General features: G+C 40.3%; 3 protein-coding genes across 4 annotated transcripts; all 3 read right to left on the bottom strand.

The window, feature by feature from the left end:
• Positions 1 to 26287: 26287 nt before the first annotated feature.
• Positions 26288 to 28633, bottom strand: LOC141941986 (E3 ubiquitin-protein ligase RNF4-like). Its single transcript, XM_074864925.1, has 3 exons — positions 28185 to 28633; positions 27602 to 27722; positions 26288 to 26856 (listed from the first exon to the last, which is right to left on the bottom strand). Exons 1-3 carry the CDS (start codon positions 28191 to 28193, stop codon positions 26666 to 26668), a joined length of 321 nt encoding a protein of 106 aa, XP_074721026.1. The 5' UTR covers positions 28194 to 28633; the 3' UTR covers positions 26288 to 26665.
• Positions 28634 to 31603: 2970 nt separating this feature from the next.
• LOC141942434 (E3 ubiquitin-protein ligase RNF4-like) lies at positions 31604 to 47063 on the bottom strand. Of its 2 annotated transcripts, none has more exons than XM_074865615.1 (8): positions 46975 to 47063; positions 40746 to 40913; positions 40163 to 40283; positions 39348 to 39427; positions 38839 to 38848; positions 37105 to 37270; positions 34810 to 34858; positions 31604 to 34459 (listed from the first exon to the last, which is right to left on the bottom strand). In XM_074865615.1, the coding sequence occupies exons 2-8, from the start codon at positions 40752 to 40754 to the stop codon at positions 34310 to 34312; spliced, it is 585 nt and encodes a 194-aa protein (XP_074721716.1). In that variant the 5' UTR covers positions 40755 to 40913; positions 46975 to 47063; the 3' UTR covers positions 31604 to 34309. The 2 variants fall into 2 exon arrangements, with proteins under 2 accessions (XP_074721716.1, XP_074721715.1); XM_074865614.1 differs by having other exon boundaries at positions 46859 to 46985.
• Positions 47064 to 50284: 3221 nt separating this feature from the next.
• On the bottom strand, positions 50285 to 109278 carry CFAP99 (cilia and flagella associated protein 99). The gene is made up of 15 exons (XM_074865023.1): positions 109151 to 109278; positions 97191 to 97335; positions 94167 to 94261; positions 87653 to 87765; positions 85577 to 85751; positions 80764 to 80844; positions 78589 to 78654; positions 77569 to 77628; positions 73510 to 73598; positions 69462 to 69666; positions 67606 to 67747; positions 66264 to 66415; positions 60536 to 60741; positions 52973 to 53135; positions 50285 to 50710 (listed from the first exon to the last, which is right to left on the bottom strand). The coding sequence occupies exons 1-15, from the start codon at positions 109268 to 109270 to the stop codon at positions 50543 to 50545; spliced, it is 1980 nt and encodes a 659-aa protein (XP_074721124.1). The 5' UTR covers positions 109271 to 109278; the 3' UTR covers positions 50285 to 50542.
• Between the last annotated feature and the right edge of the window lie 1298 nt (positions 109279 to 110576).

Below are 110576 nucleotides of genomic sequence, written 5' to 3'. Positions count from 1 at the left end.
AACAGATCCTGTGAGGAGAGATTGAAGGAGCTGGGACTGTTTAGTGCGAGGAAGAGAAGGCCGAGGGGAGACCTCATCGCTCTCTACACCTACCTGAAAGGACATTGTAGAGAGGTTGGTGCTGGTCTCTTCTCACAGGTGATTAGTGACAGAACAAGAGGGAACGGCTTTAAACTGCAACAGGGGAGGTTCAGACTGGACATTAGGAAAAAATTTTTCACAGAAAGAGTGGTCAGACAGTGGAATAGGCTGCCCAGGGAGGTGGTGGAGTGACCATCCCTGGATGTATTTAAGGGTCGTTTAGATGAGATGTTGGGGGATATGGTGTAGGGGAGAACTTTGTAGGGTAGGGCTGATGGTTGGACTCAATGATCCCAAGGGTCTTTTCCAACCTGAATGATTCTGTGATTCTGTTCAAATTTTGGTGGCATTGTGTAGTAGCAATGTGGGTCAGAGTAGAGTTAAGGGCCACCGCTGTATTTGCCTTTCATTCACCAATGACCATACACACTTAAAAGGTTGTGGAAAAGACAGCTCAGGAGTTTTGGGAGAGAAATGGAAGGCAGCACTAATTTCAGTGTGGTCTGATGAGTAGTTGGCAGCACCAGTAGAAGCTACCATCCATGCTGAAGCTGTTCCAGGCTTAGTTTGCCTCGGTACACATGGAAGAGCTTTGCATGTACACGCAGGCAGCTGTGAAACCAGGAGAACATGTTTGTTCATTCTGTGGTCTAGTAAATGGTGAGTTTTTTGGGGCAGGGCCCTAGTCTTCCTAAATGTGCTCAATGCTCAGCACGCACAGCGCTGCATAAACAGCAAATTGCAGTGACAAGAGTAGGGGCTATACAAAACTGACAGTTGTATGCAGCCTTTTGCCACAAACAAATTCTAGACCTGTAGAATAAATTCGAAGCTGACTTCATGTGACATCTCTTCTTAATATATGGCATTGTTTTCAGAGCTAATATCTTTCACTTGAAATGGTGACACGTCTTATTTCAGCCTTATATAGGGCCATCGTTATCTTCCTTTCGGAATTATATTTTCACTTGGCCCCTGTTCACTTAACACTATGCTTCTGAAAGAAAGATTACAGCTCTGTCAGTCTCTCTATCCTCTATGTATTACAGATAGAAAGCTTTATTATGAGAAACTATTATAGTAAAATCACTCAACCATATAGAAGCTAAAGTAATACTACTTAGTCTGACATCACAGCATTTAATTCCCATACTCTCATTATAGAAACATAAATGTTTTCCTTTCACACTTCAGAAAATAAGGGCCATTCAGATGATTTTTTTTTTTAAATCCAGTTTTCAATATTAAAGAAAATTCACAGTGCAGACTGATAAGTTTTTATAAACTGTGCAGGTCAGGGTCTTTTATTAAACCTGCAAGTAAATACTAGTGCCCAGGGAAATGAAGTACTTTTATGGGTTTGTACTGAACTCAGCTACCACACCTTGGTTTTAACTTACAATTAGCTGCTGAGCCAGTAGGTTGTTTTAGAAATGAACTTGCCACTTTGGTGGTGGATTTGAACATTTGAACTGAAGCAAAAGGGAGAGGAAATTAATATGAATGCTGTGAAGACCTACAACTAAGTTTCTTGCCCTTACTTGAATCAAATTACTTAAAATGTTCCACCTCATCCTTAAGAAAATAAACTCAGTTGTTTGAACAAACTAATTTTGATTTACCTCATTGTTAATTTAAAATGTGGCATTGCACTTCAAAATCCTTTGGGGGAAAAATTATTTATACTCTGAAAATTTTTCAAATTTTCCAGGAATGACATTTATAAAAACTCACTGCATAAACAGTGCAGATCACTGCAGTGCTTTCCCATGCTCTTCCTTTCAGCCAGCCCAGTTTCAGCAGCATTGTAGTTTTCTCTGTGAGCCATAAAGTCAATAAAAGGCTGTATGGAGAGTTGTATAGGTCACAGTTACCTTCAAAATCTGCCTTCAAGATGCTGAGGTGGCTGGGAAAATTCAATATGGTTTTACTGCCTCACTGGAATATTTGTTCTGGTCTCCTGTTGCACACACGATGATGTAAGGAATCTATACACCGAACTGTTGTTATAAGTTCAAGTAAAAAATAAGGGATCTGCTAATCATTACTGTTCTTGAAATAGTAGTCTCTGTGCCAGGGAGGTTAGAAGTTATGGTTTCTTTAATTTCAAGGGGATCTTAATTACACGTTTAGTTTTCAATTCTGCAAGTGCTACTTGGTGACATTAGCAATAGACTGAAGTCAAAGGAGCAACTCACATGCAAGGCAGCCCCAGGAAGAGTTTAAAGCTGTCCTTCTGTTCCCCACCATTCTGTAATTACCCTGAATTACAGAACTATTGTTCTGTTTACATTTCAAAAACTTTCTTTGGGGTCCTGGTTTCCTCTCCATTTTTCCCATATTGCTACAGTTTTGCTGAGGACCTGGGGCTTTTCACTGACATTAACGTTATACAACTCAAGCAATTTGTCAATGTAATTATTCTGCAGCTAGCACTAATTTGTCTTTGCTGTCCAACAAGCTGTCATTTTAATAGCAAGTTCATTTTTCTAAAAGGCTTCTCTACAGGAGAGTGAACATGCACATGTGTGGGTAAAGGGAAGGATGTATTTATATATAAGTGAAAACACTTAGAAAATATTCAGCCCAGACACTTCATCTCATGTGAGTGTTGACAGGGGCTGTGGCATTAGAGGTCCATGTTGTTAACCTCCAGAGGCTGTTCTGGTTTTTCTTCACGTTGGGTTAAGAGGACCTGCTGTACTGGACCTTGCCACAGCATGGCATGAGGACTAGATAGGGCTCTTCTAGCCTTACATTTCTATCACTTTGATTTGAAGATCATTGTAACGGTGAGAGACCCCTTCATGATCTGCATACCAAACTCATGTCCCACCACTCTTTAGGAAGGCACCTGGAGGTCACACAGCAATAGTATCATGATTACAAACTGGCACATAGGTCACTAAAGCAGCATCACAGCATGTATCTACACTGAGTACCTTTTAATCAGCTTACCTCCAGTTCTCATATCCAATGCCAGAGTATCTGAGCTCCTTCTATGTACAGTGGATGTTGACAATTTCCTGGGTGGCCTTCATGGAGTCCTAGGCACTCCTCCTTTTCTAAGAAAGAAAATGTTTTCAGGATAAGGTCATCAGTTTATTGGCTTTTGTTGAGAGAGTTTTTGGTTGCTTGGTGGGACTAAACTGGAGAATGATGGAAGCAACATCCTTCTTCTAGCAAGCCTTTCTGTAAAACAAAGGACCGCAGGTTTTCCTTTAGATAGCCCAAGACAGTTTCACCTAATCTGTCTGGAATTTGTTTCACAGACAGATGCCTCAGCTGAGGAAACTTTATCTAATGCTGAAGAGGTTTAGAGCAAAAGAAAAGGAATCTCACATGTTGTAGAATAAAATTTGATTTTAGGATCTTTATGATCTCTTTGGCTTTATGGTTATTGGCTTTTTTTCTAGACAATCTTCACTGGTCCTTAAACAATGTGTTCTTTAAAGCCATAAGCACAGACTTCTTGGAGAAGTCAGACTTACTCCAGACCATCCACCCTGGAGAACGATATCTCAGGGAAACCTTGACTTGGTACTTGCTGTAGCTGAGAGGATGTGTGATTCATGGGTTGTTGTTCAGAGTGCCAGAGCTGAAAGACTCCTGTGTTGTGCTGAACTTACAAACCATAAATGCAGAAGCAGAAAAGCAAGACAATTTTTTTTTCTTCTGAATACCTCAGTAAATAAACTGAGTAAAGGTCTGTTTCTTACAATGGGAATGCTAGAATGTGTATGACTACTGAATTGATCTTAATTCAGCAATTTTTTTCCCAATATTCATTTGATTCTCAACTTTCCCCCCTCAGAGTAAACTTTCAGCCTGTTCTGAAGAATTTCTTTTGAAACATAACCTGCATTTTATAAAGCATTGCTTAATTCTGGCCAATGAAATATGGTTTATGTCATGTAATGTTGCTCTCTGTGAGCTGACATTTTACATAATGAAATACGGTGTCTTTTTGCATTAAAAAGCCACATTGCTGTCCCTTGTTGCCTACTGAAACAGTTGTAAAGAAACATTTTGCACATCAGTACTAAGACCGCAGATAAGACTCTACTGGTCCCAGTTTCTCCTAATGAGAGCATGACATACACCTGTACACAGGAAAAGGTTTACCTGCAGGTTGCTGGCACACAGCTGGGGGATGTCCTACCAGCAATACCAGTGGCAGTTCAAAGTGAAGCAGAGCAGCTCAGACAAGTCTGCCCTCAGATGCTTTCAAACCCTTGAAATAAAGTGTATGGGGAATGAAGTTTAGTCTCTCAGCTAGAGTTTTGAAAGAAAATCCAATTTCCACCTTTCAGCATAGGTGTTAACCTACACATTCAGAGCTTTGCTGGTGTGTTGGGGAGTGAAGAGGATATTTCCATATTGTGATCTCCTCTATTCACAGAGTCCCCTCACAGAAGGAAAATACAGCAGCGGTTTCCTTGCTCACCGTTTCCAGTCCTGCCTGCCCAGCCAGCTCCATGCCTTGAGGAGCCCAGGCTCTCCACTCCCTCTCGAGGCCACGATCACCGGGGATGTTGGCCTTCTCTGCCTTTTCCTTCTGTCATTATTGCCAATAACCCTTAAAATTAAGCACTGACAGCCATTCACTGAGAGGTCTCCCAGCATTTTGGGTTGGTTCTGGCCATTGGGTCAGAATTATTCTAGTAGTGTTTCTCCTGTTTCCAGCTACTGCTGTATAACAAGGTTTGGGGTTCTTTTGACCCTTTCATTTCACCTTTTAAAAGATGCTAAATCCATCCATCAGTTTTAATCCAGAGTATGACAGCTGAAAGAACCTGCCTCCTGGCAGCCATTAGCACCTACAAGCACATGTCCGATTTCATTGCAAGTTGTGCCGATAGAAGCGTGTTCTGCTTTTTGCACTCGTTGATCTGGAGCTTTTTAACATTATCAAAATGAACAATGCAGCTTGTGAATCTTTCTTACTGTTTACCTTTTTGCTTCTTTGGCTTTTAAATTTATCACCACAGGGGAAAAAAGAATATCTCATCACTCTTCTGTCAGCTGTTTCCTTAAAATATCCCAAATAATTTATTTTTCCTTATCACTGGGTTGTTGTTGTAGTAGCAGATCTCTTCATAACATGAGGATGCTCAACAGAGATCATGGATCACCCACGTTTCCACCCTATGTCTGAGAAACCTAACAGAGAAAAGGGATAAAAATTTCCAGTTTCCCTCTGCTTGTCTCTGAGCAATCAAGTTCATGAATTTTAATTGCCATTAGTAGAGCAGTTGAACTCAGAGTAACGGTGAGGGTTTTATGGGCTCATGCCACATTTCTTTGATGGCAAGGGAGAGGGACTCCTGGATGGGAACATCTCTCCACCAGCACGACACTGGGGAATTAGCAGCAATCACAGAGAGCATCTTTTGTCCATCCTGATTGAACAGAAAGAAGTGGAGAACTGGGGTCTTAGAATGCTATAGGCATAACCTTTAAGCCTAGAAAAGCCTAATTTACCTGACCACCTTCAAATTAATTCTTAAAATTTCATTTATTGTTGGGATGCCCCCAAATCAGTTGCTGGATAGCAATATGTTTTCCAAAATATCTCTGATCACAACCTTAAAAATACTGAGTAACAGAGAACAGGTTGTCATAGAAAAAGTTCAACTGAGGAGGAAAATTACCCTCCTTTTTAAAATGTTCATAACTCTCCTGCAGCCCAGACTTTGCTGGATGTGGTCTTGCCTGGCAGAGGGAAACGGTAGCATTGGTGCAAAGGCCAGGCGGGCTGGACTAGCCACACCTGGAGTGTTGTCCACTGCCGTCTTCAGGAAGCCCAGTGTCATTTCATGCATCTGGAACACGTTCCTTCATCATTGTACATTTTGACATCTTTCCCACTTATCGAATGAGGAGCACATGGGTGCTCCCCTGGGAATGACTGCCCAGGAGGAGGGAAGGGATACAGCCAAGTGAGGGCACTGCCCATCCTTTATGAGGAGGTGGGTAGAGAGCAAGCTGGAGAAGAAACACACAGATCAAATCCAAGCAATAAAGATTGAGTGCTGGCAGTAATTGTAATTTGGCTTGGCAAGGAGCAGGGTCTGTAGGTCTAATGGTGGGGCAGAAGGGGTGGAAGTCCTGTTGTGCATGTGGGCAGGTTGAGGGAAGCAAACACTGGGCACTCACTCTGAGGAAGTTTTGAAGCCGTGGCAGGGCACTATTTTATATGGCACTGGTTTTTGCTCAAACAGACTATCAGGAACCCTGACGAAGCCGATAATCCTGTGTGTTTCAGGTTCTTGATCTCTGCCTCTCTCTTCCCCAGGTCTTCTACAATGTGCCAGTCACTGTTTCTGTCCCCACCCTGAGCAGAATCTGAGAGAGAAGAGGTCCATCAAAAGCCTCTAGCTCTTTTACAGGAATGGATTCAAACTCCCACGAGCCTGTCATCTTTGCACCTTAGGCTGTGGTGCAGACACCTACCACCAAACCATGATGATTTAGCTACATGATACAGTAGAGGACAAGGCACCAAAACTAAATTTTGCTGCTTTTGCTTCTGACACAAGGTTAATTTGAATCACCCGATGCCATGCAGTAGACACATCCCATGTTTGAAGCAAGGTTTTTGGCTGCAGAAGAACATATCAGTTTAGGCACAAAAAAGAAGTAAGCTAGAAAAGCTAATTTCTGTAAGCTGTTTCTAGAAGTAGTGCGCCAAGGAAACCAAACTGTATGCTACCATCTTGTTTCAGTGACCTGCTTAAGAATTTTTTTAATCCACCATTCACTTTCAGTCCCATTTGACAGAGGCAAATATTAGGCGGACATTAACTTTCACATCCTCAGGGTAGCCCCACAGAGGAAAAACACTTTCAGTCTCTTATCTGTAATAAGAGGCAAGAACCTGCTGGCCAGTCAGCCCATGCGTAACTTCAAGCACAGCATAAAAGATGCTGCCGCTTGCCCAGCCAGGCAGAGAGGAAATGAGAGAGCCGGGAGGGGAACGGAAGGAATGTGGAGATGCAGAGTCCAACCCCATGGGAAACTTCATTTCCACTCCTCATAGAGCAGTGTATTTCAGTGAAGACTGAGATTCAGAGGTGGCCTAGCTGAGATGCCTCCAAGCCTGGGGCGCTGGGGGCTAGCATTTGGTCCAAGATCAAAGATACCAAAACCAGCTGTGAAATTCCAGTCCAGACCGAATTCCTTACCACAATAAGCGTCTGTACTTCAACTTAAGTATTTAGTTTGCTTGATGAGATTATTGGAACTGACTGGGCTTGCCCCTGGATTGTCGAATCATTTCCATCTTGTCTCCTAAAGTCCAAACCAGATCTTTTAATCTGCAGAAAACTTGAGCAGTTAATATAATGATGTGATCCAAAAAGATGCTAAGCACCAGAAACCTCATGGCAGCAAAGTATAAATACGTCTGGGTTTCAGCATCAGGTTCTTTAAGAGCTACCTGTTATTCTAACCAATTCACATCATTTGCACAGTGGGGCTTTTTGCCAGATTGATAAGCAGTTCACTGTAAACAACGATTTCATGGTATTTATATGAATACAGGGTGTCATAATTCTGAGCTTCTCTCATCCCTCTGAGAGAAAATATTCAAGGAAATTCCCCAGAGGGCAAGTCACATTTGGATAAGGCTGGCATCACTCCAAGAGTGTGTGATTGCCAGAGAAAGGGAATTTACTTGATGAAGGATGAGAATATAGCATTATTTACCAGCTAAGAGCTGATCCTGCAGGGGGTAGAACATCGTCTGCCTTGGTATCAGAGAAGACTGAGGCCACTCCACATCTCAGCCCCAGATTTAATAAACACTGACGTGTTTGCACAATATGTGCTTGCAAGAGACATTTCTGTAAGTGCAAGGAGGCAGTTTGTGCATTAGCAAGGCCAGCAGAGACATTTTCTGAACCACTTCAGTATCGGAGTTGTCAAGTGCAACAGCAATATCAAAAGCTTCAGCAGAGATGGGCTTGTTAATGTACACTGTTTCTGGGCACAAACCATTAGCAGAAGGCTACGGTTGCTGGGTTTCAGGGCTTTTGCTAGTCTGAGTTTATCTATTTATTTATTTATTTGTTTTGAACTAGTAGTCTTGTTCATGTATACAAATAAAAAGGAACTTAGCCCCTATGGTCACTTTTAGCATACATATTTGAGCATACCTTTATCTTTAACTCCAGAGAGAAATTGAGGCACAGTTGTACACTGTGGTTTGTTTTGAAAGCATCCACCTTCAGAGAGTGCATTGTGCCACCAACCATGTGCCATTTGTTTGGGAAAGGGGTGGAACAAAGAAAGACTGGACATTGCAAACATTTTATCACATGCTACCCTAGCAGTTATAGAGAATGTCAAGAGACAGCATGAAAATGCAGCTTCAAAGGCACTGTGGAGCACTCCATTGATTTCTGCCTGTTTGATCCTCCTGGCAAATACTGGCAAGCTTGGGCACAAAAGCAGCATCTTTCTCTCTTCTTCTGTGCAAGTCTTCCTTCCACTTCTCCTGGTTCCTTACAGGATGGTGCCCAAATGACTTTGAACGACAGAGAGGCAGAGCTGCAATTTTAAATAGTCAGAAGCTGTTTTCTCAAGGGTAAATTTTCCCCATCCTGGCTAATTGGTACCTGAGTCAAGGCTGACTGAGAAATGAGCAATTTTCTCTTCCCCCTTTTAAAATGTCTACATTACTGTAGGCAATTCATGCCAACTGAAGTCAAGGGAAGCAGGCTGTAGTTGGGTTTGGTTATGATAACTTTATTTATACTTATTTCTATCACATTTCAGCTTCTACGGCCATATAACAGTTCCTCGTCTTGGCTAATGGAGCCCTTTTAGTCATCTCATTCAAAATTAAAAATATGACATTGCTGTTGTGCCAGATAAGAGATGGGTGTATTCTCCAAATTCTTTTATTTCTTGATGACTAAATTAGAAACAGGCTGGAACAAAGTACAGATATTTCATTACATGACTGCAAATAAATGGTATATAAAACCACTACATCGTGTGCTTCAGTAAAATAACTTGTTACTGTAAGAAGTACTCTACGCTAAAGATTTACTTGAAAATCCTGCACTTCTCAAAGGAGGGTCACCTCTCTACTTTTTGAGCAATTTTATTTGCTTCAAAATGCAAAAGAAAAAAAAGGGAAAAATGTCTTTATTTAAGAGTATGTGGTAGCCGGATGCATCGTAGATAAAAATAATGGTTAATAACTCAAATCCAGAAGGGGCAGCAGATTTAGCCTGAATGAATTCAAGAGCTTTGTCAAAGAGAGCAATTCATTTTTGGCAGCTTGGAAGCTTAGAAAGCTGGTAGAGGAAGGGCTGCCAGAAATGAGTTTCTTGGAAGAAGACTTCCTACTGAGGATACCCTTTAGAAATCGATCTAACCTGGGTTACCCCTTGGACATTTCTTGCTGCTCATGCTCTAGCTTAGGATGCCTAGCGTCTGGGTTGAGTTTTCTTTTCTGCCCAATGTCCTGTGTGATTCTGACCATTTATTAGCTCCTTGGGCTCAGTTTCCCTTGTATAAAGTGGGAAGAAAAACCACTGTGCAAATCTTCCTTCTGAGCCTTCCCAGCATGGTATCTTACTGTTTCCAGAATAAATTGCTGAAGATTGAAAGGACCATATAAATCTGGTATATATAAAGTAGGTTGATCTGTAAAAAAAAGCTGCTGTAGTTGAACTAAATCATCATTTTCTCCTACAAAACACAACAGTAACATCATGTAAAAAGTCAGTGGTATTATATTGACACAGGTCAAATGACTATGAAACAATCTAAGAAGTGGTATCTAAGGTTGGCAGCACTTGAAAACCTGTGCTCTCTGTTTTGTGATCCTGTGTTAAGATGGCTTATGTTCAGGCAATTCAGATTTGCAGCAAGAAGTTATATATCCACTGCCTTGTCACAGTATTTGTGAAGTTGGTTAAAGCATCATCCCTCAAGCATTTATTAAAGCCGTTTAAAAACTTCTTTTTAAATGGCAATGAAATACTAAAACACTATCTCATAGCAATTTAGTAACTGTTCTAGTTCTACCAATTACATACAGTATTTCCTCAGTGCTTTCACTGTTAAAGCCTTACAAAAAGACCATAGTCCCAGTTTCCTCACCCAGGGTGAGAGGCTGGAGTCTGAACACCATCATGTTAAGCCGAAGGAGGTGCAGCACTTTCCACTCTGTAAGACACTGGTCTGCCTATAACTCAGGGAAATAGATCTGTCTGAGTTCATGCTGAGCATGTTCTTTGCTGTTAAAGTAAAATCTCTTCTCCTCCCAGGTTTTAAAATGTGACCCTGTTTTCCAGAGAATATTACTGACCATTTTTCTAAGTTCTGCATAAAACTGGCAAAAGCTCCCGCTGTTGCTGTTAAACTGCAGGAAGAAGTCTCATCTGTTCTGCCTAGTTAACTTGGGTGAGTTTTTACAGCATTTTCCTCCTGTTATCCTTGGAGGTCGGGTACAATGAAGGCTTTGTCTAACCCCAGCTGTAATTATTGGTAAGAACAGAAAGGAGAGGGAAAGTGGAGGAGAGATGAGAAGGGCATCCCTTAGGGCACATCACAATCCACCAGTGACGTTTAGGATGCGGTGTCAAATAGCTGCCTGTTGTGGAGACCAGAAGGGCTTTTGTGCCCTGGTGGAAAAACCCGAACATATTTGGGTTCAGCTGTGGGACAAGGCAGGACTGGGTTTGGATTTGCTTGCTGCCTCATATGAAAAAGCCTGATCTGAGAGAATAAGGAGAGGGAGAAGGTGGTGATATCAAAGCTGCCATGTCCTGTGTCAGAAGAAATAAGGAGAGAAGAAACCATTACTACCTGGCCAAGCAGAGAAGTGAAGCAGGAGTCAGAGTGAAGAGCTGCTGGGTCCCCAGCAATCATTGGGCCAGGATTGCCAAGTGGGTTTGGACATGATGAGGAGCAAACGAAGGAAACACTGTGACTGTGGAAGACATACCCCCAAAAAAGGCCAAGAAACTGATGGCCTCACAGGGCTGCGAGTCCCAAAAGAGCCAGGAGGTGAGCCAGGGAGAGCAGGTGACTGTGCCGTGAGTGAGTGTCACAGGAGGGGAGGTAGCCACTGGAGGGGAGAAAGGAAGATGCGGATTTTTGGAGAGGTTCCTGGGATTTCAGTTGTGGTGAGGGTCTCCTGAAGAGAAGCCAGCAAGCTTCTTCAGCAGCTGAGAAGGGAAGGGGTGAAGGTGGGGAAGTAGAAACCAGGAGAAGACAGCACAGAAGATGCAGCTCGTGGAAAACAGAAGGACAAAAGGCAAAGGGGACAAGGCAAAATGTTGAGTTTTTGAGCCACCCCTTCTTTCACTTTATTAGGCCCATGTGCAAAATCAGCCCAAGGGCAGAGCACCTTCATGAATCTGTGTGTTAAGTGTAGTGGTAATATCAAAATGCCCTACTGCAAGACATGTAGGCTCAGTCATATCCCCTCTGCACATGGGAATAAATCTTTTCCTTTTTAAAAACAAATAATGAAGTATTTTCTTAAAAATTAATGCTTAGGCTACATGCAAATTATTGTAACATGTTTTTTTCTCAGCAAGTCCAGCCTCAGAGTAACCATGGCAACACCAAGCACCCATTTTTACTTTTTTCCCCACTAGTTGTAACCACTGTTGGGGAAGTTTGTCCTGGCTTTGCTGCAGCACCAGGAAGGCTGAGCATGGCTGCATGTGTCTTCAAGCTGAAAAGCTGAAAAACTTAAACATCTGTAAATAAAAAAGTTATTTTCCCCATGAGCTTATCTCGTTCATATAAAAGAGTTCTGTTTTTCCCAATAACAATGCGAATTAATGGTTTTCAGTTCATTCCCACTGTCATACACAATCACTTCCCAAAGCTCGAGGCCCTGTTGGTGCCTCCATCATCTCAAGACGCAGGTGAGCTTCTTTTCCCAGACCTTCCACCAGCACCAGAGACAGATGTTTATATTTTTTCATTTGCTTCACTCTCTGTGGATCATTTGATTTTCTCAGCCTGAGGCAGCCTGCAAGAATCAAGGTAGTAAATGAACCTGCCTTCTTTATGTTTAGTAGCCATCCTGCATGGCTGCTGAATTGCTCTGTGTGTGCACGTCTTTCCTCTGAGGCTCACGGAGATATGGAGGGACCACCACCACACACACAGCCCTGGTACATCAGCTAGTGACAGCTTCTCCTGGCTTTATCCCCATGAGATTGTGTCCTGAGTCCTGAAGTCCTGTTTATCTCCATCCATGATGGGAAATTGTGCATCGGGTTTTGCCAGTCCTTACTGATGCCACGTGTGACAGCTGGCACCAGGAGGCATTGCCTCCCTCCTTCAGCGGCTGGCAGCGCTGAGTGCTGAAGGATGTGCAATGTGAGCTCCTGGGGTGGACAGTGAGTCATTCACCTGCGGCAAAAGCAGTAAGGTGGGAAAAGCTTGATTTCTACTCCAGGTGCAGCATCTCCACCTTTGACCCAGGCAGCTCTTCTGTTTTGTCAAGACCAAGCACGGAGGAAAACATCTTTTTCATGTCAGGAGTTTTCTCAGTATGTTTCACCTTTAGCAAAACATCCTTCTGCCTGCAATATTAAATGATCCTTATTTTTACAGCATCCCCATATCACCTCTAGAAGTAAAGGTATGTACAAATACCACAGATAGCTGATGCTGAATACAATTAGTGCTCCCTCTCTCTCAGTCACACAATCTCTGTTGACCTTCTGCCATTTTTCCAGCTTCCCTCACACCAGCATCTCCAATACTGTGTTTTGCTGCGAAAATATTACAAAGTACAGCTCAGTTCATGAGAAACACAACACAGTTAGGGGCACATGTAGATGCCACCAGCATGATGGCATCTCCCCCAGCTCTGCCATCTCTTTTGCACAGGATGTCTCTTCCAAAATTCCCTGGTAATTAGATAAAACAAGCAGGATCCCCTTGATTTGTAGCGGGACAAATGCTACAAGACTGACCTATGCCACAGGTGCCTTCCTAGGTCTTCGCTTGCCTTATTTATGGCAGTGTGTTGTCAGGGACCTCTGGGGTGGCCAAAACATCACAGAGACATTGCAGCTGACCCTGTGACAATCAGCAGAGCTATTCCATTTGCACAGAGTGAGGGTGGATGGCAATACTGGGCTGCTTGGATAAGGTGTGATTAAAGGAAGATAGGAACAACAGCCTGGCTTCGTTCTATGGTTTTGTAAGTTCTGTGTCACCTATTTTTTCTACAGGGATTGCTACTGCTTTTCTGCTTTGTCTTCAATGAATAAATCCTTTCCATGAGTAGCTGCATGCATGCATTACCATTTTGTCCATTAACAGCCTTAGATTTGCAGGCTATGAGGCCATTCCTTTCCACAGTGACATCAGCCAGTGGAGGATGTGATTTATTTTAGCATGATGCAGTTCCTTGTAATCAGAGTTACACTGCTGCAACAGCCACTGGCTCCCTCCACGGTGCAGAACATTTTGACGCAGTGCAAAGACTCCTCCTTGCAATAACAAAAGAGATGTTGAGAGACGTGCTCGACAGACCTCCATCACCGGTATTAACACAAGTCTTGGAAACAACATCCCAGGCCTGGGAACGGAGAACTGTGCACCCAACCGTACTCACCCCTCTGACCCCACCGTGCTCAGGGCTGTGGAGTCAAGGCTGACAGCCAGAAGCATCAGCCCACGTCAATATGCATCCACCTGGGTGCCATTACCTACCATAAACAACAGATGAGAGCACTTTGGAGAAGGGCAATGCCTTTTTCATTTCTCTGCAAAGCGTCCTGCTCTCCTCTGGACACTGCATAAAGCTGCTCTGCTGTTTCCAAGGTGATGCCTGGAGGTGAAGCCTGTTATATATTCTCTTGCAGGTAGCAGCAGCTGTAGCTGAGAGATGCCCTTGGATGGGCTATTGTTTGAAAGGAGGTAGGAAAAAGACAGAAAGAAAAGATCTATTTGTAATCATTTTTTAAAGACTGTTAAGAAAAAAAGACAAATTAGGGCATTTATTTTATGAGATGGTGAGTGTTTTCTAATGCAGTTCAAGTCCTTGCACCTGGGAATGAGCATTATACCTACTTGTAAACAACAAAATTAATCATTTGATCCTCGTTTAGCTCTGTCCTCTAAGGTGATGGTTACAAATGTTGTTCGTGCCTAATATTAAGCCTTGAGCTGCCTGAGGAAGACTCTGATTTTAATGTTTCGCACTTTATGAATCAAAAGGTGTATGTTCCTTTCAGTGGGGTCCATAGAGGAAGGGCTTGCTGTGAATGCAGCACTTGGCCCCTTGCTGCCTGTGGGACTTCCTGAAACCTTGGGGAACATTTTCTAAACTTTAAAACATTTTTCTGGAATTTCTTCTCCAGAGTTTTGCCACAAACCAAAAGCATTTACCCTCACTGGAGTCTTTCTGCTGACCTTCTTCAGCTCAAAATTTCATAACACCCTGTGGTTTTGCAAGCAGTGGATGCTTGGTTTAATACATACATTTCAGTCAGTGTCCTAAGAAAACAAACAGAAACCTGACCCCAGAAGATGCTTGTCTCCTTTTCCGTTTTCCTTCTGGTAGTTCTGTGGGGAGAACGTAAGCGTATACTGTATGCACTTGGATGTAACGCACATTTCTTTAAAACATGAAAATCTATTCTTGCAGAGTAGTCTTTGATGTCCACATAGGTCAGACCAACATCTCATCCAGGCTGCTGTCTGCCTCCAAGCAGTGGAGTGTTTTAAAGGAAAATTGATAGACCAGCCATGGGCCTTGAACATAGGTGGTTTGTAGGACACCTTTTCCCAGGGCAGTTTTGCCCAGTTCCATAGATTTCAAGAAGAAATTAAAGGATCATTTTGTTTTAATGTTAAAATGCGATAGACAACAAATGTATCCATGTCTCTGTGAGCTGGGTGGTTTATCCCCCTCCTTCTTGGGCATGAACCCATGGGAGCACCACCGTTCCCAAGGCACGATTTGCTTTGCAGCAAGAAGACTGGGGGGACTCTTCTGCTTTGCAGGCAAGATGCAGAGCATGACCTATATTTTAAGGGAAAGACCCCAGGGCAAATCAAACACTTCATGATTACCTCTGTTAGCACTGCTTAGCCTGGCACAGAGCGGAGATGGTGGGGCAGGGCTTGGCTGCCCCTCTCCAGCTCAGGGCTGGCCCCATCCTGGCTCTCCACGCAGCAGGATGGCAACTGTGCAAGAGCTGCTGGCAGCTGTGGCACGGTGCCTGAGCATCAGCCCGGAGTGCTGTGAAACCTCTGCCTCCACATCCAGCAGCACAGTGCTGCATTAGGTCACATATTTGTTATTTGTACCCAGAGAAATTGGGGTGGGGTGTGGTAGGGAAATAGTGGAAGTTTATTTTCCATGGAGAACGATGAAAGCCACGTGCAAAATCAAAACCACACTGACCCCTGTGCTGTGCAAATCCTAGGCTTACAGCAGCTCAGCTTTCTGGCTACGTAAGAATATGTGTATTTATTTGCTGTGCTGAGTTCCAGGCAGCACTGTGGTACATCCAGAGGGCACAATATGCGTCTGAATTAGGGTACAAGCGCCAGTTCAGCAGCATTTTGTGTATATAGTCACTGGCAGATTATAGACTTATTATGCATTCGTTCTAACTGACTCAGGGAGCACAGGAGAGCACCAAAGCTGTTTCGAAATAAATCTCTCTTGATGCTTATGTCTGCTCATGAAAGTTACAGCCTTTTAATCTGCCTCCGACATACTGAACTTCTGCAACATGCTCGTTGTTATTGATTTATAATTCTTCAAAGTGCATTCAGGGCTTGCAACAAGGTGCAAGGCAGATGAGGGCAAACAGAAAGAGGCTGCTGCAAGCAAGGGCTGTGGTCCCCTGCCTGGAAGCAGTCACTCTCCCCAGCTCCTGCTCCCTCACGTAACACTGCGGGCTGTGCTTGTGCAGCAGCTGTGGGGGTAATACGATGCCCTGCCCTGTCCCTGGGGGGCCGTTGCTGTTGCCTGTTCCCCTTTGGCACCCGGCTGCCCACCCAGGAGTGGGCTCTGTGTCCGTATCACAGAGAAGCACAAGTAAGACCACACCTCGAGTGCTGTGTTCAGTTTTGGGCCCCTCACTACAAGAAAGATATTGAAGTGCTGGAGGGAATCCAAAGAAAAGCAATGAAGCTGGTGAAGGGTCCAGAGCACAAGTCTTATGAGGAGCAGTGGAGGGAATTGACGTTGTTTAGTCTGGAGAAAAGGAGGCTGAGAGGGGACCTTATTGCTCTCTACAACTACTTGAAAGGAGGTTGTAGCGAGTTGAATGTTGGTCTGTTCTCCCAAGTAACAAGTGATAGGGCAAGAGGAAACAGCCTCAAGTTGTGCCAGGGGAGGTTTAGGTTGGATATTAGGAAAAATTTCTTCACCAAAAGGGTTATCAAGCACTGGAACAGGCTGCCCAGGGAAGTGGTTGAGTCACCATCCCTGGAGGTATTGAAATGATGTGTAGATGTGGCACTTAGGGACATGGTTTAGTGGTGGACTTGGCAGTGTTAAGTTAACGTTTAGACTTGATGATTTTATGGATCTTTTCCTACCTAAATAATTCGATGATTCTATGATTTTGGCACTTTGCTTGGAGAGCCAGGACGTTTGGCTGCCTCTAGCATAAATCACCAGCCAAACCCGAAGGCTGTTTTGGGGCTTCTAGGTGAAACTGAACCTGAACCCAGTCTCCAATTCTTGTCACTTGTCAACCCTGAGGGCCATTCGATTCCCATACCTGGTCCAGCACTGCATTTGCAGACAGATGCCACAGCTGACCTGTGGAGTAAGCCATCGTCTGCGCCCAGCTCTCCTGGGAGTGCAGAGCCTCAGTTCGCTGGTGGAGCAGCAGTGAATGCTGTGCTGCTGGTCGTGCTGTGTGAATCGTGAAATGCAAGTCCCAGCAATTGAAAACTGTTGCAGAGTGTCCCTTTGGGAGCATCAAAGCAGAATGAGGAAGGTGGGAATCAAAGCCAGAACTTGTCTTTAGCCAAATGTTTCTCCTATAGACTGACATCAGGAAAACCCATGTGTCCAGTCTAGGGTTAGGCTACATCACATTCACAGGGTGTGAGGCACACTCTGGGCCTGTTGCTTTAAATGTGACCCAATTATTAATTGTATTATGCAGAGCATGTTCTTACATTACAGCTTTCTGTTTTTACATCAGTTAGTCTAAGAAGTCTTTGCAGCATGAAATTGGGTGCTAATTAAATTGCGGTGGCCGGTACCACCGAGGCGTGCTTGGCATCGGTGCTTCTGGAGAGGGAATGTCAGACAGAAATTGTTAGCCTTGTTGGAAGGAGGCTGAGCAAGCGTTTTGGAGTGGTCAGACTAATTAACAACCTGTATGTATATGCATGAGAAATGGTGATTGCATCATGCTGGGACTGAAAAGTGAGTGATTCAAGGCACCAGAGCAACATTTGAGCAAGGGTCAATATTCCTTTTTCCCACAGGGGTCTGGCTGCATGTGCAGTGCAAGCGGGATGGGGTGCTGCAGGGTTGCTGCTGGCCTTAGAAGATGCCGTTAGACCCACTTGTGTGCCTGACCCACAGCTCCGGGGCTAGCAAAGAACTGAAGGGGCTGGCAGAGCCAAAGGGCAGATTGCCAGAGTGCACAAGCACCTGTGCAGGAGATGGGGATCAGCAAAATCAGCTCACCAGACACAGCCACGGCTGAGCATCCTGCAGGCACTCTGGCCTGGCATACACCTACTTGTTAAATAGCTGCTCTGTTCTTAAGATGAGCTGGGTAAGTAATTTCTTGGCAGTTTCCTTTAAATAAAATAAAAAAGAAAAAAGAAAGTTAACCAAGCTACTTCACAAGCCAGTGAACTTTCAGTAATGCAAAATCTCCCACTCATGCTGAAATGGTCAATATTTCAAAATTTTATTTTTACATAGAACTTTAGAAAATAATTTAGGCTTGTTAAATTGTTTCTCTCATTCACTGAAAAAATGTAAGAAACTATTTCAGATTAACGAGGAATTATTTCTTGCTCTAATTTTTTTGAAGCTGTGGCAGAAGAGCATGTTCATGAGGGTAGTGTGAAGTATGGCATGGTGACCCTGGAGAATTAAAAGTCACTGAAGATGCATTACAGTGACCAAGTCCTAAGAGATAATAAAGGATTCAGATGAAGAGATTTTAATTCCATCCAGGAAAAAGATGGTGTCCATGGGAGAGCCCAGCTGCCTGAGAAAGGAGTGAGAATATTTTCCAGTGTACGTCAGGTCTCAGCTAAATCAAATACATGGCTCACTGTTTAGGGCCTTCAGGAGCTTTGTTACTTTTTAATTAATCCTATCTAGACCTGAACAGATACGTCAGTCTGTTTCACAGATGTAAAACTGATTGAATTTCAATGTAAAAGTAACAAAAGGGCCATGTTCAAAGTGTCTACCAGGCTGTGTAAGTTTGAGAAGGACCTGACTCTAATCACAGACTCCCCAGATCACTGCTGGTCTGGGTACCCATCGCTTGCAAAGAGTGGGGCTCATGGAAATAGTAGTGAGTTTTCCTCTGAAACCCATCCCACGCCACTCTCCGCCTCCCTGACACCATGCTGCTCCTTTAGCTTCCCCATGTCTAACCAGTCTGTGCAGGGATGGGCATTCATCTGGCAGGTTTTGGTGTCCATGACTATGCACCCTCTTCTCCAGCCTGGGTGAGAGCTGCCTGTACCATGCGAGGCGTCCCGGCCACCTCCTCTGCTCTTCCACCAAAGGACACATCTCCTCCAGCAACGCGTCAAGCATTTTTGGGTAGGAAGCCGAAGGTGCACCTGGCAGAGCAGCTCAGCAGGGGGAAAATGGGAAGCCCAGCCAGAGAACGGGGCCAAACCCCTCACTCACAGCCAAAGGACATTGTCACGGGAGCTGCTCTTGAGGGCTTTCCCATGCTGAAGTGGTGACTTCTCCCTCTCCGCCTGATCAGTCTGTGCCCTTCTGGGAGAGTGGCAACAAAACTTTTTAGTGATCAGCTCCAAAACTCCCATGACTCATAGAAATTCACCCTCAGGAATGGGTCTATCACTTCCTTGGTCATGTCAAGCCAGTGAAGGAACCCGACGCCTCCTCTGTGGCCAACACCAGCTTCCAGCCGTGCACAGGGACAGACTGTGGCACTGCTGGTGGGGAGCTGGTGGGAAAACACCGAACACATATCGTGCAAGAATATAAACATTTTATCCTTAATCTTTAAGGGTCTTGAAACAGATGGATAACTTCAGAGGGGCTGGTTTGCAAACCCTAAGAAGGTCACAAGAGAGGTGGAAACACTTCCCTGTGCGGTGGAGGGCCTCGGAGCAGACGCAAGCCAGCAGCACCTGCCTGCGGCCATGACTTGGGCTGACAGAGTGCAACTACCTGAACCGGCATTTCTCCAGGACCCCGGGACTAACAATTAGGTTCTCATAAGAAGTGTCAGGAAACCTATTACCTCCCCGTAAATACTCCTCAACATTTTAGACAGTTAATTTATTTCCCTCTTCTCCTCTCTTCTTCTGCAATTTGCATTATCAGTTGCTAAATATCTTACGGCATGCTTTACCCCGATTCACTGCTTCAAAGACCTCCCCATAGCAATTTCATAAGTAATTCACTACTTGATCTTATAACTCCAGCATGTATTGTCAACCACAGGAATTTTATGTCTGTCCAGATCACCATCCTTTTTAAAGTTAATATCCATTATTTTCCTCTAGTAGAGTTTCATCTGCTCTATAGCAGTAGAAAGAAAATATTTTGGTGTAACTGGAATTAGGTGGAGATCTGTGTAATGGAGACATCCCAGTGATGCCCGTTAATCTCTCTGCTGGAGCTGAGGTAATTTGGAAAATATGAGTTTTCACTTTGCTCATCTCTGATCTCTAATCTGAGGCATAATTTCTTTTTCTGCACGGACCCTAGAGTAAACAGAGCTGATCATCATTTAAGCACATCTGGCATCTTACCTCCAGGAACAAAATATGATGTGGATTTATAACACAGGGGTCCTCAAATCCTTGCTGGTCCATGGGCAAGCGATGCGGTGGTGTGCACCACAACACCAGTGACCGCTTTCTGTCACAAACAAATCCATAGGATCCTGGCACCTATGCACAACAGCCAGCTCCAAGAAATCCCTGTTGTCTTGTCTATTGAGAACAGTCATGAATCTGCCTTCCTATATTTTGAGCCTTTTGCAATATCAGTTGGAAATATGTGAACCAAATGTGCTAGTCCTCAGCAGAGCTCTTGGGAAAAATAGGTTTTGAGGTGGTTGTATGTTCTGAACAGAGTCTGGTCTTTGCACGTCCAAGCAGCAGCAGCAATATTTTATGGTGTTGGCAGACTCCTGTCCTTCCTCCAGATAGAGGATGAGGAAAACGGCTTGTCTGGCCTTTGCTCCTGGACTGGTCCACCCTGACAGTGCATCTGGCAAAGCCACAACTGGCTCACCAGCGGTCAAGACCCCGACACACCATGGCAGGGGAGCTGCCAGTCACCACCTTGAAGGGGCGCTCAACTATTTGACGGAGACATTACTACAACTACAAAATAAATATGAATTAAAATCAGCATGAATTGAAATAAATCTGAGCTGGGAGGGGAGGAATTCTCCTCTGGGCCCAAGCACAGATGTTTACAAAGTCCCATGTGCTATGGTGTGGGGAAGTCAGCAAGAGCTGTGTGTTGCAGTATTGGTGTCCTGCACTGGGCTATCACAATTATAAATAAAAATACTTTCTGAGAAAATACTTAGTTTTTGAATAAAAATATTTTTCTTTTGAATTACAATGCTTCCGGGTAGCTCTTCATTTCTAGGTTGCCCAGAAACCTCTGGGAGGGGCCTTATTTACTTTCTTTACAAATATTTTCAGAATGTTTTCTTCAATGAGAGACAGGAGGATCTTCTCCTCCTGGGTCAGCAGGGTTTGCAACCAAGAGGGGCAGCATTAAGAGCACGAGCCACCACCACTACACTGTGAGGTTGCCAACCCTGAGTGTCCCTTCAGAGCTTGCACCAGGCTGCACTTCTCCCTTTCCAGCATTGGATACTTCCAGGGGCTGGGAGGCTCCTGACAGGGTCCCAGCAGACTCCACCTGCTACGTTTAGTGCTAAATTCAAACTGCCCTTCTGTGAGTTGTATCACTCTGCTCTTCATCTGTCCACCTGTGTGTTGGCCAGGCACTCCTCCTCTTACCTCATGTGTAAAATGTAACGTAAGATATTGGTGTGATGCCTGGCTCACAGTTGAGCACTGAAGAAAATGAAGAACCACAACTACACATTTTAACGTTTGCCATTAGCCTGGAATGATCCCTTCCCTCTCATACTGGGCCTGTTATTGCAATAAACTTCAATATACTAAATACTTGTGTTAAATCCTCTCTAACAGTTCCCTCGTTAGACTGAATAAAAGTCAGCTTTCTTCCATATGTCCCAGCAAGATCCCTAATCATCTCCATTGTTTTTCTTTTGGCTTCCTTAATATTATCAGTGCACAGCTTAAACAGGAATTGCCAGCTTCATCATCTGCTTTAATAACAAGTGTTTAATAATTGCAGGTATAATTATTCACAACACTGACAAACTTTGCTATTCACCACTAATTTCTTCAAATTACTGAAGGCATAAAGCAAAAATAGACTAGTTAGAAAGACATTCATTTCTAATCAAGTTTTGTTACTGTTGTTTAATGAACAAAATCTTCAACCCAGCATTCCAACAATATTTCGTTACACTATAAAAAGAAAGCCAACAGGATGCTGGGTTGCATCGGCAAGGGCATCACCAGCAGAGGTAAAGAAGTCATTATTCCACTCTGCTCAGTGCTTGTCAGGCCACACCCAGACTACTGTGTTCAGTTTTGGTCCTCGCTATGCAAAAAAGATGTGGACAGGCTGGAGAGAGTCCGGAGAAGGGCCACAAAGATGATCAAGGGACTGGGAAGCCTGCCATGTGAGGAAAGGCAAGAGAATTGGTTTGTTCAGCCTTGAGAAGAGAAGGCTTAGGGGAGATCTTATCACCATGCTCCAGTATTTAAAGAGTGGCTACAGAGGAGATGGAGACTCCCTTTTTACAAGGAGTCACATGAAAAAGATGAGGGGTAATGGGTAAAAGTCACTCCTGAGGAGATTTCAATTGGACACAAGATGAAAATTTTTTCACAGGGAGAACAATCAGCCGTTGGAATAATCTCCTCAGGGAGGTGGATTCCCCAACATTGGACACTTCTAAGATTCAGCCAGACAGGGTGCTGGGCCTTCTTGTCTTGACCATGCTTTTGCCAAGAAAGGTTGGACCAGATGATCCTTGAGGTCTCTTTCGACCTGGCATTTTACGATTCTATGATACAAAAAGTAAAGCTAATGGTGGCTTACATGCACATACACTTTGAATTTTGTTTAGAAACACTAATCCCAGACCTCTGCCAGGGTGTGTGTCCACAGCAAAATGGTGTGGCACCAGCCAACAGTGTATTTCCCCACCTTTTATCCTATTTATATGTTTTGATTATTCCCACAACCAGAAAATAGGGAGACATGTCACAAAACCCCACACAAAGGATTGGCATGAAACCAAGTCCCCCTCATGCTGTCACCTCCTCCTGTCCATGAGGTCAATGCATCTGAGGGGCAGGTCAGTGCTGGATGGTCCCTCTCATGGGGTCCAGGGTGATGCAGCTGCAGTGCATGAGGTAGGAGCAATGTAACTCAGTTTGGGGAGGTGAGCTCCAGCCCTGGGAACCCTGTCTGTCCAGGAACAAGGCAAAGCTGCACTGTCAAACACCAGGCTTGCCCTAGCAACAGCCCCAAACTCTTCCTAAGAGTTGGATCTAAGCTAAAACAGACACACCGAGTTTTCTGCCCTAGTGAACTGCTCTGTGTCCTGGTCTGGCTAACCATGGCTCTGGGCAGCAGTAGGGCATGGAACGGGGGATGCGGGACACAAGTCCGGGACCGCAGGTATTTCCCAGCCTATAAACACAACAGCTTACCCCAGGGATCTCTCAGATATTAAGGGTGCAGACTTGTGGATATTTGCTAATTCAGATGTGAAAGCTCAGAGGGATGGCTGAGGAGGTCAGAGCTGATAGTCTCACTCCTGTCCAGAATATCCAAGCGTTGCAAGTTCAGCTGTAAAATCAGTGTATAGGATAGTATAGATACAAATGCATAAACATTTTTTTCAAAAGAATGTTAAAATAAGCTTTTTCTAGGCATTCTAACAGATATGAAACAATAATAAAACCAATAAAATCCTACACAATACTAGGTAGGAATGCTGAGGTATAACAAAAGCACAGACAGCTTTACTTTTCATTTCTTTAATATCAAACCCATCCTACTTCCCTTCCATTTCCAAGAAGCTGCTGTGCACCCGACACAATTATTTCATTCATCTCTCCGGATGAATAGGTGTTGCCCTGCTCTGGGCCTGTAAAACCCCATTGCTGCCAGAGGGAGGGGTGGGTTCACAGCAGATTGGGCAAACAGGGCACCAGCCTTTTCCCTCAGCGTCCTTGAACACATGGCAAACAACAGCCCCGCTTTTGCAGGAGTGGAGGCTCCAAAACAAAGGCTCTGCCTGACTTCATGCCTGGGAACCAGGCAGTGTTTCTCTAGTTGCCAGCCTCCAGTGCTGCTCGAATCACTCCTCACTGCTCCCTTCAGACAACGGCTCTGGGGGACAATTTGAAGATCCTGAAGATGGCTGTAGAAGTCTATGAACTGGCTGATATTTGCTGGTCAAATAAAACATAAAAATTGGTTTCAGGGTCCAAGCACCTCCAGCTGGAAGTCCCCTTTCCTTCTGAGTGAAGGTGCCAGTCACATGGCCGAGCAGCACTGCTTTCCGTGCAATGCTCGCTGCCTTCAAATACAAGAGGTAGGAGAAGGCAAAAATAAAAGGAACACTGGATGGCAAACATAATAAACTAGCTGTACTGACAGAGAGCCCTCGGTATGACAAAAGCACTTCAAATATGTTTCAGCCAAAAATGTCAGAAAATCAGTCTTTTGCAAGCATTTCTTCTAATTAGCTCTCTGCAATTCATGAGGCCTCGCGTTGAGCAGACACCTCTCTTCCCCAGTGGAGTTCTGGCTGCTCCTGCAGCCCCACGCTCAATTTGCTCAGCTAAGGGGTACTAATGCTTCAATATGCAGCAGGCATTTTCTTAAATGTTGAAAGACTTAAACAAATTATAACCATCCTATAATTTGGCAGGTTAGAAAAGAAGCTTTTAAAGAGTCTTGTAAAATGAATGACTTAAACCTTCACCCCAGGCTATTTTTAAAATTCATTTGTCTGCACTCCAGCGAGGAGGAAGGCACAAATATATGCATGATCCATGTCTAAAATTTTGATTACTGAATTAGTTAGAAATAAGCTATGATATCTGTGACTATTAATAAATGATTTGGGGAAATGGTGTTGGAACATTGGTCACCGAAATAGCCACAGCTTCATACCCTTCCTCTACAGAGCAAGAATTGGAATGAGATTTATGGAGGAATTTATGTCAAAGGAAAGAAACCGTAGCAGACCACCTCCTTGCAGCAGTTTTAATGCCTAATTTACACACTCCCTTCCACTGCAATGTGTGCACTTTTAATCACGCTAATTATAAAGTGCCCACTTGTCGTGATGCTACAAATCAAGATATGCAAAAAGAACTACACAGGAGTTTGCATAAAAAAATAATGCTGCTCCAACTACTCCATCCCACAGAGCCAGGAGGTGCCTATATTATATGTCTCTGCCATCAGTAGTGTGAACTCATGGAGCACAGCAAGGACCTTGCCTCAGTTGAGATCTTTGCGGTAGGGAGAATATTTAACCTGGCGCCTTCAGATGTTCTGCAGGAGCAGAGGGCACTGAGCCAGAGGTTGCTTCTGCTCTGCCACCACATGTGCCATCGGGGATTGGGAAGGGCTGAGGGTATCGGAGCAGATATTGACGGGGTGAACGCTTGCTAAAGGAAACGAGAGATAAACTACTGCCAGAGGAAGCAGAGGTCCTTCACCTTCCCCAGGAAGCAAGGAGAATCCCTCACTAGATGTGAATGCATTTTGTGCACTCTCTGGAAAACAAGTTTCCATATAAATAATTGAAATGAGTTTAAAATGGATGTCTGCAATTGCTTGCATAGACAGACCTCTGAGACCATTTATCCCTCGTCCTCTGTTACCTCTATATTAAATCAGTATCATAACCTGTGATTTTTCTGTGTAAGGTTTTTAATGCTAATGTCTAGTTCATGCAATTTGATAAAGGAAACAGGTTTAGAAAGAAGCAGTTCCCCATTCACATTTTCATTCATAATGAAACAGAGCACCACACAAACAACCAAGCTGGGTTTCACATCATCAGTGATGAGAATAGAGATACAAAGACATAAATATTTTGAGGTTAAAATGTCCTCACAAGCCTAAAGGCTCAATCGCATGCTCTTGACCTAGAGAATAAAATAAGATTTAAACAGAACATATGAAATTAGCACTCGCTGCCACCAAGTGTAGATCAGACACAATGCAAGGACATATGTTTCAACAGTTAACAAAAGATTCATAGATAGCATTGCATCACCTGTAAGCTTCGCCCCAGAGCTGTGTCACCACCCCGTGAGACCTAACCCAGACAATCAAGGTTTAAGGTCTGCAGCCAGAATGCAGTGGCCCCTTGCAGCAGCTATGGCCCTGCTAAACTGATCCAGGTGACGTGCACCTTGGCTTACCCTTGGCGATTCCCCTTTGTGACACCCCTTTGCCGCTGGGCTGCTCACACACAACTCGGCTGCAGAGTCTCTGCACTTTTCTCCAGTTCCAGTTTCTGGCTCATGATGCTCCAGCACTGGTCCCCATTCCAGAGCACTGGTCTCCACTCCAGCCCCCAGGACAATCCTCCCCACTCATCTCACCCTTCACTCCAGATACTGCAGCACTGCGAGCGTCCCACAGATTACATGTTCCACCTATCCCTAGACCATGCTTCTTACCTGGCTTCCTAGCCTAGGACTAGTCTTCCCTGGACCTGGACTTCAGCCTCACAAATTTTGATATCTGTCTCATATTCCATATTTAACCATTCTCCTCTCCAAAAAAGTGATCTAGAACCAAAGCCCAGGTAAGAACACACTTCTGCAATTGTTGCATGCTTCATCCTGTTGAAGTATCAAATATATGACTGCAGATGAGAAGGGACTCACCCATCTGTATTCTGAGCGCTAACTATTCCATATCTGTATGAGACGGTGGGAATAATTTAAAGAGTGAGAAATAACAAAATATTCAGACCCCTCTTGTTTAAGCATTAAAAAAGTAGAAGGAAATGGATTAGCTGCTTCCTTTCTGATATAGGCTGCTGGTCTAGTTTAGAGACAGTCCTAAATTTAACTCTAGAATGAGGGACATGACAAGCAGCAGCTTGGACCGTAAAAAAGCGGTCTATATATGTACAAGTTATTCTCAAAAAAAAAAATCAGTTTTATTTGGATGTGTGCACAACCTGCTGCTCTTTAAATCTTCAGAGCACTGAAAACATGACATTTTCCCCAAAAATCCAGTTGAGTCTGTCCTGAGAAACACAAGTACTCATATATAAATGGGATGATATTGTCTGTGAGTGAGTTTCTTCCTGCAGGTTGGGCAGGAGTTGGCATTCCTAAGGGAATCGCGGAGGCACTGGCTGCAGAAGACATGGCCACACTTGGTTGACACAATCAGTCGTCCACTCTGCACAATCTGGAAGAAAAGAAACCACAACACGAACCTGGAGTAAAGAATTCAACTCTGCTGGTCTCTTGGCACAAGACAAATAGGACTGGGCGTATCTGGAATCAGTACATTACTGTGATAACAATAAGGAACACTGAGATCTTTCTTTCAGTGCCCTCTCGGGAAGCGTTTCCACGTATCCAACATTTCACTCAAGCTTTGCCCTCAGCAGTCCACGTAGAGCATTAGCACCGCTGTGTTCTGCAAGTTGCAATGTGAGAGGAACAGCAGCTGAGCTCCTCACACAGTTTTGTTGTATGACAACAGCTCGTGGGAGGTACACAGCAACAGATTATTCAGCTGACATAGGAGAACGTTCATCATACAGAGTAAAACATGAATCCTATAGGATATAATAATGTTACAGTACCATGCTGTCCACGTTCCCTTGAGGGACAGGGCACGACTAATGGCAATCTTTAAACTATCTTCTTAAAACTTGGGAATTCCCAAACTTAGTTTGCCACCATCTGCAGTGGCAGCTGCAGTGACTCCCAGCTCAGAGTAGACATTCAGAAGCTTGAGCAGCGCTAGAGTCCCTTTCTTACACAACTCATCTATCACTAGTGCTGAACGTATCGCATCTCGGTAACAAAGAAAACCAGTTGTCCGTAGGTTTGCTGTTTACAGATGCCATACTAGATGCTTTTTAAAAGAGTAAATGGCCTAGAAACTGGCAAACACACGCCTTAAGTGAAACCCCAGCTCTCCAGAAGCAATTTATGTTCTTACCGAGTTACAAAGCAAGCTTACCACTTTCTTCAAGTTCTATTGGCTCAGCTTCTGAAGCCATTTCTGCGGTAGAAGCCATCAGCCTGTTTCGTTTCCGAGCTTGCCTGGAATTAACTGCTCCTCCACGGCGCTTTCGTTGAGTCTAAGAGAGAACAAAGCCTTAGCATTCTATTGAGGAGGAGTATTAATGTAGCCCTCACTGTTGCAGCACCAATGAAAGCACACAAGGATACTCAAAACACTCCCCGGAAAGGCTGGAATACGCATCGAAGGGTGGTATGGGTCATTCCTACCTGAACACATCGCATCAAGGACAAGACATCGCTCCAGATGTCTTACCAAGAAAAACATATCGTGATGGTTTGCAAATTGGAAGACTAGTTCACTGTTATATCAGGTTTTTGCTCACACTGCAAGCATTTCCGAGCTATTCTAGCACCTAGACAGATTAGAAATCTGAAGTATCACAGAACAGGAAGTTACATAAAGTTTTAATACGCTTATGTTCCCGTGTATTCACTACAACCTCTTAATATCATTTCTAGAAGTATCACAAAAAACACATTTTAAGAATCAGGTTTGCACTCAGTAGTAAAATACTTACTGTGCTCATGGTGTTTCTTGCTCTAAAACCACAGAAAAAGTAAGAAAAGTACAAACACCAAAGAAGTAATTGCAAGGAAGCTACAAGTCTCAACTCCTTATAGTCCTTTTGGTAACACACTTCAGGAGTCCAGATTTCTCAGGGTCTGAGAACAATGTTCTTCCAAACCTGTAAGAAAAGAAGAGAGAGGATTACCTATTGGGAATGCTTGTCCTCTTAAACACACCCCCTCTCCAAGATTCCCATTCCTGAGGCACCAGTTTCTGTCCAAAGCTAGAGGGGAAGTCCCAGAGTTTGGTCTTTGAGCCTCAGACACCTGCAGCTGGGCCTGAAGCCTCAGTCATTCTTACCCATTTCCTAAACTAAACAGAGGAATAAGCTAGTTTGTTAGCAAACCAGAAAAATACTAAGGAATCCCAGTGAAGTTTGACTGAAAAGCAACTGGTTGACTCCCGAGGTAATGTTTGCGTGTGGTACTGATGTTCACATCTTAAAGCTTGCTCCTGGTGAAATTATCATGTGTCCAGCACACAGTGAGGATCTGGGGGGAGGCAGTAGGGGAACCCCAAACAAGCCAAATAACCAATTTCTAAGACAAAGCATTACACATTAGTAGGGAAAGTATTTTCTTTAATAAAAGTAGTAAAGTGGTTATAAAGCCTCAGAATCAAGCCTGCTAGACAACTTGCATTTTACTGCACAAAAGACCAAAGGCCTTAACAGACAACTCGGCGTCCAATGACTGTGCCCACAGGAAGTTTTGTTACAAATCCATCTTTAAAAAAAACGCCTCTTTGACACACAGCTGCTTTTTGCTCCACGGGTATGAAACCATCTAGAATTCCCTGTCCTCATATGTTTTTTGCAAGTTTGACAGCACAGAAGCCCTGGCAAACCTTAGAAATAGTTCAGCAATGTAATCCAAAGATAAGTTTTACTAGAAGGCCTGTTCCACTGCAGTCAAACAAGAAGGCAAGGCAGAAATCCACTTGCTCCAGACAGTGACCTTGACCTATACTGCAAAGACCAGCACACAGTCCTTCAGAAAGAGGGCACAGCCAGGAACAGGCCAAAGATGCTCCCTGAGCTGTGACAAAGCAAACGTCAGTGAACAAGTGGGAAGAAACTCAGGATAATCCACTGCTTTTGAGACAAAGCAGCTTGACTATGTGAGTCCTCCATGGTCCTGCACAATCGAGAAGATTTAGCTCACTGCTCTCGTCACAGCTCTGGATAATTACATCGTCTTAAAAGGTGGCAAACTCTTGCAGATGGTATAGGCCCTTGTCTACTCTATGTAGACCATGAACATTGTTGTCCCAGAAAAGGGATGGTACAGGACTGCTGTCAAGGTGTTACAACATCATGTTATGGCCTCAAAGACAAAATGAAGTCATGTCTAATGCCAGATTTCTGGAGTTGGTAGTTTCCAGATAATTAGTCTTCTCTAAATAAGAGTTGTAGGGACTTCAGGCAAGACCTGACAAGAGCACCAATGGACACAGAAACACATCATCTAAAAGCATGAAACATCATCTCTGCCCTGGCCCTTTTTTTGTTGTTGTTCCTTTGTCGGTAGAAGATCAAAACTATTTAGCAGGCTATTAACCAGTTCCCAGATTAAGAAACACTAAGACCATGCAGTGGGATGGAAGGGCCCTAGTAGTCCATCATAACCTTGAGTTCAAGGAAGCCTGACTGATTTTTTTTCACTTCAACTTCCTCTGTATTTCTTCAATCACAAATCTTTAAGCCCAAAAAGATATTTATGCAGTTTTAAGCAATACAGTACACCACTCATCAATTTTCTCCCATTTTTTCATTTTGAAACTGGCACTGGATTGCAAAAGCTAAAGGAGAGCTAAAGAAAACATTGGACCAGTACTTGCTGAAGATGGTCACCTGACTAATATGGATGAACAAAAAGTGAAGGCATTGAATGCTCTTTTTTTTGCCTCAGTCTTTACTAATACTGACCGACCTTTAGCTGCCCTGTCTCCTGAGTTGGAGGACCATGAGTGCGGGAACAATCTTTCCATTTGCGGACACTGAAATTGTAAGGGACCAGCTGTATCAGCTGAATGTGCACCAGTCCACGGGGCCTGATGGGATTCAGCCACTGAAGGAGGTAGAGGCTGCTATGGCAGGACCCCTCTTGATCAGCTGCCAAAGGTCTGGGGAGTCTGGGGATGCCCCTGCCGGCTGCAAGCCAGCTGATGTTATTCCAGTTTACAAGAAGGGCATGAGGGAAGACCCAGGCAACTACAGAGCTGTTAGTCCAACCTTCAGTAGCTGGAAAAATTAGGGAGAAGATCATTAAGATTTCTGCTACACATGACAGGAAAAGTTAAAAAAAAATTGTCTACGCTTACATGTATAGTTACTTGAGAGTTTTTCTGGCAGATCTGAGAAAATTGCCTTACGTTCTCAACAGGGACATAGAAGACTAAGGCTCTGAGCTTGCTCCCTGCTAGACAAAGCCGGGAACTGACTCTCAGTCTCCTGCACCCTCAGTGCAGGACTTACCTAGCAATCATTTCCCTAACATTCCGTGCCCAGGCAGCGTGAGTTCTCTTTGCACACTCATTTTGAAATACTGCAAAATAGGTAGCCTTTTTCTTTCCAGAAAGTAAAACTTTCCCAGCATCACCAGCACTAGGGCAGAGAGGGTAGGGAAGAACAATGCAACCAGAAAATGCAGAAAGGCAGCAGTCTGCTGTAAACAAGGATCAGCAGAAAACATACGCACTTAATGAGCTTAATTAGCAGCAACATAAAATCCATCCTAAAACACTTGCTCTAAGACCAAAGGAACCAATAAGATTTCCAGTAGAGCTGTGATGTAGGGCATTTACATATGGTGACAATCCTGGTGGACATGCTCTGTAAGTTGCTTATACATACATAGATGGCCAGCCTGAAATGTGGGTTTTTTTTTTTCCTTCTCCTTAACATGGAGAAACTTCATAAAAAATTGAGTAAGAAAGGCAAATAAGAGGGACAAGAAAAGAACATTGGGACAAGAGCATTTAGTTTGTTTGGAGAAGAAACTTTACAGTGACTTTCAAACCCCTACGTGCCTGCTGCTCTCCGCAGTGTCCTCCTTGCCCTCTCTCCAGGATGGTGCTTCACACACATGTGCCTGCAATAGGAGCTTCATCAGCAGGGAGAGACCCCAACACCCCGCTGCGCTGTGCAGTGAGCCCTCTCTGTGGGCAGTTTCCCACTCAGGAGCCCCCCCGGCCACATCCCCCCGCACCCCCAGGCTTGACACCGGGGTCCTCTCGCCACTCCCATCCCAGGCAGCGCCCTTCTTCACCCCACACAACACACCCTGACCAAAAGAACAGGTTCAGGGAGGTAGGATATTCTTTTCCCCCCAAAATCAATTAATACAGTCTGATTAAAAGAACAAGCACTTCTGACTGATCAAATCGATAGTTTTATTTCCACCTGTTAAAAGAACTGTTTGCCTACCAGCAGAGTCCAACATAGATGGGACAGACAGACATGAATACAATTAAATACAGGAAAAATTGAACTATATACAACAAGACATACATTTACATAATGAAAAAAATCTTTATATTATCTAGCAGTTCTTGCCAAAGTGAAACAGCACTGGATCTCAAATGTATTGCGTGGTTCCCCCCCCCCCCCCCCCCCTTATAAAAAGCATGTAATGCAATTTAGTATTTTTCCATGTACTGAGACTTAAAATTGAGATGCACAAAATCTGTGGCACTTCACAGGGTACACAAAGCTAAAAACTTCCTTGTTAAATATTTTATAGTTTGTGACATCTAAATTTCAGTTAGATCTCTTTATTGAGACACAAACTATAAAGTGATATTTACATGGAGGGAGTTGTGCAAAGTCATTTCAGGCTATGGCTAGTACACTGTGAAAGATGCACGGATACGTGACTCGCCCTCATCCCCAGAGGCAATCTCTTAAATCCTCTTATCCTCCCTCTCCTACAGGAGCCACCCAAGGAAAACTGGCCATCATTTTTTCCCCCCCCCCCCACTTTAAGTACCAGCAGAAAGCTGTTTCTGTGGCCCTTAAGTATCTTGACAGTTTTAATGTTGGGCTGCTTCTCTTCATGCAATAAACGCTTTAAGCAATCTTTAGCATTGTTTCATCAATTATCTGCTTTTCGGGTCACGAATGCCAGCTGTTGTTGGCACCGCACTACCCTAAGACTGCTGTAGTCCTTGCTTGTAGGTCATATTACCAATGGGAGCACACAGTAACTCAACATATGTAACCTTTTAGCAGTTATCATACTGCCACAACGCAGAAACTGCATATTCCTGATAACAGCACCAAACCAAGGCTATTCCAAACCAGGGTGGGAAGGTATTGCATTCCTTAAGCTAACCTCGATGGAACAAAACTCTGTCTGTATTACTACATCCAGAAACATCCCTAAACATCCTAACAAAAAACCCTTGAGTTTTGGGTTGTAATCTTCAATGCAGAACTTGAGACAGCTAATTAAAAGAGCTGCTTTAGCTGAAGGCTTCCTACAGATCCCTAGGACAGGTTAGCAAACACATCAAACACCAATGTTAACTAAACACAGCCTACAATTGTGCTGCACCAGAGCACAGAGTGGTGCTTCTAGTGGTTTTCATAACCAACCAACTGCCAAAAGGTGTCCGAGTTTAAATTTGGACTTTTTCACAGATGCAGCTACTGCAGATGTGGATCATAAAATACTGATTTTTATCATCTCACCTACATGTAATTACTGTAATTACATGCTGTTTGTATCAGCTCATCTGGGGTTCCACATCAGCTTGCAGATTTTAGCTGTAACAGGTTTAAAGCAGACATTTCTAATTCAGTCCTGAAAAAAAAAAAAGGGGGGGGGGGACTGCATAAACCTGTGTATACCTGCTTTGATAAATAGAGGAATTTTCTCTCTCTCCCCTAGGACATGTATCTTACTTCTCTTCTTTCTTAGAGATGCACATTTGAAAGAAGCTGGACAACCCTCAGGGCAAAGGGAGATTAAACTTCTCTCTCAAAAAAGCTGCCAAGTCAAGGTTGCTACCAAACATCTTTTAAAGCCTCCACTTCCTGAACCCATGGCAATACAATTATTTAATTTTTAATCCTATGCACCAGGCAAAAACCAGTCAGGTGTCAGTATAACAAGTGAAGAGAACAGCAAAGTGAACACACAGAACTTTAAGCATGATGCTGGGTACACTTGATACTGTAAGAAGATCTGTAGGTAGTTTGGTATTCAGCTGACAAGAGGACAGCATACAATTTGCTTCTCATTCATCACTAGCAAGCCTAGAGAAGACTATGTTCTCCTTAGTTATCATGAGAGCGCGCAATAGAACAGTAGCAAACCCAAGAGACCATCTCATCACGTTAGAAAACGGATTCAGTGTTGTGATTTAAACACAGGAATTCATGGCAGTTAAAACATTCAAAGAAGTATTTTCACATTGTACACACTGCAATTTGTCTACGTACTTTTGATCTCATGGAGTTCATAAAGACATCTACATGTTCAAGCCTTCTGCTTAAAAAAACGGATCGCTGGTTAACAGCAAGTTATTTTATTGCATTACTGTGGCTGTCAATTTAATATTGATTGATGATAAAACAACCCATCATTACAGAACTTACTCGGGCAAAGATGGTATAGCAGAAAGCAATACAGTCATGAGCTTCTTACAGGATAAAAAGGAAAGTGTAATGAAATGGCAAATTGTTCATCTGTATTCTGAGCGCTAACTATTCCATATCTGTATGAGACGGTGGGAATAATTTAAAGAGTGAGAAATAACAAAATATTCAGACCCCTCTTGTTTAAGCATTAAAAAAGTAGAAGGAAATGGATTAGCTGCTTCCTTTCTGATATAGGCTGCTGGTCTAGTTTAGAGACAGTCCTAAATTTAACTCTAGAATGAGGGACATGACAAGCAGCAGCTTGGACCGTAAAAAAGCGGTCTATATATGTACAAGTTATTCTCAAAAAAAAAAAAATCAGTTTTATTTGGATGTGTGCACAACCTGCTGCTCTTTAAATCTTCAGAGCACTGAAAACATGACATTTTCCCCAAAAATCCAGTTGAGTCTGTCCTGAGAAACACAAGTACTCATATATAAATGGGATGATATTGTCTGTGAGTGAGTTTCTTCCTGCAGGTTGGGCAGGAGTTGGCATTCCTAAGGGAATCGCGGAGGCACTGGCTGCAGAAGACATGGCCACACTTGGTTGACACAATCAGTCGTCCACTCTGCACAATCTGGAAAAAAAAAAACACAACACGAACCTGGAGTAAAGAATTCAACTCTGCTGCTCTCTTGGCACAAGGCAAATAGGACTGGGCGTATCTGGAATCAGTACATTACTGTGATAACAATAAGGAACACTGAGATCTTTCTTTCAGTGCCCTCTCGGGAAGCGTTTCTCGCTCTACGCACACCACTAAGAAGTGTCTTGGAGTTACAAGCTAGCTTGACCTTCAAACCAAGGTCTGTACTTCAGGCCGGCTGCCTGCAGCACCCCACATAACCCAACAGAGCTGCGCAGCTCATCCTCTGCCCCATTCTCCCTCCGACAAAAAAGACCCAACAGCAGCATGTGGATCCTTACCTCCGAGTAGCCATCCATGCAAATCGGACAGCTAACGGTACCAGACGGCCTTGCAGTGGAGAGAACAAAACCAGAAAGAACATGCATCCATTAATGTCACCATGCATTGAGGGCTTCCAATACATGAAAAGTCACGTAATCATCTGACTGCACAGACTAGTCATGGCACATTTCATCTGCAGCTCCCTGCGTACCTTTAACTCTCTCAGTCTGTTGCATTTAATAAGTAGTTAGGGTGTCTTTTACCTAAAGGAAACAGCATCTTGGTTTCCATTAGGGGGAAGGTGCAGTTGGCCACCCTGCTCTATTATTACAAGTAACAGCAGTCTATAGGTCTGTGCAGTGTACCTATGGCAGTGTTAATTTTCAACAGGTCATAAATAAGAGATTTGTGACAAAAGCATCTAGCTGTCATTTGGAAACTATTCTTTCTAGAAGGGAAAGAGCTTGTCCAAAATTAAAACATCCCCTATTCCAATTTAGCAACGTCCCAGCCCAGCAACATATTCATATAAAAACTCTTTTCTTACAAAACATAGGGCAGGAACACCCTACTGTGAGAAAATTTGCAGAACTAAATTTCTAGTTTAGAGAAGGACCAACTTGGTGGCTATTACTAAGGTACCACTAGAGATGTACCTCTCCTGCCTTCGGCCAGCAGGACAGCTGTATTACATGCACACTTACTAACAGACATAGCTAGTCTGTGTAAGGAATATGTCACACCGTAAGTGCTGACTAATGTTCTCCATCAGAAAGAGCTTCCTGCCACTTTTACTCACAAATTAATCTCCATTTCAAATGATCACAGTAAGCTGCTTTCGTAAGTCCTTACCATACACACTTGGTGCTATTATGTCACCACCCACGCTAAGCAACAGTTTGTAATTTATTAAACAGGAAAAGAAAGCATGAGATATCTTTTATGCTGTGAAGTCAGTCAGTGAGCACTACTAACTTCTATCCCCTAGTTTCACATACATAATTTAAGTTCATTAATTCTCCCATTTTTACTGCTCAAATTCTTTTTGCAGCAGCTATAATACCAACTCAGTAATTAATTACAATTGATGATAACCTTCATAAGAGTAGACTAACATCACAGAGTAACTCTGTAGATGGCTCTGTGGCAATCTCCAGCATCGGTACCTTTCTGTCAATGTTAACTGCTGCAGCACTGAGCTCTTTCAGCCTTACCTAAACAAAGCAGGAAGGCACATTCTTTAACAGAGAAGCTTGAGATTGATGGTACAAAACTTTGCTTTTATATTAACTAATTAGTGGGATTCATTCAGCTACATACTTAACAACCAAAATTGAAAAATCTACAAATCCATTGGCAAAACACACTATGTTTTAGCATAGTATAAGCCCTTTAGGTGGCATAAAGGCCTGACACCCAAAATTTCCATACCCAAGTTCTCTCCTACATCGCCTTCCGGTACCCTAAGAGGTTCAAAGCACACCGGCTTTATTAATACCTGTATTCCCACCCCGCCAATCACTTTAAAAAATATTTATACCACAATTCTCATGTTCTTTGTCTTCCCTAGTCACATGGACACCTGATTTCATTTAATTAGTCTAATACATCACATCTTTATTAACATAATGGAGCGCTCCTCCAGCAGGAGTTCACTGTTTCTCTGCAGAATGGGGTCTTTACTGTGCAGGCACCTAACCCAAACAGCGAGATCACCATCTCATATGCAAACCTGCCAGAGCTCCATGACATACATGGGACAGAACAACACCCATAACAGTATTACCTCCACAACCGCCTTGCAAGTATGCCTTGGGAAGAACTGTTACTGCTCCGAGAGAAAAAGGCAGTTAACTGGCACAGCGTGTAAAAAAGCAACAGGAAATGAATAATAGTTTTTACTGGAATTTGCCAGGCTGCTGCCTGCTGGTCTTGTGATACCAAGTCTCATTGACATCAATGAAAATATTTCCATATCTAACATCACTACTAGAGCTTAGCAGGAAAAGTAAGTGCAATACATTACGAGCTATGGCCTGTGACTAATCCTCCTTCCCTACCATACCCCCACACTCATCTTTAAGGTTGTATGCAAAGTTGTACATCTGTTTTGGGCTGCCTTTCTGTCCTCAAGTGCAAACAGTATCATTTGGCCATCATGCAAAATGTGATGTTGTACTCATTGAAAAAAAGGGAACTAACTGGAATAAGCTAAGACTTCAAAGATAAGCCAGGCTATAGCAATATAGCTTAGTCCTGTATATATAAGAAAAGCAAAATTCAATGTTTGGTAGGCCATAAGGCATACATACTTTGAACCTGCAGTTTCATCTTCCAGTGATCCCAATTCTTGAGACACTTTATCTGTCACGTACACATCATTGTCTCTTGTTTCATCTTCATCATCGCTACTCAGTACACAGCTGTCCGACTGTCGCTGGCTTCTTAGTCTAAGATTTCTCCTTTGTCGTTGATTCTCTGTAATTTAATTTTCATAAGTTAGATATAATATATATCTCCCTAGAACTATTCTTGAAATGCATGGTTATAAATAGTCTGTAACGGTTCATATTTTAAACGGACCACACTTATCTGGGTTAAAAACAATCCTAAATGAACTAGTTTCCTAAATATTAAGGCTGAACACTACCAGACATTGTGAATATTCTGCTACATATCAACACAGAACATTTGCTCTATGCACCCTACAAACAGCTAAAACATCATCTTAAAAGATTCTCAGTACCGTAAGTTTCATGTAGTCACACTACCTGTGAATAAGTCTCCCCGATAAAGGGAAGCTACCTTTCCTGATTCTGGAGCATTCTCTAAAGAGAATTCTACAATATTATGTCAAGAAGCTGCAACAATTGCTACAGGGAGGGAGGGAGGGAGGGCTGAAGTCAAGATTCCAAGTAGCATGACAAGGTAGGACATACACAACAAAAAGGCCTGGTAAACACAGAGTGCTTTGTTCAGAAGGTTTCAGAAGTGGTGGAAGAGATGCTTAAATCTAAAAATGTCAGTTATAGAGCTGCTGTGGTTCCTCACTGCTTTATGCAGGTATGATGCTAAACTTTACTACTTTGTGCTACTACTTTCAGCACTGTCTCCTTAGAAGTTTTCATCATCTTCCTCCTGAGTTAAGGTAACTTGAAAATGGAGTTATATTGCCCAAGATAAAAGGAGATTAAAAAAAGTTTTAAATTGCCTGTTCTGTAACATCTAAAGGTTAAAGAATTGCTATTTGCTTTTTAACAACTAGAAACCGCATGATTATCTCTGCAACTCCCATGTACATGTAACAATAATCAAGCACTAATCAATTAAAATTACATAAATCATCACAAAATTCAAGTTCCTTCCTGCATAAGTACACAGCTGCAACTTCTATTGCAACTATTTTTTACTTGCTCTTGCTTCATTCAGAGCACAGAACAGATTATATTCTAAGTAAGCAGCGAACAACATACCAATACATCTCAGATATCACAATCAGAACAAGGTCTGAAAGGTGTAAAGGATTAACTTCTTAAAACTTATAATTAGTACACCACCTAAAGTGAAAAAAAAAAAAATCTACACTTGTTAATACTACTCAGTACTAAATCTGAGATGTGTTAGACTAGATAATGAAAAGGAATACTATGACCACAAATAACTTTCTTTAGTTTCTTCACTGCAATACAGGCTAAAAAAGCCTTTTGACACTTTTTTATTCAAAGCAGACATTCCAGTGCTAAAAGTGACAAAATTATTGTCCACTTGGGGCTTACAGAACTTCTCTGTTTGGAAAATCAGAACACATATTGTGAAAAGTTTGGATGTATTTTATTTCAGCTACTTTCTACAAGCTCTGATAGCAATTAACAAACATGGATGGGATCTCTTCTCTAAGACACTGGCCAGATACTTTAGCACTGTCCTTTGCCTTTTGGTAAATGCAGTTTCAGTTTATTCTGCTCAAATTTGGAGGAAAAGACAAAAAAACCCCAAACCCCCAACTTTAGGACAATTCCATTATCAATTGTAAAACATCAACTCACCTTCAACAATCTTGCATCAATATATATGGTAAGGGAGAGAAAAGAAAATACAATTAGACTTTGGTGTGCACCCCTAGTGTTACATCCAAACACCAGATAAGCTAAGCAATTACAACAGAACAAGCCAAGAATGGCAGGGTAGCCCTCTCTTGATTAAGAATGTTAGAAGTAGCAGTAACTTAGCTGCTGCTCTGAAAACAAGTGGTTGCTTCTGGTTCTACTCACACTGCTGCCAAGGGATAGAAGTGGAGGCAGCTTATGAACCACCTGAACACCCTCCTCCCTGCTCCCCGGTTTCAGTATTCAATCAATCTATTTTAGATTACCCTCTCGCTATTTGTAAGTGCACATCAAGAGCAGCTTCTGTGTTGACCTGTCACGCGTGGCTTTCACACACAAGTCAACTTTGAACTTAAAAAACTTATCCTTAAAGCCAGATCCTACCAGGGACCACAACAGAAAACTAACTTGACTGCAAGATTTAGATAAGTGTGCCATTCACAACTTACCACAACAGAATCATTGTGAGTTAGATCAACGACTACAGGTTCAGAAGATTCACATGTGAGATCTACAACTTCTTCACCAGCTGAAAAAAGAGAATGTTAGAATCAAGATCAGAGATCGCAGAGCAATAAAATTGCCTGCCACTATGAACCAGGCTGAGGTATGATTCAACCTTGCCCTATCCCTTTTCTCTTCAAGAACGTATCCAACATTTCACTCAAGCTTTGCCCTCAGCAGTCCACGTAGAGCATTAGCACCGCTGTGTTCTGCAAGTTGCAATGTGAGAGGAACAGCAGCTGAGCTCCTCACACAGTTTTTTGTATGACAACAGCTCGTGGGAGGTACACAGCAACAGATTATTCAGCTGACATAGGAGAACGTTCATCATACAGAGTAAAACATGAATCCTATAGGATATAATAATGTTACAGTACCATGCTGTCCACGTTCCCTTGAGGGACAGGGCACGACTAATGGCAATCTTTAAACTATCTTCTTAAAACTTGGGAATTCCCAAACTTAGTTTGCCACCATCTGCAGTGGCAGCTGCAGTGACTCCCAGCTCAGAGTAGACATTCAGAAGCTTGAGCAGCGCTAGAGTCCCTTTCTTACACAACTCATCTATCACTAGTGCTGAACGTATCGCATCTCGGTAACAAAGAAAACCAGTTGTCCGTAGGTTTGCTGTTTACAGATGCCATACTAGATGCTTTTTAAAAGAGTAAATGGCCTAGAAACTGGCAAACACACGCCTTAAGTGAAACCCCAGCTCTCCAGGAGCAATTTATGTTCCTACCGAGTTAAAAAGCAAGCTTACCACTTTCTTCAAGTTCTATTGGCTCAGCTTCTGAAGCCATTTCTGCGGTAGAAGCCATCAGCCTGTTTCGTTTCCGAGCTTGCCTGGAATTAACTGCTCCTCCACGGCGCTTTCGTTGAGTCTAAGAGAGAACAAAGCCTTAGCATTCTATTGAGGAGGAGTAGTAATGTAGCCCTCACTGTTGCAGCACCAATGAAAGCACACAAGGATACTCAAAACACTCCCCGGAAAGGCTGGAATACGCATCGAAGGGTGGTATGGGTCATTCCTACCTGAACACATCGCATCAAGGACAAGACATCGCTCCAGATGTCTTACCAAGAAAAACATATCGTGATGGTTTGCAAATTGGAAGACTAGTTCACTGTTATATCAGGTTTTTGCTCACACTGCAAGCATTTCCGAGCTATTCTAGCACCTAGACAGATTAGAAATCTGAAGTATCACAGAACAGGAAGTTACATAAAGTTTTAATACGCTTATGTTCCCGTGTATTCACTACAACCTCTTAATATCATTTCTAGAAGTATCACAAAAAACACATTTTAAGAATCAGGTTTGCACTCAGTAGTAAAATACTTACTGTGCTCATGGTGTTTCTTGCTCTAAAACCACAGAAAAAGTAAGAAAAGTACAAACACCAAAGAAGTAATTGCAAGGAAGCTACAAGTCTCAACTCCTTATAGTCCTTTTGGTAACACACTTCAGGAGTCCAGATTTCTCAGGGTCTGAGAACAATGTTCTTCCAAACCTGTAAGAAAAGAAGAGAGAGGATTACCTATTGGGAATGCTTGTCCTCTTAAACACACCCCCTCTCCAAGATTCCCATTCCTGAGGCACCAGTTTCTGTCCAAAGCTAGAGGGGAAGTCCCAGAGTTTGGTCTTTGAGCCTCAGACACCTGCAGCTGGGCCTGAAGCCTCAGTCATTCTTACCCATTTCCTAAACTAAACAGAGGAATAAGCTAGTTTGTTAGCAAACCAGAAAAATACTAAGGAATCCCAGTGAAGTTTGACTGAAAAGCAACTGGTTGACTCCCGAGGTAATAATGTTTGCATGTGGGCAGGAATCACTGGGAATTCCATCATAAGCAGCCATCTTCAGAGAACAAAAAATTCCAGATTAACACAATTCTCTTCTCCAACCCATCTCCAGATTTGAGCAGGTGGGAGCTGAACAGCTCGAGAGGAATCTAAAGCAAGTGCAGCAGAGAAATTTCAGTTTAGAAATACTCACAGATCTGCAAGAGAATACAAATTTACAGTTGCTACTCTGTAGTAAGTGTAGGTGTACAAGCCACTGCCCACCTGACAGCGAACTGCTAAATGGAAATAACTGGATTTAAGGCAGTTATGAGTAGCTGACGTGGTACTGAAGTTCACATCTTAAAGCTTGCTCCTGGTACAGTTACGGGTCCAACACACAAAGAGGACCTGGGGTGGGCGGGGAGATAGTAGAGGGACAACGGAAAAAACAGTGATGTTAAACAAGAACTGCAAAACTGTCTTCCCAATGCTGACCTTGATCTACACTGCAATGGCCAGCACACTTACTATTAAACTATTCTTGGATTAAGAAACACTGAGACCATGCAGTAAGATGGCGTAGCACTGGTAGTCAATCATAACCTTGAGTTAAAGTAAGCCCAACTGATTTTTTCCTCTTAAACTTTCTATTTCTTAAGTCACTCACTTTAAGAGACCCACTAACACTGAACTGTGACATTATTGAAACAAAACATGCTTGAGAAAAATCTTTACACTGAATTCAGTACTTTTACAAAGCCCAAAGATATTTCTGAACAGTTTTAAGCAACACAATATGCCACTCAAATTTCTCCCATTTTTTCAATTTAAAACTGGTACTGGATTGCAAAAGCTAAAATTAAAGTCAACATGCTTTGCTTGCCTTTTTTTTTTTTTTTAAACTTGGACCACTTGCTATATGCCAGACTGAACTATCACTGAGTCCCCAGGCAGATTCTGGTCACAGTAGATGAAATTTTCATAACTGTTATGCATAACTCCCCCTCCCAATATGAACCCTATCAGTTTTGTTTTAAGATTTTAAGATTTTTTTTAAAAAAATCTAACTTACGCGTATAGTTTTCTAGAGTTTTTCTTGCAAATGTGAGCAATAACCTTATGTTCTCACTTTGGATGATGAAGACTAAGGCTCCAAGTTTACTATCAGAGAAACCTGGGAGCTGACTTTTAGTCTCCTGCTTCCTCAGTGCAGGACTCACCTACACAACCATTTTCATAATATTCTGTATCCAGGTAATGTGAGTTCTCTTTGCACACTTCACCCCACTGTGCCTAAGGTCTAGATTTCATTTCACCTGTTAAGTAAGAAAGCTTTTCTGCCAGCCTTACCAACATTCTTGGGAAGATCCTATTTTACTCACTTCACTGAATTTTTGTCATAGGGAACAAGAACTTTTAAAACAAGACCATGCCTAATTCTGCACTCATACAAAACAAACCAGAGAAACTGTTCTGTGAGCACATTTTCAAGATGCTATACAAGTTCCTTGCTCTATATGATTATTATTCATAGGTTGGAAGGTTTCTTGAGACAAGGTAAAGGGGGAGGTGGAGCACGGAGAACACACAGCACAAAGAATGAAGGACCGGGGCAAGAAAGAGAATCATCCCTAAACCTAGTACATCTGCTCTTTGAAACTAATTGCTCAAAGACAAGCTACCATCTTCACCTAACAGCTGTAACAAACTTAGGCAAAGCAATTTTCTGCACACAACAGGAGAATGAAAAAAACTGAACAACATAAGAGGTATATTAAGAAGATTAGATTTTTTTTCTAAGTTTATTTTATCAAGAAGGCCAAGAGACATGTTCCCCAATTCTCCTGAGATATGGAATTGGAAAAAATACATGGACATTAAAAAGCTGGGAAATGTTAGTTGGTACACACATCTAGCTAAGGATTATAAAGAAATAAACTTTATATAAGTTTATTTTAAACTACAAGTTGTTAGTTTTTAAATATTTTTTAGAGCAATCTAATACACTGATGTATCTGCACTGCTGAAAGACAGAAAAAAACAAGTCTGATATATTCACTAGACAGCACAGTTTTGGATGTAAAACACCCAGAAAGTTTCATAAGACCGGGTGCTTTTCAAATTTAACACTGAATACAACCTAGTGCAATGGTATGCTGACAACATATCCTTAGAAAGGGTTAAAAATATAGGGCAAGCACCTGGGATGACTCCAAACACAAAATGTTGCACAGATTCTCTTTGTTCACAAGTGGCTTAAGTGCCAAAAAGCTATCACAGCAGGAAAAAAGACCCAACACCCCCACACCACCCCCAAAACAAACGAACAAACCAAACAGACCTGTCACGCTAAGACCACCTAACTCACACACTTCTTGACCAAGATACCAAGGAACAGATTATTTATAGGATTACTACATGTCTCAAAGGATCTAATATCAGACCTCAAAGGCAACACAGGACAGAGCCACTTCTCAAACTAAGTGACAGAGAGCACTATTGCTATTCAGATGGTTTAATTTTCAGGATCTTCCAACATTGGCAGTAGGCTTTCTTTACACTTAATACAGCAAGTACACATAAGGCACAAATGTTTTGGATGTTAATGGCTCAAATCTTAACCTCTTCAGAAGCTTCTTCTGAAGAAGGAAGTTAATAATGGACACCCACAGGGAAGCTCCTCACTGTAACACCACCTTGTAATAAATCACCATAGGCAGGTTCATCAGTATCAACATGACCCAACTCGGGAGAGTCATGTTTATTAAAAAAAAAAAAAAAAAATCAGACTGCTGGAATTTATTAAGACTATGGAAGGAGTCTCATGATCTCATGACTATTGTCTTGGAAGAACAAACCTCTTCTGTGGGGCTATAGATTTCCCTGTGTTATTGGCTTACTCAGGAAACTTCACTGAAAGGTAATTACCTGAACTGTAAGAATAGGTAGCAAAAATAAAGCAAATCTTACTTTCTTGAATATACCACAGATCAAGTTAGAAGTGCACAAGAACAGGACGAAACAGTTCCAAGTTTGGCACATTTAGAGGCATAGTCATCAATAAGAACTCCTGAAGGATCTTCAAAACCTCAGGACCACTCAATTTAATAATATTATTTGTTACACAGGACTGGATAGCCCAAATTAATTTATAAGGTCTATATGCCCCTTCTCCACCAGTCACTATGAAACCCAGCACCAAGACTATACAATAACAGAGTTCCCACATCAACCTCCCCCCCCACCCCATAAGCATCAACTCCAGCTGAAGCTCTTAATAGCTCATCTCTTACACTTGTAGCAACATGCATTCAGACATCAATTCAAAGTTCTACAATTAAGATTTTTTTAAAAAACTAAGAAAAAATTTCATGTGAAAACTTAGCAACCAATAAATACTGTCAACTTTTTTTTTTTTTTAACAGACTTTTTATTGCATCACTGCAGGATGATAGTGCCAGAACAAGCCACTCCCCCTTCCTCTCATACACAGAGCTCCACACATGCAGTTATTGTTCCTGTCATTTAGCTCTCCCAAGGGCTTAAGTAGTGTTATCCTTGTAACAACAAAGCCCAAGATTTTTTCTAACTCACTCACTGGCATTTGAAGGACTATATCCACCAATCTTTCTCTGTACAGGTAGATACTTGAGAAAAATAAATGTAAAGCCAATTAAGTTAACAATGTTTACACTAAGAGACTGTTGATTCCCATATTCACCATTTTAAGTCTCCTGTTAAAATTTTTTCCTCTGTAAAAAAGTTAACATTTTCACTGAGTTCAAGCTGACCTAATTTAACATGTTTGTATTACAATTCAAAAAAAATGGATTCTCTGGATAACATAAACTGAAAACTTTTCTTGTACCACTCTGGAAACAGTCTTGGTCTCCCACATGCTTGGCATGAATCAAGGCAAATTAGCTTAAGCAAAAAGTAGACATTTTTACCATGTCTCACTAACACAAACCAGACTTTACTTCATAATAACCCTAAACATTGCAAATACACTAATGTAACTACTTGAAGATAGCAATAATGTCAGTCTAGATTTTTGGTTTGTGCAAGGCACAGGTGACAAAAGCAGTATACATTGTATTTGTCAAAACACCATATGCTATGCCTTTAAGACTTTGCTTTTCATTTCTACTCTCAAGACCTTTCCTTGCACTCATAACAACAGGAAACACAGTATCAAAGATGTAGCATGTATAAAAAAAATTTCTGTGGTCAGAAGAAGCACCTACCAATCACAAAGTGCTAGTCTCAATTTTTTTTTTTTTTTATCACAGGGAACAAGTAATCTGCCATTTTACTCTTTCAAAACTTCCCTATCGTGTATTTCCAGCACCTTTAAAGACATTCTCATTTTTTCAGATGTACTACAATAACTTTAGTGAAAACAGATGCTGAATCTATTATGTTTTATCTAAATTAGGTCAAGCAGTCTTATACAATAAAAGCTTGGTGAGAGGCACTATAAAAAGAGTAAAGATGAGAGATAAACAGCCTGCCATAGAGATATACTAGCCTGACTGGTCTACACAGTCAGCTACATCTACAGACAAATAAGACATAGGATTACAAGCAGCCTAACAAAAAACACCAAGAAAAACACCAACAAAAAGACCAAATCCAAAACAAAGAAACTAACAAGACACCCACAGAATAAGACATACCAAAACTTTTCATTGATCAGATGTCCTATTTCAGAAACAACAAAGAAAGATGAAGACTGGCCAGAAGAAAAGCTCCTCGCTGATGCATAAGTTTCTCTAGGAGAGGCTACAGCTTACTTTCAACAGTTCCAAAATCAAATACAGAAGAAAGGAAAAAAGAAGTTGAGTCTTTTCACGCCCTGTAATGGAGGTGCAGGGGGACGCTGAGGTAGAAGAGAAGCGTTCCCTCCACTCCTGCTGTCACACGAAATGGGAGGACAGACTAACAACTTCATGCAACTACATCTACCGCATGCAGTGAGCCGCTCCTGTTCCTCCAGAGGAGGAGGCACGCCGTTGCCCCTTCTCCAGCACCTGTCTCTCTCAGCCACTTCAGGTCACCCCCTGAACGGCCCCCGCAGCAGATGCAGTTTATGACCCAGCGAGCACCACAGGAGACTGAGCAGCCTGTCTGCAAGGGCCGGATGGTCTGGCTTTCGAGGGAATACGGGGCAGAACGCGGCCGCAGGCCTAAGTGCACCCCAGACCTCAGAGCCGCCGTCCGCCGGCAGTGAGGGGAGCCGCCGCGCCCGGCCGGGAGGGCAGGAGCGGCCGGGACCAGCCCTGAGGGCCAGGCAGCGGCCCTCTCAGGCCCCGGAGCCCCCCAAAGCGGTGAAGATGAAAAAATAAAAATAACATGAGGCCCGGGGAGGGGGAAGCGGGTCACGCCACACGGCACACCAGGCTCAGCGAGGGCAGGCCGGGGGCAGCTGAGGGGGAGCCCCTCAGGGTGAGGGGCGCCGGTGCCTCCGCTCCACGCCCGGGGGAAGAGGCTCCGGTCACCGTCCCCGCCCTGAAGAAGGAAGCAGCGCCGGCCCAGCCCGGCCCCGCTCCGCGCACCGGCGGAAGAAGCCCCAGCTCCCCCCGTTCCCCTCAGCGCCGGCCGGGCCCGCCCCTCCCCCACCGCGGCCGGGCGCGGCTGCCTTCCCAGCGCCCCTCCCCGCCCTCCCCTCACCTGTCTCCCGCCGCCCCGGGCGCCTCAGAAAAGCAGGACGGGCCCGGGGGTGCCGGTGCCGCTCCCGGGCGCCGCTCCCAGCCCCACGACAGAGCCCCCCGGCCTCCAGCACTCACCCTCAGCGCCCGGCCCGGCAGCGGCGTAGGGCAACACCCGCCTCCGCTCTCTCGCCATTGGGGAGACCGCCGCCCTGCGGCTCGTCGAGTGGCCGCAGCGCCTGTCAATTACGCAGAGGAGCGAGCCTCTTATCCGGCCCCGGGGCGTGCTGGGAGTTGTAGTTTGGCGCGCGGCTGGGGGCGGGGCGGGCGTGCGGCCTGTGCGGGGCTCCCGCGGCCTGCTGCCCCCTCACGGCGGGGCGCCATGGCCCGGGGGGCGGGCGGCTGCGCTTGGAAACTTCTCCTCGGTTCCAGGGGTAATTCTGTCCTGTCGGACCCTGGAAGGGGCGGCTGAAGCAGGACTGTGCTTTTGCTGGGTTCTGCAGTGTTGTTGTACCGGGAGGAGTGTGTGTGTGAACTTCGGGGGTTCCCTCCCTGCCCGTGCCAGTCTTCTGGAAATGTTTCCAATGTACAGAGCACAAATCACCAGAGCCATCGACTTGGGAGATAGTTACCTGTTGCCTGTGGTGTAATTAGCCCAGATCCTCTATTTAACTCACTATAAACACTTGCAGAGGTGTTTCAATGCCCTCACCTCACCATCGAAAAGGGTTTTTCCCAACTGCTTTGCCTTAATGCAAGGATCATCTGGTCTTTCTTGGATCTCACAGCCCCATGCCCAGCTGCTTGGCTGTTTGTAGAGAAACTTGTAGATTTTCTGGGTGATTTTTCTTGCTTTCTCATCCCCTGGGTGAACAGTGCTTGAGATTTGCCCTAGGTATATTTTTTTGGTTGCCACATAACCGTCTCTGTGTCTTTGGTTTCATTTAAATAATAAAATATCTGTGCTCTCTAGGGTAGGTCGGATTACCTGGCCAGGCAGTCACTGAGCGTGGGCTCTTCCTCATGACTGGGGCTGATGTGGAGGAGGGAGCCAAGTACCACCCAGCAGCAACCGTGCTACACGAGGGGTGAGCACTCTCTGATGCTCATCACAGGGCAGAAACCCCTCAGTGTTCCTCAGGTAATCTGGGCCTTGTTACACCGTAGTTGCATGTGAAGGCTGTTGTGGTCTGTCCATTTATACTGAAATAAGAGACCTCTGGGATGCCAGCTTTTGCCACTAAAAGAGTTTCTTAATGAGTCTGGCACTAAGATCAGACAGGTGAAACCTCTGTAAGTCTGTTTTGTTAGATGATTTAAGAGTCAGGCTTGTGCACTTACCTTCATCTTCTTGGCTGCAAAGAGTGTAACAAATGTGTAAATGAATGAATTATTAATTTATTCATCCACCTGTGTTTCCATGAAGGTGGCTTAACCAGGTTGCAGGTGGTCTGTGCCACAGACACTAGCTGAGGCAGCAGTGTGAATGCAGCTGTATTGCTTCAAAGCTCACCTGGCTCCAATGGCATTACAGCAGCTTTTGTAATATAAAGCTAACACGTCCTACCAGACTTTTGCTGGCTCTGCATTGGATCACCTCAGGTTTCTGAGTACCACATGGCTGGAACAGGAATACTAGAGAATGTGTTCTAGTGGCCAGAGGCAGAGTGGTTCTGGATAGGATCTGCTGCCTCCAACGTCAAGTTATCCATGTTTGTCAGGAGGGATGTGGTATTTTTTATGTTATTCTGTGTATTCTGTCACAAGACCTACCATCACTGAAAAATCAATAGGCTATATTGATATAAACATATCAATATTGCTATAAAATTTATAGCAATATTGCTATTTGTATCAAATATTGATATTAATAGCAAAATATCAATATTGATATAAAAATATTAATATAGGAATATGTTGACGTTTTTCCCAGAAGACTCATATTCTTTTATGTTCTCAAAACACTGATTCTGAAGATGACTTTATGCATAAGATCCTAAAGCAGCAATAGGGCTGTGACTTCTGAAGGTAAAAATTCCACAGCTGGATTATTGAGATTCCTCTATTCCTCAGGCCTTTCATTTGAAAGCAGGGAAAATATGGAGAAGGCAACAGTTATGAATCAGCTTGATTGCAATTCAGTGAGAATTTTGAAAACTGGGTCCGACATCACACAGGAAGAAGCATGCTGTATGATGGGGTTTTGAAATTTCCATATTATCTACCTAAATACACTTGTCTATCTGTTTGCTTAATGATGATTTTTTTTTAAAAAAATTCTTAAAACACAAAACACATCAAAAAGTTTAAGGGGATCTATTCAGCTATGCACTATCCCGGACCATGACTGTCAGCCCTGTTAATTGCTAGCTTGGAAAACCAAGGTGTTACAGTCAGCACTTGGCTTTGTTCTTCCAGAATACAATGCAACAGAACGCTGAACAACCACAAAGGAAGGTAAACTCCCTGCCACTGAGGGTCTGTCATTTTAAGCTATTACAATCCCCTACTAGACATAGAGTCGTAGTTCCCTCTTCTCTGTAGTTCTCCTGCTGTGATCCCTTCTTTTCACTTTCCTATGCTCCTTAACTCTTCCTACAGAGCATGAGCCCTACATTGGTTTTGTGGATGACGGTAGCATTTACTTGGAATGAAAAATGCAGCACATTTTATCAACTTGTGGATTGTGGCAGTGATCTTCACAGCTAGATGGCAACAAAAGAATTCCATTAGAATTCCTTCAGTAAAAAGTGAGAAATGTAATGTGAGAGCATTAAAAGCAGCTGCCTGATTCTAATGTCAGTGACAGTCTCCTTCAATTTAAATATTTGCAATAGCCATAATTAAACACTTAGTAACTGGCATTGAGTTAAAATAGAAATACATTACATAGTCTTACTGCTGTGCAGATTTTAATTCAGATTTATATCCTCCTTGGCTTTGTGCCTAGAATAAGTCTTGTGATTCAAAGGCTGTTTTACACAGTATAGAGATTGTCATAGAGGGCAAATTATCTTCTAGGTGAGTAACAAAATTTTGACTTTTTTGGAAGCTGCTCCATAAAGAGATCACGTAATGTTATGTACTCCTTCCACTGTTTAAAGACCGAAGAGATTCACATCTGCGAATAGGAGGATGGTCTGTCTGGGTCTAGAATCTAGACTCTGGCTCCTTGAAGTTCCTGTATCATCTAAACCTTCTAAACAGTTGTTCCCTCATCCTCTAAAACTGGTGTTAAAGCTGGTGATCCTCTTACACACAGTTACTGTCATGAAAGCAGACATGTTAGGAACTTGGGCTGACCATGCCTTCTGGAAAGATGCATATGTAAACAAATGTTGCTTGGATTTTGCCCTGATTTTTATTCATTTGGAAGATGAGCATAGCAAACCATGGCATAATATACAATGATAACAGAAACACGGATCTCAACATTCTTACCCAGATATTTGCCATTTTATTGTAGGAGCTCCAATTCTGACAGAAAAGAAGGAGCTTTTGATTCTAACAGAAAAAATGTATTGTTATAGCATAAAAATAAAACTCTATTACAAAAAAACTTAACATATTTTTATTCTATTGTGCCTGTATGACCCAAATTTTTCTAATCACACTGTAAAGGTGAAATAAAGATTAAAATTCAACCTTGTAGTAAATAGGCACACTGGGAGATTTCCCGCAGGGCTGAATTTGTTCCAAATGTATTTTATTTTACTTCAGAGCGCAATATACAGACTGTGGCTCCACTTCTTGCTGCCTCATAGGCAGCCATTTTCTGAGCTGTCTCTCGGGCCATGAAGCCATGTTGAAGGATCTTGAACTGTCTTTCCCGACTCTCTTCCAGTTCTTTCCAGTGGTTCCATTGCAAAGAATCCTGCAGAAAAGACACACAGATGATCAGACTACAGATGACACAGTGGTTCTCTTTAGAGGATACACTTAACTGCTGTTTGATAATCTGGCTGGCTGGCAACACAGTTTATTTGCTAACATGATTGGGAAACTTGTCAGCATCAAACTGGACAGAGTGAATAAAAAGGTAACTCAAGTGGGTTGCCCAGTTTAAGGTGAATTAAACACAGCTGCAACACTCCACCAAATATTAAGTCAAGATAAAACTACCTCTGGATGCTTTGCTCAACACTGCTACTTTATGTTCTTTGCTAACAGTTTATTCTTGAAGCCATAAATGAACAGTTGCACAAATCCTATCAGACTAGTGGTTTGCTGATTCAAAAGCTGGGTTCACAAGGGAGCATTCTCTAAAAAGCTCAGAACAAACAGAAAACTGCTACTTTTACATCTGATTCTTTGCTTAAAAATGGTAGAAAAATACTTTTTTTTTCATTAATGACAGTTTTCTTATGGTTAGTTTTCCAAATTGTGAAATAAATTCTGTTTTATTAAGAATGTAATAGTGATTTATAAATAAACGTTACATTGACTGGTATCAGCACAAACCCATTGGGCCCAAAGGTCCGTCGCAATTTAACTGAAGCCACAATCTGGAACTTCAATACAAGGGGTTAGTGTCACTTTTTTTCTACTTATTGAGGAACCTAAAAGGTAGCAGTACAAACTGAATGCCAGATAACTATTGCATTATAACTAAGGAAGGATTTTTTCCCTATAGTCACACCAGCACCATTTTCAGCAATATGCAGTTCAACTACAATAAAGATGCTTCTGAACATATCTGATCAGAACTGAGCCACTTCACTGCAGTAACACTTGGATAGGGTCATGCAGAGCTGAACAGCACTGATGGAAGATACATCAAAAGAGCTAAATACTTTATAGTAACCTTGATTTTTCTTCTTTTTTTTTTTTTTTTACAGATGTCTTATCATTTGAGTGGAACATAAACAAAAACACCATGACATTTTAAGAGACTTACTGTGTAACGCTAAACTCAAGAAACAGAAAAATCGATAACTTTGGAACAACTTTCAAACCTTGGCTTTTTTGCTCATTCATATGACACCAGAGCACTCAGACAGACCCACATCAGGTAGTCAAAAGTTCTAGTTGTGAATTTGTAATTTTTCTTTGTTTATTTTAAAAATGCCTCACATTTGTAATTACATGGCTGATTTCCTTTGAAGTCTGCATTTATTTCTTCTACTTTACTCTGGACTACATTCAGCGAAGCATTTAAGCATGTGTTCAAAACCTCAGTTCAGAAAGCCATCCCAATTTAGGAAATGCTTTCTTCAAATAGGTCTTCAATGTTTTCTTTGCTGAAAGGGATACACCCAGCTCTCTACATAAGCACCTACATGTTTTGCTTGCTTGAAATGGGGATTCTGAAGGCAGCAAACATCGATACTCTGAAAGATTGCACTGTTTCGGTTTTTAAACTATACACACTTGAAAAATACAGTTTTCCTCTTCATTGAATTCAGCTTCATCTAGCTTTCTCACAAAATAGGTAAAGGGTTAGTATTATTTTAATGGATTGGGAGATTTACTTCCAATTTTACATTGGGCTAGTACAGCTTTTAAAAGTGATCCCATCATGACTGTTCACTGCAGTGTTCCATATGCTGTGGTACATGTACTATTACTGGTATATGAACCACTTCTAAATCTTAGGCATGCATGAGGCAATGGCAGAGGCGGCAGCAGCAGCAGGAGCAGCAGTTCCTCACCGCTTACTTTAGACACTTGCCAAGGAAACACAACCAGTGTGAACCAGCATAAAGCTACTGGTGCTTCCATCTGATGTAGGACCAGGCTGAGGAAAGGCGAGGTGAAAGCCACGGGGAATGATAAACTGTAACATGCCTTGGGTGAGAGAGGGGGTGAGCACCCCAGTTTGGTGTGATGGGGTGTGGGTGATAGGAAGCTGAGAAAGACAAGTTAGAGACAGGGGGTAAGATGCTGTTTTGATGGGATAAGAGTGGCAAGCTAGGTGTCGTATGGATGAGCCCTGCTCTGTGGTAGCAGAATGTGTGACAAGAAGGTGAGGTCAAGGCCATGGTTTGGAGAAATCGTGCCTATGCAGGAAGCAGGCTATTGCCAGTCATGTACGGCACCATCTGCCTCTGCCCCCCTTGCCAGTGCTGGCAGTTGAGCAAAGGTCTGTGAACAGCAGATCTATTGCAGAGCTTTTCTCCTTATGTAACTCCCAGACCTTCCTTGATGCGATGCTGGTTTTCTGGGGGGTAATCTTTAAGAGTCCTGCTTGCTTTGTACGCTCCATTTTTTTTTCTAGAATCTTTTTCTGCAGGTTTAAAATGCGTTCATCTTTCATAGGCCTTTCACCAGACTGAGACTTTCTTTTTTTTTCTTCTTGCCTGCAAAATCAAAAAGAGCAATGAGAAGGTAAAATAATATCAACCCACAGAATAAATCCATCTGGGCATATATTACTTTGATAATAATGAATTTGCTCTTGCTTCTGGGAACCAGCTAGACTCAAAACAGGTTTAAATCATATAGCTTGAATGTGGTATTCACAACTTGCTTCTTGTTTACAGAACAGCATTACTAAACAATATGGAATAATTTCTTCCCACAGGATGCCATGATGACAATATCTGAAGTATTTCAAGCCTGCCATGACATTCTTTAGAAAAAGCATGTGCAGCACCTATGATAATAACTGCAGCTTTTTGCTTGTGAGAACTGTGGAGTTTTCATTATATGATCATTATTATTCATCTCGATTGCTGTATTCCTTGGCAAATGAATCTCAGTGCCCAGATTCAGAATCTATGGGATGGTGATGTATTAATAAAGGTTAGTTGGTCTAGGTGAGCATAAATTGGTAACACCATGTGCAGCATAAAACTAAGGCATGAGAGAGAGGTTATCAGACAGTCTTCCTTTTTTTTTCCTTCCATTGTAGCTACTTTTCTGTCCTCTGGAGTTTACATTTTATCTGTTTTTGCTTACTTTCACCCAACCGGCACAATTTACTCACAACTTCTTCATGTAGGTTACACCACATTACATAGTGATTCACTTAACATCCAACATTTCCAGTTGCTTTCCTGAGTCACTTCCTGAACCTCTCTGCTGTTTGTGTCATGCTATCTGGTTAGGACAACACTTCCTTTATGCTCCTTAATATTGTGATATACTCTGCTACACTGAGATTAAATTTTAACACTATTCTGTAAATCTAAAAATTATGAACTTTCACTTAATCTAATTGAGAACATGGATTATCTCTATGTGCATTGTAACAAGGCATTGCATTCCAAGGGATATAGGAGAATATAATAATATGTAAATACTTGATGATTAAATATTGTCAGTGGGAATAAGCAACAAAACCTTTCCTTACATGCAAATCCAGATTCTTGTAAATACAATTACAGGAAATAGAGCAAGAGATTTAACATCATGAAGCAGCAGCAGCTGCTTCTGAATTAACACTGTGAATAGTTTCTTATCCTCAGAGTAATATTCAGTTCTCTTCTACATGAAGTCATGTGCCATTCATCTACACTATTCCGGAAAGCTGCCAGTCCCGTAGATTTTCAGATGCTACACCACATCATAACAGAAACACAAAGAAGGGAAGGAATGAAAAAAGAAATTTTTAAAATTCTCTTCTTCTGTGATGGTCAGTTGAGAACTTTCAGGACTCAAGATAGAAAAAGCTCATACAATCTCTGCCACCCCATATCACGTATTTCCTAAGGAAGTAAGGTTAATAGCCAGTCTGAATGGGGTACTACATACTTAGAAATATGCTCTCCAGATGCAATAGAAAATTATGTGATAATTTATGGAAAAAATATGCAGAAACCATTTTAATTTTACTTTTAAGTTTATTTACCAGCTACTAGTATTGAATGAGCACCTTGAATGAAAATCGATCTGTAAGAATCGCACTAGTTCCTAAAATGTAATGTCAAACCTTTGCTCCAAAAGATAATTTGTTGATTTTCTTTTCTTTTGGTCTCATACAAGAGTCTTCCGTCCCTTTGTGAGTCTGCCATAATTAAAAACATATTTTCCTACCAAAGACTTTGAAAAAATTTGTAATATTTTTGAAGTCCATATGTATGGTTTAACATGGTTTAACAAACTCTAGTTTTTGCTTAGTGACCTTGTCAGAAAGTACCTTTTAGTGTTAATCTACCACCGATTTCATTCTCTATTCACTTTCCATGTAAGCTATACGTACAGTCAACAGCAGAAAGATTTTGGCTCACTATGATGAAGTACAGAACAATTTCATCGGTGATGGGTAAAACGTAAGGGTCTTTCTATTTAAAGTACGTTCCAGCCATTGTAAACCGCAGTTGACATCCCATATTGGTTGTCTCAATTATTTCCTTAGTAAATATAATGAATTTTTAAAATGTATAAGTATTTTTTTACTTCACATTTTACAAAGTTGTCATGGAGTTTGTCAGTCCAGCGTCTTCTTACTTACATATCCCTTGTAATTATTTAACTATCTGCCCTGAAATTTTAGCATCTGGCCAAATGGACTGTAGGTCCAGTAGGTCATCTGGACTATAACTGAAGCAGCAGCAATTCAGCATTAAAGGTTTTTCTGCAGGAAATTAAAACACTTGAAATAGTTGGATTAGGTCTACCCAGCTGTGTTTAAAAAATGGGGAATTTGAAGATTTGCATGGAGGATTCCTCCTGAAAACTACATTTTGCTCTTCATTTACATTTTCAAACTCCAGCTGTACATTAAAAATATAAGGAGATAGAGGTATGACAGCTCTTAACTGACTCAATACTTGTAGGAGATGGAGTAAAAATGTCTACTTGACCATTCTAGGCATCAAAATATTAACTTAAGCAGTTAGGACTATATTTATAAGCTCACCTTACAAAATGGAGTCTTATGCAATAAACACAAATGTATTTTTAAAAGCAGAAATAGTATTGCCTTGTAGTACAATAAATATATATATTTTTAAAATTTCCTCATACCCTCAGTTTCAGTGACTAGGGCTGTCTACTTCACAGTACCTTACCTTTTTTTCTCTCCTGCACTATATGATTCTTAGTTATTGCAGTGAGGAAAATGAATGTATCTATTAACAGTTCCCTGTTAAGGGAGTCATTATTTTGACATTTAAAAACACTACATTATTAGATTGATTATGTTTTGTACTAATGTGAGGGATTTAAGCACTCAAAATCTGACTCCCAAAACAATTAATTTATTAAGCACCTAATTTTAGGTGGGGAAGTGATTGTTATTCATAACAGTGTTTTCCTCATTTGAAATAAAGATTATCAATCTGTATAATCAAAGTTCATTCACAGAATCACAGAATGGGTAAGGTTGGAAGGGACTTCTGGAGGTCATCTTGTCGTCCCCTCCCCCTGCTCAAATGGGGCCATCCAGAGCCACTTGCCCAGGACCGTGTCCAGACGGCTTTTGAATATCTCAAGGATGGAGACTCCACAACCTCTCTGGGCAACTTGTGCCAGTGCTCAGTCACCATTACAGTAAAAAAGTATTTACTGATGTAAATGATTGTCTTCTCATTGTCACTCATTGGTCACCACTGAGAAGAGCCTGGCTCTGTCTTCTTTACAGCCTCTCTTCACATATTTATATTTCTGATTCATCATTGCTAACAAAGTTCCTCCTTCTGTTTCAATGCTAGTGAAGAACTCATTACCAGCAGTAGGGACCAAGAAACTATATCTTACTTCCTTATTGCAAACACATACAGAACTCTTAAGTATTTATGAAATTTGCAAAATTAATGAAATCACAAATATTATGAAGTACCAAACAAAAGTCCCTTATATTGCTAATTATTCACCTTTTTTCATTATTCTAGGCTATGTTTTGGAGATCTGAAGCAACAGCCCGGATCCCTAGCAACAGCTAGGGATAGCATGGCACATGTTCCCCTGTTACATCTTTCCACTTCCATGTGCTTGTGTGTCCCTTCCCTCAGCTGTGTGCTGCATCACAGGGTTGTGCTGCCAGGGTGTTGGTGCAGGTTTTGGAGGATGGGGCTCCATTCTCCTCTCCTCACCCAGGAGGCCTTTCACCCCCTAAGTCAGACCTGGACAGTCCAGGGAACACCTGCTTAAAGGAGCTTGTTCTCCTTAGAAAGGACAACCACATTCATCCATAACCCTCCCTTCTGCTTGCTCTCCCTCTTCCTCCTCGTAACCAGCCTTTTCCCTTATCTTCCTGCCATGGCTGCCCTCACACTATTTCCACACTCCCCCCCAGTTCAAGGTCTTGCACTGGTGTGTGGTCAGTGCCCCTTGTCAAGGAGGGGTTTGAGCACTGCAGAGGCAGAGAGCGAAGGAGTGCTTTGCCACCTTGGCAAACACGCCATCGTTTGTAATCCAGTGCTGAGACCCCAGTGTGCTACACCATTACCACAGTGTGAGATGGGGATGGGGTAAACTTTTGTGTTGGTGGGAGTCTGTGCATCTTCCTCATGTACATGGAAGTCAAGGAGGATTAGTGTCAGTTCAGAGTGCCACCCTGGAACTGCAACCTTCATCTGGATGTTGCCCTGACTTGGAGAGGGGAGGAGGCTTGGGCAGCAGGCACTGTCATATCACTTGAAAATCAGCAGGAAAACAAACAAGGCCAGAACATGAGTGAGAACAGAAATAAGGCTGGCTTCCATCTACCTTACATATGTGCCAGTGACTGGTGGGGGCATGGATGTGCTACTGTCATCTATGTGGGACAAACAAAAGGATGGTGTGGTGTTCACTAGCTGGGCTTGAAGAGGAGCCAGGAATTGAGTATGTGAAGTTTTGTGAAGTAACTCCTCTGGACAGTTTTAAACCACATGAATGGTGAGAGCACGCAGTCCCAAGATTGTGCTAAATCCAATCCAAAGTAAAACCCCCCAACCACAGATAATGTGGATGGAGGGAGTCTCAGCACCAACTGGTTTGATCTGTTGCTTGGTTCTTAGTGCATTAAATTACTTGCAGTAATAGATGTAGTTCACTGGAATGAAATGGAATTGTACCTGAAGTATACAGGCACATAACTTTAATACATTAGCATGTATTCAAACATTTGTAAAACTTTTGGTGCTCATGTTCGAAAACTGAGAACTCAAATGTTTGTCCACTTCATCTGCCAGTGCTGATTTTCAAACTGTGTGAAATTCTAGCAATTAAAGGGGTCTCCTGCATATATACTGAATTGATTCTTAAGTGTTCTGCAAGCACTCACAAAGCCACTGCTGTGATGGATGTCATGGCTTGCAGACTATTAAGGGCTGATGTCTCTGTAATTTTTCATGTTCCATTTCCTATTTTGTTTAATATAGCTCATTATATGCTTGCTCAATGTGCTGCTTTTGTGTTGATGTATGTCTGTTTGTAAATAATATTGAAAGGAACCTGCGTGGTAGGGACCCAATTAAACTCCAGCTGACACTAACTAAAGCACATTTGTTTAAAAAAGCTTAGCTGCCATACTTTAGCTGATTAGCAGTAGCTTTCAACATAATACAATTTAAGATATAACATGTAATTTTATATTGATGCATAAGGATATCTTATGAGGACCATTGGTAAGATTTGCTATTCTATCCCTATAATTATGAATTAATTCTGTAAACATAAAAATTTGCCTTTTACATCTCCTGTGCAGCATATCAATAATACAGCCCAAGCAATTAATCACTCACAATGACTTGATAGATATTACAGGATTCAAGATCTGTAAATCAGGTTTAACACACAAAGCCTATAGTTTGACTAGAGAGAAATAAAAGCTGCAGCAAAGCATCTAGCATTTGTAAATAGGCCAGTGTGCCATATTGCTGTATTAACAGAAATCACACTAGATTTGGATTCTAGATGAAAATGCATGAAATACACTCCCAAAGAACAACACTCCTGATATACTTTGATGATGGCTCTTTATAGTTGATGCTTCTAAGTTATGTACGTAGATTGCCTGGGAGCTCTGAAAGGAAATGTCTTACATCGTCTATAATGAAACTGTATTTTCTTATTTGGAGAGCAAACAGGGCTCCGTTAAAATTACTGTATTACTTATCATTAGTCTGACTAGAAGCTTGCAAATTAAGTGCTTAATTTCATTTGGATTCAACTATCTTTGGCATGCTGGTCTGTTCTAAAAAAAATTTCAAATGTCAGGACAAAAAGTGAATCAAAGTTAGCTTCTCGTTGAAGCATAGCTTATTTCAGGATCAGAACAGTTTTAGATCTGAATTAAGCCAAAGAGTCTATTTTAAAGGAGCCCACTACTACGCAAAATTCACAGACTGCACATCTACCTTAACAAACAATTCTTTAAGTAGCTACTAGTGAAACGGGTTTTATGTATTATACAAGTTCTTAATGCCTAGTTGGAATAATCTCTAGTGGAAAGCAGTGGCTTAAGTTGCTCCCACAGGCTTTCACAACACTGAATGTTTAGTGATGAGAGTATATTTCCATCTCCAACTCCATTTCAGGTTCTTTAGTCCTAAAATCTTTTCTCTATATATGCCATAGAAGAGAGGGTCACTGATCTATGCAGTCAATCCACTGCAGCTGCAGTTATTGATTCATTAAATTCATTAAACTATCTTCTTAAGTACTAACATAGTAAAACTCCAGTCTTTGGAGATTAACTGTCAGCAACAAACCAATTTAAAGCTGGGACTAGTGAAACCTAGTTAAATGAATACATCAATACTGCCTTCTGTAATTGAGATTTAGGACTGGATGATAAATCAATAACGTGAATTGAACTCTAAGAAGCCCCCTTCAATATCTCAGCAATAAACATGAATCTAAGAATGTCTGAAGACATATGTTTTTAGCCTGATAGAGTATGTCTTTAGACTGTCAGCCTGAACATGTTTGTAAAATAAATATGGCAAGACAAGGACTAACCTCCCAAACCCACAAAAGTGAAAAGGTGAAAGACAACTTGCAAGAAAACAATGGCAAATAGTGAAGATTCAATAAAAATGGCATAAGATCAAGAGGTATGCCGTATTTTATACTTTTACCCAGGCTTTCTTCCTGCTCAGCTATATTTGTAAGGAGCTTTAACTTAGGTTTTAAACTCTTTGTGGAAGGGACCCGTCTTCTCCATATGTGAGGCATCTATGATGGTTATGGATCCTTTATGACGATGAATAATAAATATGATAATGAATAATAAATATGAATCATGAATACAGAATTTCATAAGAGCCTGTAAGCAAAGAATTTTCTCTTTGATCTACTGCTATAATGTATTTAATTTATAACTTATTATTGTTATCAGAAAATCTCCTTCCTAAAACATTTTTAACTTCTAGAATAAGGCCTGCCTTTTCACATAACAAGTGAAGTTCAAGGAAGAAAACTATAGCCCTAATGTATTGGTTTAGATGAAAATGAGAAACCACTTTAAGTAGCAAGCTAGAATGATTCTAATAACATCAAATTAGTTCTGATTAGCTGAAAAGGAACAGAAGAAAGTCAGAACTTCTTTCTCAAGATATAGTATTAGCTCTGAATCCTGGGGCAATACTGTCAACACTAGCCTACAGTGTCTTCAACCATAAATGATGAAAAAGATTTGTTAAATCTGATGCAAATTATTTTCAAGAATGAAAAGGAAATCCAGGCCTCCAGTGTAATCCTTGCCAAAAGTCATACTGATTTATAAAAGGGCAGTATTTTGCTCTCTACTTGTTTTTCTCCTCAAGGGGCTAGCAAAATATTAACAAAGTTGCAATGTCTTAAATGTCACATGCTGTTTTATACTGACTTTAAAGCAGCTGCTCGTCCAAGTTCTGCTCTGAACAGGGAAATCTGGTCCAGTTTGTCTAGAAGAAGTTGTTCCTTAGCTTGTTTTTCATGAATTATCTGGTCCCTCTTCTCTTCCTCTGCTGCCTTCTGTGCTTCTCTGAGTAGAGCGAGGCGTTCACGTAGTTCCACTATTGACATTTCACAAATTAAACCATGGCCACCAGTCTAAAGAACATGAAACACAGGTTTAAATAACACTGTAAATACCAAGGGGACAGCAAATGAGTAAAACCAGAATATTTTGACTGTGTTCCAAATCATGCTGAATATATTTTGACTTCAAGAAATACAGGGATGCCCTAACCTGTTATTTACAAGCTGTTTTTAAGGTGTAGAGCTTATCTTTTCGTATGTGTAAAAACCACAAGGCTCATAAAACAATTAATGAAAAAATACTGGAAATATACAGTAGATTAATCATAAATATAACATATTTGCTGCCCCAAAAACTGACTTATCTTTTAGTTTTATTAGACTTTTGAAGTTCTAAAATGTGTAAAACTGCTTTTTTTTTTTTACTTTGTAAAATCAGAACATACTTTACACTAAAAAATATGCATTTTTTTGTATTTATCTATTTCCAAAGTATGGATTTGATCTATGATGGCATCTACTGTTTTTATCTGAAAAGAGCAGAACTAAACAATGCTTTGTACCCAGGAAATTCAGATCTTAATGCCCAAAGTTAAAATATTCAAACCCGAATGTTTAATGAAGGCCTTTTAATATCCACTTTGCAATGACAGTGATAATGAGCCTGATTCTGAGATGTGAAGAGAGACTTCTCCACCTTAGTTTGCATATGAAGACAGATAATTTCTAAACAGATTTGTGAACCCTTGGAAGTTTTTGACCCTTGCTCTTCCATATATTCTCCGTTTCTCTATGTCTACATGTATATACATCTGCATATAGGGCAAACTTGCATAAACCCACATAAATACTGAGCTTCTGTGTAGATTTCTTTGCAAAATTTAATCCATTTCACCCCAATTTCTTTTGCCCATCTTAACCTAGGCACACAGCTTTGGTGCGTATCTTGTACCATAGCATGTTATAGTGGAATATATGGGTGCAGGAAGTCAAGATGACTCTTGCTTTGCAGTTGTATAACATTAAGAGTGAGACACTGCTTAGGATTTAATCACAAAGACCTTGGTGTACTTAGTTCTATAGAATTAGTGACAGAAAATTAATGACAGAGTTTGGAAAGGATGAAGGGGGGATGTGTGGAATCCAAAAGAACAAGCGCTCCTCCAGATTGTATTTCTCAGACTGAAATTAAGTGGTAATGATAAACATATGTAAGTAAAACTCATTACAATCCTTTTAATGGAGAGAAATTATTCAGTTAAAAAGCCTTCATTTTTTCAAGCAATCCTTTTTAGCAGGAAAAAATGCCCTGAGCGGGTTGTTGACAGAATAGTAGTTGCCTTTCTGCTTTTGAGCTTTTCATAAAACAGAACATGAAGGGGAAGGAAAAAAAAAACACAGGAAAAGAGAAGGATGCTCTGTCATAGACAGATGCTCAGACTGTCAGTTTGGCTGCAAGAGCTGACCTGGGTACAGTCCCTCTTCTCTGGTCTGGGATGCCACCTAAGCAGTCTAGTCAGGTACTCATCCTCCAGTGATCATTTTGTTCAGAGCAGTGGGTCCATGAAACAGAGGGAAAGCCAAGCGAGATGAAGAAACCAGTAAGGTGGGGCAGGAGGGGCAGGGGCAATAAAACCACAAAACAGAGTATGACAAATAACCAGACTTGGCTCTCTGCTGCCACAACATTTTGCTTAAGAGGGATTATTATTGAGTTAGTCTGGAGAATCTAATGATACAAACTTGTCAGTGAAGGAGAATGTGTCTTGGGTGGCCATCCCTGGGGACTCCTTTAAGATTTCCAAGAGTCCCTCCTGCAGTTTTGGTCCCCATAGCTTCTCTTTATAAAGCTCCAGAAGTTGAGTCAGTAAGAATAGATCATCATTCTTTTTTCACCTAAATTCTCACTCTTCAATTTTGTCTCAGTGGTTTCTGTTTCCATGCTCCTCATGTGTACCAAACATGACCTAAACAATGCTCACCAGTAGCATCAGTAGAAGACTGATAAAAGAGTTAAATATTAAGCAGTCTTTATTTTTGCATCTCTGAAAAATATGTACTACCACAGGTTACTGAAACAGTAAATGATAATTTATCTCCTTCTCAGTGCTATAATACTCTGCCTCGAATTTAAACCGTCAAGTTGTATTCACAGGAAGTGAAAGGAAAATGTTTTGCAACCGGGCGTATATACCAGTGGTAGTGTTTGAGCATGGCAAGCAGACACCAAAAAGGTCTAGGAAAGAGAATTTCCTAGAAGAATAGAATGGTAGAGGCTGAATATTTTGAGTATCTGCATTTCAAAAATACTCAGTGAAGACAGTGGAGTGGTTCCTAAAATATAAGAAGTCTTATACTCATGCAGTAGATAATGCTGGTGTTCAAGCAACTTAAGTGCCATCAGGGGAAGAACTGGTACTTTAAAAATTATGAGAATGAATGAGAATTTTATGGACACCTACTTAATTTTACTAAGCCTGAAAAAGCCTTTTGTAGAAGGAAAAAAACAGGGCAAGCTATCACCAAAGGTGTGCTAATTCACTCAGAGTGCTATTATAGTAGTGAGTGTAAGGGAACTGTGAAGTTGAGGTAGAGAATCATAGAACAATTTTGTTGGAAGGGACCTTTAAAGATGATCTAGTTCCAATCCCGCTGCTGTGGGTGGGGACATCTTTCATGAGAACAGGTTGCTCAGAGCCCCATCTAACCGGGCCTTGAACACTTCCAGGGAGGGGGCATCCCCAGCTTCTCCGAGCAATCTGTTCCTGTGGCTCATCACCCTCATTGTAAAAATTTTTTTCCTTATATCTAACCTAAATCTACCCTGTTTAAGTTTAAAACCATTGCCCCTTGTCCTGTCACTACAGGCCTTGGTAAAGCATCTTTCTCCATCTTTCTTATAAGCCCCTTTATATACTGAAAGGCCACAATAAGGTCTCCCTGGAGCCTTCTCTTCTCCAGGCTGAACAACCCCAACTCTCTCAGCCTTTCTTCATAGGAGAGATGCTCCAGCCCTCAGCTCATTTTTGTGACCTCCTCTGGACCCACTCTAACAGGTCCATGTCTTTCTTATGCTGGGGGCCCCAGAGCTGGACGCAGTACTCCAGGTGGGGTCTCACAAGAGCAGAGTAGAGGGGGAGAATCATATCCCGCATCCTGTCGGTCATGCTTCTTCTCATGCAGCCCAGGATACAATTGGCTTTCAGGGCTGCGCATTGGCAGCTCATATAGAATTTTTCATCTACTGATGTCCCCAAGTCCTTCTCTGCAGGGCTGCTCTCAATCAAGTCATCCCCCAGTCTGTATTGATATTGGGGATTGCCCCGACCCAGGTGCAGGACCTTGCACTTGGCCTTGCTGAGCTTCATGAGGTTTACAAGGACCCAGTCCTGAAGTCTGTCAAGGTCCCTTTCCTCAAGTGCATCAATTGCACCACCCAACTTGGTGCCATCGGCAAACTTGTTGAGGGTGCACTTAATCCCCCTATCTATGTCATTAGGGAAGATATTAAATAGTACTGGTCCCAGTGTGGACCCTTGAGGGACACTACTCATTACTGGTTTCCACTTGGACATTGAGCCATTGACTGTAACTCTGGATGCAGCCATCCAGCCAATTCCTTATCCACCTAACAGTCTATCCATATCATTCAGGTCCATTCTCTTGTATTTCCAGTATGTATGGCATTTATGGCCACTCCATTTTCAGCAACCTTATACTTTAGTAACCCTACACTTAGGATAAGCTTGAATTTTGAATGAATTTTCCATATATGACTTGAAACCTGCTGTGTTTTTCTGCTTTGTCTTTTGAATTAAGCTAGATGGGAAAATCTATTTAAAGCCATATTCTGTACTTAGAAACAAACAGTATTTCAGTGGAAGCTCTATGTGAAGAGTCAACAGCCACTGTAAGGGCAATGAAATGAACTATGTTCAAAAATAAGATATTACTGACATTCCAGTCACCTTCATTTTCCTGAATGAGAGCCTGCACTATTTTACAGTTGTGATTGAAAAAGTAATGACGTTTCCATGTCCATCTACATTATACCATTGTGTCTTTGCAGCCTACATCTTGTGACTGAATCATCTGGGTAACAAATGTGCAGTGAGACCATGCTAAGGGCTCTGTTTAGGGTTGACACAATGTGCAACTCTACCTGAAGCAGTAAAAGACCTATACATTGAAGTACCTTTTGGCATTTCCATGCAGACAGTTTACAGTATCTGTGGTGTACAATAATTCTTTGTAATCTTCACTTTTTCCCCCTGCTTTTTCCATTGTGGTTCAGTAATGTTTCTCCACAAATGTGTGGAGTGAGTCTGGGTTTGAAAAAAGAGAATTGCCTTCTTTGGCTGGAAAAGAAGTGGACAAGTGATGGCAGCAGCCATAAAGGCAACCAAAGAGAGTAAAGGAGGATGGCACATCTGGGGAGCTGATTTTATTCTTGTTCACTTGGAGGATGGGACATCTGGGGAGCTGATTTTATTTTTGTTCACTTATTTCACACTTTAACATTAAATGTATTCTAAAATCTGTTAAATGAGATGAGGGATTTATCTGGTGGCTGCAAAATAGTAGGTAGCCTTGGAATCAATGAATGGCTGATTTCTATTCAGAGGAGCAGGAGATAAAACCAAAGCATCATATTGACTGTTCCAACAGCCCCATGGAAGGAAGACCTATTCCTTCTGTATGCTTTCTGCAGACTAGCCATGGATTATTTTAATTTGTGATCTTCATTTGAATACTCATGAAAGAAAAGAAGGAAAAAAACTAAAGGATTCTATTTAAAATTGCTGGTGTCATTTTATATTACTCTATGTTATTCTTTCAATGTGGATAAGAAAAATGGAAGAGTATTTTCAGCTAACCTGCTTCTGATTTAGTGGTAAGGAAACAGATGTCTGCATGATGCTGCCCAAGTCAGGAAATTCTGCAAAAGTGGGCATTGCAAAGCCCAATCTCAGGCATATCAGTTGTTGTGCATCAACAGTAAGTCTAAGACATTTGGGATACATTTACTGTAGACTTAACCACACACACACAAGTCATTTGCACAGTACACACATAACGGCTCAGCGGGTTTTGGGTTCTTCTGACAATCTCTTTCATATACCTGAATGTTGATGGTTTTGAAAGCAAAGGAAATTAATTTTGCTAATTACCATGGCAATCACCACTGCAATATGAACAACTGTACATCAGTCCAAACTTTGTGTTCATTCGGTCCTTACTCAGGACTGACAAATCTGTAAATTTGTGAAGATGGATAGAACATGTTGTAATTACTTGCCAGTCATTTTTTGAAAGATATCACGAAACCCAGATCCTATTGGCAAAATTCAAATTTCAAGGGAACTAAGATTTCACTTACCATCAGAATACTCTTCCTGGTAAAATTTTCATTTTATAGACTTTGTGAAAGTTTCAGTTCAGATCTAACCTTTGTGTCATGGGGTCACCTTGTACTTAGTGCTGTGCATCCAGACTGTGATATATCTGCATGCAGTACACAATTCCTCTGAATATGTGAAACATATACAATATACCTTTATGTAAAAAACAGTAGTTGTTCCTTTTGAGCTTACCTCTGTTAAATCAACAAACTTGTGTCTGACACTTGGTAAAGACTCAATAGCTCGTATTTGTTGAATTAGTTCATATCTTTTCTTAAGCTTCTCCTCCTCTTCTTCTAAAGCTTGTCGAAGAAGTTCTCGACTTTCTTCACAAACTTCCTGAACTGAAAGATAAGAACTAATCTCTATTAGCTGGTTGCATATTTTAACAAGTAGTCCATCTGGAGGAAAATTCATATGCATTGGTGAATAACAACAATACTACTGATCTAAAGGTACTTGAGGGAACAGTCTGTCATTGGTGGGAGGAACGATTAGAGAAACAAATTAGTACTTCCCACCTCCACTATCTATCATTCTATTCAGCACATAAACATACTGTATACATACATAAAGTAGACACTTTGAATTACTGCTTTGTAATTTCTGTTCTAATTAGTGCATACTGTTTCGTTGTTTACTAGAAGGATATTATACAGTAGCAAATATTCATAGTTTTTCAAGCTATATATATCTCCTAGAAATCACTGATTTGCAAAGGCTGGTAGGCTTTGCTAGCCCATTTCAGAATGGCTAAATCCTCTGCCCACCTCAACCCTTACTGATACAAGTATGGAGATACACAAGCAGAGAAAAGTCTGCTTACCAAAATATGCACAACTAGCGATAGCCTGTTCATACAGTGAATGCACGGCGTTGCATTGGAATGTGTATAGTCATGCCAGTCAGAACAGCCTTCTCCCTGGACTTCATTAGCTAATGCGTTCACTGAAAAATTTTCTTTAAGACTAATGGAGGATGAGTAACATTATTTCCCTACATCCTAATGACTAGTCTGTCTTGGAGGTGCTACATCCTTCTCCCTTGTGGTACTGTCCTTCTAGGAGATGGCTTTTCTTTCCTTAGCTACAGTTGTTGTCTCTGGACTGCCTTCTCTGGAGAAGACAATAATCTTGAGCCATGATTCTTTCACAGTGGTTGCTAGGCAAATCCTCTCTTAATGATATGAATCACAAGAATCTGAACTTCATAAGCTGATTTGACAAAAAGTACAGTCATTCACATATGCTACGTTTAGATGGAAGGGAAACTAATTGTGTAATGTTAGTGTTGTATTTCTCCCTTATAAACAAAGAGTAATTCCCATGACCAGTAGTTTAGAATTTCTAATCTACCCATTATCAGCTTATTCCTGGAATTCATATTCATGCATTCATGGGAATGTATAGCCTGGATCTTTCCCTCAACCTCCCTTGCCTTTCTGTAAAAACTTTAATTGGCCCACTACAAGAAAGATTAAGTAATTTGCGGACATTTGGCATCATCTCTCATTTTTCCGGAAATATATAAATACCTATCTGCTGTTTGTATTTCTGGAGCTTTATTTTTGCTTGCTTTGCATTCTTGTGTCCTTCCACGACCTGCTCCACCAGCTCTCTCATTTCTTTCTGTTCCTGTAGACGCTTCTCTGCATACAGGTGCATCGACTCTGCTTTCTAAATCCCAAACAAACAGGTGAATAAAACTTCTGATAACTGATGATCTGAGTGCCTCAAATCATTGAAAAAGGGCAAGGGCAATTGAATTCAAAGTATTACATCACCCACAAAAGCAACAAAGGACATTGTCTGGGGCCAACATAGAGACCCAGATTTAAGCTCCCCTCTCTATGTTTTATTTACCCACAACAGTACTCCCTAACATTTGCACTGCTATTTTCCAGGATTCACTCCCACATTTTTCTAAAAGCAGACAAAAAAAGCCATCTCTGGATCTGGTTGTGAGATATCAAGAAGAGTCCTAATCTAATACACAGGTGGTTGTGTGCCTGCAGAATCTTCCTGGGCCTAAGTCATATCTCTGTAACGTCCACTTTTGGCTATCATGTACCTTTCTTTGTTCATCAGGAAGCAGGAAACTGGATTTTCCCAGGCTAGATTCCTTACCGTACTTTCTGTTTTAGATGGAAGGCTAGAGTTTTAAAAGAAGGAGGAGGGTTAGCATGACAGCTGTTGGTGAATGGGCAATTGGTGCTCCATACTTCTGGAGATCTCCATATGGATGAAGTGCCCTGCTGGCATCTGTTGGCAAGTGAAGGGAGCTGCCTGGAATTGGTCAGGTTAGAGCAAGTCTGATTTGCACATCCCCAAATCTATACATATTGGGACGTTTCTGTTAACAAATAAAACACATATGCTCTGAAATTGAGGTGAATATAATAATTACAATGATTTGTGAGCGATCACACTATGCTCAGTTGTACATATTAGGGTTCACTTTAAGTTCTTGCTACAGCCTGTCTAAACAGACATGAAGACTCAATGCCAAAAAAGGTTGAAAGATTTTATAGGACAGAAAAGGAGTTTCTCTTTTCCAGCATGTCCTTTATGAAAATCTTGTACATTTGTGGTCCCATCTTAAGTTGCTGAGACACTGCAGAGACATCTGTGAGAGGTGGCCAAGAGAAAAGTACTGGCTGGCCTACAGGGCATAGCAGCAAACTGGGCTAATAGAAAAGCAAAGCATGTGATAGTGACTATGAAGACTTTAAAATCTATAGTATTAGTTATTTCTTGATCACTTGTTTAGTTTATAGGAGAAGCACTGGCAAAATGTAATGTGAGTTTGGGAAAAAAATGAAAAGATCTAGCAATGTTTTGGGGAAACTGTAGTTTGCCAGATAGGAAACTGTGTGAAAATACTTTTTGGCATAAATATTCAGTTTTCCATATATAGAGATCCAAAGAGGGTTCTCTGACTGAATTTTCCCCTAAGAGAGATCTAGGCATGTCAGATAATATGAAGTAAATTGAATTGTAACAGTTTAAGAAAACAAATTCTTTCATATTTGTGGCTCTCATTTTAACAAGATAATGAAATTAGTCATGTATTGGTGATTTCATTGCAAATGGTGCTTAGTATCTCAGTATCTGTTCAAAAAGGATATGCACAATGACATGAATATAGGGGAGAATGCTTTACCCTGTTTTATTCAATTTTCTTCACGAGTGTTATCAACCAAATCAAACACTTTAATGTATAAGCATTGCTGTATCTGGAAGTTATAGCACTATTTTTCCATTGTTTGCAGACTCCAGTGAGTAAAAACACTGTATAGAACTTTTACACCTTCTTATAGTAGGTATCATCTGTGGTATGTTTTGCACTGATTGAATGTAAGCAAAATTTGAGCAATGCTGTATGTATTACCTTTTCTCTCATTAGATCAGCTTTCATCTTATTTTCTTGAATTACATTCTGATGGGCTAGAACTGCCTCTTCATGACTCAGTTTCCCTTGAAGCCTCCTACACTCTATTTCAGACAGCTGTTCTTCCAGATCTTTTCCACGCATCTGTTTTTGCCATTCCAAGAATTCAGAGGGGTCTCCAGCCCCTTGTAGCAAATTTTCAATTCTGCAATAGAGAGGAAAGAATATGCTATTCTAGGGATCTGGCTCTGCAGCCCTGCCTTGGTTCAAAATTTGTTGTGATAGAAGGTATTTGATCTCTGTAGAGAAAAAAGGCAGTCATAGCAAAGTCATTCGAGAGATAAATTTTAATTCCAGTGTAAGAGCTGTTCCTACTATGTGGAAAGCCAGGCTGGAAGAAGGTGCATGAGGGCATGGATCTGAAAGTTTTCAGTAAAACAAAGCCCCAAGAGAGGGCAAACTTTAGCTACATATGGATTCTCATAAGGAGCAGGGAGAATCAGGCTGAAGGTATGTACATTTTCTCAGAGGATTACTTTGCTTAGAGATAGAAAGAACAAACAACTTTTCTCTTCGGCAATCTTCTTGGCCACTTTAACATAGGGAACTAAAATCTTTTCTGCCTAATTCTGTTCTGGTTTGTATTTTGTCAAATAAATAATACTGCTGTAATGAGGCAAAGAAGTATTCAGCAATTAAGCAAAGCCACATTCTTATTTGTTGTGCTGGCTGAGAGAGAAAAGCATAGCAAAGCCCTGGGGCAGGCCCATCAAAGTCCTTGCAGCAGAGGAGTGAAGGAGCCAAGAACTAGGGCAGAGACACAAAAATGCAGTGAATTGCGTTTTACTGCTGCTCCCCAATGCATATATATATGTGTGTATCTGTTTTGTGCTAAATGCCGCTGAAGATTAAATCTCATTAATATGAAATAGTGTTAAGTTACAGGGAAAATCTATTCCTTTGCTGAATGGAACAAAATTCTGCCGGATATAGTGGACAGTATCATATGTAATGTAGCTGGTAACAGAACCTGAACGATGCATATCTTACCACTAAAATCCTGATCCATATACCAAAATTTGCTAGGTCCAAAGACTAAATCCAACCTTAGGCAGTCATTCTGGGACTTAAAATGCCAACAATATTTAGTGCTTAGCCTAAGTCAGGTGGATTAAAAATAATATTCAGTCAAGATGACATGATATAGGTTGTATCTTCGTTAAAATTATTAGTGAAAATGTTCTGTAATTCTAGTTATAGAATGCAGTGGCCATTCAGGAGTCACCCTCTCCCTAGTTAATGTCAGCTGAAAACCCATGCTGCTGCGTAAGGATTCCTGATGTCAGAGGAACCCTTATGTCAGGATTCCGCAGAGCCCAAAAGGACCTGCAACCTCTTATTCCCCACCCCTGCCTAGGATTTAGTTGCTTGTGTTCAAAGACAGCTCTGTTGCAGTGCAACCACATAACATTGGATCAGACTGGAGTAAAAAGAACCATGTGAGGAAGAGCTATGAGCAGTTCTGTTGTGTGTGTAGAGTTTCTTCCCCGGAGCCCCATTTAAGCTGACATTAACAGCCTTTGTCCTTGCCTAAGCTACATGGTAGGTATGCCTGCGCCCAGCCTAGTACCTTGTTGACCCTGCCTTGTTGACTTGGCTTCCTGGTTTGACCTCAGCCCTGTCTCGTCACTATGGACTCATCTAGAAATCACTGGACCGTTGGCTGACCCTGCTGCCTGTCACTGGATGTGCTCTGCTGCCTTGCCAGTGTACTGTGGAACTGAGCTGCTTGTCAGGGCACTGTCCCTACATGCCTTGCTGTCACCCTCAGCTCCTGGCTTGTCTTGCCTTGTGGAGCAGCACAATCTTAGTCTTCCATATCTCACTGTCATAGAAATGGACAGGTATTTTTATATACATATAAGCAAGTTCAAGTATCAAATTTAGCATGTAGTTGACCGCAAACCATTGAAGAAAATTGAGATGTATGAAATGATTTGGCTTATATAGAATCATAGAATGGTTTGGGTTGGAAGGGACCTTAAAGACCATCTAGTTCCAACCCCCCTGCCATGGGCAGGGACACCTTCCACTAGACCAGGTTGCTCAAAGCCCCATCCTACCTGGCCTTGAACACTGCCAGGGAGGGGGCAGCCACAGCTTCTCCGGGAAACCTGTTCCTGTGCCTCATCACCCTCACAATAAAGAATTTCTTTGTTACATCTAGTCTAAATCTACCCTCCTTCAGTTTAAGGCTGTTACCCCTTGTCCTATTGCTACATGCCCTTATAAAAAGTCCCTCCCCATCTTTTCTGTAGCCCCCTTTAAGTACTGGAAGGCTGCTATAAGGTCTCCCTGGGGCATTCTCTTCTCCAGGCTGAACAACCCCAACTGTCTCAGCCTGTCCTCGTAAGGGAGGTGCTACTCTGCCAAGCAGATCCCTGAAGAGGCCAAAACCTGCTCTCCTGAAGTCCAGCATAGTGAGCTTGCTGCACGCCCTCCTTGCTGCCCTAAGGATCTTGAACTCCACCACTTCATGGTCACTGCAGCCAAGGCTGCCCTTGAGCTTCACACTCCCCTCCAGCTCCTCCTTGTTGGTGAGAACAAGGCCCAGCACAGCACCTCTCCTCAATGGCTCCTCTATCAGTTGGAGAAGGAAGTTATCATCAATGTACTCCAGGAACCTCCTGGATTGCTTCTGCCCTGCAGTGTTGTCCCTCCAGCAGATATTGAGGTGGTTGAAGTCCCCCATGAGGACCAGGGCTTGTCTGTCTAGGGAGGGCCTCATCTGCTCGGTCTTCCTGGTCAGGTGGTCTGTAGCAGACCCCCACCATAACATCTCCTGTCCCTGCCCTCTATTTATTCCTGACCACAAGCTCTCGGTTGGCTCCTCATCCATCCCCAGGCACAGATCCATGCACTCCAGCTGGTCACTGACATAGAGGGCAACATGCCCTCCTCATGTCCCCTGCCTGTCCTTCCTAAAGAGCCTGTATCCTTCCATGCCAACACTCCAGTCATAGGAGTCATCCCACCATGTCTCTGTGATGCCAGTCAGATCGTAGCCCTGCAGTGGTACACACGTCTCTAGCTCCTCTTGTTAATGCCCCATGCTATGTGTGTTTGCATAGAGGCATTTAAGTTGGGCCCTGATGAAGCTGAGTTACTGGCTGGAATTCCTTTGTGCTGCTCTTCAGGTGCTCTCCTGCTGACCTGTGACCCCTCTCCAGGCTCTGGGCATCTATTGCTGGTACTGGCGTCAAACTGGTAGGAGTGGGATGGATTGAGGTCCCCCTCCCCTGGCAACTTTAGTTTAAAGTCCTCATCACCAGCTTGGCAAGCCTATGACCAAGGATGCTCTTCCCCTTATCTGACAGATAGACCCCATCAGCCCCCAGTAGACCAGGTTTCTCAAAGCGAGTCCCATGGTCTAAGTAGCTGAACTTAGCGCAGCTGAACCTGTGGCACCAGTCCCATAACAATTTGTCGATTCAACAGATTTGACTGGCCCTTTCAAACCTCTTCCCCTTGACCAGGAGGATCGATGAAAAAACTACCTGCACTCCAGAGTCCCTTACCGCTGCTACCAGGGCTCTGTAATCGCTCTTGACACTCCTCAGACTGCTCCTGGCTGTATCACTGGTGCTCACGTGAATCAACAGCAGCGGATAATAAATCTTTTATAATGGACATATTTTATAATGAACACAGAAATAGATGTGTATTTGGGTCATTATTTATTCTGGAGAATCAGAATAAATATAACAAGTGATCCTTATTGGATTTTGCAAGTGAACACTAGTCAGGGTGCTAAATCAGAATACAGTCACAGTGTATAGCATCTATAGTAAAACAATGGCTTTAATGTAGACTTTCATATCAGTCCACCTTACTCTTTGTCAACCGTGTTTATAGAATAGCTTCCTAATGCCTTATGACAGATCCATTATTTTAGTTTACCTGGAATTTACTTAATTATTGTTAATGTGGTTAATTATTCTACATCCAGGGATGTGAAACATTATCTGAGGAAGAAGCGTGATTGTACCTCTTGAGCTCCTGTTCCATTTTCCGCTGATAGAGGGCACCCTCTCTTAAAATAGCTGCAGCATTTAATTTAATACGTGTATTGTCAATCTGTGAGGAAAGGGAATGTATATACTATAGTTAGTAATGTAAACCATAAAACAGAGTATAACAACATTTCAATGGGTTAAATAAATTGACCTAAGACAGCGTAAATTTTGCTTAAAGCATTCATCTAGCATTAATCTGACATTCACAATGAAATTGCATGCTGTTCATAAACCACTCAAGCTGCTTAAGAAATCAGCAAAGTCCCCCAAGTGGATTATAAATTTGTAATCACTCTTGGACCATGTCAAATCCCATAGAATGTGTTCACTTCCTTTCTTTTTTTTTTCAGTGCTCATATACACAGTGTGCAAGGTTCCATCTGCTTTGGACAAAGGAAATAAACTGCTTTGCTGAAAGACAGTAAGTTAGCCAAAACCGTTAAAGTAAAACACGAGCATTACCTTTCATAGGAAGGTCTCAGAAGTGTTTTACAAATAATCATTTTTATAACTTCAAAATATTTCTAAGATGATCGGCATCACCAATTGCCATATCCATTTTCTAGATAGTAGAAGTGAAGTACAGTTCTCAGTGTACTTCCCAGTGACTTCCAGGCCTCATGGTGTAACTTGGACTAGATCCTGTGGCTTCTTTGCAGTTCTTCTTAGGACTAACTTCCAGACAACCTCTAAATACTGAGGGAGGAAGGGAACAACCTTTCTGCTGCTTAAAAATGTTCCCTGCACAAGTAGGCTATTCAGAAAAAATATATCACCTTTGCAGACACATGTAAGAGACCTGATCTGAACTGAGGCAAAGCAATGCTGGTGGGATAAGAGCTGGGATCATTCCTGCAGAAAACAAAGCTTAGACATGACACATTTGACCTAAATCCAGATGAGTTTGGTGTTCAGAATTCAAACATATATTTAAATTCCAAATTAACAGCTTAATGAGTGGCTGAGAAACAGATGCACAGAATAACTCAAGCTATATACTGCAAATATTGTATGCACAAATATGTACTGCAATCTCCTGAAATACATAAGCTAACTGGAAAAAGGATGCTTTATAACTGATATTAATTAGGTAGGTTGAGGATAACAAACACATGCAATCACCTAGAAACTCACTAAGTAGAATTACTGTGTTTTCCACACAGATGGCACATTTTAATGGACAAAAATGAATTACCTGTCTGTTTCTTGGCAAAATGATGATATCTTGAAGAATTTAGGAAAAGAACCCAAACCAATGTATTTTATTTCTTTTGTTTGACTCACTATACTTACTCTTCTTAATGCCTAATGATGTCCTTCCTTCCTTTTGGTCTACTTCTCAACTCTTTGCAAAGTCTTCTGCATGATATGAATATTCTCTCCACAGCCTGTATTTTATACACTATACCATGTATAAAATGTCTACTTGAGTAGACATTTTCTCTGACACACGTAGAAATTTTCGTATTTCGGCAACTACCTGTGTATACAGATTTCATGTTCTCTACTAACTATATAATTTGGAATAGAGAACTGAACTAAAAATGATTATGAAAATACCTTCAACTTCAGTTCCAGTCTATTAAACAGAAATATGACTGTATGACAATGAAACAGAAATATGACAGCCCATATAGGCAAAATAACTAGGACTCTTAAGAATATAAAAAATAAAAATAACTAAATAGATTCTTCTATGTCATGTGATATCAAGGAAGTTTTGAATTTTACTTGTTGTCTTCTTGTCGTGAGGTATCTTCCCTTTTTTCAAGTTGAGAAAATGGAAATAATCAGGAGTACTGCAGAACACTGTAATTCTTGTGGAAGAAAATTGTATTCAGTATTGCCACCTAATGAACACACAATAGCTCACCAAAACCAATAAATATGTAAAGAGGAAGGCTTGATATGAACAAGAGGCAGATTGAGACAGTGATGATGCATTTGTACCATCTCATTTTTCCAGTGAAAAGGATGAATAGATATTTTGTAGCAGCAGTGAGAAATAATTGCTGCTGCACATAATAAATGTGTCTGAAATGAAAAAAAAATATTTAATACACTGTGGGTGTTCTAAAAAGAGGAAAGGAAAATACTAGTTGGTTAGAGCATTATATAATTTCATTAATTTGAGGACAGATTATGATCTTATTTATACATCTTGGATAAACCTTCCTCTTAGGATTTCTCTGCTCACAGTGTTGCACAGGCAGGAAGGCAACAGGATGAGAAAGTATTTTAAAAGTCAATAACAATATCCCTATCTCAGCTTGAAAGTTATAGCAGCATCTTGAATATCACCTAACCAACCTTTAAGGCAAATGTGTTTAGACAAGATAAAACTGATTGTGCTCCTAGAGGAGGTACTAGCAGGTGTTAGAAGTGGCCCCGATCAATGCCATAAGGTACCAGATCCATATTTTTCTTTACGCAATTTAAGCAGAAGGTTTGACTCTCATTAGGCCACACTAAGGTATTTTACATTATCAGAAAAGGAAGTGGAATATACATAGTCTTGAACTAAGACCACACAATTACAGGTCATGCATGTTTGGGTTAACTATGCAAATGTTTCCTGTTTTGGGTTTTTTCCCCTCTTTTGAGTGCAGAAGGAACTGGTATCCTACTACTTTCCTGTAATTTAAATGCTGCTGGATTGTAAGCAAGCAGACTGAGTAGGTGATACTGTTATTAAAGACAGCTTCAGTATGTGACAAATGCCAGATCTGTTTTAGAAATAGTTGCCAGATACCCAGTCCCCAAGCAGGGAATCAGTCTTTCCAAAGTGTTTATGAGCTGTACCTAACTACATAGTTTTAAAGAATAGGTAGACTTGCTCATAAGGTATTTGAGGTCACAATACAAGCACAGCTTCCACATTAAATTATTCTGCATATGAACTTGAAACAAATACAAGGTGACAGATTGAACGATGTAAGACTGTAGATTTATCTGTAGTACAGTTATTGCAGAATTAGCAATGTGAGTTTTCATGTGTTACACTGGTAAGGCTGAACAGCCCATTTTCCATGTTTACAATTCTCTAACCCTTGGAAATTCTAGCAGAGAAGCAATCAGTATAGTGGATTTTATGACCTCAGTATGTGTCTACAGGAAACAAGACAAACATTCAGACTGATTGTATATTGTGTATCAGACAGTCATTAGCTGGAATGATTGCTCAGCATTCTTTAGGATCTCATTTTGAAACAGTGATTTACGGATACAAGATTCTTCTGTCCCTGTGCTGAGTTCTTAAACCAGGGGTTTACAGTTCTTTTTTTTTTTCCTGTGGACTATTCTCAGTCCTTAGCATTTTACATAAAAACTTCTCCCTTTGTAATTGAAAACACTGTTAAGACAATATAGTTATACTGTGCAACTGCACAGAACTTACCTGTCAGGGCCCTCAGGAAACCAACAGGTCTCAATTGCCCTGACCAGCCTCACCTAGGACCTCCACTCATACCCTCTGCTCACTGGTCTGGGAGTCCCACTTAAGCTCAGATACAGGCTTTGGTCCTTTCCCATTATGCTGCAGGTAATTCTCCTCCTGGTTGTCTCTCCAGTTCTGTCTTCAGCTGTCATGGACCTGGGTTGCTGTTGTAGCCTTGTCTCCTGACCGGACTTCCTGGGTGGGCCCCAGACCCGACTCGTTACCTTGCTTTGTCTAACGACGACTTGCTGTCAGCAGAACCTGCAACTACCACCCACCTTGTCATCTTCAGATACTGTGGCCTGGTTGGCGAGGGCACTGCCTGTGCTTTCATTACCTTTGGCTCCTTGTTTCTCTTCCCTCCTGGAGTAGCCACACTCTTGTTGCTCCCTGACCATTTCTTTGTGGATTGTTAATGGTGCATAGGCCAAAATTTATGAGCCATCGACCAAATCCATCCAATGCTCCTGGCCACAGAACTTAGTGTAAAACCATGGATTCCAGTAGAGTTTGTATTACCACAGAATTTGCATGTGTGTTTTGCACTCCAAAGTTTTCAAGTACATCTGACAACAGTATCTTAAAGGTTACTCACCTTGCTTTGGATCTTTTGAGCCCGGAATGCTGGTTTTCTCTTCATACTGTCATGTGTGTTCTGCAGTTCAAACCAAAAATACATTCTTTCATTTCAGAGACAGATTTTCACATACTCAGCAAAAAATATTGATATTTACCAAAAATCACTCTTGAATATTCGAGTGACAAATACAGTCATAGGGGATGTATTTTGGAATTTATATCCACACAAATTTGCTATGTACACCCAATTTAGTGGGAATATTTCATATCAAATGACCATACAAAGGCAGGTCCAAATATTGACTAAAATTTGTTGACTAAAATAATGCTAAAAAAATAACAGTGATGTTTTGTTTGACTATGAAATATTACCTATGTATATGAATATATTCAGCTCTTAACTGAAATAGATATTGGGAAGACAAAACAGGGTGTCATAGCATACTTCATGAAATTATTAAATAGTGGTAGAATTCTACTGATGGCTATTAATTTAATTTTATGGTGTTAGCTATAGATACTGATGTGAAAGTGTCTGGTACCATGGGGATGAACACGGTGAATAGAATATGCAGATGTGATGCTGAAATGCATATATTACATACATAGTTTGGTGACATAGTTGTAAACTGGGAATCAACCAAATCAAGAATTCTGTATGAATGGGACTATTATTCCCTCAGCTTGGCTGTTCTGTGACATAAAAGTTAATGGAAAAATAATATGTAGGTTTAGAGAAATATTGCCAGTTTGGAGACTTGTTGGGAGTAGTATCACAGGAAGGCTGCTTGTCTCAAAATTAGGAGAATAAAGCAGCACCAGAAGTATGAGAAAAGGGGGTTATGAATTATGCATCCAAAAAGGCAAATGTTAGTATATGGATGTGAAATGACAGTACAGCAATAAATGATAGCACATAATTCCTAATCCAAAATAAACAAAAATTTTCAAATACTTTGATATATCTTTAAATACTCGGTCATTTTTCATCTTTATAATGGGGGATTTTTAGGTAATAAATTATTTTGTAGCATACCTCTCCCTTTTCAGACTTCGTGGTTGCACACCTGAACTGGTTAGTATTTGCTTTCAGGAGCAGATCCTAAAATTAAAGCAATTAGCTTAAAGACTATGGTACATTTAAATTCTCTAATAAGAATTTTCTGTATCGAAAAGCCTTGAAGCCCCACCAGTATATTAATTTGTTTCCAATTAATGAAAGATTGACTTAGTATTTATATGAATTTTAATTCCTGATTAAAAACTTGAAGTAGGCAAGTCTGTATTTTCTGCATAGTTCTGCCTGGTCGTATCCTTTGCATAGGCCATCCGGCCTTTGATAGGTCTGCCCTTATGAAACATGTTGTTCATCCAGAATTCCACTTAAAAGCCTCATAATTATCTACAGCACATCAGTACCATAGGTAGTAATTGTTTCCACATAGCTAACAAACAATGGCTTTGTTTTTGAATTAAATTAGAAAATTATGATCAGGGATCTGAGCCCAAGGCTTGCTCCAATAGGCACACCCCTAACAGTAATTCCACCTGTCATTTTAAAAGAGCAGCCATATTTCCAGTTTTTGGTTATTTCTTTTGGTTGTAAACCAAATCTCTAATCAAAGCTGTGAAACACAGACTAGATTTTCTGATGGCTTTCTGGACAGCCGCTGTCCATAACATCAGCACTTCCCTAACTGCCTAGAGTATGGCTTCCACTGTTCTCACTCCTTCTTACAGATGCTCAGATGTGGTACTTACTATAGCTTCTGCAAAAATGCTCTGAAATAAATGACATTTTTAATGCATATTTCTTTTAGGACCCAACATTTCAGCTTGTTTAGCAAACAGTCTGGGAACTGACCTTTGTGGATGCCTTTTATAACATTCCAGAGGCAACAAAAACTGCTGTTATTGCAGCTATAATTTCTGCGGTGGTTTTCCTTTGTTCCTTGTATTCATACATTTTCTCTACTGAAGAATGTGGCTGGTTGTTAAGTGATTTTATAGTTGTCATAGATTTTTGACAATATAGGCAGTGTGATATCTTGCTTTTCCTCCCCAGTTTTTCTGGGAAGCTTGTACATACAAATAAGCACACAGACAAATACGTGTGTGCTTTCTCCACAGTGTGGAAATAATAAAAGGATAAAAAATGTTGTATTCTTTTATAATGAAATATCAAGCATAGGTAATGTGATGGGCCAGCAAAAGGAATGCAAAGTTTATCCCCCTAGAATCTATTGCACGTTAAAGCATTTACTATAGTTTAGGAACAGAATCCAATGCCCCTTTCACAAGGACATGAGGAGAGCCCAGAACAGTGATAAATGGGCTTGTACTGGCTAGTGAAAACTAGAGTAAGGCATTTTCAGAATGGGGGTGGGAGAGTGCAGATAAAAAGGAGTCAAATAGCATGCCTTTTACCAAGCTAATGCTGTTATTCGATTGGATATGGTGACTGCAGCGTGGGGAGGAAGAAAGAAAGTGGAAACTGACAGTTAATTAATTCCCTTCCAAGGAGGAGGCGACAACTATCTGCTTTAACTATGATAGGAGCCAAGTCATTGAACAGGATTATATCAAAGTTTGGATCAAATAACTAGATCTGTTCCTTTGTTTTTCCAGGCCCTTCCTTCTCCTGCTCTCTTAACACACAGACCATGTACTCTGCTTCTCTACAGATCATGATGACTTCCCACTCTCTCAGCCTGCTGAAGGAGAGTATGGAATCTGCACAAAAACGAAGTCAGAATGTGCTGGTATTTTAAAACAGTGGGTGATGATGTGCTTATTTATCAGTTACTATAGAAAACAAACAAAAATATTGGACATATTTTGTATTTAATTATTAAGTGAATACCTTAAATATCTGCATTTCCTGTGGGAGTAAAAGAGCCATTATACTATTTCAAGGAGGAGAAGAAAGTAATCATGTTTCTGCTACCTTGCATGGCTACTTGCATAAATTCTCACACAGTATTTGTATAGCGAATAAAAGGCGGACCTTGTCTCAGACAATAATAAAATAAGGATGATGGAAAAAGAACAGGGGATACAAACTTCATGACTCTAGAGAAAAAGCCAGGAGCTATTAGGTGCAAAAGCAAATATGTTTCAGGTGAAGTTCTAACAGTTATGAAAATGGAACATTACAGAAGAAACAGTTTAGAAGAAAGGAAAGAGTAGAACAAGAACATAATACACTTACTTCTGCTTTTCGGCGATTTTTTGTTTTGATTTCCTCTAGTTGCTTTTTTTCCTTTGGAGGTTTGTAGGTGCTTGGAGGAACCTATATTAAAAGGCAATAATCTCAACAATATGGGGTATAAAACATTCCAAGCGACACATTCTTGCAGGAAAAAAAAACACAGAACAGCTACAGTTATTTTTAAAATATTGATTCTTTTCTATTAGTGCCAGTGTAGAAGACATGAACAGATTCCAATTAGCTGGACTACCCAGGCTTTTCAGTCCTGTCCAATGTAATATCACCCCTGGTCAAAAGACCAGAAAGAAAAATCTGAAACTAGTATTAAAGAAAGGCTAAAGAAATAATAAATCCTGTACACCCTATGAAGGGGAAAAAAAAATTGCCAGAAGGGGAAAAGTTCTGTTTGGCATCTCATAAACTTCAGCTTCACAGCGCTGGCAGCCAGATAGGGCAGCTGACTAAAGTTAAGCTGTGGAGCTCACTGGCCCAGTGTGTGGTTGTAGCAACAAGTTACAGAGATGCCAGAGAAGTTGAGGGAAGACCATCCTTTGAAGTTTATTAAATACCCAGGAGCTTCATTGTAACTGAGGAAGTCTTTGAGCTGAAATGTGGGAGACTGAGAAGGCGGTTGGAAAAAGCAGCAGCTATGCTTGTCCTGTCCCTGTAGTCTTTCTAGACATCTGTGTTTGGCCACTGCTAGAGAAAAAAACGCTGGGTAAAATGGGCCTTTGCTCTGGTTTACTATGGCTGTCCTAATGTCCTTGTGGGGACATACCATTGGAGGTGTAAATTAAATGTTTGGAGGTAGAGGACTGAGAGGGCTCTTCTAGCATTAGTCAAAGATTTGGGAAAGCATTCACATATCAGAAAGTGCTACAGATAAAATGACCAGGAAAGATTTATCATCTGGCTGTCATATGGATCAACAGGAGATTAGGGACAGTATGGCTTTGAGTTAGGCTGAAACTTCTGGGGGATTTCAATACTTGCCTGAGCAACAAATTTTGCCCAGAGCAAACTCTGAAAAAAGACTGGATGTCTCCTTCCTGTGCGGGTGAGATAGTCTGTCAGTTTACTGGACATCTGCTTAAATATTTATCTTGCTAAAAATGTTCTAGCTCAATTAGAAGTTACAGAATTAATTATTGAATTAATGGGGAAAATCGATCATGTGTATTGTACTGGAGGTCAGTTTAGGGAACATGGGGATCCCATCTAGCTTTATTGGACTCTATAAAGAGCTATGCTTTGAAAAAGTCACGAATCTGATGTCCTTTCCACTGCCTTTGCTATATGACATCATTATCTACAGGCAAAACAAATGCACAAACAGAGAAAGCTAGCAATTAAATGCCCTGATTGGACTGCTCAAGTATTTTTGTGAGCTTTTTAAGTGAAGTAGAACTGAAACTATTTCCCAGCAGTATCTAAGAATTTTTATTATGCCTTTATGGATGGAGGAATTAAAGCCCAGAGGATTTGCAAAGGGTTGCACAAGCAGTGAGTATCAATTTATTTCACTCTTCTTCCTAGTCATGTGCTTTACCTGCAAAACTGTACTCATCTGCCAGTGTAAGCTGAAAATCTCTCCTCAGAAACTGCTATGCTTACTCCAAGTAATTTAAGACGACTTTTCAATCAATCAGCTCTGTTTCAAAAATGATCTTAGCCTTGTAATTTAGCCCTCAGATACCATGGTGATGAGTACCAATCAGACAGACAGATAGACAATACAGCAATTACTCAGTTGCTGTAAGAGGATGAATAAGTCACTGTAAGTAAACTCTAAATTCCAGCAATAGAGAGATCAAAAAGGCCAAATGGTACCTACTTAATCCTAATGTGAAAGAAAGGGTGCTGGGAGTAAGAGACACCAGCCTTGCTTTTCCTCTCCAGCCAGTCGACAGGCTCACCTATGCTTTCTGGATATACTTTTACCAGAGGTTTATTTAGGAAGTAGGTACCACAAGAAGTTTAAGGAAGAGCAAAATGAATAGTCATTTTGAAATTTGGTAGTCATCACTCCTCTATTTTTTTAAAGTTACTGTCATAAAACGGACAAGGGCAAGCTAATGCAATGTGATTGTATTAAGAGCTTCTATTTTTATACATAACAAGATCATAAAGAGAAATACATTGGTGAGTCTATATATTTGCAAACAAAATCCTCTGTATTGGCCAAATGAATTCACTCATTTAATTATTTTAAACAATCAGCAATTCCACTCATGAGGCAGAGCTGAAATAGTAAGAAAATATCTTAAAGATACACTAAATTTGGCTGAATGGTGTTACAATAACATCTCAGTGCGGCCTTTTTATTTTTTTGAACTACATTATTGGTTTACAGAAAATCTAAAAATAAAATAATTGCATAATCTTATTATTCTAATACAGCACTGATATTAAAAGAATTTATTTTATTTGTAACTCAAGGCCAAGATATCAAATGAAATTACATGTGTCCCAATCATTTTGCATGTTATCAGGTTTAAGCACCTGTCTCCATTTGTTTTCTTTGCAAACTTCAAGCTAAAGCACTCTTTTTTTTTTTTTGTAGAATTGTATTTATGAAGGTGTGTATGCATATGTGCATGCTCATGTGCGCATCCATGTGCTTGTGTGCAAAGGACAGTGAAGAATTTATAATCTTTAGACCAAATATTTAGAGTGAAATGTTTCATTACTAAATTTCCAAGTAAAGTGTTTTTCCTTTTCACTCAGTGTCCCCCACTTCTGATGAATGTTTGCGATGATAAATGATTATCTTAACCTTCTAGGCCCATGTTACTCCAATGAAAATTTCCAAGGTCAGTGGAGAGTCCCATCTCAATATAGATCACTAAGACAACTACCCTGCTTTCTGCAATGACCCACATCTCCCATCCTCTCCTCCAGGAAGCATGTGTTCAGTGTGCAGCACAGCAGTACTATCCCAGCCCCTGAACTCAATGTATGTGGTACATCTCATCTTACTTTGCATTTTATCTCTACTATATCTATACTATAGAATATAATGCAACCTACCAGAAAGAAATACCTAAAATAATAATCCCATTAATAAGAATGAACTAATTTCACCATAGGGATGCAATAACTTATCAATAGTCATTGCTCAAAATCCAGATGCCTCCCTATGAATTCATACAATGTTTCAAAGTCGAGCAGTAACTACACCTGTAGTTATTGTGACTACAATAGACCCTGCTAATATAGCACATGTCAAGTTCTTTGACAGATGCATGACAGATGCATCTTTGACAGATGCATTTTTAAATGCATATCTCATAAAATGAACAACTTGGGGAGAAAATGAATGAGAACATTCTGCAGCAGATTATGGGATGTAATCTGGAAGAGTTTTATTTCTGTGCATTCCTTGCAATTACATAGAACCCCCCACCATACACTAGCCAAAACTATGGCCTGCTCTCACTTTACTAACTCTTTCTTGCGATCTGGGCTGTCTTTTCAGTCTCTGTTCAGTCTCTGTTCAGGATCTAAAATGATGATACTGGCAACAATATGGCAAATTAAAGTGAAGCTTAATTTGCTGAGATAGGTACAGAAATGAGCACAACATATGTCACTACTATGCTAATGGTTTTCTATTCACACAAGCTTTTAAATTTGCAGACTTGGCCAGAATGTAAACCAAATTTAGTATAATCCTAACAACACAAATGAACTTCAGTAAATGCATCCCCATTAAAGCAAATTTATTCTAAGAGGGACTGCACAGCATAAAGGTACTAAAATGACAGCAATATGACTCATTCCTATACTGATTAAGTAGTTATTAAATGCAGTTTTTCAGAGCCTGGTATTAAGCTGTTTCAATGTAAAATCCCATTAACTGTATAACACACAGCCATTAAATTGCTCTGCCATCCTAAGATGTAAATGGTTTCTAAGAGCATTCAACACATGTATTATTTAAAACCTGAAGCGCTAATACAAGGTGGCAGATAATGCCCAAAACTATGACTTCCAAGCTCACTTCCCACTGCATTTAAATATAGATGATTTTGGAGTCTTTATTAAGTTAGTCATAGCAGCTTGATCCTAAATCCTCTTTGCCTTACCCCAGTGAGCTAACTTGAAACCAATCGTGTGTCTCTGATTTGTACCAGTATAACTGAACCACAGTCTTAGACAATGAGTAAAATAAAAGCTTAGCATTTCAAAGATAAATCTAGTCTCATTTATATGTGAGTAATAAATTTGAACTGAAAAACCTTAATTTTAGAGATTCAACATTAATACAAATAGAAAGGAATAAAATTCGACCCTTAAGGAGGAGCTGCAAACCTAGAAGACATCTCGTCTCCAGTGAAATTGCTTTGCCATTTATTTTAATGAGAGTTCATCTACAAAAAAATCAAAGTTTATAAAAAATTTTAATTTGAATGTTCTTCTATTAGCTGCTTCAGTGCATTATCCAAAGCAAACATCTTACAAATCCAAGGGCTACCAGAAATACTTGTATCAATACTGTCATAAATTTGTACCCATTGTATAGTTCTACCTCCAAAAGTCACAAAACAACTACTGGAACCAACCTTTTCCCTTTCCTTTGTTTGGCTTACAATTTGCCTACACAACATTCACTGAAATGAAAAGAATTAGTTTGGTTTTTTTAAGAAATCTGACCTTCAATAACACAGAATATTACAAAAATCCTTGTTGATCTGTCAAAGGTTGCAGATTTTATATAATTATATTTAAAGAGACTATTAACTCCCCTACCATGGTTTTGTGCACAAGTATACATAAAACTTAGTATCTCTCAAAGCAGAAAAACACTCACAGGTGGCCTTTTTTCCAGTACTGGTATTAGCAGAGGTATAGGAATGGCACGTGGTTTGGGTACAGTCAAATTAAATTCCTTCGGCTGAGTGACCGTCGAAGTCTTGACAGTGGTAGTACGATTATTTAATTTATCTGTGAGCTGTCCAATCAGTTGCTGTATTTTTGGCTGCCATCTTCAAATAAAAACAGATTTTTCAATTTTATTTCATTTTTTTTTCATACAGACTTTACATGCAGTATATGAGGTTGGCATCAGTGCAAATTCTGTAATGCTTTCAGCCATTCCATTTTAATAAAATTGACTATGAATTTGTACTCATGGTTTAGTTCGACTGTGTTTCTTCACCTGTTATAGGTGCTAGACCATGCAGACTACTAGCGGTGAAACAGCCACAGTTTTTACTGAATAAGCAACTATGTTGCCAGTTCGTTTTTCAGCAGGACCAGACTATGAATCAGAAAAGCAGGTGTCATAAGCTAAGTACACTCTTAACATACTTAAATGAAGAGACTATGAACAAACAGCGGTCTAAGTATTGCCACTTTCGCCAACTGACAGAAAGCACAGGCAGTTCTAATAAAAAAATCAAAAGATGTAAGGAGTTTGGTGAATGCGGAAATGAACCCTCAGTGAACCTTGTGGGGCAGTCAAGATGGTTTTGATTTCTCTGAGTTTGGATTTTGACTCGTATGAAGGTTCAGACTTCTTCCAAGGATGACAGGAAGGTGCAGAATTCAAGGTAAGTCACAAACAGCTTATAACAGGGCTAATTATGGTGACTGCTTCATGTCAGTTATTCCTCCTCTATATGTGTTCTATCCTTAAGTATTACACATGCAATGGAGCTTTCCCAGAATTTAAAAAAGCAGCTGACAATGCAAATTTACAGGAACTTGTTTATGTAACTGTTACCTTAGCTAGTACTGCCATTATGGGATGAGGCTTGCAAGTAACTTCTGCAAGTAATGTAGGTCCATTAAAATAAACAGGACTCTTTATATTAACCTCATTGGCATTAGAAAGAGGAATACAAAGACATATTTAAAAGAATTTAAGCTACTGAACTGATTAGACTGATCAACGCATCCTCAGCCCCCTGAAGGAAGTTTCAAACCCGTTAACCAAATATGGTCTTTAATGTTCTTGTACAGCTTACATTTACTACTTCTAGGCAAAACATGTATTTGTTACATTGAATGTAATCTACATAGTGTGAAAGGATTAATTCTACTGACTGGTATGACAGAACTAGATGCAAACTCTTTTTCAGCTGACGTTGTTTGTACCATATTTTTGTCTAACAGTGTTTGCCATCATCTGGGTTGATCTATACTGACTGCAGTGAGGAGGATGTGTGATTGCAGTCACATTGGTGTACCAATGCTAGTTCTAATTTATCTGTCCTGGGTAAAAACAAGAGTGAAAAAGGGACACAATAGGCTGCAGAGCTACTGTTTCTCCACATGAAAGTGGGAAGGGTACTCACTCCCTCACAGGAAAGTTTGGCAAGGGTACTCATGCTATTGTATCACTACATAACCGATGTGTGGACACACCTGGCACCTCAGAGCATTTAAACTGTTAAATGATGCTGCAATTGTGTAAATAAATAAGAATTTAAAACACTTGTTTACATGCTTATCTGATTTGCTCAGAAGGGATTTTACAACTACCAGCATAAAGAAGCCTGTGCATAAAGCCAAACTCAGGGAAGTCAAACATCTTTTTTCAAATGTTTAATGTCAATACAGATGTTGAAGTGACTTATGAGGCATGAGTCTAACTCTGTAAGGTAATTTGAACCTTCTGATTTTATTTTTTTTGAGTATGATGTTTGATCTATTCAGGGGCACTGAGCAGTAAATGTACAACAGCTGTGAAAGGACTTGACTTTTCTATGAGAGAACCTTGCCTCTGGTAAGTGAAAGGGATTGCTGTAGTCTCACCAAGACAAGAAGGCTTTCAAGTGACTTCAGTAGGAGAAACACTTTAACAGCAAATTGAACTTTCAGGGGAAGCTTTCCCCAGCTTTTAAACTTTGAGGTGGCTACAGGCTACTTAAGTTCTGCTTACCTTAGCAGTGGATCAATCCAGTTCTCTTTTACATACAGCGAATCGTAGAACTGACTCCATTCATCCTTTATCCATGTGTTCAAATACAAGGCATTGAAGAAGAATCTAAGAAACTAATAATAAGTGGTTTCTTTTAACATGAATACTGAAGGTATGGTGTATATAAGACTAGAAAAAGATAGTTGCTTTTACTACAAACACTGCTGAAGAACTCGCTTGTATTTTACCCTGTACAGTCATAGGTGCTCAGTATCTGTAGGTTCCTCTTAGTTCTGTTAGGACAGCCCCATGTCTTTCAGCCCTATTTTGTGAAACACGAATAGTAAAATATTTTTAGTGGCCTAAAAAAAAAATCTAGGGGCTACGACATGGGGATGTGTTGATGCATCTTTAATTTGCTTCAAACATTGTGAAACAAAAGGTTTTATTCAAAACTGATTTCTACTGCAATACACTGATTTTAGTATTATACAATAGAGTTTCAGATTCTAATATACCCACAATCAGCTCCTGATTATCTATAGCTAGATGATCCATGGTGCCCAGAAACCTGCCAGGCCTGGCACTGCACCTGAATTACTTAAGTTCCCTTCAGCTCCCTGGGAACTGGGCAGAAAGAACTGCTGAGAACTATAGTAGCTGCTATACAATATAGTTTATTCTTTTATTGAAATATAATTGGCATATTCCCATTAAACTAGAAGACTGAAATTTGGCACACTAACACACTGTAGGGCTCTACATGCTGGAGAAACAGCAACTAACATTTGAACTTTTGTTTCACAATGGAGTTCACCAGAAGGTCAAGAGCCTTTCTTTAAAACTTGAACTGTTCAAACGGCCTTTTGAAACAGACTCTTGAAAAATGGCACTCAGATTCAGCATGTATCACTTACAGCAATATGAATTCCAAACTTGGATCTGACCTTTTTCATTAAAATTCTTGGAAATGAAAGTACAAGCAAGTACCATGCTCAAATAATCCCAGTAATAGGAAAAAGCACACTAAATAATATTGACATTATGAGACATACTGGAAAGCAGTGTGCAGTCACTTGAGAAGCTTCGAATGGAGACTGCAGAGCTTATTAGTTCAGACTTGGCGTCAGCCCTCCCTTAGGTTGGTTTCCATAGAACCATGTAGGTCTTTGTATTGAGTTTTTAGTTCTGAAAGACTACCAAGGAGCTTCTTAATTCACATATGGTGCCAAGCCCAAGGTGGCTCAGAGCTTTGTGAATAATTCAGCTACAATTCAATTTGACTCAAGGTGTTTGCTGCAAATGTTCAACAGTTGTAGAAAGCCTGCTACTTGAAATCTGTAGGCTTGATGTGACCATTTCCAAGGAATTAACCTGTAAAGTTAGTCCTATTTTCATCTGTTGTGCTTCTGGTAGAGTCAAAAGACTGATCAACAACTGAAGGACTAAATGAATATTACCCCTTGGATTCCCATTCTTGTCTAGGAACTACTGCTCTTCCCCAAAATTGCAGATGCTGGCATATCAACACACTATCCAAAAGAAGATATTTCATCCCTAAAAGCATGGCTATAAACTAAGTGTTGAATTGTGAAGAAGTTGGTTTTTTGGTGCTTCCAGATTCAGTGGAGTTTGCTAAGTGTATGCTAAGGGATGCATTTCATCCCACTGGTCTAGAAACTCATTCATTCTCCTTACAGAGGATCTTTCTCTGTAGCACATGCATATTGGATTACTTTTTTCACCTAACATAGTAATTTGTACTTGTGCAATGTATAAATAAAATGCTGGAGGTCTAGACAGAGTTCATACTCTCCAACAAAACTTTGTATATACTCTAATTCTACCAGTTATTGTAACAAAATTTTACATCCAGGTATCCTAGCTGTATATATAATTATAGACCCAGTGAACATGTTTCCTGCCAAAGTACTCCTCTTACCTTATGGAAGGCCCTAACTATATACAAAGTTTATAAAACATGTGCTTTTAAATCCACGTAAGCAAGTGTGTGTACAGGGGTAGGTTGAACATGAGCTGATATACCTAAAATGAGGCAGACCCCGAGGGGTGAAGCTAGTTTCAAATTTCTAGGTATTCAGAGAGCTCACAGAAGTAGCTGATGTAGAAATACTGCAGGTGGTGATTTGTAAATCCTCCAGTTTTCTTTCACTAGATTTCATTAAACTGAACTCCTCCCTCTCAGTATCCTCAGTATTCCTCTTTTATATCCCAGTCCATCTTCAGAGGTTTCAGTCAGTTGTCTACCTCACTGCCACATGAAACTAAGCCTCTGAAATGTTGTTTCAGCTCTCCCTGACTGATCTCCATCTAGGTCTTCTAAATATTTGCCATAACTATCTTTTATGAAGTACTTGCAACTCAACTACCTCTTCGAGCCAGATGAAATTATAATAAAGGCACACAGTGATTTCTGGCTGGCTACTACCCTTTGAGGCATCCTACTGCAACACCAGCTAAGTACTGGTTATTAACATTTCACACGGCATTACGACAAATGGGTGATTATGTGATTGATAAATGCTATGATGTACTCCTATGAGGTACAGAGAATGGTTGACTGTGTAATCAGAAATCAATACTGCGATGTATATTTCAGTACCGTTAGTCCCAGTCCCTAGAGGAATGCTACGATAAGGATATGCCCCAATATGCATCATACTAGAGAAGGCTTTGAATGCAGCCCTGGAACAGTTATCCAGGCAATGCAGGGATTGCAAACGGCAGAGCAGCATTACCAAACATCATTTCTGACCAGAGTCTGCCTGAGCCAAAAAATCCACAGTTTTGGTTTTGATTATCCCTATCACAGATGGCAAATGTTGGCAGAATAAGACCCACGAAGCCATAGCACATTTCATTTCTTAACAACAGAAACTTTTGTGTTTTGTGAACCGAATTTCTAGGAAATATCCCTTATATTTCTGTTTTGTCCTTGGCCACATGTGACATGGGTGGCAATCCCAGTATCAGCAGTTGTTGCTTCTATAGCAGCAAAACAAAGCTTTAAGTTCTCTGGATGTTACTAGCATGTCTCCTTAGACAAGTCACTAGACAGCCATTTTGGTAGCAGCATTATTCTGCTTACTCCTCTGTCTTGAATGTTCCAAGAGTTTCACTACTCACAGAGCACGATAACCAAGATTCACTTCCCTTCTAGAAGTGGTGGAATTACACCAGAAATGAATTGTACCAATTTTTACTATTTTAATGTACTCTGGCTGTAGTAAGACAAGTGTGTATAATTAAAGACTGTTTTGTAATGCATTTTTACACGTGGGTTGAATTAATACCTTCCTTCTGAGAATCTGAACACACCCTGCTAATATTCTTAACATATTTTTACACAGTAGGATTGTATAGATTTCTAAGAAAAAAACCCAAACAAACAAAAAATGGGAAGTTTCCTCATCTGGTACTATCTTTACATCCCTGTCGTCATTTGCAAAGCTGAAATCCTTATATACACAACACAAGTTTTTGACTCTTAAGGAAGTAAATGCAAGAAAGAGCAGGTTCTGTTTCTCCCTACAGATCAGCCACCACCTGAGAATGATATTATTTGGGCTGTACACACCCACAGCTATTTGCTGTAGTAGCAAATGCAGTCAAGGACATTCCTGTCCACTCCTCTCTTCCTCTGCTGATTCTGTCCCTCTTATTGTAGTTTAGTTCTTCAGCTCTGGCAGCTCAACCACCCATAGGACTGTACCTTTCAACTGCAACAGAGAAATGAAAAGGAAAGCAAGCAAGAAGCTCTTAAGAAGGCTTTCCTATGAAGAAATTGTAATGGGCAACTCTATCTTGAGGATCGTATTTTGAGCTAAAGGTGTAGAGAAAAGTGTCCTAGCCACAGTCTCAGGTCCTTCTGCCACTGTATGACCCAACTTGAACTTTTTTTATCCCCATGTCCACCATGAGGCTGATCTTGTCCTACTTCTTACTGGTCTTGTTACACTGTTGCTACCTCATCATAACAGCAGTTACAATATCCAGTTCTTATGTAGTGATTTTCCTTTGCAGATCTCAGAAGTTATTTATAAAAGACTTTACTGCTGTGAGAAGCAATCGGAACATGAAACAGAACAAAACAGGTTCTTGAATGTTACAAAGAAAACACTAGTTATTTTGCTTTTTTTACAAGGCAATTATGAAATTATAAAGCTGTTTACTTCAACTTTTTATTTCAACAGTGTATTTTCTCTAACATACAAACCCTTACATTTTACAACAAATACAAAAGAATAACATGCATGAATAGTAGAACAGAAAAATAAGCTCGAGCTAGCAATGCATAGCTAAGTTCTTAGAAGAACAATCACACTAAAGTTACAAAATTGGGTTTTATCCTATGATTCTATAATTATACAACCATAAAGAATTTTTGCATGTATTCTTAACATCACAGAACGAGAGTTTATGATTTCCTGTTCAAGCAGATTAACATGTGTTAGTGAGGCAGCATTATTATTCTGCCTGGATATTTTACCTGAATGAAAATATCTGAACATGCATCAATCATAGGGAAACACTTTGATTTGAATGGATTCCATCATGCAGTCCGTTAAGAGAAAGGTCTACTCACACAAGTCAATCTCATTCAACTGAAGACTACTCATTTGAGTAAGGTTTATCTGCATGATTAAGAAAATTCCATTCAGCCTGTGATGTGCAGAAAAATTTATTTTTCAATTAAAGTAAATCTAAGTAAATATATGTGAATAATTTTTCTGCATCTCAACTGAATTCAGACACAGTCTACAGGTCAGCATCCTGAAGGAGAATCCCAAATTTCTGAAAACTTCTGTTGCTAAGGCTGCAGATCGACCTTCTGCTGTTTTTGTCTCTGTTGCTGGGGGGACCAAATGCTGCTTCTAAATCCTCTGCTGCAGGTGCATTAATATAATCTAGCATCACTTTGGAGACAAAGAACCTCGTCTAATGCAAGACAAGAAAACCTAGGTACCATGGTGATGAGGATCTGATAAGATACTTAAGCAAACAAAGTTACATCTACAGGAAGAAAAGTAGCAGGTGCAGACCATTGCATAATGCAGCAGAAAAGAGTTATTCCAGACAAGGAAGGAGAAATTATCTGAAATAGAACATCAGGGCACTGATGCTAAAGCCATAGTAAGCTTGGTGAATGGAATCAACATGAGATAACTGTCACGAAGTGGGAAGATTGTGTTGCTAGCTGAATGAGCTCAAGATGCATCCAATCCAGTGGCTTGTGTCTAAGATGTTTACCAAAGAAGGGGCTGGGAGAGCACTGTAGACAGGGTGATTTGTCTGTCTACCAGATTATGATAATTCTTCCAGCCACTTCTCTGTTCTTTCTAACAGTTAATGAAATATATAATTTTTGTCTCTGAATGGAGACAAAATAAAAACCTAATAAAAAACATTCCATCATAAGACCATCAAAACAAAGTGAATAGAGGGTTTCTAAAAATGTCATGCAGAGAACCTAACCTACTCTCTCCCTACATATTACAAAGCAACTGTACTCATTAAAGAGGCACTGGCATCCACATGAACATTCAAAATAATCAGTATAAGGATAAACCTTAGCCTTTTGAGTATTAATTACTAAAATCTGCCTATCGCTTGAATTCCATATATGTTATTCAAATGCTGTGTTTGAACTATGCTTTGAAACATCTGGATGATGAAAGTTTACATATGCTGTGTCACCAGCAATTTAATTCTTAGTCCAGTTTCCTAAGAAAACAGGGCTTATGAGAAAGCATTGCTGCTCAGTTTATCCCTCTGCCCCTCTTTACAATATAGCTTTTAAGATAATCAGCACTTTCAACCATTCTGAAAGAGAAGAGATTTATATTTCGACAGATCTCATGAAAATTAGCAAACAAGTAGTGGAGCAAAACCCAAATTTGTGACTCCAGAGAGGAAAAGGCAGGCAGAACTCTGTTGGCATGCCGTCTATTTGGCAGCAATAGTTTGGCCATTTGCATGTATGTTGTAACAGGGTAACTGGTACATGCGTAGCTCCAAATGAGCAACTGTTTTTTGGGAAGGAGAAGAAGTGATGGAAGGACAATAGGCTTGATAATTGAAGTAGTAGTGGATTGTTCAGGGAAAAAAGAACACTAATCAGCAAGAACTGCAAGTTTCAGTAGATTCACTGTGTATGGAAAAAAATTCTCCTGCCTAAAGTCAAAGAAAGAATGTGAGCAGAGCCAAGAGTGAGTATGCAAGTTAGAGGAACAACTATAAATCACATGAACTGTAAATCATGCGATTATTCTACCTTCTCAGATTATATAAAATACATTTTAAGTTGATCTTTGACTGAATATGAGTCACTGTGTAAGTATAGAAATTGACAGGTTTTGTTATAACAAAATACTAATTTAATTTCTGAATTTAAACAGAAAATAACACTAATTTCTGAATTTAAATTATCCTGAAATTTGAGAAAAGTCATCTGATTAATCAAACACAATGAAGAGATCATTAATTTTTTTTACATGTTTTGTACTTTCATTACCTTTTGCATTTTTGCAGTGTCCAGTGATTTCACAATTCTGCTGAAGTGCTGAAGACCGAGCTCTTCTAGTTGAAAAGTAGCCAGATAACAAATAACTATCAAAAGATACATACATTTAAAATGCAGCAGGGAATTCTAATAAACCTATACCCTATTCTCAGCATACTCTGGGATTTAGACTGTTACTTTTATTTTAAATAGTCTTCGATGTTGTTTATCTAACTGAGCAATATAATGCTTGACAATGAGAAACTGTAACATGAAGTTATAATGTTAACCCTATATTCATTATTAGCATCGTGACTCTATGCTATGGTTCATATAAATTAGTTATCTCTTTCATCAGACAGATCTAAGCTAGTGCAAATCTACACAACTTTATGGAATTCTAACAGCTGAGGATCTAGCCACTTAGACAAAAAACGTAAAACAATTGTAGTTATCTGAAGTCACTCATAGAGGTCCTTTTGATGCCTGCAAATGTCTGTTTGTAAAACTGGGCGATCTACTATAGCAGTGTTTGGAAACCTGTAAGGCCAAAGGTAAGATCTTGCCATGATTTCACAGTCATTTCATTATGCCAACATCACCACTAAAATAAGCAGCTCTGTCAACCCCTAACTGCTTGTTCTCATTCCCTCCTTTTACTTCCTGGTGTTTCTTCTCCTGGACAAGTACAGTCACCCACACAGCCAAGTTAAAACAGATTGTGAATTTTAACCTGAAGCACTTTCTTGATCAGTTCACTGGATGGCTGCTGAACACAAGTTCTAATTCAGGAGAAGGTATGACATAGGGTTGAGAATGAGTGGCCAGTGATGAGAAAACGGGCGGCTTGTTTCTTTGGGTAATAGTACCAGCTTATACCACAAATATCTGCATATTCCATCTGTGAAATTTCTGTGTTAGTGTGGCAACAAGACAGGGAGAATAGGAGTCTGATGGCTCCTGAGAGATATGACTGAAAAGTTTCTGACAGTATTACATTGTTGGAAACCTCTCTCTTTTAGTGTAACCAAAATTTTCAGTGCAAGCAAGCTTATTCTGAGAGAATGTAATGTGAACAGGAGACATAAAAGAATGCTTTGATAGTGAATTTTTCAACATACTCTGTTTTTAATGTTTTCAGAGAGGATAGCTCTTATTCTTCTGTTCCAAAATCATAGTTTATTATACATAACAAAAATTTTAAACATAAACTGTCATATTTCTAGTGTTTATTTTCCTTTTTTTTTTTTTTTTTTGCAAGTGACCATTTTGAAGAAAATGTTGTAATCTTTGGTTTTATTCTGAATTAGAATAAAATGAAGTTTTTAAATTGTGACATTCTCTGGGAAGTCCAAGCCCGATTTTTGCACGCCCCTCTGGCAAGTGTACAGTTCGATACAGGAAGAGGCACAGTCAGTGCTGTGAGATTTTTGCAGACGTGTAAAGTTCATGAGCTCCTGTATCAGCTTTCATTTGACCATACTCACTTTGATCAATCAGGCTTCACTTGCACTGCAGTATTTCAGCTGCTACCAAGCAGTAATGATAAAATCAGTAAATTCTGACCAATGTGCTGCAGCCAGCTCAGTGTATTGTTAGGCTTCAATCTTGTGCTTTAGCATAGCAACATATTTAAGCAGTCTTAGAAGAATATACATTTATCTCCTACAAGCTTTATTAAATTCAAATCTGCTCACACATAGCAACAGCCTTTATAAGCAGCTTTGATCATTTAAGTGTCAATGCAGCTTGGCAAAGGGAATCACAAGCAGCTTAAAAAAATGTAAGCCGATGACCTTAGACTCTCAACTTGTTGATAAAGGAAAATTTTCTGGGGCCTACCCTCTGCCTATGATTAATGGAGGCTTTTGAGTGGACCAGTCCTGACAATCCAATTATAGCAACACTCAGCTTAAAGGTATAATTTATGTGCTCCAGACACTGAAAAACATGGTTTTGGAGAAATGGAGACAATGAAACATTACCATTTAGAATAAACTCAATATACTATTAATTTCATCCTTGACAGTTTAGCTTTCTTTCTGTTTGCTCTTTGATTTAGATTTCTATTCCTTTTCAGATTGTGACAGAAGCAACCAGAATTGCCACAAAAATTTAGTAGCTTTTAAAACATAAAATGTAGATACATCAGATCTGGTTTTTTTTCATTTTTCAACAACTTTGAATTAAATTGACTGGACTTTTCAAAGTACCCACAAAGCTTCAGAACATATCTGACTTAGAGAACCAATGCCAGTGCGATTTGTGATTCCAATTTATTTATGGACTTAATAAATCAACCTCAGTATATGTGTATTAAATGCACAGTATAAAAATATTCTTTAAATTACTTTTTAATATATTTCTCAATGCCTGAAGTAATTTTGGGAGTAGTAACTACTCTGATTAACTAGCTCATACGATCAGATATAGTTGTATTGTAACTGATTCTAACTGAGTAATTAATAAAAGGAAAATAATTGACCTCATTCATGGAGACAGACAGAAGTCTATTTATGTCATTGTGATGGTCAGGAACAAAGAAACCCATGTATGGATAGAGACAGTTGTATCTTCATACAGTGAGACATGCTGTGTTCCTCAGCAGACAAAGCTGTGTTCCACAATTTCATACCTGAATGGCAGAGGCACTAGGTTGCATAGAAGAGAATAAAGCGAAATCACTGAAGAACATTTTTTAAAGTGATAGTTAAACTTCCAGGATGCTTCTTCCAAGAGACTTCTTCCAGCCACCAATGCTATTTTCCATCTGCATGTTACCTAATCTGCAGGCATATTCTGCAGAATTTTCTTAGGTAAAATTCCAGTTAACACCTGTGAGAGTCCAGACTAAACAACAATTTCAGGATTTAGGCTTTACATCGTAAGGCCATTGGAAAAGGTTCTGTACCTCATACTTCATTGGGCACAATGACAATGCTTCAAATGTAATATAATATTAAGACCTACATTAGTAAAATGATATTTTTTTAAAGTTTTGTGGTAAACACATTTGGTGTTTTAAAGAAAACTTACCTATATAGAGATTACGTTCAGAAATCAAGCAATATCTCCCATCCCGAACAAAAAAGGCATTGACTACTACATCCAATAAGGATTTATATTCTATGCATCCAGCTAGTGTATCCAACACAAATTTTTCTTCTGTCACGTTAAGAGTCTATAGAAATACAAAATTAATAATGATTAATGTATTCTGGAAAGAAAACGTTAGTTGTGTACAAAAAGAAGTACAATCATTTTGAAGTAATTGGAAAACATGAAAAACAAATAGCAGTGCCTCTGGTAGGGCTGACGCATTTCTAATACTATCAAATATGGGCAGTTCTAACAAATTAATGGACCTTGTTAAGTAAAATGTAACCTTCCCCAATGTTAAACTTTCCATTTATCTGCTGACATACGCATTTAGTTAAAAGGCCTTGATGTGTGAATGTCAACAGTTACTGCAAAGAAAATTTGAAGTCTCTGAGCTATGAGCAATGATTAACTTAGCCAAGAGTATGAGAAAGTTTCAGTAAGAGTTTGCTTTTCCAGGGTGAAACTTGTTCTTTGTTGGTGAAGTCAGTGCTACTTGGGGAGACTAAATTGAGGGGAGAAGCTGGACCGGGATTACGGAAAAGACTCAACTGCTACTGTAACCTAATACTGGAGAATATGACTAATTTAAACTAAACCTTTTAGTGCCAGGATTCTTGTTGATGCAGACTGTTTCTTATCCAGCTGCACTCTCAGTCACTCATAATGTTCATGCATTACCACAAGAGAACAGAAAAGGGAGGGTCAGATGGTCGCTGCATGTCATTTGGGTCCTATCTCATAATCCCTTTAAAAAGTTTGAATGCTCCTGAACTTTACAGAGAGTTTCAATCATAATAAATAACCTGTGGAATATCTGTTACTACATGAGATAAACTTCTAGTATGAACCACCTCTAAACACTGCAATAAAATCTGAGACCCAGAACAGTTTGTTATTACATGAATTGAAAAAGGACAGCCACACTATGACAAAATGACAAACAATAATGATTCTTTGACTTAAGAGGTTAGTCAAGAAGCCGAGAAAAAAGCTAAGTGCATCTTCTGAAAACACGTAGTCCACATTTGATATATGATCTCTCCCATAGCTCTAAGATGTGGGAACAATTGAACTGCAATGATATATCAGATGAAAGGTTCACCTTGCCTAGTAGGCTATCTGCTAGCATCTTGATCGCTTTATTTCCCTAATGTGATTCATTTCTAGTTTAAGGGTATTATTAGAGGCTGCTGGAAGGAACTGTGTGAGTGTTCTGATGTATGACACTATATAGGGCTTTGAGATTGAGCAAATACAAGGCAAAACTTTAAAATTAGAGTTCCAATTCTTAAACGTAAAAAATGATGCAGAAGCATTCCAAGTGTATTTTCTCAGGTTGTCATTCACAGCAAGCATAATTCTTTTTCCCTACTCCTGCTCAAAAGCCAGATTTCATTCCTTCCAATTTGTGCATCATCACTAGAAAAAAATAGCGCCTCCATATAATTGTCTCCATATCCATCTATACTTATATATGCATATACAGATACACATGTATGCAGGCAAAATTACACCTACATACATCCTTGTAATTTCTTTACTGCCACTGGGATTAAACTAATACATCTGACTACTTCTCTAGCAGAACCGTAATAGACAATATTACTAATGATACACATACAGAAACAGAATCAAGCTCAGTTTGTTGTTTTTAGATCCTTAAGGCTAATAATAGTTTAAATGATAGAAAAGTTTTATTTCTATAACTGAAGTAATCATATATGACTCTGAATATATTCTGTGACCCAGATATGTTGGGTAAGAAGAAACAAAGTGTAACCAAACTCATCATTACATGGAGACACGGAAGGTTCACAAGGTCTGCTGGGCAGCACTAGAGACTGAGTGTGAATAAGCAGGATATCACCTACATTCTTAATTAGGGCTCTAGAGAAAGAAGAACCAACAGTTTGTGGTCGAGATGGGAGAAAGATAAAGGGGAATGTATTTGGGAAAATGTGAGCCAACTGGAGTGAGGTGGCAAACAAGAAGCACAGAGAAAGGAGTGAAAAGGAAGGTAGGGGAAAACAGGAGATACAGAAGGGCTTAGATGGAGGATGGTCACAAATAGAAAGGCAGAGGAAAGAGACTGAACACATCTGAAAATACGCAATGGGAAGCATGGACTCCATCTTGCTAAGCACTGAGAATTCTTGTGAGGCACACAGTCCATTCCGACTATACCTTTTCTGGATGAAGATTTATGGAAATTCTTTCATAAAACTGACAAAGAGAATCCAGAAATTTACCCCCCCCCCCCCCAAATGCTCAAATCTATATCTCATATTTGATATGAGGTATCTGAGAATTCACCAGAAAAGGCAAAAGAAAACCTAAATACCTGAAGGGTAAAGTGAGAGAGGATGACGTTCCAGTAAAAGTAAGATTGTGACATTTTGAATCTAAAACAATCAGTCCCCTTGAACAAATGCTGCTGTTCATGAACAGATCAATCTGCAGACAACAGTAGCTCTGATAATAAACAGAAAGTCCATGGTAAAACCGGACAAGCCCATTGCAAGCAAGTCCAACAAAGACTTACAACTATCCCTGCTAGAAAGCTAGAATATAAATTGTTTCCAATATATTTGATTAGAATCTTTGAATTCACCTGCTGAGTAATTTGACGTATATATGTGAAGTGCTACAACAAACCAGTGCTTATCAAATGTACTTTGGAGAGATGATCAAAAGTAGACAAGCAGCTAACAAGACGACACCAGTGCCCAAATCCTATCTCCTAGGCAGTTCAGACTACAGCATAAAAATACAATTGCATATTTATATTTATTCTATTTCTTTTACTATTCTGAGTTAACAGGTCAGTCAGAAGTTAGTTATTAGGACAAACACAGAAATAAGTGCTTACTCTTGCTTACTCCCTGAGCAAGAAAGTACATAACCACTACATGGCCTCGAACTAAGCAACAAGGTGACAGAAGGTGCACCCTGGTGCCCCAGAACATCAGTACTGACTGGTAATTCTGTGGACCACAGGCCAGAAAGTCTTGTCATGAAATTATCAATTGAATCTGCTTTCAACTACAAATGGTACTAAGTGTTCTGTTTCTACATATAAAAATTGAGAATAGTTAAGCAGCCTGCAGCTGTGTCATCCAGGGAAGTGATCTCATCAAAACTCATAATAAGCTAAACAAGACTGGGCAGGATCAGTACTTGGATAAGAAACTCAAAGGTGAGCTGTTGTTGGTTAAGCCCTGCTGATAATCTAGTGAATCAAAACCCAAATCAATGCTTTAAAACAGTTAGGATACTCTCTGCATAGAAAGTGCCTTGTGTTCTCAACAAATTTAATCAAGCATATTTACAGTTTATCTGTATATCTGAAACCATAATTGCTTTGGGAAAGTAATATGTTGGGTAGGTGTCACTGCTAGCACTAATTGCTAAGTGTGGCTTTCTGTGTGGCTTTCTGTTGCAGTTTATGTCTGTGGTATATATTTCTGAAGTGGTCAAATGATCCTGAAACAGTACAATATGATGGCAGATTGTACATTTATAGCACCTTTTGTATGAGGTTCTCAAAACACTTCACTAACACTAATTGCGTTTAATGAGATTCCTTTTGGCTAATATTATTTTGCTAATGCAGGAACTACAGTATGGAGCAAAGAGATTTTCCCCAGGCGACACACTAAGTCACTGGTGGCAACAAGAAAAGAATTAATAAACACTAATTTGTGAGCCTTTGTTCTGTCCATCAGACTACCTTCTTATCAAGTATACTTTACCGCATGTATTTCTCTATAATAACTAGCAGTTAGCTATGTTTGCAAGTATGTTGTGAGAGTCCTTCAGCATGAGGAAGGCCAGATAATTTACAGGTGAAGGTAACACATGCAGCTAGCATCTTCTGTTGCATCAAATACTGAAATTTATCAGAAGACAAGATAGATCTTGAAAAATATGCCTGTTCTATGCTCAGGAAACAAGCTCTCTAATGTTACAGCTTATTATTTGTTGTTTTGTTGTGTAAAGCATAGTACATTTAAGGTAGATGAATACTGGATGGTCCTATATTTTTAATGTTTTGGAAGCCTGTATATTACTGTGTTGACCAATGGCTGCACTGGATATAAGTAAAATACAGTTATATGTGTTCACAATGCCATTTCCATACAAATACCTGGCAGTGTTCTCTCTATGGCATTGAATTTCAGCTTTTTCTGATTCCCAAGTGTTTAAGTTGTAAAAGAATGATCCTGTCTGAAATTATCCTGACTGATCCTGTGAAAAAAATGTGAGTCTTGTCTGAATATATGCTGATTGGCGTTATCTCCCCCTTTTGAGAAATCCTTAATGCCCTTAGCCTGCTTCCATTGACTTATTTTCCTTGCTCCCTGACACTTAGCTGTAGCTGGGAACCAGTCAATTTTCTTCAAGGAGAGAAGAGACTGTGTAAGAAAGCTTAAGCATAGGACTTTGTACACAAACAACTTTCAACATGTGTTAGTACAAGAAACAGCATGAATTAAATGGAGAAGTATCTGCAAAAAGCAAGCTTTGCCACTGTGGGTGTATGGTAATAAGGACGGTTACAATGGGACCTGTTTAAGGGCCAGAGAGATCAGAGAAGTATGGGTAAGGAGAGAAGGAAAAGCTCTTGTTTCTGCAGAGGAGGAAGGAAAGGAACATCAACCGTGCTCTGAGACTTCTCATGATAAGGATTTAGTTTAAGGTGAAACAAACATTTTAGAAAGAAGATAATATTTGATAAAAAGATAAAATAGCTTTCACCTCCTGAGAGAACTGAGTAATAGTATGTGCTGAATTTGTCTATTTCTAGTGAGAATATGCACATTTTGCAGATGCAGTCTGATTAATTTATAGTGCTTCAGAAATCAGTGCTGGTCCTCTCCAAGGGTCTAATCAAAATGCCGTGGAAATGAAGGAAAATATTCCTATTGACTTCACTGGGTTTTGAATCAGTCACCAGAACCCAGTCCTCTTTCCCTCTGAAGTCAGTGAAAATGCTTCCAGTAATTTCAGTGGGGGAAAAAACCCTGCGATCTTAGGACATAAGTAGGAGAATGTACTGCTTCTGCTATTTACAGTCTATGCTGCAGTCACAAGCTAGTACTTTCATCTTCAGCTGATAATGCTGACCATCTTGAAGAGGTACAGTTAACGTTATTTTCCCTTGTATTTAATATTAAATCACATGAGTGGGACACTGCAGAAAACTCAGATTCCATCCTTTCCTTAGAAAGATCCTAATCTGCATTTATGTCAGTAACTAATAATACAAATTAGACTTGTATAATTTAGTAGGATTTTTTTCATCACATGTATCAAAATAATCTTGCATTACATTATTTTCATATTTAAAACTAGATCTATGACTTCTGACATTTGGAGATTTTACTCACAGTTGAGTGGGCATGTGTGAGACACACAGCTGAACCAACACAAATGAGAACTATGAAGAGTTATGCCAAATTACACCATGTTCTTGCAAAATGGAAAGCTCATAAACAGGTTCATCTTGCTATCAACATGAGAGGAATAAAGGAGCGAAACAGTGAATTTGGGGTGGCAGTTCTGACTTTACAGAAATAAGCTTTTTAGTAGATGGGATTTATAAAGGTCAATATGATGGGTCTGATCCTGCAACTCTAATTGAAACAAATAATTCCACTGAAAATAAAGGGAGTTATTTGCATGAAGGCACAAACATTGCATGGTAACTTCTGTGTTAAAATCTGTCTCTTGTTAGCATAGCAAAAGCTTGATTCTAACAGTCACAAGGAAGAAAAAAATGCCTGGAATGCTTCAGTTAGGTACAAAACTTAGTCTTTTTTCAAAATGAATGGATCCATTACTATAAATGGGCTGATGAAACTATATCCTTATGTACAGTATACACTGGATGAAGAATCACTCTGGATATGGATAATTTTTGATAGATTTAATTGAAGAATACTTAATAAAATGAAGGGGGTTTAGTACACAAGAACAAAGATAATAGCTGGATGGCATCTGTTTGATGAAAGGAGTATTAAAAAGCATTTAGGAAGATAAACAGGGAGAAGTAGTCAGGGTATTCAAATGAAGAACAACAGAAATAGAGACGTAAATTTGAATGTGAATACTAAGAATTTAAAGAACCAAGATGGACTCAAAGAATTATTTTAAGTTAATGTGTTATTCAGGACAATTCAAACTGAATTCTGATTTAATAGCAACAAGGTCCCAACATCGAAGTAAAAGCATTTACTTGCACTTATTATTTGGTTTTCGGAGGTTTCAGGGACACAGTATGATTCTTCATGATTGAAGGTGAAGGCTTGTTGCAACTAGGAATCACCCACCGTATTACTAATGAACCTATGTTCTTATTGAAAATATTTGCAGAGAAAAACAAGTCCAATATTATGTTATAAACATCGTAACTTACAATACAATAAATATGAAGATTGTAAATAACTGAATTACAAATCAAAGTGTAGTTTTCTTCCTGGAAGAAAATCAAGTCTGATCATTCACTGAGAACAACAAATAGAAATTATTTTTATGATGTAAAAATCACGTGTTGCAGAAATAAATTGTATGGAGTTGAACACAGAATCACCTCTAGACTAATTTTGATCATAACGTTCTAATCAGAGGAAACCATGTTATTTATCTCCTACTATTCAAGAATTAAAAATCCTTACCATATTTCATTTGTATTTCTTAAAAAACAGGAGGCTAAACAGTGAGTTTCCCTAACTCCAATATAGAAGTGTGAACTAGGAGTTGGAAGAGAGGAACTGAGACTGGAATGTGTCTTTCTCTCTTGCTTCTGAGTGGTCTTGCAGTCTCTCTTAACACCTTGGTTTTAAACACTATCAACTACCTGGCAGTCCAGCAATTTATTTATACATTTCCATTACACCAAAAGAAGATTCTATCTTTATATATACAGTGGTTCAGACAGACCTGAACTACTGTCAAAGTAACAGTTTACTTCTGCTCTTTAAAATTCACTTTCTATTCCTTTAGTGCTAATTTCCTGATTCCCTATTTGTATATTGAAATACTGAGTGATGGCAAAGTGCAATAAGTGAAAAAGAAAAATGTATCCCAACAGTGACTGCATATGTTATCTGCTTTATCTACCTCAATTACAAAAACACAGGGAAAGACGGGTGCTTTTCCAAAGCAGTACACAGGAATTAGATGTGCGGCTGCCATTACTGTAAATGGACTATGTAAAGCTAAATCCCACATACAGCTAGAAAAAATAACTCTTGATAGCAGTATCTAATGCCATCATTTCTCTGTAAATAAAGATGGCCAACTACTTATATACACCAATTTATGTACAGAGTAATGCTTCTGACTTTGGGCAGTTGCTCTGGAAGCAGACTGTACACCCAGATGTTTTCCAAACAGATTTCTGTCTCAAGGCTTGAAACAAGATTTCCTACAATGAGAGAATATGTTCAGATGGGAACACGGATATTTAAATAAAATTATAAAGATGCATTAAGAAATAAACCTAATAATAATCAAGAGGTTGCTTCTGCTTCTGTTGAAGTTAATGGATACTCTCCCATGCTATTCAAGAGGAACAAGATGAGAGCAGCTCACACAGTCTGATGCAAAGAACTGATATTTGATAGAAAGTTGTCAAATTTTCAGTTTTTTAACTAGCTATTTTGAAATAGTAAGTAGTGAGAAATCAAATAAAAGGAAACAGCTAGGGACGTATTTTCAAAGTGGCACATGGGGCCCAAGCAGTACCTTACAAATTTGTCCTTTTGGTTTTCTTTTGAAAATCCATGCACATTTTGCCAACTGAAAAATATCCATTTGCATGTGTTTTGTGTGAATTTGTACTGTAGCAGTACACTTCCCTGAAAATTCTGTGTGCCCTTGCCATGCTCAGCCCAGGGCAAGCAGAGCTTTCAGTACAATACAGGATGAGACTGGGACAAGCCATGCTGGGTCAGTCTGGGAGCTCAAACTGATAGAAGAGTCTGTCTTGCCTATCTTCTCTGTGACATCTGCCTCCTGTGGGCTTCAGTTTGAAGAGAGAGATATATTTCTGATTTGATTTAGGTACAGTAGAGACCTGAACTGAATGTGCAAGAGCCTTGAGGTGAGCAGAACAAAACCAAAGACGTGAGCAGGACTTGCTGGACAGTGACGACAGCATTGGAATCAGCTTGAAGAGATGGAACTGGGACGGGTTAAATGAGGAGACCTGGGAAAGTAAGTGAGGGTAAGAGAAAGGACAGGGGTAGAAAGATGATGGAGCTTAGAACAGGACCCACTTTATCCTTCTCTTCCATCTGTCCAATATTTGGCTAGCAGAGTATTCCAAACCTCTACAGTACAGCCACTTCCCAAGCATTGTGAACTGCCAAAACATAAAAATTTCTACAGAGTCTTTATGAAAGAGCAAAATATACTATTAATGTTTCACACAATGATGTATTTTGGCTTTTGTTTTAATTATGTATCTAAGCTTACATGTAAGTAAAATTAGAGCATCTAGAAATTAAGAAAATCTTTCTGAAGAGTCACTATGCAAACCCCTGGACTGTGTCACCTTCACAGCAGCACAGTGAAACCAACAGAAATGTTGTGTTGGATTTTGAGCCGAATATTCAACAAAGACTGATTCTATACTTAGTAAAAGATCTAATATGGAATCTACCAGTTACTTCTTGCTATCATTTGCAAAGCAAGTCTATTTTCACCCTATGGCTTCAACCCTTTGGATTTTATGTCTCTTTCTTTTTTATATATATACATATTGTGAAGTCCTTCATTTTAACATGTATTTGCTTGCCCACTTTCACTTCTTTTTCTGTGCCTCACTTCACCAGCAGTTTTCACTGCTTTAATTTTCAAGGATTTGCACAAGAGTGGTCTTATGCCCCTGGTAGACAGTTGACAGGGATATCTGGATTGAGACAGATTGTGCCTTCCAGACTCACTCCCTTAGGACTAAATCCAACTTCCTTGCATAACATATTCACATTTATCATGTAAGAACCCTAAACCACAGTCTAAGATGCTGGCTTCTCTCTGTGACATTTCTGTGTTGTTGTTGTCAGCTTAATTTCAACAATGCTAAAACAAAACTTCAGTGCTCTCATGCTACTTCTTTCCTCAATTATTGGTACTATTGCCACTCTCCCTGTCAGTCAAGCCCATAACCTCAGAGGTCTTCTTTCATGTAGACTACTCTTCAGGATATCATAACTAGTTTATGTGCATGTCTTCTTCATTCTTTTTGAACAGTAGGTTTCAAGTAGTATTTTCCTATTGCTTCATAGCTAAAAAGCTAAGGTAGTGTCTCCAAATTTTCCATTTTACTGTAATAAACATCTCTTTCCTGGGTTTAACTAATCCAGTCTTTCTGGAACGTTATTGTTAGGATTGTTCTCCTAGTCCATTGTTTTGACCCACTTATTCCACTTGGCATCTCACAGTTGATTCTAGCACATAAAACGAAAGCTGCCTGTCTGCTATCAAGATGCTTCGCAGCTCGGTTCCATTCTACCTATTATCTCTTATTCTTTACTGATGTCATCCCCCATTTCTGATCAGCCAAGGATGCCCATCTCCTCATTTCATTTATTAGATTTCCGAACAAGTCATTTTACTTACTTCCGATCAGCTCCTACAAACATTTATATTGCTCTTTGAAACCTACTTCATTCTGACAGAGGTTTTGCTCTGCAAAAGTCCTTTGCTATCCAGTCCTTGCAGTTCAGGTGAGAATGTGTGGCTGTCAGAGGTACTTATCTCCAGGATCTGGCACTTGATAGTACTGGCATCTGCAGTGGCTCCCACAGCCTGGCAGAGACACACTGGGGTGCTGAAGTCCCTTGAACATATTCTGGAATGACCTGTGCATGCTGCCTTTTTATTTTGAGAGAAATAACCTAGCCCAGAATTGTTCGTTTCACCAGGAACAACCACAAACTGCTGGACAATAGGCTAAAAAGTGTATTTTATGTAGGTCACCAACAGGTTATCAAAGAACTAAACAAGACACAGCAGATATCATATTAGAAGGACATACAGACTACAAAACATTCAAATACAATAAAGAAGATAGTAACCTGTAGAAAAGTTGAGTCTGATATACTGCATACATAAGTAAGCAAATAAATATAAAGAAAGCTGTGTCTTGCACTTATTTATATTTGTGCTCTTGGAATCTGACCCTCCTGATTTTTGTCTGGTCAGTAGTACACAACACTAGGTTTGTTATTTGTCATGCTCCTAGCATGAGACATAAAGGCTTGAATCTAGTCCATGATTTAAAGTCATGGCATTAATCAGGATACAAACTGGAGGAAGTTTCTGCATGGGTCAGTTAATACCAGCTAATTGGTAAGTGGCCAAGCCTGGAAATCATGTGTACAAAAATGCTACCATATTTTTAGGATCATATGCCTACTATGAAACAGAAAAGAAAGAAGTGAATTTTCCCTGGTGAATTATAATCACCCATTTGGTACTGAAACAAAGCTAATTTTATATAAACACAGATCTTACTTTTTACTTCCTTGGATAAATTTGCAGCAAAAGTATTATGTAGTAAGTGAGCTGAAACTATCCCAGAGAAACATTTCTGCTTCACCTTCGGCATCAGCTATCCTCCCTGTTCTTCCCCTTTTGAAAGAGTTTTTTATTAAGCTTAAGATTCATGTTTCTCTAATGGAGTTACTGCTTCTTTTGTCTTTGTATCACCTTTCCTGGGCTGAGAGAAACAATGATCTGAATGTTAATTTTTACAAGCATTTATTTTGGCAGCAGTGGTAGCTGAATTTACCTGCTCTCTGCCCAGTGAAAAATTATTATTTTGAAATTGGATCAGTTCCCTGATGTAATTCAGCATATGAATGCATAAAGAATTATGCCGCTACTACAGGGCAGGAAGGCAGTGTCAGAAACTAGGGACCTGAGTGGAAACTGTTTAAGAAAGCAAGCACCCAAGAAATGTGTATGGATCCACTGCCTCAGCCTCTGATTTTCAAATCACACATCCATAGTTTTATATTCTTGCAGTCATTTACGTTTATGCAAAATTAATGTGAAAGACTATCTAACTGGATAGCAGCGTTTTAGACCTTATTGTCAGAATTGGAAATGAGCACCAGAGCTACATGGGAGTGTGGAATCAGAGCTCTGGCAATGTAGTTTGATAATACATGGCACGCACAGACAATAGCAGTCTAAACAATATTACGGTCTTCCCTTAGTGATTTTCTAAAGCTGATTCAATCCAGTAGCTGCATCAGCACAAGTCAGGGTGGCACTGAGGACAAAGTGATGGGAAGAGGTGACAGACTGCGGTCAGGAAAGGATGGGAACCACTTCAGCCAGTATAGCTACGTACGGGCAAATCTTGGTCTGGTTACTCGCAGTATTAGATTAAAATCAAGCAGTTGATTTACTGTCACTTGCCTTCCATCCCACTGTTCTGATGGTCATTTATGTCCTCAAAGCAAGAATACCTGATCCTGTGAGTCAGCTTCTAAACTGCATTTATACATTCAAATGGGTGCTGCTGACAGAAACTTCTGTTTGGAAGGAGGAAAGGAGATAGGAAACTACAAAACAGCTTAGTAAGAAGTAGAAGAGAAGCTTTCCCTACCACTGACATCCATTTTAGAAAGTTATTGCTTTCCTGGTTTTTGTTGCTACTCAAGCAGTTTTTCAATCCCTCTGATCTTTACTTCCTTGTTTTCTGGTGATAACCATAAGAAATTTGGACTTTACTCATGAATGAAAAGCATCACTGTAAGAAAAATCTATGAAAGTTACAACATTGTAACAACCTGTTAGAAAACAGGTATCTTTATACTTAAAATCACATAGTAAAACAAAGTAAGCTATGTAAGATGAACTGAAACTTAATATACCTGCAACATCTTAGCTGATTCACTCAAGAAATCCTCCACGCTCTGATTTTCAGGGTTAAATTTGTTAAGCTGTTGGACTATTATTGCAATATGTTTTCCATGGCTGACCATCTTCACCATGGAGAATCCTATAAATATAGCAAATAATTAATTTTTCATGCCTCCTTCAGTTGTAGCATAATGTATGTTGATAGGCTCATAGAGAAGATATACTGCAGTAATGTAGAAGAGAACATTTAGGTCAAGCTTTCAAAATCACAGTTACTCAGAAAAGCTATCAGGAGAAATGAAAATACAGTACAAACATCAATAAAATAGAAGACATAATTACATATTTCTTATTCTGCAAATGTCTCAAAAGATCCTTAGGACAATACCTAAAATGCTTTCTGTGTCAGGTTATTTGATGAAAAATCATTAAAGATAATACTAGAGAAAAGCATGAATTTTTGCACATGTTCTACACAGGTCCTATTTAATACATTGCTCTTCCCAGTGAGACGCAATTGAAAGCGAAATTTGAATCTTAAATCTTATCACATGTTGCTATTAACAGCCTATTTTTCCAAAAGAACGAAAGAATAGGAACAGAGAGGAATGATAAGGAAGCAGTGAGACAGTGTTGGTCAGCAAGCTGGGCAGCGACCACAACACATCCATAGTCTAGGCCACTGTCAAGGTTTTTGAAGGCACAGCAGTTGGTCACTTTTTATGCTTGATACTTTGTTTGTGAAATGACTGGATTACATCTATCTCAAATGATGTCTTACTCGTATACATGAGAGTTTGCAGAACTGGCTACCTCACTTTTAATGTTAACATGACAAGAACTATAATGCATTTGTTGATACATGTGCACATGTTGTGTATGAAAGACCAATGACAGCAATGATCAGGGCTGAAAGTCATTAATCTGGTTTAACAATGCGAAAAAATGAGCACAGAAGTAATTTTCCATAGTGAAAATAAAAACAAATTTTTGAAAATCATTCTTGTATTTTATATATCATATTTTGATGTTAGAAAAGACTGCCTGATCAAGATGATTCATTGCCACCATGGTAAAGATAATTAATTTCTTGTTTTAAAAGGATATCATAACGTTTCCAAATACAGTGGTTTTGTACTCTGCCTTTCAGCACTGTCATACTCAATAATAATTGCCTAAACAGCACTTTTAATTACTAATCTCAGACTGCTGAAAAAAAGAGTTTGTCTGTGATTATGTTCAATATAGGCATTTAGTTACCTGGTATGATCAAGGCAAAATGTCCAATCAAAAAAAAAAAAGTCCAGCAAAACAGGGCTTGATCATGACAAGGGATGGCAAATAAAAAAAAGAGGTGCTGTTGTGTCTCTGTCACAGGGGGAATCACCATTTCTCCACTCCTCTGAGAATCATGATCTGTTTCTCTGTACCTGCCAA

The sequence above is a fragment of the Strix uralensis genome, chromosome 4 (genome assembly GCF_047716275.1).
Source record: "Strix uralensis isolate ZFMK-TIS-50842 chromosome 4, bStrUra1, whole genome shotgun sequence".
Taxonomy (NCBI): domain Eukaryota; kingdom Metazoa; phylum Chordata; class Aves; order Strigiformes; family Strigidae; genus Strix; species Strix uralensis.
This window is presented reverse-complemented; position numbering and strand designations above follow the sequence as displayed.

Bases quoted from the DNA above. Each gene is read 5' to 3' on its own strand.
- LOC141941986 (XM_074864925.1), bottom strand. The intron at 26,857-27,601 runs GTAAGCTTGCTT...AGCAGAGTTGAA, and splicing joins AATAGAACTTGAAGAAAGTG to TTCTTTACTCCAGGTTCGTG.
- CFAP99 (XM_074865023.1), bottom strand. From the start codon at position 109,270: ATGGTGAAGATGGTCAGCCATGGAAAACATATTGCAATAATAGTCCAA. The intron at 60,742-66,263 runs GTAAGCTCAAAA...CATGTTCTTTAG, and splicing joins AGTTTGTTGATTTAACAGAG to ACTGGTGGCCATGGTTTAAT. The intron at 53,136-60,535 runs GTCAGTATAAAA...TTGATTTTGCAG, and splicing joins GGACGAGCAGCTGCTTTAAA to GCAAGAAGAAAAAAAAAGAA.
- LOC141942434 (XM_074865615.1), bottom strand. The intron at 39,428-40,162 runs GTAAGCTTGCTT...CTCTTTTTTCAG, and splicing joins AATAGAACTTGAAGAAAGTG to CTGGTGAAGAAGTTGTAGAT. The intron at 34,460-34,809 runs GTAAGGATCCAC...TTTTTTTTCCAG, and splicing joins GCATGGATGGCTACTCGGAG to ATTGTGCAGAGTGGACGACT.